The sequence below is a fragment of the Corvus kubaryi genome, unplaced genomic scaffold (assembly GCF_017639235.1).
Source record: "Corvus kubaryi isolate FWS band 111438036 unplaced genomic scaffold, C.kubaryi_AGA036_p1.0 129, whole genome shotgun sequence".
In the NCBI taxonomy this organism is placed as follows: Eukaryota; Metazoa; Chordata; class Aves; order Passeriformes; family Corvidae; genus Corvus; species Corvus kubaryi.
In genome coordinates this window covers 701383-845561 of record NW_024580664.1, presented here as the reverse complement: position 1 = coordinate 845561, position 144179 = coordinate 701383, and the positions used below count along the sequence as shown (strand labels likewise).

At 39.7% G+C, this 144179-nt stretch overlaps 2 protein-coding genes and 1 long non-coding RNA gene across 18 annotated transcripts in view; 2 read left to right on the top strand and 1 right to left on the bottom strand.

Moving 5' to 3' along the window:
* Nucleotides 1–4541: 4541 nt before the first annotated feature.
* On the bottom strand, nt 4542–10917 carry LOC121663299. The gene is made up of 3 exons (XR_006015593.1): nt 10358–10917; nt 5804–5918; nt 4542–4623 (listed from the first exon to the last, which is right to left on the bottom strand). It is a non-coding gene; the product is annotated as an uncharacterized LOC121663299 (long non-coding RNA).
* A 15254-nt stretch (nt 10918–26171) lies between these two features.
* Nucleotides 26172–118587, top strand: TMCC3 (transmembrane and coiled-coil domain family 3). 6 transcript variants are annotated; one of them, XM_042025701.1, is made up of 4 exons: nt 26172–26196; nt 107996–108894; nt 110375–110510; nt 113201–118587. In XM_042025701.1, the coding sequence occupies exons 1-4, from the start codon at nt 26194–26196 to the stop codon at nt 113501–113503; spliced, it is 1341 nt and encodes a 446-aa protein (XP_041881635.1). In that variant the 5' UTR covers nt 26172–26193; the 3' UTR covers nt 113504–118587. The 6 variants fall into 6 exon arrangements, with proteins under 6 accessions (XP_041881635.1, XP_041881656.1, XP_041881616.1 ...); XM_042025722.1 differs by lacking the exon at nt 26172–26196 and adding an exon at nt 46784–46882; XM_042025682.1 differs by lacking the exon at nt 26172–26196 and adding an exon at nt 72472–72655.
* Nucleotides 118588–124385: 5798 nt separating this feature from the next.
* Nucleotides 124386–144179, top strand: part of CEP83 (centrosomal protein 83) — a 23672-nt gene continuing 3878 nt past the window's right edge. For 2 of the 11 annotated variants that reach the window (XR_006015627.1, XM_042025647.1), the window contains exons 1-11: nt 124509–130408; nt 130772–130922; nt 132151–132243; nt 132516–132647; nt 135106–135357; nt 136600–136731; nt 138406–138520; nt 139975–140119; nt 140236–140385; nt 141038–141113; nt 142229–142386. Coding sequence is in view for 10 of the 11 variants with exons in the window: in XM_042025647.1 (XP_041881581.1) it covers nt 130260–130408; nt 130772–130922; nt 132151–132243; nt 132516–132647; nt 135106–135357; nt 136600–136731; nt 138406–138520; nt 139975–140119; nt 140236–140385; nt 141038–141113; nt 142229–142386 (1553 nt within the window). In the remaining variant the exon portion in view is untranslated. Of the gene's footprint in view, nt 124462–124507; nt 130409–130771; nt 130923–132150; nt 132244–132515; nt 132648–135105; nt 135358–136599; nt 136732–138405; nt 138521–139974; nt 140120–140235; nt 140386–141037; nt 141114–142228; nt 142387–144179 lie in introns of those variants that run through there. The other 9 variants (XM_042025628.1, XM_042025637.1, XM_042025618.1 and 6 more) reach the window with 9 other exon arrangements.

Here is a 144179-nt window from a genome sequence, read left to right as displayed (position 1 = left end):
GTGGACAGTTCTGGTGTCTCTCCAGCTGTTTCACTGAACTGCTTTGTATTCTGCCAGGCTGTGTATTGAGTGTGTCTTCTGCTCCATGGGCAGAGTGAATAGAGGAATCCAAAGAGATGCATCAATGAATAGATGTTGTTTGTCTGTCAACATGCAGCCTGGGTCAATTCACTGGCAATTGCACGTCCTGAAGTCAGTCTGTAATCTGACAATGGTTTATCATTCTACCATGCAGTGCACTTGGAAAGGGGTCTGTGGCCTATCCATCATCTCACTGGCTTTTTGAACACTTTAGTCCATTGGCTGAAAGGGTGCCAGTGCAAGGTCACTGCTGGAATGTAAAGCTAGATCAAAAGTACCTGTAAGAAAGAAAATATCTGAAGATAAGCTCAGGTAGTTCTGCTCTCTGTCCCTAATTCGTTCTTCTGCATAGCATGTGGTAGCTGGAGGTGGGTGAGCCATACTCTGTGGTGGAGACTGCAAAAATAACAGTGGTTTAAAGACCTTGCACTGTTTATAGTAAAGGACTGCCTGAAAACCGAGGAGTTCTTTGCAGGGCGGGAGACTGGCTGGATACAGAAGATCAAGGGAGACCTGAACTCATGGCCTTGCTATTTTCAGATCAGTTAGGCTCCTACATGAAAACCCAACAGGAGGTTCTGCAGTCAGTGAATATTTATTTTCTGACCCATTTATTTTTCTTGTGCTATGTAAAACTGACACTGTACCCTGACACACAGCCAGCAGCTGGTTCTCTGTGCCCATGGGATTTGGAGATTCAGTAGGGTCCTTATCTTTGCATTCAGGAAGTTTGTTAAGAATCACACTCTTCTACTATTCTCTTTCAGACTGATGTAATCTCCTTTGTATAGGTGGCTTTATGTCCCTTTCACCATTAATTTAAAATGGTGGCCAGGTCTAACATAACACAAATTAGTAGACACACGGTATCTCTGTAGTTCATTTTACCATAACCACTATGAATTTCCTGTGACTCTTGCGAAGACTGTTTTTACCTGACAGCTTGTCCTGCATATTAGATGTGAACCAGAAAATTACTTGCTAGAAGTGTCTTGGTTGGCTTGTTGCCATGCACAGAAAAAGAGCAGAATCTTTATGGTCTTACATGCCAGAGGCTGTGTAAAGAGAGGACAGGTCTGGCTGTTACACACACAAACAAATTTTGAAATGGGTGTTGTGGTGCTTGAACAAAAGTATCTGAGGCATTTTGGTTTTCAAAACAAAACTTAGCAATTTCTGAGAAAATAATATATGTGAAAGTACATATGCCAATGATGTGCACTCTCACTGTATCACTGAGGTTTCTGTAGGATGACTTTATTCACTTAAATTCAGTGGGAGCTCTATGGGTTTTTGTAGAGCATAGAAAATGTCAGGGAAAATCCTCTCAGGTAATGTTTTAAAGCAGTGCCACCTTATGGTTCATTTCAGAATAGAGATGTTTGGTGTCCCACCCTTGCAAAATACCGTGTGCATCTGTCTGAGCTCTCTAACTTTCTTCTATAGTGACCTTCTGTGTTTCTGATCAGGGGGGCAGTGGACTATGCCTATCACTATCAGGACTAATTGCAGAGAAAAAAATGCAATTGTTAGCTTGCTTCTCAAAGAAGAGCTGTTCCCTCTGTGCAGTTAACATGGCTCTCATGGGCAAAAAGTCATGCTCCAAGCCCATTCCTTCCAGATTCCTTGTATGACTGCCTAAGGCTCCTATTTGTGCTGAGATGTTGTATTCCAACCCAATGCCACAATCTATCATCTTGGTAGCTGCAGCCCATATTCATCATACCTAGTCGTGCAGTCCTGGCCTTCGTGCCATGGTAAATAATTGCTGTCTGGCCAAGAGCAAGAGGAAAGGCTTTGAAATTCTGCATCACTGTTGCTCACCTAAATCCAGGATCCCTAAGCAGGGTGAGTTTCATGGATCTGATGTGACCATGCATCCAGGGAAGATGATCTTAGAAAAATCCTTGTAGAAAAAACTGGTTCTCTCAGTCTCTTCCTGCTCTTGTTCCAGCTTGTGGCAGGACTAGCTGCTGTCTGGATGCCAAAAGCTTGTCAGAGCCTCTTGGTTGTGTGTCTGCTTGAATTCCCTAAGAAGTCAATTATGTATTGACATATGCTCCTGTGTTAATTACAGCTACTGCTGCAGCTTGGTGACCTCTTTTGTCTGCAGTAGCCATAACAGTTTGCAAATAATTCTGGCTATCCTGTGAGAGAAGTGTCACTAAATTATAGGAGAAAAAATCCTGAAGATGCTTTAATTAAATTTTAGGTTTAAAAGTAGCAGTTTCTTCCAACAACTGCAATGCAGAAGTCCCAGAAGTGGTATTAAGAAAGATGGGTTTCTTTGCTCTCCTGCTGAAAGCAGAGAAATCCGTTTCTCGGGGAAATTACTATTTGAGCTGGAATGAGAAGTGACACAGGGATGGTTGTGTTGGGTGCAGCTGGGACTGATGTTCAGCTGTTACTGCTCTGCTGCTCAGTGCAATTCACACAACCATCACCACTGCCATCCTCAGTGTTGACCCACCACTGGTTGCAGTGGGATTAAAATTAACCAGGAGCCATTAGTTAGGCTTTGACTCTCCCTGTTGGACTAGTTTGTTCATATACAGACCTTTCTTGTTTCCTTTAGGCACATAGACACTACACAGCATCTTTACTGAGCATTGTGCAGAGATGGCCAGCCCAGCACAACTGTTAAATTCCCTCAGATTCCAGCAGCAATCCCATACATTATAGAGGACAATAAAGCTTAATAATGAAAATCACATCATTAATATTAGCTTAAATATAGCTGTTGCTATAAATTTATCTTGTTCATAAGGTGTGTATGTCAAGTCTTGTGGCTACAAAGAATACTGTGGAAACTCCATTTCCTGTGGTCTTGAGCCTTTTCATTCCTAGGCTTTAAAAAACTAAATTAAACTACTATTTTCTGTTCTCACCATGTATCCTATACAGTTCCCATACTTTTTCATACAGCCTTTGTTCTGTCAAATATTTTGACAGTGACATACAGGATGCCTCATTCAACTTATTTGGTCAAGAAAATCAAAACCTTGGCATCCTTCACTCTGGTGTTACAAAATACACAGAGAGCGCATCATATTTGAGATCTCCAGTATCTCTCTGGTTGGCCTGAAATCAGCATTAGAAGTTTATTACAGACATATAAACAGACTGATCCTGGAAATCTGATTTTCATAGGGAGCTAGGCTAACTAAATCAAGTCAAAAGTATGGAAATTACAACCAGTGTAAGATGACAAACCTGAAAACTGGAAGAATATGGTGATAAGAAGAAAAGAGTTCAAAAATGAAGGTGATGCTACACTAGCTGCCTGGGAAGATCGTGTGAAACCCTTCACATCACTGCCTTCCATGATTCAAGGAATACTGCAGTGTTTACTTCTGAATGGCTGAGCTCACAGACTTCGGTCAGGTTCTTCTTGGGAACAGACGGTTACAGCTTTGCTGGTGACAGGTTCAATGCCAGCACCATGCTGAACGCCAGCTGAGGGTGAGCACAATGTGGAACAAATTTGCAATGTACCTTGAATTGTCTATTTCCATAACACTTGGAAAACCTGTGCTGCTCTGCCTCAGGGCATCCATAGCAACTTTATTACATGATATTGGTTTGTCAGACATGCCTATGATTTATGCTTCTGCTTGACATTGTTTCTGCTTAGCTGATATTTCCCTTTCATTATAATAAAGCTTTTTTTTCATCAAACAGTGACTGTATGTGTTATACAAAAATGAGAGAACTCACTGACATGGAACTTAATCATGTTTCTCTGTGCCCTTGATATAATCTTTCAACAGCATCAACACTTTCAACAGTGTATTCTCACTCCAATGCATGATGGGTTTTTGGTGTGACACAAACGATTAGATAGCAAAATGATCTATATTTGGGAAATTAAGTAACTACAACATTTGGAGCAGTTTCTGGTAAGAAATTTCAGTCGAGAATCAGATGACTTCAGACACATACAGTAGGTCATAAAAAACTTGTGAAATACCTAAATGTGTCTGACCATGTATAGCCTGCCATGACTAGCTGGTGTGCTGATTGCAAGGGCTAGATGTCAGAGCTCCTTGCTCCCTGCTTGCAAGGGCTGGATGCCAGAGCTCCCTGCTCAACAGGAAAAGCTTACTTAGTCAAATAGGACTCTGTGACTCTTAGGTGTATAGTGCTGATCATGCAAACATAAATGTTTGCATTTATGGCCTCTCCCACTGCATTTTACTTCTCCAGTTCTTTGAAAGAAAGGGGTTTAAGTTTTAGGAAAAAAAGTTGACTTCCAAAAATGAGTATATTCTCATTAGAAGTGTGATATTAATGGAGTAATTATTATAGCTTTGTTTTGAAGTCTCATTTGATTTATAATTTTAAGAGTGTAAATTTTTTTAATGTATTTTTGAGACAGCAGTTACTGGTGTGGGTTTTGTTTTTTTATAAACATATTTTATGAAGACAGGAGGTTAATTTTATAAAGTATTTCTTACCTTTAACACATTATGTTGCTGAATTTGAGAGACAAAGAAAAAAGCTTTTCAAAGATTCTGCCAGAGTCTTTAATGCCAGGTTTTTCTATATGAAAGAAAACATTTAGAAAGTGTTCAGGTTTTTCTATATGAAAGAAAACATTTAGAAAGTGTTCAGGATTATATAAGTAGAGAAAGTGGGTTTTGGTTTGCTACGCAGTACAACCTCCTAAGTTCAGGAGGGCTTACAGTTGTAGGAAGACTCATATTGCTGGCAAGGCACCACATTCCACAGGGTCTTCTAGTGGCTTTTTTCTATCTTTTCTTTCTCTTCCTGATTTTTCTTATGTCAGAAAGAGTAGCCTTTTATCACAGCTGTTTGTTTTAACATTCCCTGGCATCTAAGAACGGTCTCAGGTATAAAGCAGCAACACAGTAATTTTCCAGCCCTCTCATTGGTATTCATGGCCAGGTATAAAGATGGGCTGACTTTTACTTGCCTCCAACATTATCTGCAGCTTCATAACATCTCCGATTGCCAGCCCTGAAGGTTTGCTTACACTTGCATACAAGATCTCACCACTGTATGTGTATATGAGTGTTGGTTTATTTCTCTACATTAGAAAATCTCTCAGCTTTGTGTGAGGTGAGGAGACTGAAAACCATGCAGTGTCTTGCTAAGGCTTTTTACATCTGCCAAAGCATTGTAATTTGTGACACCCAGGCTGTGATCCAACTGTACCAGCAGTAAATAACTTGGCTTATTTTTGTGCTGTTTACTTTTTAATGCATTTGCAGCCTCTGTATTGTTTTCACATTTTTAACAAAGGATTAGGTTTTGGAAAATTGTATCTGTATCATAAAAAGAGTAATGCTGATTTTCTCATACTTTTTACCTCAAAGGTGCACAAACGTACAAGGGTTTGCACAAAGTGATTAAACATGCAGCACAGACAATGATGTGCTATGCATGCTTCTCATGTGAGGGCATTTTGTTTCAGTTACACCTCTTGGTGCATTGTCTGGAAAATTATTATGGATGCTACAAGCTGTGCAGGAAAAGAGGTTCTGCTAATGGGCGTGGGTAATTAATGTTATGTCAGCCTTCATGCTTGTATGGATCCTCCTGCAGGATCAATGTGTGATGTCAGTGTGAATCTGGGTGAGGTGCTCAGCCTGTGAGGTGGAAGTGGCAGGCATAGGGTCTAAAATGTAATATAATGCTTTGTCTCGCAGTTTGTTTTTCAGAACTCTGCAGTAAATTCTACCACTTGAATGCTCTTCACCTGTTTTTATCTTTCTTCAAAGCCCTGCTATGCTCGACAGGAGTGCATTAGGATGGAGAGACTTGGATAGTTGAGCTTTCAGCCTTCTGCTCTGTTGCATCCTTCTAACACAGTGCTGCAAGAGAAAAAGAAAAATAATTGTTTGTGAGGGAGATGTTACTAGGAGCTGGGCTCCCTGCAAGGGACAGGTTAACCCCATCTCCTTGCAGAAACCAAGCCTATCACATCCTGTACTCTAGACTCTCTGAGTACCAGTAGACCAAGCTGCCACAAGCTCTGCATCTGCAGTTGCAATCAGTCCCATTTGTTCTTGTACATTCAGTTTTCTCATGTTTAGGTTTCAAACAGCTGTTGCACTCTGAATCCAAAGCTTCCAGAAAGCCATGAGGTACCTGATGACTTCAGTGGGCTCTAGGGCTGCTCTAAAACCTAACTTCATTCCCTCTAAATGATTAAATGAATTTACTTGGATAAATCAGCAAGATCTCCATGCAAGGTACAACATATGAGCCCTTCTGCTTTACCTGTTCTGAGAGTTATTGCCTCCCCTCAGATTAAGGGATGCCATTTTTTACCAAAGTTAGTCTGTGGTATAACACTGTAATACAATATTCTACTTTGTATAGATGTATTGAGTACAAACACTATATGTAGACATGTAATTGCAGCAAGACCTTAGTTACTCAAAGACCCACAGAAGTCAAACAGAGTAGTTTTTTCTGCCATCTCTAATGTGGTTTCAGATTAGCCCCTTACAAGAGACAAGGGCTCATGTTCTTCCCGGCAGGTTCTTTGTGGATCTTCAAGAGACAGGCTCTCTGCATCAACTTTTCTGTGAACACTGCAGCTGGCAGACAGGTAGATCTGTATACGGTTTAACATGCATAAAGAGAGAAATAAAGTGCAGATCTGCATGTACACTGCCCAAAGACACCAGTGCCTTCAACTGGCCAGGAGTGTTTTCTAAGACTTTGGGGGCTTTGAAATGGAGCTGGAATATTGGGAAACTCATGGAGCAGGGAGTTTTGCCTGTATCAGCTGTGGTCAGTTAAGGCAGGTGCTGCATTTTGACTTTCAGAAAAATTCACTTGCTCAAGCTCTTGCCAAGTGTTTAGCTCACCTGGGCTCACCGTGTTGCTTACAGGCACTTGCTAGACCTGTTTTCAAGGACAGATGACAATATTCAGAGATGTGAATATAGATTGTCATTTGAAATTGCCATGAGCTTGTAAATTCATGCTTTTTTAAACTTTATAAAAATAACAAAATCACATTTATTTGACACAACAATAAGGATGCACAGACTCAGAATCCTCTGTGCTATGTTTATAAAAAGAGACTAGAAAGTAACCTGACTCACTGTAACCATCCCCTTTTCAGAAGAGCTAGAGCATGAGTGAGCTGTAACTGTATGGCTTTGGCCTTGAAACTGAAAAGATCAGCAAATAATTGTTTTATTATTTTTTCAAAATCTTATCCAGTAGCACAGAATAAAACAGAGGGTCTTATGGGGAAATGCAGTGCCATTCTTTAGATTTAGTAGTGGGATTTTATTATATATTTATGGCAACTGTAGCTGTGGCTCTGCCACCTGCTGAGCCTGCATTGCTCAGCCAGTTATGGACAAAGTTGAGCTGGTGCCACTGTCCTTGGGCACAGAGTGCCATGCCTGCCACATGCCTCCAGTGCCTGCCCGGCTGCCCAGCTTGGTCCTTCAGCATGGGGCATCCCTGTGCCAAAGTGTATGTGACGAATTAATTTCCAGTGGACTTCTCCACTGTCATGCTCCACCACCCCCATGTCTGGGAGGGAGGTGCTTGGGGGAATACCAGCTGCCTTGGGCAGTAAGAGGATGCCAGTGTGGAGGCAAGAAGACTTCAAAGCGTGCCTTTGGGAGGTATAACGAACCTCATCTTGCGTGTAGTCTCACCAACCACAAGTTTGCTTCATCAAAAGAAGCACTCTCCTCAGGTCTTTTGTTTATACCCGAAAGAGGGAACTGGTGGTCTGCAACCACCACAGCTCCCAGTCCACAGAGCATCCTGAGGGCTCTGTGACTTCCGGGGGGGCCATTACAGTTTTCTGAGGATCATTTGCCCTTCCTCTCCTGCAAAAAGAATGCCACTTAATGGACTCTGCAAGATATTTTGACATATTTTGATGCAAAACAGTCTACAGAAATAGAACAAGATCTGTTTACATTTAGCTAAGGCTAAAACTGGTTATTTCAGTTTCACTTCGATGATGCAAAATTACAGGACTGAAGGTATGACAGAATAAATCTCCGAAGATCATCCAGTTCAAAGATTTATTTTATACTGAACAGTGTACATCTTGTGAAAGATTTGATTATGATTTTCTGAAACAGTCTCTCCAAGGTGTAGATAGATGTAATCTCACTTTAAGAGCATAAGGGTAAATAATTATTTTCACCTACTCTTGCAGTTCAAAAGAGGCTGCTTCTCAGTTGCTGTTTGATCTGATTTCAAGGTCTGCCACAATGCAGAATTATATTTTTCCTACCTCTGCTGAGGACTCATGAGAGTTTTTTTCAGCTATTGCTTCATTTGAACAAAATAACAACATAACCTTCAGGCCTGGTATTCCTTTCTGGAAAATATTCAAAGTCCATTAAGTTATTAAATAAATCAGCACCTAGCAACAGATAGCTTAGGATAGATATGGATGCAATATGATGCAGTAATAAACAACTTGGCAGTATGCATATTACTAAATGTTTTTTACTGTGCTACGGGATAGCAAGGCCAGCTCAGCATCTGAGCCTTTTGATTGTTTGAATTACAGGTAGGCAATTATTTTAATTTTCTATAGTTCACAATGTTTCTGCATGATCTGGAAAGAGGAGGATCCTGCTGAATCAACTGCCTGTTGTGTCATAGCATTGGCAGGTCATAAGAAGAACTTCCTGTTGTGATGGTGCAGTGCCTGTTTGGCACAACCAGCTTGCTTGAAGTGGAGGGGTTGATCTGTCTCCTTGTTTACCATTGATAATCAAGTGCTTAAGATCTTCAGAAGGTAAAGAGCTAGAAAAGGCCAAAAAGGTGTCAAAGATTTGTCTCTTCCCCTCCAGTTTTCATCTGGCTGAAGAATTTCACTGTGGGCAGCAGCAGTGACCAGTCTGTCCGGGAAGAAGTGATTGCTGGGCTTGGTTCACGAGGTGGATCTGACAGCTGGGAGTGCCGTTAGCTGAGCTCAGCTGTACCCCAAACTTCCTCTGTGACCCACAAGGCACTCATGTTGTTTCACAGTCTCTCTTCCCCCATAGCAGGAGAAAAAGCCACCACTGTCCTTGCAGGAGGGCTGGAAGGCTGCCCTCATTAGTGCTGGGAAAGACCCATAAACTACAAGTCAAAATACCGTTTGTTGTCTTGCACATTAGAATACCTCACAGCCAGAACTTCCTTCTAAAGATGACAACAATTTATTTAAAGATGCGGTTCATAATGATGTTCTTAGCATGGTTTTAAAAGGACTTGCTTGCTCCTGTTGCAATATGTCTAAGAGTGATTTGGTGAACAAGAAAGGGGAAGTTCTGAAAGCGGCTGTCTAAAAATTGCCATTGAAGGCAATTTGAATTTGAAAAACAGGCTCTGCTACTCTTTGTTGGCGTCTTGTACTCCAATAAACCTAGTTGCTACAATTGTGGCAAGTATAACCATGATACTTGTGTGTCTCTAACACAGTACTTCTTTCCCAAATGGTGTCAGAGAGGAGCTGAAGCGTTTTATTTCACTGTACTATATGACTTAAATATCCTTTTTTAATAGCAAAGCTGGTAGCTTCCATTCATGTGTTTATTTGGGGACTGTTTATTTGGTTAGTTATATCAAATGATCTAGAAGTAAGAGCTCAACCCCCTGAAGATACAGCACAGTATTCAACACAAAAATACAGGAAGAAAATAAAGTTGCAGTATTTATCTCAGCATGGTTTTTTATACCAGATGAAATATTATTTCCATTTATAAGCACAAGAACTACTTTTAAAAAATATGCAACATTATCAGTCGACACCGAGGGGCCAAATACAAACATAAGTTTGGGGGAAAGAGAAGGGAAGGGGGATGTTGCAGTGAACTAGCATCCTTCCTCGTAACACCAGGAGTGCACATCAGCTCAAGTTATTGCCAAGGATTGGTGCTGCCTCTGTTTATTGGCTGCCATTTTACCTTAGTTTAATTCCTTCATGGAATAAAACATAAAGTTAAGTTAATCAAATCTTCAAAGATATAAAGTGGGACAGATTTTCTTCGAAGAGAAAAAGCAGATTTGGTGGCCCTATCACATTCCATATGAATGAGACATTAGTCAGATTTTTTGGTCTGAAAATCCAAAGTATAATTGCTTTTCTAGTCACATTGTTTTATTTTGATTAAAATTAAAAGTTTTAAACAATAATGGATTATTTTGTTGAGAATGTTTTAAATTTTTTGTTTTGCTAGGAATTTAGATAATGATTGTTTTCACTGTGTAACAGAGCCAAATTCTCTTGGGGGTGGGAGAAAAGAAAAATATTGATCAATTTTTCACTTACCAAGGCCATCAAGTGCTATGGCAGTGATTATTCTTCTTATTATCTTGCTCAAACAGCAAAAGCTGATACAGGGACAAATTTTAGAGGATTCTGTGACAGGTGAAGTCTCCCAGTGTCTTTCAGCATCAGTAGGCAGAGCTGGATGTTTTAAGAACCATCCCTGGGTTTCTGAAGAGCCTTCACATGACAGCATTAGGCAGAAACCATTTAAGAAAATCAAGATGCACCATGTCCCTGAGAGAAGTGTGTTAGCTGCATCACTTTGTTTTCAGCTCTTCACATTGTGTCAGCGGTTTCATTTCCTTTTGGTGAGCACTTTGCTCAGAAGCTGCTGTCTTTGTTATGCAAGTGAATCGATTACACCTAATTTTAAATGAGCATCCAAAATGACGTTTCATCTTCAAAGGTAGAGCTCTGGTGTTCCATCAGTGCTTTAACCACAGGTCTGAAGCTTTTGAGTAGCTCCTCCCCTTCCTGCAGAAATCAAAGGAATAGTTTCCTTTAGTAAAATGTCATATCAAAATGTTCCCAGTTATTACAGTCTTGTGTTGTTACCACTGTGTGTGCACTGATATGAGAGTTCATAAATAGCTTTTGTGGTATTGTATATCTTAGTGAAGCCAAACACGCTGCAGTGGAAACGCTGTAATAGCAGAGGGGAAGGATCTTATCTGATGTGCAACACGTGCAGGCAAGCCCTTAGCTGTTTTTCCCTTGTAATTTACATATATCCCGAGTGCTGAGAGCCACACGTTTTCAGTCTTCAATTCTAATTAAGGTGAAGGAAAGAAAGGATGGGATGAACAGCACCGTAAAGTCTCTCAGCAATAGACTGTATGGCGTAAGGTAATGTCTTCTTGCTGACAGCCAGAAAAGAAAAGATATCAGGCAAGGTCTGAGCAGATTGTATTGTCTTCTTAAATAAATTGTCTAAGTTCTGCATTTTAAATGATTGAAGCTAAAAAAAATTAGCTCACCTGTAGCCTTTCTCTTTTCTAAAACTTTTCCAGGCACCTTATTTTTGGACTGTGTCCTTCTTACAAGAACAGAGCTTTCAAATCATTAGTGCTAAGATGTATTTCCTGATGTCTTACTGTCTGGTCTTCTGTTTCCTTACAAAACATCTGGAATCCTATCCTGAGGCACAGAAACAAGGTTGTTTGATTTAAATTTAATATTCTTTAACTAGTATATTTGCCCTCTTGTTTTGCCTGCCTTATGGGGATTGTTCTCAGATTCTTTGTATAAACTCTACAAGTACCTCAGTAAAGAGAAAAGCCCAACCTGTACCTTGGAGAGGACCACTGTGAGAGACTGACCATGATGCAGGGCAGTGTCAATTATGGGAATGTTTCTGTATCACTGGAGATAAAGCTATATGACTGTATACTTTTAAGCCACTTTAATCTAGGGTTATGTGGGTAAAAATACAGCTCTTAAAACTGGCTATTTTAAGCTGAACCCATTAAACTTGTGCATGTGTATAAGCTCCAAGATGGGCGCAAAGGGTGTTCTGAACAGGCAGATACGTCAGCAGACCACATTCACCTTAAGGACCGAATTCCTCATTCCTTTGCCTCCTATAGGCTGAGGTTTTTTCACATCCATGTGTAGTGAGTAACAGTGTTTCATACTGAATTTACCCAGAGCAACACAGTCCAGATTTTGAGAAAGTCAACGAGTCCTTAGGCTGACTTAGGCAGTCTAGATGTATTATCCTGCTTGTTGTGAAACATTGTTTCTGTTTTTAGATAAGCATGTATTGCTCTACACAAACCAGAACCCATGAAATGATACGTGCTTTTAAGTGCGTTTGTAGCATACGGGCTGAAAGGGGGAAAAGTACTTTTTTTCAATGCATCCAAACTGAATTGTCATGTCCTGCAGAACTCCCAGATTCTACTGATAAATAGCCAGCACCTTCATCCTCTGCAACAACAAACACAGCAACACTTTTCTGGGTGCCAGATGACCTTGCTGTGAATGAAGCTGAAGGAGTAAAGGGTGCTCGCTGTCATCTCTCTAAACTACAACAAGGTGGCAGCGTGCCTCAGGACATTGCTGATGCAGCTGGATCTAGCCGGCCATTAGCTGTCCGTTCTCTAGGACATCGTGGGGATATGTATATTCTGCATCTACTGCTGAAAAAGCACCCGTAGGCACTCAGGAGTCATGAGAGGAGATGCTATTGATTATCTGTCTGTGGTAGAATAATGGCCACACCAGGACACACCATAGGTCTCTTGTGACAATCAGTATCAGATACTAGAACACAAATTTAAGCATCAGGCTGCACAGGTGTGTATATACAGGTACAGTTATAGGTACATACGGAAGGGGTCACTACTGCTATAGCATTTGTCAGTGTTGTTAGGAGAGTGTTCCGAGCCAAGACTTACATCCAAGCTGCCATTCTTACTTGCTACTGATTCTCACAGCCTCCATGAGATTTCCACATTTTAGCCCCTTTATACTTTTGTCCTCCAGGCCATTGCTGCCAACAAGTACCACAGTTGAACTGGGCCATGCAACAGGGGTGGCTTTTAACCACAGGCAGCTGGAGCAGTTGTAACAGGCAATAAAGCAAAGTGGATGGTGGAGAAAAGTTTGTTTAATTGGGTGCTAAAGCTGTTGCTCTGTCTGCACTAAATTAGACCAGCAGGAATCCTAATGTTGCATGTTCTCTGGCTGCTGGGAAGAACTGATTTAAATGCCACTGAAGGGTCCTCACGCAGATCTGCAGAGCATCTCAGTGTCACATCACATTTATTCCTCTCATCCTTTGCTCACTTTTCACACTTGCTTACCTCTGCTTATAGAGGAGCTTTTTCCATATCCTCAGCTGAAGTCCTGTGTGTGGTTCTGCACATACCAGCAAGGACTCACCAAGCATGGTGACTTCTGCTTCTGTCTGGAAAGATCTCAGGGCAGGAATGAGCATGTTTATGTGGGTATGCAGACCATGAGCAGTGCCCAGTACTCAACGGGAAAGGAGAGGAGGAGATCATGTTGCTTTCTTAACAGCATGTGTTGTCTCACAATGTCGCTCTGGCACCCCAGCTGCCTCAAGACACAGCCAGCAATGTAGCACAACAGTCCTCAAGAACTGCTTTGGCCTCACAGTGGGCACTAGTTACTGGAGTGAGATATTCCATAGATGTTGTAAGGTATTTGAACCTTGGTAGTGTGCCCCAACCAACCCATCTTTAGCTATTCTTATCAGAGCCCTCAGAATGGGACCAGGCTGGAATTACCCTCACTGGCTTCACCTGGCCTTTCCACTTTCAGCTGCAGCATATCAGCCCCAAGAAGGTTTTTAAGCTCCAGTCTGAAGGCTGGAGGGGAAGGCTTATATCTGTTCTCTGTTCTTTGCTGTCTTGTTGTTTGGGTTTCTGGGACTAACTTGGCTGCTGATCGCTGGATGGGTTTTGTTGCTGTCATCATCTTGATGCTGCTTGCCTGGATCAGGAGCCCCACCTGTTAGAGCCCTCAGGAATTCAGCAAGGACTGAAAGGTAAACTGTGCTAAGTTGGAAAAGAATTGAGAAAGAAGTTGAAAAACTAAATACCAAGACAGCAAGGAATAGATGAAAAGGACTGTGCTGCACTAGATTGAAACTATAATCATATTATCAGAAAAATGTGTGTGGGGCTCGTGGACAGAATAGAGAAACCAATCGAGCAATGTGAAATCTCAGTCGCAGCAGTTGCAAAATGCATAAGTACTGTGTTATGTAAAGGTTGTAAGGTGCATAAGTAGAGTAACATGTATAAGTTGAAAATGCATAAGTAGAGTATCACGTAAAAGTTGTAAAATGGATAAGTAGGTAGAATGTATAAGTAAGCAAAGTGTATAAGTAGGGTATTATGTTAAAGTTGTGAGATGTGTGAGTGGAATGTATTTGAAACAATAAGAAGCTTCTGTGAAATCATATTGATTCTTTGATCAGAAGGCATGAGTTCCTCCACATAAGACCTCCAAGAAAAAAGGACTCTGATTACAGCCTCCAAAAGGGCTTCTTTGTGCTTCTTTCACAACTTCCTTGCACTTCTGGGTTGTCTTCCCTGGCTCCTGAAAACTCATTTCTTTTCAGTGGGGTGCCTGAGGCATCTGCTTCACCCCCCCTCACGTGGAGTTGCACTTGGCAATGCTGGCTGCAAGTGAGAAGCTTAGAGCTGACTCTTTATTACAGTGTCTAGTACACACTGTGACAGATGAAGGTCTAGAAAGCTACGTGAGGTTGACACCAAGGTGTGTAAGCACTAGAGAGGTGAGAAGCAGAGAAATATCTGCAGCCTTCCTGAAGACATGTCTTCACCTGTGTTTTTCAGAAACTAAAGTAGTCGTCTGGTTTTTGTACTCAGACTTAATTTGCTTGGCTACACTTAGGCCCAGAGATGTAGCTCTTGAGAAGACTGGGGGAAAATAATAATTTGGAAACAAGATAACAAGGGGAAAATAGACATGATTTTAAGAATTGTAAATTGGAGTACAAATACCCCTTTCATCTTTGAGATGATACTATTTTCATATTCATTCGGAATAAATTTTGGTTGGGTTTTTTTCTTGTTTGTTTGCTGGTATATGAGCTTTTTGCTTTTTATTGCATCTACAGGATCCTGATTTACAGCTGTATGGGAAAGTAGCAGTGACTCTTTGTTAAAAGCAAGATTCCTATCTGAGGTGTTTATGCCTTCAGACTTCTTCTCAGGGCCAAAACATCTTTCTACTGGAACTACATTCTTGTGTTAGTTTCCAGCCTAGTTCTGTCCTTGGAATGAATTTGGCTATTCTTTTGCAGTCAATACAAAAACTTATTTCTTCTGTGTTTTTGTTGAGATTGCTGAAATTTTTTTTCCCCGGGACAGCACATGGACAGACACAAACTTCCCAAAAGTACCTTTGGAATGAAACAAGCTTAAATCAGTGACTCAGTCACAACAGCTTTTTCTGATATTTTTAGAGATCTTTCTCCTTAGGAAGTGGTCCTGTGGCTTCAAAAGTAATGACTGCAGAATTGGATTCAGGCTTGGATTCATTGCAGGTTCATAAAGGGATTATTAACAGCTGCTTCTGTCAGTTGTAAATTTTGTCACAGAACTTTGGGATTTGGCCATAAAGGTGAAAATTTACTTTGCTAGAGTTACCTGAGGGAGACAGCCCTGACTGGGAAAAAGGCAAGGCTGGAGCAAAAGGCTGGGTTCATGTTTACCTGAATATTTCAGTAGTTTGCTCTGAAGGGATGCAAAGCAGAATTCAAGCTGTCCCTCACTCCTCTGGGAAGATCAGATGGCAAAAATGTTGTCGAACTGTTCTCATGAGAGGTGTTTGGTTGGTGAGTATTGATTCACTATGGAGTGTTTCTCCTGAATTTTGATTTGTATCTGGCCCACAGACTAGGAAAAAGAATTGGTTGTGGCAGATGGTAAGAAAATGCAATCCTTGGCTGAAACAAGTATCTGTGACCTGTTTGGGAAGATGTAGAAATCCATCACTAGGTGACAAGTCCTGTGTTTGGTAGCCCCAGAATGTATTTCACTGCTTGAAACTGCTTGCATAACAGCAGGGAGTAGAATCCAGCTCTGAGGTTTAAAGTGTTTACTCTGTGAAAATCCTCTGAGTTCAATTTTCTTCAGATATTTATGATCCAGTGAAAATTAAATTGTGGCAGAAGGTTTATGAAGCATGAACATATACATAAGAGAATGCACACAGTTGGATATTCACATCTGCACTTTTTCCATTAAAATCCTGACTGCCTACTTGGGGGGAAAAAAGTAATTGGCTCAGAATTACACAACTGAATTTAGTTACTTGAAGTAATTAGGACAGTGTGTGTGGCTTGTGAAGGGGCCACGAGGGTGACTTTTTGTACAGAATCATAGCTTCTAACTTATTAAAAGATGAAATGTATAAAATGCCTCCCTTGTTTTAATGACCTGCTGGGACTAAAGCAACTTGTGGAACCGGAACTACAACTGCTCTGCAGTATGATAGTGGTTCACAAAGAACTTCGCAAATAATATTTTGAGTCTATCAGCATACCAGCTACTTTGGAGATTGTGTACAGCTGTGAAAGAGGGGGCACACTGCTCTGAAGTGGCTTGCATAAAATGGGGTATGAAGGGGCTAAGAACTTATAGTTCTATTTTCAGTAGTGTTTGTGTACTTTTTTCACAGAGAGAAAATAATTTAATCCTTTGCGGCAATAGGTCCTTTTGGAAATACGTAAGTCTAGCACTAGGTTTGCATTGTCCTTTTCCACTTGTTGGGTAATGTGTGGTGGTTATCTGTAACTCTAACATCTGGGGATGTTAGAGTTTTAAAAGATTTACTCTTACCAATTTTTAATAAAAGTTTGGGGTTTTTGGTTTTTTTTTTTTTTTTTGTGGAATACTGTGTGAAAGATGCTGTGTGTACAATACATAGAATGGTAGCAGAAGATAAACTGGCCTGGATTTAAAAAAAAAAACAGTCTTGGGAGACATAGAAATGCTAATTTTGGGCTAAATTGCTAGCATATACTTTGTAGTAGACAAAAATTGCAGAGCAGTAATTTCCTGGCATTCAAACATATATCCGAGAACACCTGTTATTATAATTCAAGCTTTATGTTCCAAGTGAATAGAATTCAATAAATATTACATTTTGTTGTCATTTTCTGTATACAGCCTTCAGTTTCAATTTACATAAACCATATGCTGTGGAGTGTTTTGCTGCTTCCTCTGCTTATTGTTCTGTGTATTTTCATGTACATGGCAACACCTTGAATAGATTTGCTATCTCTCTGAGTCACCCCCTGAATGAGGGGATGTATTCCCTGGATTTATTCTTCCAGTGTCAATTGTTTTAAAGAGTATGACAGTCAGATGACTTGGCAAATATACAGAGCCTGTTTGTTCCATGCTTGGTGATACTTGTGTTGCCCTGGTATTCTAGATTGTGTCTTTGGCCAACAAATCAAAATATTGTAAAAGTTTGTTCAGCCCATGCTGTGCTTCTGAATGCCTTGATCTAGCAATCTGTGTAGTGCTGTGACAGGCTGGGAGCATGAAGTTAGAGCATGTCTTGATTTTCATATGGTACTGATGGATAAAAATATTTGACAGTTGGTACTGCTGCATTTTCCCCCTTTCCTGCTACTTCTGGTTGGTTGTGAATTGTACTTTCCTACTGTTTCAAGTAATCATTAGTAATGCAAATATTTCATATGGTTACTATTAAACCTATTAATATGATTTTAAAGCTGGATTTTAGTTTCTACATTCACATCATAATTTTGCAGTTGTAACAGGGAGGGGTAAAATACTGATTTGTTAGCTATGTTAAAAAGAGAACTTTTGTTTATCTTGTGTTTTAAAAATGGGCATAATTAAATCATTGCTAACTAAGAAAACAAATTATAAGTGCTTTCACTGAAATACTTAATTTGCAGTGTTTATTTACAAGAACCCAGGGGATAATGGGGATTGATCCTGTGATGGGTGCTTAATTTGATGCTTCTGGTGCATGCAGTGCTCTAATCCTAATGACTTTCAAACGATGGAAGAAATGAGTTGTATTCATCTACCATCACCTGAGAATCTTGCTTGCAGGTATCAAAAGCTGCAATCAGTTGAGAGGACTGATGGAAACTGACAGCATGTAATCTCATTCCAGTGAATCTGTGTGCTTCCAGCAGGTTATTACTTTCTTTCAACACCTGTAGATTTTGCACTTTGATTTTCCTCTTCTGTAGTCTTTCAAACTCTCCTTCCTAGACCCATATCTCTTATGCAGGCACAGACTGGTCTGTGATTGATTTCTTGCTGTTGGAGAGTTGCAGAATGGCTCTCACAGACAGAGAAAAGATCCAAAATGGAGGGAGATTCTTTGGACATATATCTACCATACCATACATGCCATATGACTGGGCATGATTTGATTAATGGGGAGGAGAACTAGGGAGAAAAGGAGTGAGAAGCCTTGTGGTCTCCCCCTTTCTTCTGTACCCTATGGAGCAAATATTCAGCCCATAGCCATAAAAACTTCATATGGTTGTGCATTTATACTGGCAAAGACAATTGGAAAGAGATTAGTTCTGATTTGTGAAGTTTACTGATGTTATGTATCTTTATTTCTTGATTCTTGTCTCATTTGTCTTTAGAACGATCCTTCAAATAGAAAATCAGAAATAAATTCATTTCATCCAGTTGATCAGAAATTTACTGCTGACAACTACATATTAAATATGCTGGTTTGTGATGAAGATTGAAACCCTTTTCTTTGGCGCCCATGGCAGACTGAAGCAGAGATGGCTTTTGTTTGTCCTCCAGCCCAAGCCTGTTGACAAGTAAGGATGTGGAGATGGGGATGCCTTTGTAAGCACGGTCCATTCTCAAGGCTAAAAGGATTCTGCTTCCCTTATCAGGCAGTAGTATCTGAAGCAAACAAAAAAGGGCTCCTGAGCGAGGAGATACCTTGTATGACATGTATTCAGACAGAAATTGCCATGACCTCTGGGTTACCTTTGCTTATGTAAGGCAGGGGATGGCAGAGCAGGAGGAGGGAGACTGCTGCCAGCCCCAGGGAGCAGTGTGGGCAGGGCATGCTCTGCCCACTTCCAGTAAATTAAAATTTCTGAGACAGTGCAGAGTGGCCTTAACTTCCTACTGGCATTGACATAATCTCATATCCGGTCATCATAGCATTTATGCAGTCTGGTCAGAGACAAACTTATCTTCTTGAGACATTTCCATAGTATTCCCTCAGCTTGTGGAACTGAGATTCCTGAACCAACACTAACTAATTTCAATCACAGAATCACCAGGTTGGAAGAGACCTTCAAGATCATGGAGTCCAACCCATGCCCTAACGCCACCTCAACTAAACCATGGCACTGAGTGTCACATCCAATCTTTTTTTTAAACACATCCAGGGATGGTGACTCCACCACCTCCCTGGGCAGACAATTCCAGAACTTTATCACTCTTTCAGTAAAAAACTTTTTCCTGATATCCAACCTAAATTTCCCTTGGTGCAGCTTAAGACTGTGTCCTCTTGTTCTGTCATTTGTTGCCTGGAAAAAGAGACCAACCCCCACCTGACTACAACCACCTTTCAGGTAGTTGTAGAGAGTGATAAGGTCACCTCTGAGTCTTCTTTTCTCCAGACTAAACACCCCCAGCTCCCTCAGTTGTTCCTCATAGGGCTTGTGTTCCAAGCCCTTCACCAGCCTTGTTGTCCTCCTCTGGACACGTTCAAGTGTCTCAACGTCCTTCCTGAACTGAGGGGCCCGGAACTGGACACAGCACTCAAGGTGCGGCCTCAGCTCTGAAGATAGAGTGTTTCCAAGCACTTAGTGAGCTGAAACCATGGATATATGGAACATCACACAGTACGAAAATGTTACGGGTATTTGATGAATCTTTTAAGTTTTTGACCTACTACTTGAGTCCAACAACCTTGGGCCCCTGTAAATTTCCATGCTGCTTCAAGACATCTGTTGCTTTTCATCTTTTTTGGTTTTCTGTATGGTTGGCTCATATTAACAGAAAAGGAAGACATGCTTTTATATTTCTGTTGGAGCTGTTTTCAGTGCTAGAGTTGCCCATGTGTGCATTTGGATTCCAGGACTCTCAGATGCAGGGACTCTCTCCTGCCACTGGCCTTTGTTGCTCTGTCTCTGTAAGTATGGCACTCTTGCCTCTCCTTTTCCCTCTTAACTGATTTTTTTTTTTTTTTTTCTCCCTGTCACTTTACAGTCCCTTCCAGACCAGAAAAGCCCAGAGGAACAGTAAGGTCTAGGACTAAAATTACAGGTGATTCTCTTTTGTGCCAGCCCCCTAGGGCTTGCTTCTTACAAGATTTACCCCCCTTATTTCTTGAGGCTGGTCTCCACTTTGCAGAGATGGGATGGCAGGTAGCTGCCTCTTCCCCTCCCTGTGAAAATCTGGCAGTACTGCAGTTCACACTTGGAGGGATGGAGGCTGCTTTTTTCCTCTTACAGCCTACTGGAGATATGTCAGTAAACCATGTGCATTGTGTTATGGGAAATATTTAATGCAGCAACTTTCTTAAAAGATTAATTTTTTTCCCTTGGTAAGCATTATATGCATATTAAATAAAATATTACCTCAACAAGTTGCATGTACTACTAGCAGCATGCACTCACAGGGATGCTCATTATACTCTCCTGGTTTTAAAGGGTCTTGTTTTTGAACTGGTAAGAGTTGCTTCTTGCATTTAAATGCTATTTCTAGCTTCTCAGACTCTGGGAAAATATTAATTTTGAGACCCATAAACCAGAAGAAAAAAGCTTTAAAAGCACACAATCTAACATCTCCTGGTTGTTTTCTTAAAGCAAGGTCCCCAATTCTGGGGATTCTTAGTTTTTAAAAAATACTGAAATTCTGCTTTGACTAGTTTTGCTCTGCAGCCTTGTACTTTCTAGAGCCATTAAAACCAACCTTGGTTTTGGTTTCAAAACTTGAATGTTAATACTGCTAATTAACTTTTGGCATGGTAAAATGGCAAGAGTATTAAAATGTTTTTTAATTTTTTGTCTCTGTGTTGACTGATTGGATTGTTTGGATGTCATTAGGCTACTTATTTATAGCAGGAGTATGAGCAATGCACTATAAGCAGGGGAAGTAATTCCTGGCTGCTTTAGCTAGAAGTTCAAATGTTAATTCTTGTTAGTGTTTAAATTGAATGAAAGCATCATTTTGTTCAATTCTTCAGTATTCCAAAGAAATTGATTACACAAGTGCAATTTAGGCAACAACCTTAATCTCTCCTTTTATTATGCACGTTGATAGTGCCAGTATTAGCCTGCAGTCTTCCTGGCTTGTTTATGAATGTTGTACATTGCTTTGCAGTCACTTAATAATATTAAATTTCCTGAATTGAAGAGAAACTGTTAAATTATTTTTAGAATAAGAGCCCAGATATCCGCAGCATGGAGATAAGTCCTATTTTATAAAAAATACATCCCCAGTAGAAGGATATATTTTGCTAAAGGTGCCCTAATGGAGATAGTGTTTAATCTTTCTGTTGTCTCTGGATTTTACGTACATGACTGAGTTCATGATTCAACGCACATGCACCATTACCACCCTCTTAACCACTCCATGCATTAAAAACCCAATACTTCCTGACAGGAAAAAAAATTAAGAGCAATCCTTCCCTCCTAGCAGATATCTTTATTATAGACTGGTGTTCTTCCTGCACCAGAACTCAATAAAAGAACTCTTTTTTTTTTTTTTTTTTTAGTCTAGCTCAAGAACTTGACCATTGTATTGATTTTTACCTTGAGAACTGTGTATAGAACTTGGGATCAGCTAGGGAATTTGTTCTGTTGGGTCATTCTGTCATGATTTAATAGATTTAATAGCTGTGGAGCCCTTCTAGCCTCTGGGAATGGAGCCTGCAACATCACCAGAGCCTTTATACAGTTGTTGTGACTGTGGTGTTTATTAGAAATGGTAATTGGCTGCTCAACATCCTGCGACTGAGGAAAAAAAACAAAGTATCAACCCCTGTAGTATCATTGTGGTTTTGCATCTCCTATTTCTACCCTAGCAGCCAGAGCAATGCTCATGCCTGGAACTTTTCTAGTCCTTGCAGTTTTCTGCCCTTCCAGGTTCAAAGTATATTTTGGGTCTGGCTTCAAGTCCAGTGGGTGTAAGACTGAAGAAATACTCCTGGGCTTATCAGTGACTGAAGGAGGACATTGATTTAATGATTCTAGTTTGCTAGATATATGGGGACTTTGCTGCATGTTAGCAGTTAAAGATAGGTTTTAAGTTTGGGTGGGGTTTTTTTGAGTTACATTTCTTAAGGTTGCCTACTGGTAATAGGTGGACATGCAGCTGTAAGTTTTATATGAGTAAACTGAAGAAGACTGTGATACTATCACTGATGGTCCATACTTTGCTATCAACTGGAATTGTGTTAAGTTTTTAAGAGAGAGAGTGTTCTGCAATGTTAATATGCACCTGACAGAAAACAGTGCAGAGAATGTATTTATAGGAAATACAGCTAAAATTATTTCCAAAAAGGGAAATTTAATAAAGTGGAAAACAGATTGAAAGTACTGGTGAGCTAAGCACTACTGGTATGTTTTAGCTGTCCCTCAAATTTTCCTCACTAGGGGGCTATGGTTTGGTGCAGGTTTGCAGTCAGAATACCAAGCAGTGCCCTCAGAAAGCAGATCAGGTCATTTGTAAATCTGCTTTTAAAGCAGAGAAAGGCACAACAAAATCATCCTCCTTTGCTGTATCTGTAAAAAATAATAAAACTGGAATAGTGCAGGATGATAGAAGGACTAAATGAATGTGCTTAATGAATGCCTGTGTGAAGACTTAAAAATAATTTGTTGGAAACAGAAAAGTTCTGAGGTTTTCTTTGGCTGCTATTTTGCAGTTCAGACTGGCTGATGAGTATAATAGTCTTGCTGGCCTTAATATTCATTAATTCAAATCATGTCAGTCATTATCTGTTCTTTTTACTCTTCTTTTTTTAGAAGAGGTGGTCATTTATTTGATCAGTTCTTAGTGAGGTGGCTCCATTTGATTTCTCAGTATAATTGTAGTTTGTGCACATCTGCAAGTAGTGATTTTGAGTTTTGCTTTTCATTGTTTCTTGTTCCAGTAAATCAGTCACAGAAGAAAATGTGGAGTCATCTGAGGGGAAGATCTAAGTAGCCTGCTGGGCTGTCTTCAAATCAGATATCTAGCAGACTGGCCTGGAAAGAACAACACCATCTGGATATGGAAAGAACCCTTAAGATGTTTTTGCATCACAGAAGGTTATTGACAGGGTAAATGTGCGGCAGTAAAGCTTGCCAGAAATCTCTGAGCTGGTCCATGTGCTTTCCAGCAGCTGTGGGTGTTAAAACTTCCTGGACTAACAGCCTGCAGCTGTGCTTTCATTAGTTCCCCGTGAGTTTCGGCTCTCACTGAAGTTCAGTTCCTAGATGTTAGGACTACTTGGGGAAAAAAAAAACAACCTCTTTTGATTTATTATTTCAGTTCCCTGGTATGAATCTGTCCCAAAAGTTTTTCATTGTCAGTAGCTGAAACATAGTGTTTTATCCAGTCTAAACTAGTGATAGCTTACAAGGTATGGGTTTAGCTATCTAAAAAAATCAGCTATTTTAACTAAAACTGTTCTTAAAGCCTAAAGACTAAAATTTCTGCTCACGAGTTACCAGACTTCTCCCTAGCAGATGTTAAAACCTCTCATTAGGAATAAGCTTTTGGACAGTTTCATTCCACCACTAACCTAGTAGAAGCTCAGATGATACCTTAGGTTAGCATTGCAAAGGCAGTGGATGTCACATTTAGCCTGATTACTTATTCAGTGTGGATAGCCATTACTTACAGTGAAGGTGCTTGGGAACGGCCTTTGGAATAAGGGGCAACTGGAATAATGTGTCTGCTTTTAGCTAGAATAAGCTGCCTTATCAAGTCCACTCCTGTGATCTGTGCTTGTTACTCATTTTAAGGTCTAAATCAGTATTTTAGCCCCAGCACAGCTAGTGGGACTGTTTTTTCAGAAGCTCTCTCTCCAGGCCTGGAGGAAAGAATTTGATCTCATCCCTCTGATTTGAGGAAAGATTATATTGCATTCAGCTATTCACTTGCACTCTCTCACCGTACTTCAACAACTGTCTTGGATTTGGGGAGCTGTAAAGGATGCTTTCAGTGTGTTCTGTTAAGCAGAACCCATTCCTGGAGCTAACCCAATCTAAATCAAAATGTGGTGAAAGTGAAGTTGAAAGAAAAATGGCTTAAAAGCCAGCCTGTGCTGTAATCACCCAGTGAACCTTTCCCCTCTCATTTGAGTTCATTATCCTAACCTGAGGAAGCTTAAAATCAGACTGAGTGCAGATGTTATCAAATACGACTCTGCATTCTGTATTCAGAGCTCTGTGCCGCCTCCTGACTCTGCTCCATTTTTAGCTTTGGAATAATGTAGCACTTGCATGATTTATTACACAAAACATTCTGGCAGCAGAAAGGATCAAGAGTAGGTGGGGTCATTATAGCTGTTATCTAATTCCTTTTGAATGTTAGAGAGTATTAAATTAAAAAAAAGATTTTTTTTTTTTGATGTATGCTCCAGGGTTTCCATTTTGTGTTGAAAAAGGAGTGGATTATCCAATAGCTAGTTGACCTTCCCTAAACAAGGTAAGATCTGAATGCTGGAAATCAAAAGCAAGAACTCCCAGTAACCTCAGGAGGGGCAAGGGATTTAACTCCCTTAAGTGTGACTACAAAAGAGACTTCTCCCCACTCTCTGGAGGGTAGCCTGGACATCTCCCTTCCCAGCCTGTGTGCCTGCTTTTGTGAGAACAGAGGTGGTGCTAGAGGAAAACAGGCACTCTCTCCTACATCTCGTCCTGGTGTGTGACTCCCACAGGAGACTCCTCTGAATCTACCAGGATCATGGTGTGAGGAAGGAGGAGGTAGATGGGGACAAACTCTTGCCTTTTCAGGAAGCCTCTGCAGGCTGCAGTGAATAAAGGACAGCTAAACATGGGAGCATGGGAAGTGCTAGCAGCTGTCAAAAACCTCATGTTCAAGCACAACATTGTTTTTTACCAGTCGAGAGACAACTTGTATTGGATGATGCAGTGAGCCACTTGTCGTGAGAACAGGGAGCAGTCATAGCTCTAATCCATATCTGTGGGTTAGGTAGTGGGGCCTAGGAGAGAAGTGTCACCATCTGAAATATCCTCAGCAAGGAGAGCACTGCAGTCCCTCTCCTGCTTCATGTCTTCTTGTGTTGGATTTGGTGGCTTGAGGAGACCGTGTATCACACGGATGAGCTGTGGACAGTACAAGTGCCAAACATGGCAGAGGGACCTGACCAAAGAGGGGTGTGAAGTAGGAGGCAGCATGAGTCTTGCACTCAGTGCAGAGAACACGTGCTGTGTCCTCATTGTTCAGCTCGTGCAACCCACAGCATGATGCAGCTAATGCAGAGAGCAGGAATGAACTGGCTGTGAATAATAGATCTAGAATATTTTGGAAAACTAGCACTATAAAAATTTTAAAAAGGTGGTTGCACTTCTTCAGAAAAGCTTGCTCTGCAGTGCAGAAGCAATGAAGATTTTGTTACTCTTTTGTTTGATCAAAAAGTGCATTAATAAAATTATTCGGTTTATTCTTTTGCTCATCCTACTAGCCTGAGAACAAGACATGGAAGAGTTTTAGGCATCTCCAATCTGCAAGCACTCTTGTCTATTCAACTTTAAGCTTGATTGTGTGTGACTGTGTAGGGAGGAAGGAACAAAGGCTTTATTTTTCTCTCATTTGCCTTAGTAATCTTGCAATGAAAAGTCAAACCAGTTTACATCTTTTTATAGGATTATAAAGAAAAAGTACATAATTGGAAAAAGAGCAAACCTAGGTCCTCCTTGTAGTTTCTGGTCCCTGCAGAGTCTCCAGCCTTTTCACTAATATTGAGCTATTAAAATTCATCCTGGAAATATTGCCCACATGTCTTTGGTCAGAAAAAGCAGCCTTCAGAAACACCGTAAGTACTGCAAGACCTCCTGCACCGTCTGTCCATCCTAGACAGATGGAGTGAGTGCATGCTCATGCAGTGCAAGAGGCTTTGCATTCACGCAAGTGGAGGAGTCATCATCTAGTTTTGAGGAAGGTTCTCAGGCTATCTTTAGCAGACAGACAACTGCTGGGTTGCACTTATAGAAATAGAAACAACCTTCTAGTCTGACTTCAGTGCTGTTGAGGTCCTTGCTGCTCAGCTCATGCTTTTGCTTCTCTCCAGGGGGTAACTCCTACAGCTGCTACAGGAAGGCAGAAACTGTCTACTTCTCCACGCTAATGGTACCTACTTAACCCTTCTCACCTTGTTGGGAGAATTTTATCATTCTGGATTGCTTAGGGAACACTGTTTACTTCCTGAGTACAACTTAACTGTATTTAGATAGTGCTGTTATTTGTTTTTCCAGCCAGGACTAGGTGGTCAGCTATGGTTGCAGCCTACGAGTACTCCAGATGTTCTCCAGATGCTCAAACACTGTAGTTTGAATTGTCTTTTGCCCTCTTCACTTCCACAACAGCAAGCTGTGCTGTGCATATGCTAAACAAGTAGTAGTCAGCCTGCAGAGGTGACTGTTACTGTAGGATGGAGTGTTTGTATCCTAAATGTCAAGAGTTTGGCAGTAATAACTACCAGTGATTAATTAGGTGACATGAGCTGTATGTGATAATAGTGGTATTTACTGGAGTTGTTGTACTTTTGAAATTTATGAAAGATTAGAAAATAGGTTAATCAGTATTTCTGTTGTTCGTGTTTGCAGCTCTTACTGTGACCATTGTTGTAGTCATGTGGTTTAGTGTTAAGTAGTCATGCAAAGAGCAGGGAGTTGGACTTGATGATCCTTTTGGGTCCCTTCCAACTGGATATTCTGTGATTCTACACAACTTACAGTTATCCTTCATTTTGGAAAAACAGAGGAAGACTTGCATTTGAAGTGTTCCAATATATTTGTCATGTTCCTCACTTATCTCTTGTTTTGCAGGGGCTCGTTTTAGTTTTCATTGGTCAAGTTAGCAGTTGATTCACCTTATGACTTTAATATCATATGCTTGTGAAAAGTTGGCCAGGAGATCACTTTCACTGTTGCTGACTCAAATGCCTGCATACAGAATGCAGTGGTATAAATGGGTGGTATAAATTTATGAACAGTCCTTGCGTGTTTTAGCTAGTATTAATTTTAAAGCAAATTAAATCACTAAAAGTTGTCATCTTCCTTTCTTTAAGTCATATAGTTTTCTTTTCTGATATAATATCCAGGATACTCTATACCATAAGTTTATTCTTATTGTACTGACTGTAAGAAAAGACAACAGAAGATTTCTTCAAAATCAGAACCTATTTCTGGATTTAGTGACTCTTTAGATTCTGAATAGCAGTTGAGAATGCAATAACCTGGCATTTCAGTGGTGCATTTCTTTTGCAGAATAGAAGATGTGACCTGAAAGTGGAACAAGTTTTATTTCTCATAATTATTGACTGTGTGGTCATCTGTAGCAAATGTGTTTTGTGGGTAGGGCAAGGCTGATTTTCATAAAGCAACCCTAATTAGGAAGAGTTTATGTGAGCAGCATATGCATAGAGAGGACAGAAAAGAGCTGACATTACGTGGGTAAGAGCTGGGAAAACTGAACAACGGTTCAATGCCAGAAAACAAACAGACGGGCACAAGAAATTTTTAACAATGTATTTTTGGTTGGTTGTTTTGTTTTTAAATGTGCTAAGAAGCACAATGTTGGGAGTTGGGCAACCCAGTGAGAATTCCTGCTCTATTGTGGTATATTTTGGGACTGACTGCCTAACTACAGGTATCTGAATCTTAGACAGCCCAGGTCAGCCATCTAATAGCCAATGGCAATCAAAGGGTTTTAAATATACAAAAGCCCCCATGTAGTGATGTAAATAAGACGATTTACAGGCTGTTTAAAATAAGATGATTTATAGCCTCTAAATTGTGTAGAAATACACAAAGGTAGCTCAAATGATGAGGTACTGGAGATGTGTATGACTGGTTTTCTCCTGGGACTGCAAGATTTTTTTTTTTTTTTTTATTATCAGTATCTAAGCATCAGGCTATAGCCTGTTGGTGAGAACCTCAGGCACCTCAGGGGTACTGTGAAAGCTCCTGCTAATGCTTTAACTGTGCCATCTCGTCTCTGCTCTATGGTGGGATCCTCAGGGAACATTTCTTCCCTGTTAGATCTTGCTCTTATTATGCTGTGTTGATATGTTAGCAAAATAGATGTTGCTCCTGACAGTCTGGGGCTGTGCAGTGTCTGTACAGTTTGGTGTCTGGCAGGATCTCTCTCTGCAATACAGTGCAGTGCTGTACTTGGGAGCACACAGGTAGAGAGGCCCAAAGACAGATCCCAGACAAACTAATTTTTGTTTGTTTATCTATCCTCTTTGATAAGCTGGGGTATCTAATGACTGTTGTGTTTGAGCACACTGTGATGGTATTTTTCACTTTTTCCTACACTTTTATTTCTTCAAATGCAGCTCTGCTATGGTGCCACAGAGGACAGTGTCCTGACAGGAACAGATGATCCTCTCAGAAGACTGCAGAAAGCTCAGGTTCCACGAAATTATATATCACTATGCCCTTGTTTTAAAGATAGCCACTCAGGGATTAAATGCATGGGCTTCAGTATCTTAAGCCAGTTCCTGTTCAGGTGACTTTCATTCTTGTTCAGTGTATCAGGTGGCAATAACCAGGGAAGCCAGTTACAGAAGGTGGCTGTATGATCTGGTTTAATAGTTTTCTGTGTGCGCATGTGTGCCTGTTGGGTGAAACACAGTGAGACTTGGGCTTGCTTTCCATGTTTCATCCACTCATGTATGTGTAGCTCCCTGTCTGTATAAGGATTTCAGGACAAGAGGAAACGGCCTCAAGTTGCATCAGGGTTGTCAAGCACTGGCACAGGTTGCCCAGGGAAGTGGTTGACTCACCATCCCTGGAGGTATTTGCACAAATGTGTAGATGTGGCTCTTAGGGACATGGTTCAATGGTGGACTTGGCAGTGCCAGGGTAATGGTTGGACTTGATAATCTTGGAGGTCTTTTCCAACCGAAATGATTCTATGATTCTAAGAGTAGAGGTAGTGCACCTCACCTTTAGTAAGGGGTCTTTAACCAGCATTGTCAATGATGTGCTAGGGCTCTCCTGCATCTGCCCTGCAAGAAGGAATGCTGCAAGGTCTCAGTTCTTTCTTAGGTCATCCATTCGTTTTCTTTGTAGAAGGAGATTTAAGAAATAGTGTCTCAAATCCACAAAAAAGGATAATTAACCTAATAGTGGAAAATGCAGCATGTGTGTTAAAAACATATAGGTAAAAGTAGGTTCTGAAATCCTTGGAGAGAAACTAACCTGACTTGTGTTTGGGTTTTGAACTTCTTAAAAGTAATCCTTTGTGCTACCATCATCATTGCAAACATCAGTGAGTAGTTGCTCTTGGCTTCCTCTGACTTAACATGGTTACTCTTGAGAACACTGAGACTGTAGCGTTTACTTCCAGTTCAGTTTTGTCAGTCACTCCATCTGAAAGGCAGCAGCTCCCATCTGGCTTTGGAGCCTTGTCCATGAAACTATACATCTGTTCATACCTCTTTGGGAGAGAGAGGTATGCTGGGTTATTCTCTAGCCTTCTACTACTCAAAATTGAGATTCATGTAATGATTTAAGTCACAAATAGCAGCATACTGGAAATTTTACCTTCTCTTTGCACTTATGCACCTTGGAGAATCTGTGTTGAAGACTGAATTACATTTAAGAGAGTAAGAGGTTGGGACACAAAGCAAGAGCTGCCTGCCCAGGAAGGACAGGACTTGATCCTTGCACCTTCAGTCTGTCCTAGTGGGCTAAAAAAAGTCCTGAATGGAGACTAGTCTTAGTGCAAATCATAACCAGGCCTGGGATTTGCTTCATCTACAAACTCCTGAGGTCAGTGTTTGTTCATGAGCCTCAGAAGTCATCTCTTCACTGCAGGGATTCCTGAATGACTTCTGTGGCCCATATGGTGCAGGAGATCAGAGCTGTGTTGTGGTGTTTGCTGACCTAAAATGTCTGTGCTTCAGTGAACTGGAAAACAGCAAAAAATGGAGCAGTTTTTTGTCAGAAAGGCTGATGGACTGCCTCAGCACTGAGTTTAATGCAAACCCTTGTCGTGTTAATTAGGTGTTAATTTGAGTTCAACAGGGGATGCAGTATTAACCAGGCCCTTGTTGTGCTGTTATTTCTTTATACAGTTAATGTGACACCAAATCCCACGACACAGTTCACTCCATTATTAATGGCTTTCACCGCTGAACTATTTTTAGCCTTGTAAGAAAATGCTTGAGAAAAAGAAAGGAATCCACTGGCTGACAAATGTGAATGCTTAAACAGGGCTTTCACCACAGCAGTTTCTTACTGCCTTCACTGTTGGCTACACTGGGTATGTGTAGGGACATGCCTCCACATGACTGTGCTTTCCTGGGAAATGCCTCTGGCATGACTGTGTCCTAGCTGGTGGTGTCTTCCTGTGAGAGAATTGGATGAGATGATCTGGTACTACTGAGGAAGTCTGCTCTTTTTTTTTTTTATCTGCTAGGACAGGAAAAAAGTAGATAAGAACTGAAATGATGAAGTTTTTACCTCTGACACCCACTTGCATATGTAGCTGTCTTCTGGATAATGAAAAACCTAATGGTATCAACCACTTAGGCCTTGTGAATTTGCACCAGTCCTAAGCTGTAAAAACCACTGCTTTCTTCTTGCTTTCTCGTTACAGGCTTCAGGCAGTGTTGCATGTAGTTTAGATGACTTGGCCAACTGATTGTGGCACTTAATAAACAGGAGGCAGAGAGAAGTTTGTAAGAGAAATGGAATTCACCTTTTGGAGAAGCAGGATTTAGTTGATGTTGCTAATAGTGATTTTTTGCATTCCTTGTCCCTGGAAAATTTTTCTCCACAGTTTACCTTATTTGGAAGAACAGAAACAGAAAAGTATGGGCACTTCTGATCCTTCCAGACCATCCATCCACATGGTCCTTTGATCCTTTTATGTCTTCTAGATAATTTCTAGAAGGTAGTGCTAACTGTATGCACTTATAATTTATCAATATGACAGATGATATGAAAGTGTTCAGACTTCATTCAAAATCTGCTATTTCTAAAATAGTCTTGGATTATGGGGTTTTAGTTTAGTTTGGATTTTCTTCTGTGGTAGCACATGAAGGTACCCAAAACCTAGAGGAAATTTGATTGGATCTTTTTCTTTTAAATACCAAACTATGTAAAGTGACTTACTTCCTGTTTTTTCTCTGTTTTATGACTATTGCTTTTAGAGATAGGTGTGTCTCTGTGTAGTGGTGTGGGTTGGGTATCATTACTGTCAAAAACAAGCCTCGGCTTCACAGCCTGGCTTTCATGCACAGCTAAGCTGAAAGTTATGCACAAGTACTTGACATGGAAAATAATAGTATACATGGCCTGAGGGGAAAAAAATAATCATATTTTTTCGAACTTGGAACTTAAGGTTAAAGCATTTTGGTTACTTTCTTTTTTATATCTTTTCTAGACTGGATTCCATTTCATGGTCCTTTTGCCTTTACAAACTGGTAGATTTTAGGTTCGAGACGTTAAGAGCTAGAGAAAGCCTGCTGGATCATATTCTTAATCACTGTGAGTTCACTGTGAATTTTCGTACAGTATTTGTGATTCTTTTCACATTGCCTCAGCAAAGAAGCCTCCATCAGCTGCCTAAGGAAAGTGTCCCACATTTTGGTAGTTCTTTCTTCCCCAAGGCTCATGCTCCCTCTCTGTTGGAGCCCTTACTCTTTAGTTACATCCTGTGCTGACAGATTGTACTACATCTGATTTGGAAAACCTGAGCTGACCTTTGAGGACATGATATTGTTGCTTCTCTGTGGAGTTTGTTTCTAGGTTTTATCCCCTTCCCTTTCTCAGGCTAGCACAGGTCAGGATATGCCCTTGCCTTTTTAAAAAAACAGTCACCTTATGCATAGGAGAGAGGGTGAGTTCTGCTTTGGTTTTCCTGAAGTATTTGCCAGAAGTGAAAACCTGTGCGCCAGCTATGATGCTTTCCTCTTGTGTTTCCATCTTCTGGGCAGGGTGACCTCCTAGCAGCACAGAGGTGATAAGGGATGGCACTCCCAAACTAAACGACCTGCATTTCTTCTGACAGTAGAAATAACTGCTGCTGTTACCATTGCTAGTTTTAATATAAATATAACTTGTGTGTTTTAAAGAGCAGCAGTAAGATCAGGCATTAGGCCGTGGCTCTGCAAAGAGAGCCACTGAATTATGTATTGAGTTCAATGCATTGTGCCAGGCACACCTAGACTGAAAATGCCACTGTGTTGTAACTAATAAGATTTAACCATATGTCATTACTTTGAGTCAGACCCTTTACTGGGGGGTTTGCTAATTGACAAACATGTTGTTCAGCTCTGCATTTCCACTAAGAAGCCTGTACCAGGCTTCTCTGTGTCTTTGTACTGAGATGGAGTCTTGAAGTTATTAGTCATCATAATAAATAATAATAAAGAAAAAACCAGATTAGACAGATCATTTGGACTTCTGAGCTTAATACCTTGTTTTAGGATTCCCTCCACTGCTGCAAGCAAGATAATGAGGGATTTCCCATGCTGGTCGTAGCCTGTGTCTCTAGGTGACAGGAGAGGCAGGAGGCAAAGGGAGGGTGGAACAGGGATCATGAAAGCTTGGCTTTGACTTGATGGTGCTTGCAGGCCCTCAACTGCCCTCCCCACAGCCTACCAGGGCATACCTGGAGTGTGTTGGTACTCCCTGCTGTGGCCACCTGAGACCACCTGGCTTGTGCCAGGGGCATGCTCCAGAGTGCTGAGAAGTTAGTTTTAAACTTAAACACAGCCATAATATTATGAAAATGGAAATTCCCTTCCTGGTCCTTACACACATTTCTGGTGATGGGTGATGTCTGGGGCAAGTTGCTTCTCTCCCAGTTTCTAAAGGACCACGGAAATACTAATTTTTGACCATCTTGCTACGTTTCATAGAATCAGAGTGGTTTCCACTGGACCACGTTGCTCAGATCCTCATCCAGTCAGGCCTTGAACACTTTCAGGGAATGGGCAAGGAGGTGTTTTCCTCCCACCGATGTTCTTTCAGGGATTTTAGAACACTTCTGCATTTTACTGGGTATAATATTTGCTTCACCTTGCAAAATGACACTTAATCCACACCAATGTCCTCTCATGGAAGCGTAAGACTTGTCAACCCTTCAGCAATGACTTCTCAAGAGTTTTCATCATGAGTAAGAGGGGCGGTGAGTCTGACTGAATTTCTGGACTTGTATATGGATCGTGCTATATTAACTTCTTGTTGCACAAATGATTTTGAACAGCTTGGAAATTGCTTTCCTGTTTTATGAATAAATCTTCCTTTGACAAAGGAATGTCACTTTTCTCTGTGATGTTTCTCCATTCAGTTTTTATCTCCCAATTTGGTCCCAGGTTTGTATCTCTTTACATTTATTAATTGGAGTAAGTGAATGTTGATTTGATGGGTTAGTCTCTGCTATTAGTGTAACCTGACTCTCCTCCAATAAACTGGATAGCATAGGATATTTTTTTTCAACTAGGAGATATGAAGTTGAATGAAATGAGAGTAAATGGTGCATTGTGGTGTTTGTATTCCATAAATCACATTTCTTACTCTGCCAGCTAGGAGTCCTCTCGTGGTGAGAGATGATTTCTGCAGATAGTTCTGAATGTGATTTGAGGGCAGGCTATGGCCCAAGTCCTGACCACAGCTGAGGGAAGACCATACTCTCTTCTAACACTGGTCTTGGCATACAAGAAAAAGATCACAACATTCATTTTTTTCCTGTTGTTTCATCAGTAGATAGAACCATATAAGTAATTTCTGCTTATAAGAATTGCTACACTAAATTAATGCAAACAAAGTCTCATAGGTGTGAGAATGTTTGCAGGACAGTGCTCAAAAGGAAGATGGCTCTGGCTCCACTTACAAGATGCAAATATCCTACTTTGTTACAAAAAAAAATGGCTTTAATTGAAGCATGACTTTCACTGGCAAGTTCTGGTTTTGTTTTCAATGTCTGCTGTCGTGCTTAATGAGGGGAGAAAATTTTCCATGAGCAGAATTCAAATATATTCTTTTAAATTCATGTAATGGAAAAAGGCCCATTAAATACAATACAGAAAGGACCACTAGGCATACTTCAAATTTTAGTGGTCACAGAAAGGGAGGTACAGGTAGCGTTTCTTCATTATTTATCTGCTTTTTCATATTTATGACTAGCTCCAACTGTACTCTATTTCCTTTTTAATTTTTTAGAGTGCAGGTGTAGTTACATTCTGTACAAGTGATATTTTGGGGTAAACAGCAGAATTGCTAATGTTAAATGTTTAAAAACTGATACTGATCCCAAAAAAAAAGGCTTTCTTCATTCATCTTATACTGATTCTTGAACTGTCAGATGTACTGAGATCCCATTTCACATTTTCTCTAGGAGAGCTAAAAACTTTCAAGTGTGGCATTGTTATTTTTCCTGCTGACAAGTGATATGTTCATCTGGTGACACTGATCTGGATACTGGGCCAGAAGTTATGAGAGCTGGAATAGTGTGTTGGTGGGATTTTATTCCCCTGGTAGTAAGTTTACAACCCCTTAAATGTTTGAGTGGAGATGATAATTCTGAATATCTGATTTGGGCTGAATTTTTTGTCTAGATTTTGAGGGGGGGAAAAAAGGGTTACTCTATTTTGAGGGCAAGATTAAAGAAAATAGTTCAGTCTTCTCTGTTTGCTGGACTTTGACAGTAGGCTGGTGGGCAGCTAGGATGTGGTCTCTCTTGAGGAAAAAGAATAAAACTTTTTGTAATACGCAACAAAAATAGTTTTTGTTCTTGAAAGGAATGAAGGATGTGGCATGTGACTGTGATGTTTTGCCTCCTATCTCACAGGCTTGAGGAAGAAATTTAGCTCACAAATTTGCCTTCAGACTCCCCTCTGCTCTAAAACATGAATCCAGAAACACAAATATCCATCACCCCTTAACCTTTGCTGGCTTATGTGTTAAGAAATTCCGCATGTAGTGCTGGTGAGTCTCTATTCCTCTGAGGGCAGCTAGGCACAAGATGCTGGCTGCTGAGAGACACAGTATGGTGTGCTAGTGTGCCTAGCCTGGAAGGGGGAGGGCAAAGATATTTACTTTTTTGAGGGGCATGCAGTTACCTCTAGACCAGGTTTGAATGCAAAAGGCAGATGGGTGGGAGCCTTAATTCTGGGAAAAGCTTAAGCATAAAAAATCTTTGAACAACTTAGGTGAGAGCTCACAATCACCATGACTTCCTAAATATAAGACACAGGAATTCAGTAGGCCAGACTATTCCTGCTTTCCAGAGAACTTCCTGTCTCCTTAGAAAATTTGTGTAGAAGAACTGAGTGATCCAACTGGAAAACACATTGATTAAAGATGCACTTTGAATGTATTAAGTGCTATGAAAGTATGAAGTTCTGTGCAAAATGAAACCAAAATTGGTGGATATTATGGCACCATTATTTGTGTCTCTCATTTCCCCTCCTCTAAAATTGTACCCTGCAATTTTCTAATGCATTTATGGTAACTTTAGCAAAGCTTGAGAACTGTGGGATTCTGATGATCCCATACTAACACCTTTGCAGAAATTCAGGGTAGAGGAATTGGGAAGTGACATTATAAAATAAGAAAAACACAGTTGGAATGTTGGATGGGTAGCAATGGCAAGTGCCATTTTCTTCATTCAGGTGACAGCAATAATTTTTTTTTAACTGTTGTCCTTTTTTTCCATATCCTTTAGCATCCACCAAAAATACTGCTTTGTTGGTACGCTCTGATCAAGTGCCATGCAAGGTTAAGCAGAAGTCCAGGACAGGTTTTTTTGTTCTGGGAAGCATGGCAGGTCCTGCTCACCTAGGCAAAAGCAAGTGGCTTTTCAACACAGGTTTTATCTTGCTGCTCCCGAGAGTGAGTATGGCAAGGAGAGGGCAGCCAGGAAACGTGTGTGTGTTCCAGGATGTGTTTCTTCCTGGGGTGCAGCTGAGCATTGTAGAAGCTTCCTTGTTTCAGGACATGATTTCTCGCTTCCTTCTTACCCTTTGATTTTCTTCTTCCTCCTCCTCTGAGAGGGCTGACCATTCTCTTGTGTTTCAGAAGCACCTTCTTTCCCTAGTTTCCTGGCAAATGCACATTGCCATTCTCTCCCATCTTTGATTGACCGTGGTCTATTCAAGACTCCATTTTCATTCCCACTTCTCCTGTACACGGTCTCTGCCTGCCCGTGGTACTCCCAGCTCTGTTTCTTCCATCTCCTGTGTAAAGAGTGCTAATGGGCATTTCTAAACCTTTTCTCTCTGTGCATACTATGTCACCATGATTCAGTGCAGGGTGATGCAGCTTTGTTGTAATCACAGAGCACTTTGACCTGTGCTTGCTGAAGCTCTTGCGGTAGTTAATGAGCAGCTCTGGGAAGATGATCCCAGTTGTGGCAGATGAATCTGTAGTATGAGTTATTAATTGTGCTTTTGTTTTAGCCTGCCTGATCCTGTAAATGGCAATAGCATTGTGGAGCCCAGTGTTGGCCCCTGAAAATTACTGAGTAGGCTTATTTACAAGTACTTTGGCACTGGTGTTCATATCAAGGGCTTTCAAAAGTAATGAGGTACTGCAGCTTTACTAATGGTTTAGGAGGTTCTCCTTGCACCTCAGTACGAGGCTGATCTGATGCAGCTACCTTCTTGGTAGTATCCAAGAGTGTTTTGTCTTTCTGAGTACATCTTGTTCTGGCTCATTTCAGAAATCTGCTCTTAGCTCCAAGGTCTGCAATTGGTCTGCAATCTGTTGGCCTGTAATTAGTACCAATATTACAGTGCTATTACTGCACTGGTCTGATCTGATGGCTATTTTTAGATATGACATTGTTCAAGGTTTTGTTACATAGCTTATTTCTCTCATCATCAATCAGCAGGATGCTGAGTTATAAACTAATGCTGTTTTTTAGAACAGTTAGTGCAGCCTTATGAAGATACCAGTTAGCCAGTATTTACACAAACTTATCTTTAGGTGGAGACTGTGGTCCAGTCCCAGGCTGAGGGGCTCTGGTCAGTATCTCCTTCTGGTAGCTTGAAATGCTAAGTACCTGCCTTGCCTGTGGGCCAGGGAGTGGATTTACACTTAATCTGCAGCAAAATCAGATCCTCAGCATGCAAACAAGTCATGTAGGTAACATCTGCCATAACAGAAACTGTGAACTCTTTGTCAGTAAGCTAAATACTATTAAAGTCTTACTGAGAAAGAGCCAAGCTTATGCCTTATGGAGGACCAACAACAGGAAGCTTGATTTGATGAAAATTTGGTTAGAAACTAGGACTGTGCTGTGTCTGAATCCTACAGCTGATGTCTGAGTTCTTTCAACCCATATCTTCTCATTGAATAGTAAAACTTTAGCCCTCTGGCAGTAGTATCGAGTCACAGTTAATCACAGATTGTGCAGCTTTTGTAAGTGGCAGGTTCACATTTCAAAGATCTTTGAGTGCCATTAGGTTTTATTCACAAATAAAGCTGTTTTGTCTTTTTCTTTCTCGGCACTATCATTAAAGAGAACTTGCTTTCTTTTACACCTATAGATGTAAAAATTCACTGAGCCCGGTGAGGAAAAAAACATGCAGCTATTGAAGATACAGTCCTTGATTCTGAAGGAGAAGCTTTTAGTACTTTAAAATCCCAGAGAGCAGACTGGTCTACTTATCGATGCAGGTTGAATGAGAGGCAATTAAATCCAAATTAGAAACTTAGGCAGTTTTCATCTGTGATTTTAGAATCTTAGAAAACACTTATATAAGAAAGAAAGGGATTGGGGAACAGAACTAGAAGAACAGGTCAGGAGGCTACCTCCGATGTGGATGTTTACTGCCTATGCCTACTAAGTAAGTCATCAAAAAGAAAGATAGAAATAGGATCAGAAAACAAATTGGAATTCACCCTAAAATGAAGTTAGATCTGGAGAGAAATTTTCATAGAGAGAAGTGCTTGAAAGGTTTCATTTTGAAAAAAATCTGGGGGTGAGAGTATGCTGTTAACCAGTTATGATGTTGCAATTAATTTTAATTATTTTTATAATTTGATAGCATGCAGAGGTATCAACAATAAATGAGGGGGGGTTTTCTGTGAAATGTGTTATTGTTTTACCTATACTGACTGGCTAATTATTGCTTAAATCTCAGGAGTATTATGAAATTTAATTCATTCATGTGAAAAGCTGCTTTTCAGACCAGTTAGTGCAGCCTTATGAAGATATCAGTTAGCCAGTATTTATGGCTGAGCACTGTGGTGTTCAATCATAAAAGCCAAATGTATTCTAGGAGATTTGGTGAAAATGCAGGCAGGACACTCCCGAACACCTCCAGTTACAGCTATCAGAGTCCCATTTCTCTGGGTGTGGACGAGACCTTCCTCCATGGGTAAATGTGAGAAATTTATACTACTGTTAGAAGTGAGCTGTGGTCACTCATGCAGAGGCCTGAAATGCTGATGTGGTTGTTCACCAGAATGAAAAACTACCTTTCTTCAACAAGGAACTGCAGCTAACAGAACAGAAACTTCTATGAGGTCAGTTTTCCTCTCTGATTACTGAGCTCTCTGCCCTCCACAGAAAAGAAGAGGAGAAACCCTCCTATAAAACTTGTCTAATAACTAAATTGAGGCGTAGGGGCTTTTTTGAATTAGCTTTGGAAATACCTCTTCTCTTTAGGGAAATAAATAACTTATTATTAACCTTGTTAGGAAATACTGCTGCAGATCATCATCTCTTTTTAGTGTTTAATTTCTAAATTGCATAAATGCAGAATTTCTAGGCCTCAGTGAGATTTCTCAGTAATTAATAAACTTCTAATTTCTCCTACTGTACAGCCTGCTTATCTTATGTGTGCTGAATCTACCAGCTTCTTTCCAAATTTCTGGAAGTTGTGTACTCCAGCTAGGGTATTTGTATATATATACACAATGTATACGTACCCCAGCTGTTAGGTATTTCCATACCTCATGTTACCTCATTCCCATCTTGAATTGCAGCTGATTAGGGCTTGTATCAGCAATAGTGTGGCCAGCAGGACCAGGGCATTGACCATCCCCTGTACTCAGCACTGGTGAGGCCACACCTCAAATCCTATGTCCAGTTCTGGGCCCCTCACTGCAAGAAAGGCATTGAGGTGCTGAAGCACATCCAGAGAAAGACAATGAAGCTGGTGAAGGGTATGGAGCACAAATATCATATGGAGTGGCTGAGGGTGCTGGACTGTTTAGGCTGGAAAAAAGGAGGCTTACTCTCTAAGACTACTTGAAAGGAGGGTGTAGGCAGGTGGGGACTGACCTCTTCCAAGTAAGAAGCAATAGGTTGAGAGGAAACAGCTTCAAGTTGCACCAGAGGAGATTTAGATTGGATATTACAAAAAATTTCTTCAATGAAAGGGTTGTCAAACACTGGAACAACCTGCTCAGGGAAATCGTTGAGTCACCATCCCTGGAGGTATTTAGAAGACATGCAGACGTGGCACTTCGGGACATGGTTTAGTGGTGCATTTGTGGTGTTAGTTCAATTGTTGGACTTTAATATAATAAAGGTCTTTTCTAATCTAAATAATTATATGATTCTGTGATAGTGCCTTTGTTCACTTTAATCTCCTTGTATGTATGCTTGGGAGTGCAGAAGGATGAGGAAGACTTCACGGGTATCGCATGTGCATCCTGTCCTTCCTCTCACTGCCCCATGTCCTCTGCTTCCACCTATATGAGAAGGTGCATGGGGCAGACACCTGTCCTGCCACATTCCTGATGTGGCTCTGCTTTGAGCATTCAAAGTAATTTTATGCCAGATCTTTCATTTTGGGGTCTTGGCTTTCTTGGATGTTCTTGGATACCATGAGAAGGTGCTGTATATGAGAAAACCAACAGCCTCCTGGAGTGTTTTAGAAAATGAAAAGCTGGTGACTCCTGTTGGGGTCCTCTAAGCTTCAGAATTGAGTACTGGGTATGGCAAGTCAGTCTAGCTTTGTTCTGTGACAAAATACAGCTTGGGGATTAATATTTCACAGGGAGACAACTCCAGCTGCTTCTAATTTCCTTACTAGGAGCCCATCTGTCTAGCTGCCAGGATGTGATACAGTTGTATTACTAGTTGCATTGATTCATATTCTCTTTTTCTAATGATGCATAGAGATCTATTACCCATATGTTGTTTCCAGTGAGTGTATCTGCCTTTCATATGGTCTCTCCTGAGGGATTATTGGGAAATGGATAGGACTCTTGCAAGCAGACTCTACTAATCTGTGAAGAGATCCTGAGGAGGGAGCTGGGAAATTGTTTTCCTTCCCCTATGGTCTTGTGTGATACATGTGCATTTGAGTTCTCTCTAAATGGCTTTTCACTTCTTTTTTTTATTTCTGCATTAAAAGATGTGTCATACATATCTTCTTCCTATTTCTTATGGCTAATAAGCAGCTGAGGAAGTTCTTCAGTATCATGTCAAGACTAGAAAATAGAGAAGAGTGTGTTGGCTAATTCTCAGTGCAGATAAAAAGAAGGATTGGGAAAAATATCTTGAATATGCTTATCCCATTTACATGAAGGCAGTGGCTGCACCCATGGGCCACCGGGGCCTCAGTTAAACTCTGAGATATGGTAAAAAATCAGCATCTGCTCATTTATCTATTTATTTCGTTTGAGTTCATTTGCTACTATTTGCTGTTACTTCCACATTAGGGATGTTTGCAATGAATTGTGTTCTGAGTTGCACCTTAGTTATTCCACTAAGGACTAAGAAATATACAACACTGTCAACTGGAGCATCTCACTTCAATAATATTATACTGTGCTTTGCTTTCTTACTGAAGGATCTTGACTCTTGATTAGGTTTTTAAAATACTGTATGCTGAGAGAGAAATCCTATCTCAGGTCATATTGCCACAGACAAAACATAAATGTGCTCAAGCTCACTTGTTCTATTGTTCAAGAGAACCAACTGTCTGGATCTGCTGGGCCATTTGCTTGCAGTGGCTAGAGCAGGATGATGTGTGATGGGGTCCAGGTATGATGTTTCTCAGTGAGGCTGCTCACCACTGTCACGCAGTCTTCTGGCTTCAATAACCTACTGATTGCTAGATTAGAAAAATGCTTCATTATGCTTGAGAGTTTTAGTATGGTTGTTTTAACTGGACACATTGGCATGATAGCAAGTAACAGGACTTTCTGTACAGAAATGGAAAGTTAACATACTTTACCTTTGTTTCACTTGGCTAAAGCAGAACCATGACACAGAACTTACCTTTTACAATACTTGGACTTTGAGTATTTATTAATTCTTATGTACATGAAACTTCTGTATGTGAATATGTGCTCCCTTATTCTGAGCAAGTATTTTAAAATGCTTAATTCTTCCCTTATTTCATTTTTCTAGAGTTCTTACCATGATAGAATCAAAGAATAAATTTCACTGGCGGTGTTGCAACTCTGCTTATGGTTATACATGGTTTCCAGTCAAGTAAGAGATGACATGACGCCCACTTGGTGGGCTGGGTCTGTTTTAAAAGAACTGAATTGCTGTCTGAGGCCCGCACAGCATGTCAATAAATGACATTGCTGTCTGCAGATATTTCAGAGGTTTGGTTTACTTGGTCTTAGCTGGTTTTTTTTCTGTATTTATTACTTGTACTTAATGAAGGAAGCAGACTACTTAAAGGCACATAGGACTTACCAGTTTGGATCACACTGGTAGTTCACTAACGCTAGTTACAATCTCAGCTAAGGGCATCAGAGTAAAGCATAGTAACATATACAGCATAGAGTTGTCTTCATAACTTGTCTCCACAAAAATAAGCTTCTTAATCTCTTCTGTCTGCTCAGCTTCCCCCCCTCTGGTGCTGAGGATGTACTTTTTAATAGTTCTTTCAAATTTTCTGTTTATAAGCTGTTACTGTTCCTGGGTTGTTCTCATACAGAATCATTCGTGTCCTGCTTCCCCTGTATGAAGCCATTTCCTAACCATGCAGCTTAGGTCCTGACCATCTGGACAGGCTTCAGGTGGCAGCTGATCCCTAGGGAACTGTGACAGATACAGGATATCCAAGAAATGTCTGCGAAGGGAAAGGTAAATGCCCTTAGGACAGAACAAAACCCTGAAAGAAACCTAAGAATAAATAGGTTTGGGAATCAATACAGTATAGCAAAGATACTAAATAACGAATTGGGCAGGATGGAAACTTCTTTGTGAGTTTTATATTCTCAGAATATAATTCTGTCAAATGACAGAATGTCTCAGGCTGAGTGGAAATGCCTTTGCTGCCTGTTAATCTGTGGGAAATCCACTGACCTCTGGTGAACTTGCCAACTCATGTTCACCACTCCTTGTTGCATTACCTGTGAGTCGGGAGTTCACAGCACAGTGCTGGCATTTCACATCAGCCACGTGAACTTAACAGGATATAGGTGCTTGATCTTATCCAAACCATTCAACAGCTGAACTTGGAGGTCGAGAGCTTCATTTTCTCAATGCATCAGGTCTCTCTTGACACAGATGTCAATAGATGTCAGCAATGCGTTGAAACATGCAGGAAGGCATCTCTGCAAGAGACGAGCCCGGCTGCACTGTAGAGGCTGTACACTTCAACTAGACCAGCTAGGAGGAAAAAAAAAAAGCAATGGAATCAGGTATTTTTGTAGATTCTTGTAAATAAACAGAATTGTATCAGTCAGGCAGTAACCCAGAGCAATGTTCTTGCTGACATCCCCAACACTCTGGGTGACTCCCCAAAGCTTCCTCAGAAAGCTGCTTCTGTCACCTCCTGCTGCACTCGTTCAGCTGTGCTCAAGGTTTCTCAGTGCATGGCTGGAGAGCTGCAAGCCACCCCTCCAGAACTCCATGCTGAGCTGTCACTCATAGAAATATTTCTGACCAAAGCATATCTCTGCAGAGCTTTACCGTTCAAGGTTCAACAGCCTTTGGCCTTCCCCAGTCTGGGAGGGGAGGAGGGATGAATACATACATCTCTGTCAACAAACATCTGCCAAGCTAGCTGGTCCCCAAGGGAGCACTGTGTCACTTTAGCTCCTTCAAGTTTTTTAACATTGCTGTGAATTTTGTGTTATCTGGGTTTTCTTTCAATCCTTTTGGGAGATTAACTAACTACTTGCTTATAAAGGGAAGTGATACTACTGTCCTCCCACTGGTTTTGTGGGAAGTGTAGAAGTTTCTTCTGAATTTATCTGGAAGATTGGACACTTCCAGCTAAAAATACTTTAAGCTAATTGCTTTACAAATATCTGACTTTATTAATTTCAATAAAAACTTTTCAGATTATCAATTGATAAAAAAGTGATTAATTTTATCCATTTCTCATCACTGTTATGGAGACACTACTCTGGAAATGTGAAAAATATGTGCATTTGTCAGAGTCCCAGTTTTATTGGAAAGGTTGAGTATTATCTGTTAAAACAGGAGACTTGTGAAGTGGAAACTCATTAGAAACTCAAGAGTATTCACTGAAAGGTTAAATAACCTGGGGTGCACTCTGTATTTCCCTTCCCCCTGCTCTCTTCTGACTGGGTGGAAGAGATGGGTGTTATTTCCCAGACAGGTGTATCTTGTAGATGAATCCCTTTAGAAATATTCTAGAATAGAATTGTGGCTTACAGTGTCTTAAAAAACTCTTTTTCATAAATATACAAGAGACTGTTTTCATCTTTGATAAAGGTGTTTTCTAGTGTCTATTATGGTGTTTCTAAAAGCTATTTTCATTTAAATGGCCTTAAATGAGGCAGTTTGTATAATGACCTGAGAGCAAGAAAACCAAAACAATGTGCCTTTAATACATACCCCAGACACATTCGTATTATCTAAAGGTATTTCAAGGACCTAGTTAGATTTGGCATCTTTTAATTAAAAGCTTAACACTGATCTGTATTCATGCCACAATTAACTTGGACTGTTCCTAATGAATTCTCTAAATAGATTTTTTTGTGCAAGTTGTTTCTACCCAATGGCTGGAAGTGGGGGAGTGCTGGGGAACTAGACAAGCAGTTGCAATAATAATGTCTGGGACTAATTGCATCTTATGGCTTGACTTTGTCAATTGCTTTGTTTTCATCAGCTTCAGTGATTTTTTTTTTTTTTTTTTAAACAGACTCAGAGCCAGAAAATATGTAAGCAATCAAGTAGGTTTGCTTTTGGAAAGCATCATCTATTGGCCATCTTCAGCCTGTGCTGAGGCAATGGTATCTTTGGGCTGCTGTAGAGAGTCCAGTTCCTACCGTAGTTGAATTTTAGGATTTGAGTGAGTTGTTTCTGCCAAAACACTCCATGATATTAATTTTTAGCTACATCAAAGTTTGGGGGCAGGATGTACAACTTCTTCAATGCAGCATTTAGCTGTATTACATCTTCTCTGCCAATTTTTATTCTTAGCAGCCATGAATCAGACTTTCCTAAGTAATGAGATTAAAAAGTGACTTTTTTCTCTTTGCCCTCTGTTTTATGAGGTGTCAGATGACACGCATGACCGTTTTCAGCTTTGTAATCACAAATTTACACTATTAAAAAGTATTGAAGCTGAGAATCTCACTTGGTTTTATCATTCCAGGACTGGGAGCTTTGAGAAACACTAAATGTCAGGAAATTTGGCTAAAATTGTGATAGTTGCCAGGGCTGTGATGGGACAGTAGAGCCCTCCCTTGGTTCTACATGCAAGCCTGCAGGAAGGCTTATACGCCTCTCCCACTGATATCAAGGAATCAAAGTTTGTCAAGTGATTGAGGTCTCCTGGCCCAAGAACACAAGAGGACACGAGCCAGAAGTGACAGACAAGTAAATGACGCTAAGAAAACACACTGCGAGCATGATCCCCTTGGAAAGGTTGTGTGGGATCCCAGCCACTGCTTTCTCTTTTCTGTCTATTAGCTAGCTGTTGATGGATGGGGAATTGAGGAGGCTACCAACTTCTCAGCTGTACACAGTCCCTGTCAAAAATTGATTACTTTGCCCGTGTGCAGCTGCACTGTAGAGACAGCTGGTGCCATGAGGACTCTTACTCTAGGTGTAGGAAAGGTCATGGTCTGACCTAACCTTTGTCTGGACAGAAGTGCAGTGTTTATCTGCCCTTCAAGAAAACAGAAGAAAGTAGTATCTGAATGTCCTCTCTGGTAGCCAGCATAGGGATTTACTTGTTCTTCATGGAGAAATGTGCAATCTTAGGAAAACAGTGTTTACAAGACAGCGCTCCTGATGGGATTCAGAGAGTTCTCAACAGCTTGTTGAAGTGACTGAGTCTGAGTTACGGGGGCACAAGAATAAAACCTAAAATTAGCAACAGTGGTTTGTAGTTGCACATTCTGACCCACTCAAGATTTTATAGCTGCCTACAGTAAGGAATTAAAACCAAAGGGATGCTGTTAATATTATATCATTCTTATGCAATGGCCAAATAGGAGAATGATTGATTGATTAGAGAAGATGTCAAGAGTGAAATTACTCTTGCATTCCACAGAAATAAAGAAGAAGGTTGTTGTCTTTTTAATTTCTGTGTTTGCATCACATTTGGAATTGGTATTTCCTAACGTGATTTAAATAGGCTGTGAATATTCTTATCTGATTTTAAAAACCTGATTATTTTATCCCAAGAAAGATCTGTGCATCGTTTGAATGACACACGTTTCAGGAGCTGAAAAGAACACAGAGCCTGCGTTCTGCTGAGAAGTCATTAGAGGAAGGATGAGGAATGGCATATATTAGAAACTCATGCAATCTCTCTACTCTAGCATTATAATTATATGCAAGAACTATGTTACAGCCTTTGATGCTGAACTTCAGTCTAGATCCAGTTCTTGAGGATCCTGACAGTTTTACCTTATGAGTTACTTAGCCTGACACATTGCTGAGCCTCTTCTCTGTAGTCTAATGCTGTGCAGGGTGCTCCTACCCTGGGGGAAATGTGAAGGCAGTTGTCTAAAGAGCATGTGTGCAATAAAACCATTTCCTTTATTGGTATTACAGCCTCACTTCCTTTATTTACATGCATACGAGTGGAAATTGTCAGCATTGTGTGCAGAACTCAAATATACTCTCTTCAATCAACCAAGCTAAGACTTAGTGACACGTACTGAAAAACACAGCCCCAACAACCAGGTATCTGTCAGTTTAGGCATTTTGCTTATGATGTGCTCTTTGGTCTGTCAGGCATGTGGAGTCTACAAGCTGTGTTCTGGAATTAGGAGAAGGTGAGAAATGAGCATTTAGAGCCAGATGTGTTCACTATTCAGAAAGTTTGATTTCCCCACTTTTGCTACATACCAGCTCTCTCACTTACACACAAGGTATGTGCTGTTCCTACAACTGTGTCGTCACTCTGTGTGCCAACAACCAGCTACTGTGTGGCACTTGTGGAAGTGGGTTGGCTGAAGGGAAGGATGTCAAGGAGATAAGGCACAAACTGCACTTGACATGCAAAAAAGGGCTTGAAAGGAAGACACTGATCATTGTTTTCTTCTGCTTCTGTTCTGTCAGATGTGCCTGCTCAGATGTTACTTTTTTTTGGTAGTTTTTTTTTTTCTTTTTTCAAAGCTACTAGATGGGTAGAGTGATGAAAGCTTTAATATTACCGAGAACCTGAGGAGATCTGGACCTCTGCTAAGATTTGAAGGAGGTATCATATTTAGTATATGCCTGGAAGATATTTTTGTGGTGAATTGTCTGTTCTTCATATTGGAACCAGTAGGAATCCTTGGAGAAGACAATTAAATTTCAGAAGATTAAAGAAAGTCAAAGGGAAAAGGGGAGAACTGGTCAAAATAATGGGAGATATATCAGTCTGAAGGAAGCTGGCTTTTTCTCAAAAAATTCAGTATCTTCAGGTAAAACAAGGAATCCCATACCAAACCTGTTACAGGTAACTGTTTATTTTTGATGTTTTATCTGACATGGATTGTTTTGAAAGGGTCTGGCAAAGTTGTCTCTGTATTCTCTATGTTTTGCTCAAAAATAGCTATAGCCAATGACAGTTGTGTAACAATTTGTTTGTCTCCCTTGAAAAATGGGAAAATAGGTATTTATCCCTGTGGATTTGATTTGTTCATGTTGAGTGCAAGCCAACACTCCTTGAGGCTGGTTATTTTGCTAGAAGGACAAATACTCATGTATGGCTTTCATCAGATGAAGATACTGGGAAAAACTGGGATACTATGTTCAGGTGAAGGATGCTGTTCCTCTCCATATCCATGCCTAATATAAAGATTCAGGCAACTGGTAACCTGGTGACAACAGACATTTCAGCAGTGGAGATTCCAGTTATGACTAGAATAATTCATGCCTAAGTGTGCCATGGTGATCTACATCAGAGAGGTGCTTTGTGTATGTGTCAGAATTTTGTTAACTGGTGACACTGGGCCACTCTGGTGGTAAACCTTCCTCTTGTACCAGCAATCCCCAGCATATGGCACAAAAGTAGCTGGAGATGGCCAGTGGGTTTGAGATCCCTGAGGAAACAATTGAGAAGAGGCCGAAGGCAAGTTTAGCTATTGTGGAACCCCTTGTAGCAGCCATTTGGCTGCTTCTGAAGGATGGATCAGATAGGACTGGTAGAGGTAATCTTTCAGCTCCCCACACATCTCCATCTATATTTGCCTTTTTTGTGTGTGTGTGCGTGTGTTGTGTGTGCAATTCAGGTAAAGGAAATCCCTTTGTTTATGTAAGAGTTTTGACATCAGAGTGAGGAGCCTTACAAATGCTCTGTTTGTAAAGGACTGCTTTGTAGACTCCAGCCTTCTGCAGATCAGCTAAAATCTATCAGTCTATTTTGCCTACTTATTTCTGCCTTTCCTCATGCCTGGAAGGGAGTTTTTACTAGAGAAGAACCAAAGTCACAGACTCAGACTTGCAGCGGAATTTTGTCATTGACTCATAACATGCCTATTGATAATCCATCTGTAAATAAGATAATTGTCTGTAATTTGGGGTGTTTCATCTAAAGACCTCAATTTCCAGTGCTAAAAAATGAGCCTAATGCAGATAACACAAGGATATTGAATAGAAATACTCACTGTATCTAACTATTGAAGAGCTGTTTGCAGGCGTAGTGTGCTTTTTAATGGCTAATTAGCATTATTTAACAATACTTCTAGCCTAAAAAACTCCACTGTCCCAAATGAAAACAAATCAAGCTTTTATTCTAACCTGTACATAGAAAATAATTTTCCAGTTATGACTGTGTAACTTGCTGTGTGCTTTCACATGACCCACTTATTAACTCTTGACAGTGAATTGAGTTCAGTCTCATCTGTCTCAGTAGCTCAGCTGTTCCTAGACTTTATCCTGAAAACCATTGCACACAGTTAATGTAGTAAATCCCCACTTTACCAGAGTAATTGTTCCATATCAAGCAGTTGAGGGCTGAGAGCCCTACTCAGTAAGCAGGGGTGGAAGTATAAACAGTGTATGCCATACTCAGCAGGAGACTTTCTCTACTGGTGGAAAAGGGACTTGATTGATTGGCTGACTGCTCAGGCAACGGGTCACCCTTTGCAGGTATCACAGACATGTGGAGAGCCTTTCTCCAAAGAAAGTACCTTCTTTGTCAGTTCAGATATACCCCAAAATGATATGTGCTTCATCTCTGCATATGTCAAGACACAGTGAACTAGGATAACACAGGATTTTCCTTATTCTTGGTTTTACTGGCTGGAGACAAGTTCCTTATTCATTTACTCAGAATGAGTGACAGAACAGTCTGTGGAAAGTAGCACAAAAATGCTGATCATTATCTGTAATTTTCCTGTGTTGTTTATCACTGTGTTTCATAGAAATTACTTCCTTTGTGAGACAATTTCGTGCCTTGCTAATTCCTAATGTATCTTGCTGCACTTTCAAGTGTACAATTTTAGGGGATATTTCTACAAAATCCTTCTCATTTCCCAAATTTTATAATATTCAATATACTCCACTGTGAATGTCATTAGGCTTTTGAATCTATCAATCTACTGGGCTGCCTTTTAAATTTAATTTTCTAGAAATACTCTGTTACCTATAGCAACATGTGATTGATGATACTTCTGCAGCCTGGCAGAATCCAGTTACTTGGTTTAGCAAAACTTCACTTTTTGAGGGGGTCACACTGGAAGCACCTAATATCAGAAGGGGTTTAGGATATTTTCCCATTTCCTTCTCCTTGCACGTACTTAAATGTTTCAGCATTCATAAACAAAATTCCTGCTCCAACTTTCCCAGCCCCAAGTTGGCACAGAGCACATTATCATTATTCCTTTCATCCTCCTGCCAGGTTATTTTTACTCAGTTCAGCCTGAGTGTCTGTTGTCTGATGTTTCTGCCATGTGATGTGTGCTTTGGAGTAAACAAGATTTGCTCATATTTCTCCAGGATAAATTACCTGTAAAAAAACAATCATTGCTTGAAAAAGCTGATTTCACTTAGTCTAAAACACACCAGTTAGCGTGTCTCATTTCAGAGTGGGAGATGTCTGAGCCCCTTGCTCTGCTCACATGTCAAAGGCTGTTCCTAGTGAGTGCCTCTGGAAAAGTGTATCTGTATGCTCAGATCTGATACTAGTCAAACTTCTTAGTAGTTCTGAATGATGATGACTGGAAAGCTAGAACCCCACGACCCTAAATGTCCTTGTATCATGGGCAGTGCTGCTAGATGTACACTTAAATACAAAAATAGCATTTCTTTGTTCATGGATGAAAACATACCTGTGTAAATCCTCTCACACCTTCCTGCCTACCTTGCCTACCTTGAACTTCTAAGTAGGAGGAATCAGGAGAGGACACTGCTGGATTTTCAGTAAATCTTGGTCATGCATGTATGATGCAATTATATGTCATGCCAGACAATAGCTGTATTATGTCACCCTGATTAAAAAATGGACTGCTGTATCAATAAGCTACTGCCTGTCATGATGTCAGTTTGCACAATGCCATTGCTTTGGCAGACTTTTAAGCTGAAGAGTTATAACCTCTTTCCTCTCGATCACTTTATTAAATCCAGGTTGATCTTTCATCCAAAATGTCAAGGAATCTACCAGTAGCTTAGCAATTAATGAGAATAATGACCTGCTGTAAAACAAACAGCAGTGAATTAAAAGTACAGGTCATGTCTGCATTTGCCAACAAGATACAGTTAGCTTTTTTTCACCTGTTCTTAATACTCTTCTTTAAAAAAAGACACTAAAGAGAGTCTGTTAATGGCATTTGAACTCAGGTTTCTATTTCAGTTCTCAAAAATTTTGGCTCATAAGTAGGGACAGCTTATGTTAAGTCTGGTGTAGCAATTCTTCCCTAAGCTTTTTACCGTGTTCTTCGAAGATTTCTGCCCCTGCTGCTAGGATTGCTTGACTAACCATAGACCAGTTGCAGATCTGCATAAATCATAGCTGGAAAGCCCAAATCATTGCTAGGAAAGGCCAGAACTGATGCCAATTTACATTAATATTCCACAGTGATACAGCATCATCTTCACTAGAAGCTGATCCAGTCCTGTGAGGAGGGAGACAGGCATTTAAATGGGCAGATTGTCAAAACAGAAAATGATTTTAAGCTTTCTTAAGCTCATCTATATCTACTAATGAGTCAGAGCTTTAATGCCCAATGAATTAAGCAGATAATCTGAGAGAGTTTTATACTTAAGCAGTTAAGGGCTAGATTCTTAAAAATACTCAAGTTATTTTGATGGTAGGACTGAAGCCCCTGAATAGGCTTTGCAGTGTTGTCCACAAAAAGAACTCAGACTTTGCAGTGTTGTACCCAAAACACTGTACTTCCATTAAAAAATTGATAACAACTCAGACACTATCTGTAAAAAATGTTCAGTCAAAAAATGTGCATACTCCAAGTGAATGTACTGTTTCCACTTCACATTTATAATCAAAAGGATTTTAAAGGTTAAACGCTTTACATTTTTGGACAAACACGGAAGTGAAACTTTTAGCAAAATTTTATAGCACTTCTGCTTTCCTTTCGTGTTGACATAGGCCACAGGTCAGATTTTATCTGCATAAAAGATAAGAAAAATCCCTATTACAGTATGAGGGAAAATGGGTGAAAGTGCAACTCAGAGGCAAAACTCTTGCTTAATTTAATGAAATCAGACTTTTTATAGTGTGTTTAAGAATATATTAGTTCTTTGCAAAAAAAAATCATTGTTCTTTCCCATAGGATAAAATGCCAGAGTCTCCCACGTGTGTGAGGAAAGAGAGTCACTGTACACGCATAAGCCTCTAAACACCACTGGAGATGTTACTACTTGAACAGTGTGGGTTTATTAACTTGGATTATTCAGCGTCTGAAGATACCTTGGTTGTTTTTCTTATGTGTATTTATATCAAAGCCAAAACTAATATATGTCCTATGGGAGAGAACCTTGGAGTTCCTTGGATATAAGCTGCAGTTTCTTGCTTGGTCTCCAAGAGGGCACTTTAAGAGGCCTTTTTCACTTGTTTTCCAAGTGCTGGGCCTTTCCTGTGCTATGGTCTCAGACCTTCCAGCTGGTGGCACTGAGTCAGCATAACCCTCGGCTCCCAGCTGTTCTCCCCATCCCTCACTCGTGTTGCATGGCCCTTCTCTTGTGGTATAGAGGACAGAAGCCATGACTCTTTTAACACACAGTTTCTTGGTCAGTGCCTTCACACTAGTTCAGAAAGTTCACAGAATGGTTTGGGTTGGGAGAGATCTTAAAAATCATCTGGTCCCATCCAATCCTTCTGCCATGGGTGGGGATCTTCTATTAGACCAGACATCTTCTATTAGACCAGAGCCTCATCCAGCCTGGTCTCTTCCAGGGATGGGGAGTCCACAACTTCTCTGGGCAACCTGTTAGTGTCTCAGCACCCTCATAGTAAAGAATTTCTTCCTAGTATCTTATCTAAACCTGCTTTCTTTAAGCCTAAGAAGGAATTAGAAAGATGTTATTTTCTAGGGGTGAAATGGTCAATAGCTGGTTTGGCTGTAATGCTGGCCCGCCTTAGCTGGTCTGCTATCCCAATTGTGAGATTTACAGTGGTTTGTGAGCATCTTCTGATTTCAGATGGGTGCTTTTCATGCTGCTTGTATCTGTTAAAATGCTGTATGTTTTGTGCTCTGAGACATTTCCTGACTACTCAGTAGAAATACCTGATTAATTAGATATCATTAAGTTAAATATAGTTAAATACAGAAATACAGGTAATTGCTTCAAGGATGATGCTTGCATAAATAATTTTTTCCTGTTGTTTTTCTTTCTCCCTAGTTCAACTGTTGAAATACAACCTGTTCTTTGTTTTGCCATGGAAAGACCCCATACAACAAAGAGACACAGCTAGAACTCAATTGTGCACAAATGTTGTCAAATGAAAGTGTGAGAAAATGAGGAAAAGAAAATAGTTTTTTCACTACCTTTTTGAAATCTAGTAAAGGGTCCTGAGCCTGGTAAAGTTCAAACTTGGCCATTTACCACAGAAATAGAACACTGAAAAAAAGGTACTTCTAGCAAGGAATTTCTGTAATTTCTCTTTGTATAATGTGAACCTGCTTCTCCTGAATAGATAGGATTTTGGAGATGTCCAGGGTAGTAACTTATGCCTGGTTTAATAAGGTTTTAATAATAAAACCTTATTATGGAATAAGGTTTGTACCTTATTCCATGGAGTTTCACATCCAGTTGGGTTTATCTGGTATGTTGATTTAAGTGGTGTCTGTGTTTCATTTATCAACTCATAATTTTTAATGCACATAAGCATGACGAAAGGCATGCCAAAAGAAATATCCACATTTGTATTGAAATGATCCATTAATATAAAAGACCAAGAGATATCAACATCATTTGTATTCATGCACATGCTAAATAATTGTGTTTTCAGAGTGGGTATATTATGGCTTCCTGATTCTGAAATAATTACAAGCCTCAGCTATAGCTGAATTATTAGTTGCAGCAATTTAGCTCTGCCAGAAATGTTGTGAATATATAGACTGTTAACGTGGTGTTGGGCAGCAGTGAAGATAAATCCGTGGCTGTGCTATTATTCACCTTTCCAGACAACATCACTCATCTTTTTGTCAGTACTTGCACCCATTCACCTCAGTAAAACTGGGAAGCACTATTAAAATCAGATCCTTGTTTTTAGTGGTTTTTTTTTGTTTGTTTTGGTTTTTTTTAAATTGAGGCCATTACGTTATTTGGTTTTCTGAGATCTTGTGTGCCACACCCATGCTCATACACCGTGTTGTCCTAATACTTTCAGTGCTACTCAGTAGTGTGCATGGTAGAACTAAAATGTGCCAAAAGCAGTTTATTTCATTATTCTGACTATATTGCTAATAATTTGGTTAGCACTTACAGCTTGCTTTTTTTTTTTTTTTGGTCTGGAAATTGTAGTGCAAGTAACTAAGATAGGAATTCAAATAAGCTGAAGTACTACATTTGGAAACATTTGCGATTGACTCATTCATAGGTGATGGTCAGTCTGAGCAACAAGTATTGTAGTTACCAATAAAAACTATGATAAAATTACCATTTGTTTTTTAAAGAAAAAAGTACATTCAAAATGAAGAGAAAAGCCATCTAAGTTTAGAGAGGTTGCTTGGAAGTCACTTCGCACTGTAACTTTCAAAAACTGAAGGCCATTGCTCCCTGTCTGAAGCAAGGCGCAGCGAAGGAAGACAACCACATCCTCTCACTTTGTGTTCTCAGCTGCAGTATGCACTCACCAAACCCATTAACTTGCCATTCAGCCAAGGCCTGAACTAGCTTTGGCTACAGGGTTTTTGCTGCCCCAGACAAACCTGAACACTGGCATGCTTCATTGCCTGGGCTCTACCACTGAGCATCTCCTCTACAGTTTTTTACTTTCTGCAGAAAATATCTAAGATAGTGCCTGATCATATAGGGCAAGTCTTTTTTTTCCCTAAGCAGAATTTATATTTTTAGCCTTTCTACCACTGAATTTATTAACATTTTTTTCTGCATTCAAGTGAGTAGATGTTCAGCTGTAGCTTTTACCCAGAGAACTGATGTTAATCGTCAGTGAATTACATGGTAGTGATTGAATTTATCAGAACGTAATGCCAGGACAGCATGTTTCATAGCTTTTTTTTCCCTTTCACTTTTCTGTAATGAAGGATAAGAGGAGTATCTGTAGGTGGCAATAGTACTGAAGCTGTAACCATTTGCCATTTGGGGGTTTTAATGGGTAGGTTACCATCAAGTTGATTTTCAAGTTAGCGTTCTGCAGTTCTGATTCAATAAACTGCTTTACTGATGCTGAAGGCTGGGGCAGTGTGGTCCCTAATGTCTGACTGCAAATCTGAGTCCCAGATTCTCCACACCACCAGCACTAACTTAGGCAAAGTCATGAATGGCTTTCAAAATCTCAGTGTTTGTCTATGTAACTATTTATTTTCAACTAGTGAATGGTTGAAAATAAATAAATGACATGGATTTCTAATGACAGCATTGAGACAGGTGTGACATTTGTATCATTAGCATGATGTCAATGTGCAGTACAAGAAGCTGTAAGTCACAAATTACAGACTTTTTCAATTAATTGGAAAGATAAAAGGTAGTGTGTACCCAAACTAAAAATACCAACCATATGAAGTCTGAGTTCTAGCCTGCACATAGTTTTTTGAGGTGAACTGATGTTGCTAATGGGTAACACCAATATCTGGAGAGTATAATGGTGTCTGTGCAGCTTTGAGGGCAGGAGAGGCAGAAGGGGTGCTGTGAGCATGAGCAGCAGCATGAGGCACCCTGTTGGGGTTAGCTCTTTCTGGGCTCATGTGCTGTGGGTTTCAGGTATGCTCAGGACAGACCTCAGGCATCTTATATGTGGGCTGCTGAAACATGGAATTGCTGGAAAATACTCCTGGAGGTGTAGCTGGGTCCATGGCTAACGGATTTGGAGCAGCATGCCAGGTGTTTATGTGGCATTCAATGCACAATGCCTTTTGCAATGCTCTTCTTGAGTAGGAGCACAGCTGAAGTGTCAGAAGTAGCACTTCCTTTGGTCATTGCACTATGATGTACTGGATTTCCCACTGCAGTGGATAAAGACCAGCTAGGATTACAGAAACATTGCAAACAATTGCATAAAGTAATAAACAGTTCTTAAATTGCAGTCTATAACAATTTTTCTTCTGCATCATTATTGCTTGGGTTATTGGCACACTGAAAATTAAATAAGATCTTTCTTTGACACAAGTAGTTTGCCTTAGATGAGGCAATGCTGACTGAATAGAAAAGCCTAAGTTCTATTTATGGTCTATTATCTGTGGTGGCATTTTTATTAAATTCCACAAAATGGGGAGATGATAAATCCATTCAAAATTCTAGTTGCCACTAGATTAACTCTTTGTCCAGAATATTATTCTCTGGGGGAGTCTAATTTATGTATTCCAACTACTTTGCTGACTAGCAGTAGTTCAAAATGAAGAACATTTTGGCAGAAATTTAATCATTACAGTTGGTCGTGAATACCCATTGCTCAGAGAAAATTGTCCCTGTAATTGTGCTACCATTTTAACTGGCATTTTAATTAAGGGTCTTTTGCTTATCAGTGTAAATCCAGGGACCATTTGTTGTGCACCTGAATCAACTGACTAAAATGTTGGAAAAATAAACCCTGTGTAAAATGTAAGAGAGTTATTTGAAATAAAGAAATAGTTTCAAGTGCCAAACTAATGTGAAATCACAGCAAGGGCGTCAGCCTCTTGTGACTCTGGGAGCAGCAGGTGAGGTGGGGACTCTGTGACCTACTTTGCTGCACTGATTTATTGGTATTAGTCATCCCCATAGCCAAACCCCAAAGTTTCACATCTCTTGGTATCATTACCCAGGTGCCAGTAAAATAAAGTCCATTTCAAGTACATCTGTGATTTCTCATGCTGTGATTCACTATACCTGACTAGACTTGTTGTTCTATAAGATTAGCATGTTGTTGTCCTCAACATATTTCATCCCTCTTTTTTCAATTATTTTTGCTCTGCATCCTCAAATAGTCCAAGCTTTTAAGAAAATTTTTATGGTAGTGGAATTCGGTAGCCATGTAAGGAAAAATCTAGCAAACACTTAAGTTTGTAGGTCTTCTGTTTCATTATTGGGCCTAAATTATTTGAGCTACCGTGTACCATAGGCTTTCTTTCTTGGCAGACTTAAGAGTTCAGCCTTGTGAAGGAACCACATTACAGCCTCCATAGGCTAAGAAAAATGAGAAGCCAACACACATAAGAGGAATTTTATAACAGTTGTGGTGGGTGGAAATGAGGTTAAAAACCTTACTGTGAACTAAAGATCAGACACCAGTTTCTGTTGTCAGGGCTGGGAACTCAGTTACAGAACTATGACCTCAGCTGTCCTCAATTAGCTGTCCTCAATTACCTTGTTGTATAACTATCATAAAAAAGGGAGAGTCTTAAAAACACTGTCTTTGCTGTCATTGTATAAATGCTGGGCAAGAAATTACTGAGTTATTTAGAAGTTGAGGCTGACTTCTCTGGGTGTATGTGCATGCTTCAGATCTGTGCTATTGTGTTTGTGCAGTTTTTTAATATGATGACTTAAAAAGATCATGAGACAATTTAAAATCTTGACTGAATTACACAGATCACTCAACTGCTGAGGAACCTGGATGCCCCCCAACCTATGCAAATTGTGCTGCACAATATAGATAAATGGTTTACAGGCCAACAGTAATGTTCTCAAAACTCAGTTTAACAACAAGGGCTGATCATACACATGAGCTACAGGCTTCATAGGGAACATCAAAACATCTTTCAGCAAGTTGCAGACTTCCGTGTTTGCTGTGCTGCCACATTCCAACGCGTCGTCCTGCAGCTCGCAGAGAGATGGTCCTTTCTGGGCCGTGGCGGGCACAGGGCCCAGAACAAGCACACTAGGAGCTGTTGCCTCCAGCTTTCTCCATGACAAGCATCTTGTCTTTTGCCGCGCTCCAGGTTATCTAAGGGAAGGATCAGGAGCTTATGTTACAACTGTTGGGAGGGATGGCGCAGTGCCCTGGCAGAGCTAACCAGCCTCTGACACGGCCGCTCGGTTACCGCCTCGGCATGTGCTGGCTCCTCCAGGTGCGCTGCCGTCCGGCGGACGGAGCCCGCAGCCCCCCGGTGCCGGTGCGGGCCCTGCGCAGCCCGCTGTCAGTCCGCAGAGCCTGCGGGCTCTGCAGGGCAGCCAAAACTCGCACTCGGTTCTGCTGCACGTCCCACGCCGCGTGTGCCAGCGGCTGCTGCCTTGTCTCACGGGCTCCTTCCAGCAGCGACCGTCTCCCCGGGGAGCTCAAAACGGCGATTGTGTACTTAAAAAACCGTGTGCTTTTTGCTCTGAGGAATGCAAACATAGAGCCACTGCTCAAGTTTTCCTTCTCTCCTGTCGTGCTATTCCCATACTGCTGCTGCCTCCCCTGTGCTATTCCGTGTCCTATCACTTTCTCCTCCCCATACGTCTGGATGATTGTACAAGACATGAGTTAAAGTAAGTCTTCTGAGTGAGAAACAGGTTTGCAACACTGGCAGATAATGTAAACAAAAACCAATAGAATAGTTTTCTGGTTCACAGTTTGACTAATGTCTTTAGCTTTAAAAGGATTTGAGATTTTTGTGAGATTTTAAATGACCTGACTACACGGACATTTCAAGTTACATAAAAAATTGAAGGCATAATACAGTGTTCATGGATACTCCTGGCTGGCAGTTGGAAAGATTACCGAAGATTTCCTTTCCTGTTGCTATGCATTTTATTTTCATTGTTGGGAAGCACAGATGAAGGCGAAGGTAGGAGCTATTTCAGGAGGCTGCCCATGAAGCAGAAAAGTGTTTTAAGTACCTTCTTCCATTCTTGTTCCCCCCTGCATAAAAGCCGATGCCAAGTACTACATACTCCCCTATTTTGTCTGTCAGGTGCTTACGTAGGATTCATCTCTGCTTTACTGTAAAGGCTTTCAAAGAAGCCTTAGGAGCTGAGCTGGTTCCTCTGTCCCCATCCCTGTGTCCATTTTGTCAAAATGCACCTGGAGAAGGGTCATGAAATTGTATGTGCTCAGGTAGCTTTCTGTAACAGTCCCTGGGGTCCTGTAATGTGAAAATATTTGAAAAACATAGCAACAATAAGGCGCAGCTACCTGTGGTGCACCTCTTTTCCCCCTGAGATGAACTGGTGTAAAGCAGTTCTTGCTGGGTACATATCCAGGGTAGCTGGCATTAGGAGATAAGTCTGCAGGCAGATTTAAAGAGAAAAAAACTGCTTAAAAATTTATCCTATCTTACCAGTAGAGGCAACGATATCTCTCAGCAGAGTTTTCACCCATTCCATGAGTGAGCAAAGCAGGATGTGCACCTGCAGGCCAATTCCTGAGGTAGGTGACATCTGCCACCCCAGCCCCCTCATCCTCTGCTCTTGCTGGCAGAAAGAGAAGATGTGTAACTTCAGAGCAAATGAAACCATGTTAAACTGAAAGTGCTTGCTGTCCCTCACCCGGGACAAAAAAAGCACAGGGTTTTTTACCAGCACTGCAGCCAAAATGTGCACTACATGCTGGTTTTAATTTTCTAGGCTTCCAGCGACTGATATACATTGAGAAAGAAATTTTCACAAATATAAGCAGATTGTTTACATTGAGTCTTTTCATCTCAGACCAAATTTAAAACACAGCAGCTTTACATTACAGCATGCCAACAGCTGGGGTGGATTATTTCAGGCAAGCTTTTGTGTGTCTTGCAGTATCACCTACACAGCAGATTGCTTAGCTTTGTTCCCATATTTAGAATATCAGTTATAACTTTCTTAATGCCCACATGCTTTTAACTTCCCTTGAAAACTGGCTGCTGCCACAAAATAACCCCATTCTGTTATTCTTGTAACATTTAAATGACATAATTCTTGGGCTGACAAGAATTTCCATCAGTACACAGCTGAGGCATCAGCCTTCAGCAGAAGAGTCCAGTTAACAACACCTATCTTTCTTGCAATTTATTTCTAATTCAGCTGTCTCAGGCATCCATCCACTGTCTTCCATCTTTTAGAGAAGCTGACAGAAATGAGATTAGTTGTAAATTGTCTGAGGAGTAAAATTCGTCCTGTGCTGACAGTGCAAAACCACGTGACAATACCCCTGGTGGTGATATGGAGCCCAACACAATGCTCAAGAGTTTCTGCTCCGGGAACAGTATGATTGCTGATTTGCTTAGCAGTATCACATAGCTGTATTTGTTTAGGTTGTACTAAAGCACAACTGCTACAAAGAATTTATATATATAATAAAAAATATCCTTCAGGCTTTATTTGAAAGATCCCTGTATGTATCAAATCTTTCAAGTAAATCACAAAATCCCAGGGTGTAGAAAGATTGAGGTTGAATCTTAATAAAAGGTTGCAGCAGAAGGGAGGCCTTTCAAACTTCCTGTTTATCAGTGTTAGTACTGGGACCATGTCTGAATGTTAACTCTGGTGGGGTTTTTCTCTGTTGTTTTGTTAGTGCTTCACCCTGATACGCTCCAGATTTCTCTGAAGGAAAGGCAGATTCAAAATGAAGTGAAAAGATCAAGTAGATATCCGGAAAAGTTAAGTTTTAACAAATGGTGCTTGTTCTATAGCCCCGAGTGATGGATAATTTAATAAAATATCAGTGCGCCTTTGAAATAACCTTATGGAAGAGCCACTGGCCATAAATTAGGTCAATGACGTCTATGTGTGCATTCCTAAATTCTTGAAAATAGTTTCTGTGTTCTACCCAGATGCCACATGATCTGAGGTCATCAGATTCTTCAATGTATAAGTGTCTGAAGGGAGGGTGTCAAGAGGATGAAGCCAGACTTCTAAGTGGTGCCAAGCAATAGGACAAGAGGCAATGGGCAGGAGCTGATACACAGGAAGTCCCACCTGAACATGAGGAAGAAGTTCTTCACTGTGCAGGTGGCTGAGCACTGGAACGGGCTGCCCATAGAGGCTGTGGAGTCTCCTTTTATGGAGATATTCAGAAGCCATTGCAACACAATCATGAGTGATGTGTTCTAGGGGACCCCGGTTGAGCAGGGAAGATGGACTGGATGACTTCCAGTGGTCCCTTCCAATCTTACCCATTCCGTAATTCAATACTTGCGTGAATACATTGGTGTCTTTGCAAAGCTATACAAAATTCAAAGTCCAAAAAACTAGTCCTGAGTATCCATTGCAGCAGGTATCTCACCTAGGCAGTAAGTTCTGCCATAGCTGCTTCAGAGACTGATGCTGACCAGTACTGACAGCATGATCTACAAGGTCTAACTGAATTGTGATGTGTCAGGGGTAGAAATCCCCATTTTCCAAAGCAGTGGCACTATATGCTTATCAAATCCTAGATGATCAAAATCAGTTTAATTGCTGTTGTTAAATTTGAATCAGAAAGACAACATACATATAAGAAACTAAAGATATATTTCTGGAATTTCTTGCAGGCAGCAAACTGTCGTCGTGGATATGAACCTTAGGTAGATTTTCTCCACTTATTCAATTTAATCCTACTAAATGGAATTAGGAAAAGCCAGCTAGAACAAATTATGTATTTCTTCCCTCCTCCTGAGACACTGTTCTGATAGAAGTGCTCCTGTTAGCTTGCAGCCCAGCTAGTAAGAAGAAAACACAGCATCTGCTCAGTATTAAAACTGCAAGACTTCATATTTGATTCAATAACTGATACTATTGCATCTTCTTTATTTTATATGTGGCTATCTATATATGTATTGGTGTGTTTATGTGCACACATATAATTTATGTATATAAATTCTAGCTTGGTACACACAAGTAAGTGTAACTGAGAGCTCCATATCTAACATTCAAAGGTATCCAAGTGCCACAGAACTTGTAGTGAAAAGAATTTCGAATTTACTAGTGGCTGAAAACAGGATTTTAAAGCACGTCTGCAGCAGGACTGTAGTAAACTAGAGACACTGATGCTGTCACTTCTTTGAATGGTTCTGCAGAACGTGAGAAGCCCTTGCTCATTCCAATTACCAGATGGGTTTTTTCCTTACTTTAATGCCTGTCCACAATTTATAGAATTAAAACCCACTGGCCATAACAGAAGTGATTTGGAAGGGTCCTTAGTTGTTGAAAACTGGTCATGTTCACAAAAATCTGAAGGTTTATTGCAACTTCATGACATTTAAAAAATCTTTTTCAAGAATTGCTTACTAAAAATCAACTCAGAAATCTCTCCGATCAACCTGTAACAAGCAGAACAAGTCCACTTAATTTTTTCTTTTTTGGGGTAAAAATGTAGCAAGACTGATACAAGTTCCTTTCTCAAAGGAACTCTTTGGTTTTTTCCCACTGCCCTCTTTTACTGTGCATTCAACACAGTGCCCAGCCGACAACTGCTCAGCCTTTTGAAAGACTGAAGTCAAGGCTGCATGCTGTAGGTGTTGCCCCTACCCACCGTGCAGTGCCACATGTAAACTGCTCACTCCGCCTATGAAATGCTGTAAGCACCGGGGAGGCATAAATTAATAATGTGTGTTTACACATATGCATGTCTGTAGAATATCTAATGAACAAAGAGAAGGGAGCTCGAGCAGTATATTTTTAACCTCAAAGTTTTCTGTCTAGTGTTACTCTTCTTTCTGAGTTTGCAGGGCAATATGAGGATGTTGACCATAGGCATGAAGGGATTCGTTTGCTGGAAGTGTCATTTATGACTGCTGAGGAATACTGGAAAACTAGGAGAGTGGGAAATGCTCATGTGTATGTGTTTGCCAACACACATTTGTCTGTGTGCAGGTCTAGAAGTTACAAAATGAAGCAAGACTTGCAGGATGTTCTGAGTTGGAAGGGATCCACAAGGATCATCGAGTCCAGCTCTTGAGTGGATGGCCCATATGGGGATTGCACCTGCGACCTTGGCATTATTGCCACCATGCTCTGACAAGTGAGATAATCTCAGGGTCAAGAAGTTCTGGGGGAATTAAGTCAAAAAAAGGTTTTTCATGATGCAAACAAGCTGCAGCAAGTTCAGCTCTGTGCCTGCAAAGAGGACATAAAAAGCTATCCACAAATACAAAACACAGCTTGTGGGGGGACAGACCTGATGATTTGGGGTCAATTAATCTGTTCTGGTTTTAAATTGTTGTCTGATTTTGATAGATGGATGAAGATGTCTTGCTGAGAGTTACTGAACGCTTGTTTGTTTTTATTCTCATATTAAGAAGATGATTCACTTTAAGCTATTTGAATGCTTAGGGACATTGTTTAATTTTTTAATGTTTATTTGCTGCTGTCTCCATTCACTGCAGAGGAATGCAAGAATTCCCTGCTGATTTAGTTGAACTTATCTACTTCTTTTCTCCATCAGTGAAGCTGAGTTGCGTATACATGCACCTGCATTTCATACTACTGGATGCCTTAGAAAAATAAATGCATTGTAGTTTTGGAGACTGACCATATGAAGTCCAGATAACTAAAGGAAATTTCTCAGTAGCAAAATTACTGGTATCAAAGGGGAAAGTTTATAGAGATTTAGTGAAGCATCTCGTGGAGATGACTCATTCTTGGAGAAGATGAGCATGTTTCTGCTGGGTCAGCTATTTAGTTATATTGAAAGGTTTTTTCTTTTTGTTGCAAACCAGATAATTGTTTATGTATGATGCTTTATCTCCACAGATGTTCTAATGCCACATTTGCATTTTTGGTCCTTCAAGCAGTTCTGTTAGTTTTCATCTTTCCCTCATCGTAGTTTCAGCAGCTGGTATTATGATATTCAGATATAACTGCTGATCTCAGCTCTACAAGAAGATTCACTCTGAAGCTTCCTGCTAGATTTTTGCTTGGATTAAGCTGTTATTTTTCCAAAGCCTAACCAATTCATGCTGTTACTGAAGTTCTATTAGAAAAAAAATGAGGAAAATAATTCATTTTAAAGATTTAATAGTTCATTTTGGGGTGCCCACAATGTTAAAAATTTTCATAAGTAATAGATAACTTAACATTTGACTCCATGTCTTTTACAACGCTAACTAACCTTTATAGAGGTACACAGTATTTACATTAAGAGTCTTTGGATAGAAATGTGCCCTATGTGCTATGACACAATTAAATCTTTGGCAACTAAGAATGTAATTGCATGATCAGCTTTAGTTTTTACTTTTGACTTCTGCTATGTTCTGCCTTCTGCCCTCAGGCATGATTCCCTGCCCAGTTTCCTGAGTCAACACCACAGCTTGAGTAGATGTGCCAGTAGAAGATGAGGGAGCTAATAAAACTCAGACGTATGTATTTTTGCAATGGGATAATTTATTTTGTCTTGACAGAAATAGCTCTCACCTGGATCAGGTCTCAGAGCAGCTCACCACTGTTGCGTCTCAATTACGAGCCAGTTTTAAAGGATAAGATTCTAGACTAAACACAGGCATTAAAGGTACATCTCTCTGCCCTGATAATATGCATGCAGCATTACAGGCTACCAGCCATCAGTTCTACATACTAACTCTGAAGCTGTGTCATCCAAGCAGTCAGTGGTTTCACTGCAGCTTCAGTACATAGTCTGAATACTCCCCTGCCTAAGTTACTGCCTGTGGGCAGCTTGCATGGATCGCTTCCACGCTGATGTCACCAACCAGCCATTTCTTTTTATGGCCCTGAAGCCTCAGATACCTTCCCATGCCCATAAATTCAAGGACACTGATGTCAGCTGGTGGCTGTGCTGGGGAGGCCCTACCTGTAGCTGGGATCATCCTTCATCTAGGAAAGGGGCGTGTGTGGAGAGTGCTCTTTTGCAGCTGCTGGTGCTGGCTGTGCAGTCAGCAGGGCTGCAGGTATGTGACCAGCACGGCTTTGCTCACCAGCTTAGGCAGAACCTTAGCCTTTCAGCTCAAGTAAATCCTCACACCATGCCCAGAGGTTCAGTGTAACAAAACAGAACTGCTGAAAAATGGTAGGTTATTTTTGTGAAGACTTGTGGCAGAAATGAAAAGTAATTTTTAGTAACATTTTCCTGTTAAGTTTTCAAACTGGGTTTGAAAATGACTTATGATATGATATCTCAAAGGACAGAAAATGTGAGAAAATACATTGTTTAGGAAAAAGACAACCTTTCATTGTAAGAAATGCCAGATTTTGGTGGATGTAAATGAAGAATATACTCTTGTTGTTTTGTAGTTGTATCAGACCTATGTGTTTGAAATGCTGAAAATCACTGGAATTAGTGAGGGTCAGAGTTGCAAAGTAGGACCTGTCAGGTCCCATGTGTTTGTGATACCACTTCTTTCTGAAGGGTTTGTTTTAATTTATGCAATGAGAGTTCTTCTTGGCTGTGTTACTTTGTTGTAACTTTTGTGTGCCTGTGCCCTAGAACTCTTAATTACTTTTGATTTATACCTTGTTGTTTTTATGGTCTTTGTACTGCTATTAGTTTATATATTGCACCAATACTTTCTGCTGAGACTCCTAATTTACAAGTGTTTCAAAACCTACATGAAATAATCTGTATTAGCAGAATGAACAAGCTGGAACATTAAATTTCTCCCCTTATAATACTTTAAATTGTTGGTAAGGCTGTGTACATGTGTGAGATAAACACAAATAAATTTGAGGGAATGCTGTAAAAGAACACTTGCAGGCCTATAATATAACAACTTTTTCTTCTCTTTTGATATATAAGTGTTTGTCTGTGAGATTCTTGTTGATGATATCATGCCTTTATTCTGGGGTCGAAAATTCTGGTATCTGTAAAATTGTTAGCCTGAGGTGGTTACAAAGCAGAAGTGGGGACCTACTCGTAGCTAAGCAGAGGCAACTATTTTGCAGCCCTCCATATCAGACCAACCCAAACCCCACTGCCAAAACTGGTTTTGGTGTTTTTTTAAGGCAAGAAGAGGGGCAGCTTCATTTTTCAGTGACACTTGAGGCCAGCTGGTGATGAGTACATTGGTGGGCACTGAAAGGGAGGAGGGTTTTAGTTTATTCTAGCCCCAGAGCAGCCTGTCTGCTGCAGAGTGTCTTCTCCTGTCCTGTCAGGTGTCTGTGGACACTGAGGTTCTCTTTGCTTTTGTTGCCTTAGGATTGCTTTATGTATAAATGCTTCATTTACATAGCTCTGTTGGTAAAGAAAAATAAATCCTACCCTTCATACATATAATTCTAGTAAGAAAAGATTGGTTACAGTTATTCTGGGGAAAAAAGCATTAATTTTGTTCCAGAAAATTGTATTGCTATATAGCAGAATAGGAATTTTTATTGGGAAATGTTGTGTCTTTGCTGTTCTGTTTTCTAGTGATCCCATGCTGTAACATTTTCCAGTAATGGAAGTTCAGGGGGAACTCCCCCTAAAATACTAGGACTCTACTGTGTTGATACAGTTTCCAAAAATACTGCAAAATAAGCTGCTGCTTATATATTCCTGCTAAACTCAGGTCCCAAGGATAAGAAAATGGTACTATGTGATATCTCATATAATTCACTGGTTCTATAAGAATGAAGCGGAAGACTTCAATCTGTCAAAAAGTGTCCCCCAAATTTTGTAATGAATAAAAACATGATTTTGAAAGCCCCAAAGAATGATTATGATTATTGTTTAAAGAGCACATTTATTTATTTTTTCTACTTAAATCTCTTATAGACTATTCTGAAGCATCTAATAGCACCCAGATAGTTAAAAATAACAATCGTGTTATGTCTTATGGCTTGCCTCCACGGTCAAATAGTTTCATGTCTAAATTCACTAAATCTAAATTCCAATCTAAAACATGATTCCTATATTCAAAATTGCTTAGTTAAGTGCAGGAACATATGCATATCAGTGTTGCAGTTTTAATATTGTTAAGAATGAATATTAACATGCAGGAAGTTATGGAGCTCTGCTCCTGTCTTTGGAACAGTAGTAGTGAGTGAATCTGCTGCAGAATATGCAGAAATATGTTATAAAGACCTTTGCTATTGGCAAAACTTTGATCAAGAGACTTGTATTTTTGCCATTAAAAAGCATTCTAATGTGAAAGTAAAACAAATGTAGTATCTGTTAGGAAAAACATGTTACTGTATTTAGATGAGTAAAGGGAGTGTGTTGCTGGATACCTATAAAATAATGGTTGATACCCCTGTACTTAGCATGATAGAAATATCTGTGCTATGCTCTGGTGTTTTTTGTTTGCAATTTCTTGCCTTTAAAATATTTGTTGTTAAAATCAGGCACTTGGAAAATTTATGCCAGTTAAACATCATGGCATTTGAGCTTTTCTGCTTAGTTGATGTTCATCTTTGAAGTCTCTGTTACCCAAAACAGAACTGAATGTTTAAGTCTGGCAGATTGATAAGTAAACTGGAAGGAGCTTTCGGTTTGTACTATGCTCATTTTAAAAATGCTCTTAACCATATTTATCTAATAGTTTTTCTTATGCCCAATTAACCCAGCATGTAATAATACCTAATTACATGTGACCTAATACACTCCTCTGTTTTTACCTGGTTCTCCTGGTTTTAAAGGAAAGCTTTCATATAACATTAAATTAGATTTAACAGAACCACAGTTAGATGAGTTGTAGGCGATCAACTTTTACATTTGTGAGGGAATTTGAGCTTCATATCCCCCCGTAAATTGCTTCTCTGTAGACAGAGAGTCACTGTAGTAAAACTCAAAGGGCTACATTGTAACAACTCTCACCAGGAAGAGGTATAGGCTTACTTGTATAATCATTAATTTTTCTGTCCTCTCATAACCCATCTGTGTTTTCTGGTTGACTGTCAAACAAGTCCTAATCCTGCCTTTGACGTTGTCTCTTCATATGGAAATAATTGTTGTCACACATTTAGCATGACATAACTTATACAGAGCCACCACCATGCAATGTACTTCATAGATTTAAAAAAATTGACAGGTTTCTATCCAACACCATTTGCTATCTCATTTGCAGCTCTCAGCCACAAACTGAGCTGGAATCCTGTGCAGCTATGGCTATAGGGCAGTAGGGTGAAAGCTGTAGTGTATTAACTTACAGAGCCTTTAGGAGCTCAAATGTCAGCTGCCCAGCTACATGCCACCTTAGGTGGACTGCAGGCACTGTTGCTTGCAGAGTGGGTTAGGGTGGCATATTCCAAGAGCAATTCTTGTGCTCATGGGCTATGTCTAGTGTGCTTGTTTTACTTTGAGATAAAATGTCACACTGATGTAACCACCAGAATATGAAGTAATAGGAGATCCAGGCTGGTTGTCTTCTGGCAACAGACTGAATGATTTGGATGCAAGTTCATATTTGTGTTTTGGAAGGGGGTACACCTTTATGTGCCAGCAGGCTGCAGCTGTTGGTCCTGTATGCCTTGTGACAATGTCAAAGTGGCTGATTTAGGACAAAGAGGCTGCACACATTCATTCTCAGAAGGCCACAAATCACATATTATGAGGTAGAAGAAAATTTGTAAGCTGATGAGGAGCAACCATTCACGTTGCTAGAGGGAGAATTCTGTACTTGCGTCTGCAACATGGACTATCTTTAATGTAAATAGCTGAGCTCCAGGTGGGTTCTTGGGTGTACAGAACATTTGGCATTTCAGTCTGCTACAAAGGTGGCTCTTGTTCACAGCATTTGAAATGCAAAACACTGCTACCGTCCTGTAGGTACTGTTTGCACTATCGCTGTCACTCAGCAGCAGCACTGAGGAATTATGTAGCTGAATTTTCCTAGGCTGTATGAGAATGAGGAAAGGGCTTGAAACTGCCTCTCATCACACAGCAATAGTATGCAGGGGAAAGGAAGAAGGAGAACTTCCATTACGCTGAACTGGAGTGCATCTCACTAATACACAAAACTCTTGGTTTTGCAGTTTTTTAGTGTGTACTAAATGCATACTCACAGTGTCCAGAGCTATTATATTGTGAAAGCATATAATACATTTCTTAATCAGGAGAGGACAGGGGAGGAGAGAGTTGGATTTAAAATTTTAGTTTGATATCTGAATGTTTATCAACGTCTTCTGAATGCACGTCACAGCTTGGCAATACAATCTGCAAGTCTCAGTGTGATCCCTTGGTAGTTTGTGGTACAAACAAGCAGACTATCTCCTTTGCTGTGGGTGTGAAAGGCTCATGCCTTGGCAGATGAACTGAGAACTGACAGTGCACTCAGGGCTAACCACAAGACCAATGTCACTCAGCACTATCCCACTTGCCCTCAGACTTGGAAATGACTAATGGTCTCTTTTCATGTAGACCCTTTCCCTGGAGGCTGGTTGATGAAAGCTTTTGGAAAAAGATTTGGAGGGCGAGTTAAAAAGTCTCTCAAAAGAAGCCCCAGTATCCTGTTTAGAGTACAGATGTTACCACTGTGGGAAAAGGGACCTTCGTCTTCTTCCTGATTGTACCTTTGCCAACATACTTTTGACATAGGATATTTAATTTCTCCCCGCGAACATCAGAACGCAACATTTAATAATAGCACTTTTAATTCTGGAGGAACTCAAGGCTCTCCACATGAGAAAGATATGCCGTGCTTCTCCTTTTATAGACCGGGTAGGAGAAGTCCAAAGAAGTAAAGTAAATTGCCAAGATCCAGATTTATGATAAAACTGGAAAGAGAATGGGGCCAAACCTTGAGCCAGCCTCCAAATGAAAAGAGTTTCCATGTTTTCTATAAAGGTTTGTTCGGGGTTTTCTTTGTTACTTCCCAGTGTGTGTGTTTGACACCATCTAGGGGATTACATTGTGTGGGAGTTGGGTTTTGCTAGGCAATCCCACAAGTGCCAAAGGCCCTTCTGCTCCCTGTATGGCCTATGCCTAAGTCAGTATGGATAATTTATGGCTTGCAGGCGGGAGTGCTGTGTCTGCTGTACAAGCCTCACACATGGTCATGGGGCAAAAAATGCATGGCAAAGATGCAGATCCTGAAGGGAAGAGTGAGACAGGAATCATCTCTAGAAAGCTCAGGCTCCAGCTGATGGGCCTCCTTTGGATAGTGCCTCTGCTGCACTTCCAGAGATTTGATTTTCCTAAAATATGGCAATACAGGCAAATGGAATATTGATGTCTCTCCCTCTGAAAAACCAAATAGAGTGGTGAATACTCTTGTACAGTGATCTTAAGTCTAACTAGACCTTCTGTTCCTAAAAGGCATCACTCTTTAAAAGGTCACTTTTAAAAGGTAGGCAAAATAATGTAAATACCAAGAGTTAAGCATTGTGGATCATGCCAGCATGCCGCAGTGAGGGAAAGGACTGGAAAAGGATAGGTACTGACAGCTGGGCACTAAGTGAGGGATTTTGAGGTATTTGAACTTTAAAACTGGCAGAATGGATGGCTGGAATGATTTAACATTTTATCATTAATTTAAGCCGTATAAATTAATTTTCAAAGTACTTTCTGAGAGGAATAAAGGATGAGAGAATAAATCTATGGGCTACCATTTCTATCTATGTCACTGTGAGTCCAGCCTCATGTTCCTGCCAGTATGTGGAAGAATTTGCTTTAGTGGAGTGAAGGTTCAGTTGAGAGCAGGTGTGCTGTGTGTGGGAAGAACATTTATTTAAACTCTGTGGGCTTTTGAAAGTAATGTTGAGAGAAGTACTCAGTGAAGCTCTCAGTAGTACTGTGCTGTGCAATATTCTGCCACGTTCAGGGTGTCACATCTCTGTTTTGGAGTGGGGAAGGAGAGCTGTACAAACCAGCTGCGTGTGCAAGAGGAGGGCAAGTAGTCTTTGTTCAGCCAAGCCAAATGAAATGCATTCTGCAAATGTGCCATAAGATAAGAATACACTCCTGCTCCAGCCCAGGAATGACCTAGTGGCACATGTGTGAGAAGGAAAGATAAAGGGGGCAAAGAGCAGCCTTTCGTCAGAGAATTGCATTGCACCACAGTTTGACATAAATTCTGAAGATGCAGGTGATTTAAGAAAAGAACCGTTTCTTGAGACGTGGCACTTGCAGAGACTGTCAAAATGACAATGGCTCCTAATTCAGCTTGCATGGAAGGACTCTCCTGACCTGCGGGACAGGTGCATCTACCCAAGCAGCTATTTCTCCTCCACTATAACTTGCTGCTGTGCGCAGCAGTTGTTCCTAATGGACTGGCCTGCTGTCCTGTAGTCACAGCTCCCCCAGGAACTGCCCAGTGCCAGGGCTTTCGCTGCTGGCGCAGGAGCCTGGAGCTGTTGTTTCTGGTATGCACCACTGAGAGCAGTGCCCAAGCAACAGATCGACAGGCTTGGTTGGAAGGTGTGACTAATGCAACACTGGTGTCTTACGAGACCAGCTGTAGTATGTTCTCTTCTTAGAGGCTACATTAGGACAGAGCTTTCTTTGTAAATATAGTAGTATGTATGTTAATACTGCTTCTAAATATATACTGCATATTCCTGCCTCTTTTTATCTTGAAGAGAAGTTTTGCCATTTTGTGGCTATTCTGCTGGTACTATTTAAATAAGGCTGATATTTAAAGAAAACTCTTAATCTTTTGAATAAAGTATGATTTATAATAAGCCTTCTATTACTAAAACATCAAGCAATTCCAGTCCTTTATGTATCCCTATTCCAACTACTTACCCTTTCTATGCTTTGATCAACTACATCTGGCAAGTCTTCAAAAAAATCCTGAAAGTTTCTGAGGAAATAAGGATGTTTCATCCTAGGTGCTGGAAACCACACATTCCTGTTTGGAAATGTGCAATTATTACTTCAGTGAAAACCCCAAGCCCCACAAAATTTGCCGATTTAATTTTTTACTCACCTTTACCTCCAGAGTTCCTCACCCTCTGGCACATGAATTAACGTTCATGTCTGAGCTGAAGAACTTAAAAAACACAGTTTCCATTTCAGTTTGTTTTTTTTTTTTTTCCCCAGCAGCCTTTTAACTTAAGCTAACTCATTCACCTTCATAAGAAGTATAGGAAGGGTGGCAAGTCACCACCTGTGTGCAGTATCCAGTGTTAGTTTGGTTACTTTGAATACTGCATTAGGAAAATAGTGCTTCCTGTAGTAAACCCACTCATTGTTTACTTTGGGATAACTTTGTTAAAACTGGTGTTAGAGTTGAAGAAGAAACACCTGCCTAGAAGGTGGGGTCTAGTATTTCTTTTTATTTTAGAATTCCAGGTCTTTCATTTATGAAGACCTCATTACTTGAAAACACCAAGGAGGCCCTTGTGTCAGATAATAAACCTGTGACAGTACTGTTATCTTGGAACATATGAATCCAGTAAAAAACCCAAATGGTGACAGGGAAATATTTTTTAAATCTGCAAGGTCCTTTTAGGATCGTTAGCTATGTTGATATTTAAGTATGTTTATATACCCACATGTCTTGGGACTGTTGCTGTCTCCAACTAGAGAAGAAAAGCAGTATGAGTCATGCATGAGCATGATAACAACTGTACCTAAAAGGTGAAGTCCTGCTACTCTTGCAAGGGAGTTGGCCTGAAGCAACTCCAGATTTATGTGTGTAATAATTAGAGGTGGTAACTCAACTATTCTGTTTATTTCAGAAAGGAAAAGAAGTACATTTCCTCTACAACTTAGTGATTATAAAACAGTATTTTACTTACACTTTTCAGTGGGTTAAAATGTGTTGTGTCACTTAAATGCGTTCCTCGGCATAGGAAGTAAATAAGATAAGTGTGAAAATCAGTCAGAAACTCCACTCAACTCTTAGGAATTTAAGTACATTGGCATACACATGCCCTGGAAAACAAGTTTTCCTTCAGTATTCAGAAGTATCGTTTGAAGCTCCCCTGTGCCAGGACGTTGAAGTATTTGTCTCACATGTGTAATGTGCAGAAAAGAGGGCTGAATTGGTTGCTGTGCTCCACTGACCACTTTAGAAAATGCAAGCCCTGATTATTTAGCTAGTTTGACAGAATGTTTATACCATTTTATTGTGAAAACCTCTAGGTATCAAGGGCTTTCAAGAAGCAGTGCTCAGTTGTGTCCAAGGTACCTTAGGCTACCGAAGTCAAAACCTTACAAGTGAGTCTGCCCAAAACTGACAACACAGTACTTCTGGTTTCTTCCTTTCTTTCCCCTTTGGTCTTCTGAAGCTTTAGGATTTGCTGTGTTTTGTGAGGTTTTACTTGTAGCCACAGGGTCTAGGTTTGTTTTAAAGGAAGCCGAAATCCCTTGATGTGTAACTCCCTCCAAGAGCTGGATCGGACGCAGACCAGCGGCTGTCAGCAGGAGGAACTGTCATCCCTCCGTCCAGCCGTACCTCTGGGAGATCATCGTGTCCCAGCTCCTGCTGTCCCCGCAGACACGACTGCCTTGAAAACTGAACAAACGAAGGGACTTGTGGCCCAGTCCCTCTGGCTAAGCTCTCTCCCACCTTCTTCCCCTCTCAGGCGTCCTTCCTTTTTCGAAGGAGGAGGACACCACAGCCCCGGCCCCCTCGGGACCGGCGGGCTCGCCCCGTGCGGCGGGGCCCGGAGCACCGAGGGGCTGATCCGGGTGTGCGGGCTGGGGAGCAGCGGAGCAGCCGCGGTGCGGGCGGGGCCGTGCAGGCGGGGCGTGCCCGGCGCTCCCGCGCGGCGGCGGCCGCGATCCCGATCCCGATCCCGCTCAGTCCCGCGGCCGCGGGGCTGGTGCTTGGGCGGCCCTGGGTGGCACCGCGCCCGGCACGGAGCAGCGGCCAGCAGCAGCAGCACAAGCCCAAGCATGCCGGGCAGCGACACGGCGCTCGCCGTGGACAGGACGTACTCGGACCCGGAGCGGCACCGGCGCCGCAAGACGAGGGTAAGGCGTGTGAGAGCCGGCGGCCCGGGGAGGCGGCGGCGCCGGGGCTGCCCGGGGGGTTTGGGTGCCGAGCTCTGAGAGGCAGCCGCCAACCTGCAGCACGTTCCCCGTGAGGTCTCCGCGTTTGCTAGGCTGACGATCTAAAGGGAAGGTTTTTTCCTACGTGATTCTTTCATACTCTGAACACTTGTTGGTATAGGAAAATGAAATGAAACTGGATATTGACTTAATAGAAACCAATGTTCGAGGTATATCCTCAATCGAAACTAGAGGGATACAAGTGTAATAGAGAACTTACGCACCAGAGTCAACAGCACCGATGATTTAATGCCGTGACTCTGTGTCTCGATCACAGTGGTGAATACTAGGGTTTGGTTTTGTTTCTCAAGGTTTGTTTAATATAAACTCTGGAGCAGGTGATTGTATCTGGCAGCAGAGAAGTATTATGGTTCCTTTTATGAAGTTAAAAGAGGGCTGTGGGAGGAATGGAACTTGACAGAAAAAGTTTACCTGTGTGTTCTAGGGATAAAGTAAGAATATACTGTATATCCATGATGTATGGCTTTATGGAATAGTTTTTCTTATAGTCTTCTGGCAAGTTCATCTTTCTTTATTTTTATGTTTTGTTCATATGATATATATAAACATAAACATGTATAGGCAAAGCTTGTGATCCTTTCATGTATTAAGTGGCTTTTATGGTAAGTGTTCTGTTTATGAAGGAACTTGGCTTTCTAGTTTAAAATTCTTACCTGAATGCTCAGCTCAAAGACATGTTAAAAAATGCCCCTTTCTTCCCATGCACTGCAGGAGAGGAAAAAGGAGGTTGCTCTAGCTGACTTGGGATATTGGCAGAAATTTTTCTTTCTTTTCTATGCTGAGATCTTGCGCCTGACAACAAATGAATTTTATGGTTTGAAGTGTAAGGATCCGCTGTTTGTGAGGGAAGATCTTTTCTAGGGGTGACTGAGGTAAAGGTTTTGGGGGTTTTATTTTCCTCTACTGCGCATTAGCAGTATTTTCCATCCCTCCAGCCCATTAATTGACAGTGATGAGAAGGAGATGGTGTGATTCAGAATAAGGAAATGTTTTAAAAACAGATAACCCTGTACACTGTAGTGTTACTACTGGAGTCTACAATACTCTTCACACTGTAAGGTGGATGCACATGCTAGTCATAATGGAGTTTAAAATGTTATGCTTTTCCTTTGTTTTCCTCTGTTGAAAGTTGAACTGATTAGTTTTTCCTTCATTGATCTTGTTGTAAGAATAGTGTAATACCTAGCTAAGTGTGGCCATGGAGAAAAGTTCCAATGTCTTCATAATTTTTGGTATATTTAAGAGTTAAACTCTACTCCTAGTAGTCTAGTTGATTTGCTTAAATGCATAAATCTCATGCTGTGTGTCTTATTGTACTTGTGTATGGAAATTAAAAAAAAACAAAACCCAAAACCTCATGTTTAAGGCAGTTTTATAAAAGTATTGGTCTTCTGTCTAATACTGGATTTCTTTTAATCAGAATTAGTGTCTTCTTCTCTTCCTGTGACCATGAGAACTGGAAATACAACTCTATACAAGTGTTTAGAGTTGTATGTCATTGTGATGCTCCACAGTCTGGGCTTTACAAGTTGTGTCAGATATCACAGAACTTGTAATATAATTGCTAGGGATGGTAGCAGCATGTTGTATGTTCCAGATGATGATAAGACCTTGCATTAAATCTGTTTGTGCTTAGTCCAGACAAATTGGAATTTTTCCTGGGCAAATTGCCTGGATAAGTTCTACATTTCTCTTACTGCCTTAACCGTGGCAGTAGAAATCATCATGCACTGGAGCAGCAAGAACTGGCAGTATTATGTAGACAAAAGCAAGAAAGTAGAATGTATTTTTTGTTTAGAGACTGAATAAAAATCATCAGAGCAGCTGAAGTTAAAGCTGCCATTCCCAAACATGGATGGACAAGAACAATGCAGGGCATAAACACAATACAGAGCTGGTGGGGAGGTTCTCAAGAGCCCAAGCAGACTAGGGAGATTTGCTGTGTGAAGAATGCCTTGGACCTGGATTTGTTAGCAGGATAGGACGTGTTGTAAGTAGGGTGAGATCCATTTAATAAAGTCTGGGGAAAAGAGAGGTGTCAAAGTAGAAGCTGGATCTCCTAGTCTGTGTAACATAGGCTACCGAGTCCAGTTTTTAGGCAGGTGGGTTTTAAAGGAATTCTCCAGCTTATAGGTTACTACACGTGTCTTTCAAGCCCAGCTAAGGATTTTTCTTGTGAGAAAGTGACACCTTTTCTCTGGGCAGGTAAAATGACAGTTTCAAAATTGCTGTTGTATATACTGTAGGAAGGCATCATTAAATTCAGTTTGCAGAAGCTCTAGAACAATTTACTGTGAACATAGCCTTTGGAGTTTGTAAATGGTAGCGTCTGAGGGGAAACAGATCTAAACATTTTTGCTGCAGCCAGAAAGCTTTTTCAATATATAGCAACAGGTCTGTTCAATACCTTCTTCTTTGAGGCTATTTGAAGTATAAGATATCGTATATTGGGTTCTGCTAATAACTCTCCATATGTCACATTTTGTACGAAGTTCCCAGGGGCTGAAAGAGAGAAAATACTTTATTGAGGTACAGTGGGGTCATTCTTAACTTAGGAGAGTCGCTGCTGCTGAAGGCCAAATATTTTGAGGGAGAGGCTGTTCTCTCTTCCTTGGATGTTCTCTTCCTTGGATGTTCTCCTCCTTGGATGAATCACAAGAGAGTCCAGCTATGCTGTGCATGGCAGTACTGAGTGGGGCATAAAACCACTATTACTTGAAGTGTAATGGAATTAGTGCTTTATAGTTCTGCTTTTATGTGACGGTATAGATTTATAGCCATGTGGTTGCCTTAGCTCTGGAAAATCATCCATCTCCAGATTTAAGAAGGGTGCCCTTCCAGGAGACCTTTCCTGCCTCTCCTTGCCAGTAGTATCTGGTTACTATAATCTGGATTACTGCAGCTCACTCTGGTGGTGTAGGTGGAATGCATAGACAATACAGCCATGCAAAATGTTTCTGGTCCTCTCTGCTAATGCCAGTTGCTGCAGCTTCACTATGCTTAACATCTGGTACCAGCTGATTCCTGCAAGACTTCAAATACAAATCTCTGAAAAACATTCAAAATCAGAACCTAAGATATGAAGGAGGACAAGATTTGGGAATAGGAGCTGCATTTTTAGTTGTCATGAACAAAGTACTGCTCTTGCTGGAATGTAGCTTGAATTATAGTTTAAAAAGTGTCATAGTGCTTTCTTAAGGGACTTGATTTTGTAGTAAGCAGTGTGGAAGACTAGGGTGTTCAGATTCTGGCTACGCTATTTCTTGATCAGTAAGTCCATGCAGAGGTCTATGCAATTGCAATAGTTAACATTCCTGATGCTCAAACTAGCCTGGCTATGCTAACTCATGCTTCATTGTGTTGACTTTTGCTTCAAGAGCACTGTGTTGGGACTGCCTTTCAAGGTTCTATAAGGGTCTATTGAAGCCACCTTTTTTTTTAATCTTCTGATCAGGACATTGCTTTTCACTCTAGATCTCTTACCCATTACTGAACAAGAATCCTCTGCATTTCATCAGGACTATAAATTGATATGTATGGCTTTATAGGAGAAAAATCCTTTTCCAGTACAACTAAAACACATGACTGTATCCCATCAAGAGTCTATGTAGAAGTCTACTTACTTTTAACAAGTACCAGATGCATTAGAGAGAGAGAAACAGGAAGTCCCAATTGATTTCTTGCACTTTGGAGCCTATTTAGAACTTTCTCTTTATTAGTGGAAAACAGAATTGTAAGAACCCTTCCTTTATTTAAAACAAGCAAACAAACACAGAAACCTTACCTGAAACAGGTGCGGTTTATTTATTAATGAATAGAGAAGCTTAACTTCAATCTTCTTCTTTTTTCAGCCTTAGACTAGCAGCAGAATCAGTGGTTTTTTGGACGATTTAATTCTTACATGATCACACATATAAAAAGCTTACACTAAAAAAAAAGCAGGAATTCACTTGCTTTCTACTGATGAAAAAACATTCTGTGGAATGTCTCTTCTCATTTTGCATGTATCTTTTATGATCCCTCCCATTCATCTTGTCCATAAGCAAGGCAGACTTTAATAATCCCCCCTCATATGTGTGTCTTTCTAAGCCTCTAATCACTTTCATCATCTGTCCTTGAATTCCCTTTATTTCTTAAAATCTTTAGTAGGTTTAGAGGAAATGACATAAAGGAACCTAAAAGGATTAAAAACAAACAAATAAAAGCTCCAAACAGAGTACCCCACCAAAGCAAACAAATCAAACAACAAAACCCCACCATTCTAACCAAAACAAAAAACTACTCCACCCACAGTTTTAGGAGATGGGGATATTTAATCTCCTGGTGTTCTTTTAAATACAAAGATCACTGTAGAAGACTTGCCTGTTCTGGGCTCTTGTGATCTGTAACCAAACCTCCCCATGTTTTGTGCTCAAAGACCTTAAGCACACTTTTCCCCACAGTTCCCTCAGGTTTGGACATAAGATGAAAATAATTTGATGAGAGAGAATTTTGCTGGGACCTCCAAGCTTTGGTTTTAAATCCACAGTGTAATTAGAAATGTGTAAAACCTGTCAAAGGGTAGCCTGCATGATGCAGGGGTATTGTAAATAGGAGAGAGAAGCCATAATTTTAATATGAACCCAAAAAGACTGATTAGTTTGTTGGAACTGGAAGGAAAGCCTGGTTTGTTCATTTAAAACAGTAAACACGTTTTAATAATTTTGTCACTTTAGAACTGTTTGAAAAACTTCTTACTTTTTTATTCCCTAGTGCTGGAAAGGAATATTAGGACGTTTCCAAAGCTGGTATCTTTTTTCTGTGAGTTTTGGGACTAAATACACCTAAAAGCTAAAGGGCAATGTTATGCTAAATGAAACAAAAGGGGAAGTTGTTTCTGTACAGCCTAATATAGCATTGCTGTGCTCCCCTGATCCTGCAAGGGGAACCTCTTTGGTAGACTTGTAAGCTATAAAGCTTGTGTTCTCACCCAGTCCATCTTTTTGGTAACCCAAGAAGACAGTTTTAAACAAGAAGAAGAATGAGTGATGCATCTTCTTTTTAAGGTTTAAACTGATTTTAAGTTTGGAATTTATAATTCCAAACTTTTATAATTTTTGGTTTCCACCAGGAAAATTCATGTCTCTGAAGACTGTAGAGTCTTCTTTCCTTTGCTGTGCTGTTGATCCATCCTCAGTGGATGATCAGGACTTACAGGACTGGGGAATTCTTATCACCTTTTATATGTTAGGTATATGTATAAAAATAAAAGTCACTGGGGTAAAATTGCCAACCTTCTGATTTACTTTCCTTTTGAAGGACATGTAATTGTTCTTCTGTCAGCAGTGATGCTGGGGGGTGGCAAGAGCTGTAGATGCCTGCCTTGCTTACTGTCATCATCTCCATAGGTAAGGCTTTTACTAGGCACCACCTGGCACAAGGTCTGCACAGAGGCTGAGCCTTCAAGGTTTTGGTGGATTTGACATCTAATATTGTCCAAGCTAAAAAGATTCCCACTGCACATTGTCCCATTTTAGTTCTTTTGGGAACATTAACAAGTGTGCAGCTTTCATCTTCACCCCCACAGTGAGTATGGTTTTGGGAAAGACTTGTGTGGGAGGTGAATTTCTATGTAGTTCTGGGGAATGGTGGAATATAATTCTCCCTTTTCACTTATGTATCCAGTGGAGAAACTTTACAAAAGAGCATTGCAGTATTTACTACTGAAAGTTTCCTGTGCTTCCCTTAGTCTGAAAGAGGGAGGATTAGTATGCAAAGCCAAAAATAAACCTGCTGATCTGAAGCCTTCACATATGGGACCAAGTATGTACTGGAATGTCTTGAATCTTACCAGACACTCAGCAAGTGAGAACTCCTCTAAAGCATTTTTTTATATCATCATACATAATCTAAGCTTTAATTTAGGGACAAGGAGGGAGTGGAGGGATGTCTCTACCAGATGAGGTATAAAGAATACCTACAAATTATGAACTGTGATGCTGTTACTGTAGAAAGCTGAAATGAGGCTTTTTGTTTTCAAAAAAATTACAGAAATGCTTAATATTGAGAGCTTGCTCACTTCGTTATTGCTCTATTTAGGGGTTGCAACTGGATAAAATTCCAGAGGGCAGAAGTTCTTGAAACCACTGGTACTAATATTTTCTTACTTACCTTTGTATTGGACGCTGTGTGTTTCAATGGACCTTTGATATAAAGTATTTAGCATCAATTCTTGATAATTCTCAGTTAACCTTTACTATAGTAGGCATGTTTTCCTTGGTTTTTCCTATTTGTGTACAGTTTAGGTAACAGTTGCCTTCCTTTGTAAATATTTGTTTCAGTAGCTTTGGATGAAGAAGTTGTGCTGGGGATGTGAAGAACTGACACTGTGCTATTGAATTAAAATGAAAATGTGATTCAGGTTGTGCTGAATTAATTGGAAACTTCTGATTAACATCGGGAGCCTATGGAACCAATCTGAGATGAATTAGAACAGACTTATGGAAAATTCTCTGTATATTAAATGTTCTTTACAGGATGGTAGATGCTGCTTCCAGTTCATACTACAGTCTCCTTTAGCTTTAACCAGGATGGTGTAGGTGGGTTTTTAACTTCATTTTTCCTTTGTAAATAAATGCTCTTGTAGTGGGCTTGACTAAAAATGTATGGAAGCCTGTTTAATTTCCTGGCAAAGATTGTGATAAAAAGAGCAGCCACTGTGTGTGCATCTAAGGGCTGCAGCAGTTAAACACTCTATTTAGCTATGTCATGTGGGGTTTTTTTTTTTTTTTTTTTTTGGTTAAAGTTAGTAGAAATGTGGCTTTCAAAAAGGCTATGACATGATTGGCTTCTCAAGCACTAAATAAGATTTTTTTTTAAATTGTCTTGCTCCTCTTTTTTAAAGCAAGCCTTTTCAGTTGAAGATGAAGGATTATGATGAAAATTGGTGTTTTAAAGATAGGGAAGACTGCAGTGCTCTGGAGTCAGTTTATGTATACAAGAGGTGTTGATTTATAAGGTTAGAAAAAGCATTAAGCAGAGCTAGCGGAAGTGTAAGTCTTCCATTCTTAAATAAACAAACGAAACCTGATATTGCCTACTGCCACCAAAAGTAAGTAACACAGCTTACAGGAAATGCGAGCAGTCAGGGTTTTGGGGTCTGTGGATTATTAGTTTTTAAATATAAGGGAATTTCTAAGTGGGCTTTAAGTGCTAGACTACAAGAATTACTGTTACAGGAAGAGAAGCCTTGTTAGGGTAAGTTGATGTAGCAAGTTTCTCTGGTTTTACGGCATTCACTCCCTTTATTCCAAGCTATTCCAGTACATGTAATACAGAAATTAGAATTCAGCTAGTGCTCGTTGTTCAAATGCAAAATGATATAAATATGCTGAAAATGTGCTGCTTTATACCAGCATGTCTGTACAGGTGAGTGATGAACAAAGATCAAACTGACAGACCAATTACAACTGACTCTGAACATTTTTCTAAATCAGGGCAGTACAGCTTAGTGTACTGTACTGCTAGTGTGCCAACGACTTGCTAAGATTCACTGCTTCACCCTCACTTCCTAGGAAATTAATGTATATGAAATGGGAGCTGGCTATGGGACTCCATTGGCCTTTGACTGTGTTTTGGATTATTGTAGACAAGAAGCTTTGGTTGAAGGTTTCAAGGACAGGTGAAAGCTTTGGAACCTAGTAGGATCAAACCCAGTACTAGTCTGAAAGAGACATTTAGTGTTAGAAAAATTAAATTAACAGGTCTTGTTAGTAAGAGTTGCCTAGGTCAGGTGTGAAGACCTTTCTTACTCAAGAAAGACCGAAGATGACTGTTCACTCATTCACAGCTGCTTCTCCAGTCTGCAGCACTGCAGGGTGCTGCCTTTGCCCTGACAGCATTTCTGAAGCCGCTCAGAGTGGACTTGTACCAAGTCCATTAGGAACACCTAGCCTGGGGCTCCTTCACCCTCCCTGTGGTCATACTGCGCTTACAGATACTGCACCCCTCCCAGTGCCAAGCCCCCTCTCTGTACCAGGGCTGAAGGGAGGGGGTAGTGTGGGTGTGACTGGGCAGCTCTCAGTAGCTTTTGGGCATATTCAGGGCAATAGCAAGGAATGGAGAAGATAGCAGGGAAACACGATGAAGAGAGGAATAGAGGTGGGACTTCATGTGCTCAGCCTAAAATGGAGTCACTGCCCAGAACAGAGCCTCCTCCAAAGGCCAGGTGTAATTTTCTTTTCCCCCTTCTTTAGTCCACACAGATGACTTGAAAATAAAATGTTTCAGTATTTGGTATTACTCCAGCTACTGCTGCATGTGCATAATTTGGAATTGTGTGGCTCTTACTATGTTAGGAATCTTTGTTTTACCAGGGGTTTTGGCAGGAGTAACATGTGTCATGGTTGCCCCTGATATGTTTTGTCAGAAGAGCAAAATATCTCTTCGCTTTATCAGGTTTGTTATTTCTTTCTTCTCCCATCCCTGCCCAGGGAAAGAAGCTATCTTTGTTCATTCCTCTGTCCTGCCATACCTTAAGGAAGAAATCTGGCTACATCTTGTCACCTGTATCCAGTCCTTTTTTGGAGCAAATTACAAAGTTTCACCTTGATGAACAAAAAAAGAATTACAGCCTTCTCCTAAAATAAGAGTTTAAGGGATATTCTTAGTAGTCTTTTTTAAAGCCGGATAGTAAATGTCAGCAGGCCAATTCAAGCTGCCAGGCTTTTGGTCTACTAAAATGGGTCCACAGAAGGTTTACAGTGAGTTTGCCATACTCTCATGTTGTTGTCCTCGTCAGCTTTTTGTGTAGGTCTCTACAGTGGAACCCTTTCTTCACATGTGAACAGGTGCAAGGGGTGATTGAGGCCCTTCTGATACCCAGCATCATCACAAGCAGGTGTTGCTGGTTCTGGTGAGGGCCTATGATCTGTATGACAGTTAGGCTCTTTCTGTCATGTGCAAGTGGTTTGGATTTTATCCCAGAGGCATGGGAAGGCTGGGGATGAGAGAGAGAGAGAGTAAAAGCATTTATAAACGAGAGCTGAGGAAGATTTAAGAAAAGGGTAATAGTGAAGACAATGAAAAGTTTGACGATCAGTGAGAGCTTCTCCTCTGGTTGCCAATAGTTATATGAAGAAATTCTGAGACTGTCCTTGTTGGCTCTTGCGTGTTTTGTTCCCATAAACTGTCTGGATGTGGTTATGAGTAATTTGTCTTGGGAAGCACCAAGGAGCATTACTGCCTGTAAGAGCTAGATGCTTATTGCTACTCGTAAAAGGAAGCGTGCCATTGTCAGGTTATTCCTTTGTGTCTTTCCGGTGTTAAATCCTATGGTATCCTCTCTCTAGTGCAAAGAGAGATCCTATTGAGCAAATCTTCTGTTGCTGATATTTAAAAAACTGATTTTAATGCATTTCTACCTGAGGAACATCATTGTGTCTTGCAGCATAAATTTAATGTGCACCCATAGTTTTTATGAGCTTTTTTTTTCTGCCTACAAGGAACTCTAGTTCTCCTTTTTCACCAAGTAACTGGAAAGTCCTGAATAGCAGCTGAGTTCAGGAGGATGATTAAGACAGGACCTATGACCTAACAAAGCTCGATCTGAAAGTGATAGAGTGGAATCTCTGGTGACAGCCATAAGACTTGGTGTCAAGCTTTGTTTTGTGTCTATTGATGCCAGGAGCTATGATATTTTTGGGGGGTTGGGAAGCTGGGCTTTGAGTGCAGGAGCTTACAAATTGTTCTTGCAAAAGATGTTTTGACCTATGTTGCCACTTTTCATGCATACTTTAGGTGGGACTTCTTGGTTTTTAGTGACTATGTATATTACACTGTAGCCTATGTGCAAACTGCTCTTTGATTTTGAAGAATTTCTCTTGCGATGAAGAGACGCCCACTTGTGGTGCTTTGGAACAAATAGCCTAGGCCTTGTTTGAGTTATTCTTGTTTGGGCTTGAGAGAGTCAGCTAGAGTAATCTTCCTGTGTATTGTGCCATTATGCAGTGTGGCACTTAATGTCAGAGAAGGCTGAAGTTCAGTGATTTCCTTGAACAGAATCTATGTTTTGAGATGAAGTCAAGAGCAGTGGTGACAACTACTGCCTAAGGCTCTGGTGACATGGGTTCAGGCCACTGTGACAGCTCTCAGCCCTTCTGTAATGGTGGGAGTCATTTAACCTCTCTGAAAAAAATCTGTTTTCTTCCAGCATGCACAGGGGAAGGGATAAATACTGTGAAGGATACATGTTTCAGAATCATTAACCATCCAAGTGGATACTTCAAGGAAAAACCACCTGTTACTATTTTTTGGGCTTCTAAAAATACACAATGGATGCATGTTCCTGCTTTCTACATCAGGCAGCTTTTAATACTATCTGCCGTAGGTTCTTCTTCCCCTCAAATTGGGTAAGTCTTGTGTAACTGTCTGAAATTGGCCCTTTTCTCTTAAGGCAGTTGTGCGCCCTTTGTAATCGAGACTGGGAAAGCACTTGCAGTGATCTGTCTAATCTCTGTTGATTTTGAAGAAGCTCGGACTACATCACATAAAACTGCATACCTGAAGCTGGGCAAGACTAAACCTAGTGTAAATAGCTGTGGCAGTGAATATTGCAAACACTGCATAAAAGATGCAAGTTTCACTATTTTTCATGCATTACAGAACTAGATGTATGTACTGAATATCTAGACATCTGTGCCAAATTACTTTTGAGTGGGTCTTAAAGTTCTTTCTATTAGGCAGAAAAGCAAAAGAATTTTCTGTCTCTCCCTCTCACATAGTGCATTCTTAATATTACTGATTCTTCATTTCACTTATGCATAATTGTTTTAGGAAAACTTGAAAAAAACACCACTGTCTTTTTGCCAGCTTTGCCATTATGCAAAAAAATCATTGGTCTCTGGTTGTTCCGAAATTTGGCAGTACAGGATGTTAACTTTCCTTTCCTATTGCTTTTTTATATATAAAGGAAGAAAGGTGAAAAAATACCAATAAGTGACTTGGAAAGAAGGAGAGGAATCTTAAATTTACCTTATTGTTACTGCGAGGATGTCTGATTTTAGGAAAAGAAAGGCCTATGATTATTTTGTAGACTCCCTGATAAAATGGCTTTAAAATGTCTCAGTTGTGGTTTAACCACCCAAGCCCCAGGCAGCCACTTGCCCATTCCCCCGACAGTGGGACTGGGGAGAAAATTGGAAGGGTAAAAGCTGAAAAACTCATGGGTTGAGATAAGGACAGTTCAATGGGGAAAGCAAAAGCTGCACACACAAGCAAAGCAAAACAAGGAATTAATTAACTTCTTCCAAATGACTGATGGGTGTTCAGCCATCTTCAGGAGAGCAGAGCCCCACCAGTTACTTGCAAAGACAAATGTCATCACTCTGAATGTCTCCCCTCTTCCTCCCTCTTCCCCCCACTTTATATAGTGAGTATGATGCCATGTGGTATGGAATATCCCTGTGGTCAGCTGGGGACAGCTGTCCTTGCTGTGTCTCCTTCCGACATCTCGTGCAACCCCAGCCTTGTTGCCAATACAAAAATCAGAAAAGGCCTTGGCTCCGAGTGAGCCCTGCTCAGCAATAACAAAAACATCTCTGTATTATCAACCCTGTGTTCAGCACAAATCCAAAACACAGCCCCATATTAGCCACTGTGAAGAAAATTAACTCTACCACAGACAACACCAGTGCAGTCACATAGAGTTAAATTCACTTTATTTATATCCCTTGCACATTGCAATAAGCCTTAATTTCTATTTTTAAGAGGAAATTTTTCTCTCTGATTTCATCCAGTGTAATTTGCTATTTTTAGGGGTGTGAACTCCTAGTAGTTTAGTGAGACAAAATTTTAATAGCTGTGTCTAAATTCTTATTTAAAATTTATCACTCTGTGTTTCTGTGTAGGGCCAAATATGTTGCTTATGATGATGACTAACCACACTGATGGACTGATAAATACATATTTTAGTGAAGATAGGGTTAGTGAATTGGAAATGGAAAGAAATTCTCTTTCCAATTTGATTTTGATCAGTCTCATGTCTTAACACACTGAACCATTGTATCAATGTGTTTTAAGGCTCCAGAGCAGCTTGGAAATATTTTATTTGAACTGAGCTTCTGAAATTCCAGTGCAAGGAGCAGTGAACTTTCCATATATTTTACTGGCCAACACATGGAGCAATGTCTTTAATTCCTGTAGTAATTACTCTTTGCTGAATTTGGGGAAGCTTTGATTTCTGAGTGTAGTGATTTGTACCATTCACTGCTGTTATTAACATACTATCAAGATTCGGTTCTGAGGCTTCTGTGATAAACTTGCATCATTCTCTAAATGTTTTTTCTCCCTGGAGCAGACAGGTCTATCTGTTGACAGTATCTTTGCAACAGCAATAAGATTTAGGAGACTTTAGGCTAACACTAGGCTCAGCTTTCATCTGTCAGCACTACAACCACAATAGGCAATTCAATTTATGAGACTTCTGGCTAAAATTGTGATGTTACATGTAAGAGTAGAATCCATTTAGCCACTGAAATACTAATGTTTTAATAAAAATAATTAATACATGTTACTATTGTAATTCACACTGGCCATTAAATCCCAAAAGAGGATATGTCCCAAGCCAATAGCATGATAGCTCACAGATGAACAATTATTAACAGTGACCTCCTTATCTTCATAGCCCTTACCTCTGTTGTGCCAATTTTGTCCTTTCTTAATGATGTTGATGAACTACAATATCTGTACAAGTTTCCCCAGAGATGGAAAACTGCAGGGACTGGTATGAAATGTAGGTCCCAGAAAAAAAGAATAGCATTCCATGTATTTCACATGGTGTAATTTCACAATATTTTATTCCCACAAACAAAACATTGGAGGAAAATGTTAGTCAGATTTTCTAAGATAAATAGAGTATTCATCCTTCCATTCTGTTTGTGCTCATTTTTGTAAAAGGAGAAGACATGTTGCATACAAATAAAGCATGGAAAGGGTATAAATATTTTATATGCTTGTAATGTATGTCACCTATGTGCTGATAACAAGAAGGAGCAGCTGGGTGTAGAAGAGAAAGATCTAACTGCAGGTAAAGAGAGTAAATCAAGATATAATTTTTATTCATGGTAAATTTCAAATTACTCTGCAAACTTGAGGAACAGCAAAATTACATTACTCCTTTGGAAAGGAAGCCTGTTAAGTTTATGAATGTAATTTCAATGTTAGAAGCAAGGAATTTCCTTTAAGTCCTTTGCTTCTCTCCTGGAAATTATTTTACATGTTTCCTGAGGCTTTTTTATAATTCATATTTGTCTAAGTGAATTATATTCTGTCTAGTAAATATGATAGGAGAGTAGAGGCTTCAAAGGTAATGAGCCCAGACATGTTGTGAAAATGATTTTCATGTGTCCTCACCAGGCGCCTATCCATTCTTATAGGGAGTGGAAGTCAGAGACAATTTTCCTGTTACCCACTGGCTGGCATGCTGGTGCATCAGCAGGCAGATAGTTTAAGATTATCCAGAGAATATGCTTTCTTGCCCATATGTTGGGCCAGAAAGGTTTTGCAAGGAACTGTTGAAGCCATTATAAAGGACAATTAAAGACACTGGAGCAATCAGAAAATACTCTATAGCATTTGGGGAGCATAAAAGAATCTGAGGGGTGGGGTGAAGAAATCTGGGAAGATGCTGCTGGTGTTGTTGCTTTAAGAAATAACTCTAAGGTCCATATGTTCCCACGTTTCATTTTTTTTCCTGAACTAATGTTTCTGCTGGATTGTGAGGGATTATACAGCAGACTGTCCCTGCCTCTTCTTACCAATTCACGTGTGTGCAAGGGAATACAGCAATTGTTCTATTCTGCTGTTCAAGCTGAGCTAAGGCTCAAATCTCTAAGTAGTGCCTATTTAGCCACTGATCAGGTGTAATGTGTGCCCTCTGATCACAGAATCATAGACTGGTTTGGCTTGGAAGGGACCTTGAAGATCATCCACTTCCAAACCTCCTGCCATGGGCAGGGAACCTTTCACTAGCCCAGGTTGCTCAAAGCCCTGTGCAGCCTGGCCTTGAAGTGCCTGATAGTGTCTATGTCTGTGCCATGGAGCTCTGCCACTAAAGACAGCTTTATGCTCTAATTTGAATGGAGCTTCCATATCATCAGGGTAGGGATGAATTGATAAAAGTATATTAATCCCAAAAACACGAATAATGATCTTCCCAAAGTGCATAGGTGAAGGTGTTCCAGCATCTTCAGTGTCTCATGTTGAAGTGTAGAAAGAAAGAGCATTCCTTAGGAACACTGGGAAGGCAATTTTGCTATGAATATAATATCCCAACCAACTCTTGGGCTTTTAGCAGCAAATAGGTGGCCAGAGAAATCACTGTGAGGGAAGCACTGTAGATGCCTTCAGAATGAGATGGTGTGCCTTTGGGCAGGCATAACATGTCAACTGAAGAAGCAGATATTGACAGCAGACCACTTTGTTTGTGGTTCTTGGTGTTACTCAAAGTGCTTCCTGCCACAATGACATGCAGCATTAATCCTGTATCCACTCCATTCTGATGTGCCTCTTTTCTTATCGTGCCATTGCTCTCTTCATTGAGAACAAGAGCTGTAGGAGGTGTTTGGATACACATAGACTGCATCTTTGAAATTTTAGCTGGATTAGTTTCTTTCCTTTTTTCTTTTTGTCTTTTTGACCATTTCCATGGTTGCATTTGTTATTTGAAACTTAAATCATAGTATTTAGTTTTAACCAGCTGTTGGTCTTGACTTTTTCCATCCATGTTTCATGAGTTAATTTAAGATTCACAGAAGACTCATGTTAACTAAATTTGGGCATATGTTTCACGCGGTTGGTGGATACATGGAAAATTCTTGTCAATCAATATTTTTAATTCTCTCTCCAAGACTACATCGTATTCATTGCTGTCTAGTGATTTGTTTGATTTGGGCTTTTTTTCTGCCAGTAGATGCACTTAATTGTTTGACAGTGTTTCAGTGTCTTCAGGTGCATAGTATAGTGATGTTCCTGATAATTTTTTTGAGAATCTGGATTCATACATGCTTGTCAATACAAATAACTGTTGATGTTGGTCAAATATTTGAAATGCCTTTCTGCACTGCTTAGCTGCCAGTGTGGAAGAACGGTCTTTACTGAGGTACCTCTGGTTGCTGCTTTTGAAACTCTTGATCTAGAGGTCTTGACAGAGCTCTGGGGTTTTCAGTATGCTTCATTCCTGTGTGTGACATTAATACTTCATTTTCATGAGCAGTGAAGCAATAAAATCATGACCTTCAGAAAAAAATTGGGACTTTGCTTTTTTTTTTAATGGATTGTTGTGTAGTATCTTACCAAGTGTTAAGTGTTGTAACAGCTTGCCTATACTTTGTGCGTTTTCAATAAAAAAGTAAACTACAACTTAATACGTGTTGAACTTTGCTGCATACAAGGCTGGATACTGCAGGTAATTTTGTAGCTCTGGTTCAGTTTTTGCTTGCCAAACATTAGACATCCATATTAAGATTCATAGCCAGAAGAACTGAAGCTTCAGTTGCATAAAGATGTCTTCATTTTTTTTCAAGACTTTCCCTATTAGCTTTTCCAGTATAGAGAAGGATTGTCCAATAAGATGTACCAAAGACTGTAACCTATTTTGTGTGGTTACTTGCTGTCCCCTGTCGAGTTGATGAAACTTTCTTTCACGAGTATATTTAATAGAAAAAATTAAAATCAGTAGAGTTGTAAAAGAATGTGAAGTGCTCAACCAGAACAGTTAAAATTGTAACCAACAGCTTGAGGTTCTTAAATAGGTAAATATACACAGAGGATTTCAGCAGTTCCAGGCTCTCATGGCTTGATTTCAAGCTAGAGTGCCATCACCTCTCTTCAGTGCTGAATTATTCAGGTGTATAAGCTAGTTCAGTATACCTCAATTTTAGAGGTAACTAGATGACATTGATTCTGTTACGTGTTTGCTGAAGATGTAAGAACACTATATGGAAAGCAGGTTGTGCCTGCAGTCCTTTTAAATGCTCTGGCTTGGATGCACAACCATTTTCCAGGTTATTGTTGTCAATATTAAGTAGTTATGGATGTTTTCTGGATAAGCTCCATTCAAATCATGGCTGGTGGGGGGACCATTACAGCACAGTTGCACTTTTAATGGGAGAGATGTGTGGCTTGGACACTGCTGATTAATAATGTACTGAAAACATGGTCTAAAGTAAAATTTTTACAGGAGTAGGACAAAAACTAGATTTAACTTGTATCATGGAAGTACTGCAGCATGAGTAAGCTGCTGTTGAACTAAAGGAAAGGAGTCTGTTGGAGACCTTGAGTATTCCCTACCATCTTATTTGCTAAGCTCCATGGGAACCTGCATTTCTGAGGTGTGGAAACTGCCTGAGGCCTCTGTGCCTTCTGAGGCAGGTTGGCCCCAGCACTGTAGGGCATCAGGGCAGCAAGTTGGCTGCTGAAGAATGACAAAAGCAAGCCCAAGAATGCAAGGCAACAGGCTAGTGTGCCCTCCTGCATTTCTTCAAAACGCACCTGTGGTGTGAGGACAGCTTTCCCCTTCCTGGGGCATGTCCTCGATCTCTTAGTATCTTTTGTAATCTCTCCACAAATCTTGTGGTCCCAGGGCCCTAATTCTTCAGAAGAGGCAGTGGAATGTCACTGTCTTAGTTGTCAGTTTGGTGGTTGGGATGTCTGCCTTGAAGCTATGAGTTTGAACATGTCTTAAGCTGAAGAGAGCCTAGAATCCAACTGTTAGTTTCCTGATGGACAGTCCTGGCTGATAAGTAAACAGACTTCTCCCATGCCTTTTGCTTGAAGGCACATATGACTGAACATGTAATTCATCTGTGATTAAGTATTTCTTCCCCACTGATTTCTGCAGTGAAATCATGACACATTTTGCATCTGAACTGATTCACCTGGCAAGAGATTGTGATATCAGTGCCCTCATTAGTAGACTATTACGGAGTCACTGCAAAGGAATCTCTGCAAATTCTTCAGGAAAACACATTTTAAAGTATGTGAAATAAAGGGAAAAGAAATCAGGAAATGACTAAGTGCATCTCACTTGGCAACGTGACATTTGTTTTAGTACAAAGTCTTCAGACTACCTGCATTAGTTCTCTTGTAGGTTGTTTAGAATCATGGCTCTGTGTCAATCAGCTAAAAATGGATGCTTTTGAAGTATTACTTACCATCTTTCCAATCTTTGTTATTTGAGTGTCACAAAAGAGAAACAAAAACCACATTGGTAATTCTTTTCATTATATAGGTATCACAGTTCCTTTATTTATTCTATTAATTACTGTAAACTTAAAAAATAATTTAAAGTTTGACAAAAAAAAAGAGAAGTATATTTTATAGTACAATTGCAATAATGTCCCTGTCCTGCAATATCTATGGCATGGTGCAATGGTAACTTAAAGCAGAGGTTTTTGCTTGACAGGCAAGTGGATAGCCTCAAAAGTAGATTGTGCCTGATAATAACTTAGCACTTAGGCTTTCAGTACTGGCCTGTGTTTGTTTGGGTTTTGTTTGTTTTGGTTTTTTATATGATCCTTTTCATACTTTTTTGTGCTTCTGAGAAGTGAAGGCGCATACATAAGAGCTTAGAGATGAAAGTGTCTTCCAGGCTTGTGAGGATTGCTGAGTGTCAGAGTTTGTTCCATGGCTTTTGGAGGTGCTTGTTCTGCTTTTGCATTGGCTCGTGTTTCTGCAGCTGCATTGCATTGCTGCAGTTAACTTACTTCTAGACTCCTAGAGCTGCTGTTGCTTTCCTTGTAAAGTTATGTAGCCTTAAGAGTACCTTTACATTTGATAAGGCATCTTTTGAGAGACTAAGAATGACCTACTAGAAAGATTGTGCTTGAATAGGGAGATTTCCTTCAAATTTCCCAGTGTGAATGGATAGTGATTTGATTTACAGGAAGTTGTACCACTAGTGAGAAATTACATGGTTCTGTTATAAAGTTAGATCCTACCTTCAAAACCCCTTATCTCCGAGGTGAGAAAAATCTAAATTGAGTCAAGAAATTTTTGGGAGTAGGTAGATCCTACAGAAGTTCTGGGTGACAGGAAGGTACTCACCTATTACAAGGTATGTTAGCAGAAAAGTGGGAGGGAAGCAGTGACAGAAGAAACTGAGAACTGAATAGTTAACAAAAAAGTGTGGAGAGATAGAGCAAGGGGGGAAAGGGGTAAGGGGGAAAGCCTGAGCTCATATGAGGCAAAAACTCACATTAGCTTGTGCTCACATTAATAAAATGCAAAAGCTTTTGTTTAGCTAGTAAGCTGTGATTTGAAGCAAAGTCTCTGTATGTGGCATACTCCCATCCTTCAAGAAGGAGCAGAACAGGTCCTGCGGTGTTCTCCCTGATCTTAACACTTAGAAAAATTCCAGCCCTTCCTGCTTCACCCAAAATAGTGACTAGTTCAGCTTTCACCTATTAAAGTGGCTACCATCATCACTCATGGATGCCAGCCATGTCATGGATAAGATACAGTGAAGACATAAGAGCCTAGGTTATGATTTTTAGGTGGCAGAATCACTATGTGCAAGGTATTAGATTCCTGTGGTATCAGACTGGGGATGAAATTTCACCTGAAGTGGCTGCAGGAGCTGTGTGGCATCTCAATGTAAGCACAGATCGAGTGCCTGTGGTTGTCAAAGACACACTTTATTTACTTTTGGCTTAACATGAGTCCTTGGATGTTTCAACATGGAAGCAGTTGTGGAACTTTCTCTTCTCGGGATAGGTGATCACAAAATCTTCATCTTAAGAATTTATGCTGAATTTGACTCTCTCCCCACCCCCAAAGCACGTTCAGGAGACAATACTGACCAAAAAGGAAATAAGTAAATCATGTTTTAATACTTAGAACTCATAATTGGTTTGAAGTAACAATGTGATGATTAGATTTTTTTATTTTTCTCTCTAGCTCATATTGCCTGGCAGTGTGTCTATGTGCTTTGGGGGTGGGAGAGAGTCAAATTCCTGTGGAACAGCTCACTGAATACATCTGGCATGACTATCTCAATGCAGGCTTTGAGATACAGTTTGTCACTGGAGCTTCTCTTGCAACTAGTAGAGTTTTTCTAGGATTTGCCTTCTTGCAGATCAGAAGTGCAGCTCAAATCATTGTGGCAGGTTTTGCCAGAGACAGGTATCTAGAACTACCGGTTAAAACTTTTAAATTCCACTAAGAACAATGGGAACTCTTCAAAAGGGGATCATAGACTCAAAATGCCCCAACTCTGAAAATATTACTCTAAAAATATTGTGACCTTGCTAGACTTGTTCACTGTAAGGGATACTGGCAGGCTGCCAAGTCTGTAGAAATGATTTTATGTACATTCATATGTAGCAGTCTCTTAGAAGACCAGTCTGTTAGTGAATCTACTGAATCCCTTACATTGTCTTTGAGTTACACTGTGAGATTTTGTCTGACAGTGAGATAACTGCTGGTAGTTGGGTCTCAGCATTTAAGGCAGTAACACGATTTCCCTGGTTGTTGCTACGTGCAGTGAAACTGTATACCTTCTGAAATGATGCTCTTTCCAGTAAGTACTTCCAGGATAATTCCTTTCCTTTCCCTACAGACAACAGTAAAACTTCAGGAAACTTGTGATCAGTTCTGACACAAGTTTCATACATTAGATAATCAAATATCACAATATTGTGATATTTTAGACATATGTCCTGGGGTGATGTAATGAAGCTGCTTTATTCCTTAACCATCCGCTCAATGCCCAAGGACGCTGTTTCTTTAGGATGGACCCGGGGGCCGGAGCCACGGGACCGAGTGCGGGGCAGTTCAACGGCTCAGCCCAACGGCTCAGGGGCTCGGGAAGGAGTGAGCGGTGTGCTGCTTTTGGGTTTCCTTTGTGTTCCAGCTAGCTGGGAGAAGGTTCTGTTGGGTTTTTTCTCTTGTTCTTTTTTCCCTTTCCTTCCCCTTGCCTCACTGCCTCCCTTCCCTCCTCGCCAGTCCGGGGAGCCTGTGGGGGCGGCCCCGGCTGGTCTGAGCCCACATGTCTGTTCCCTCTCCGGGAATTTGTTGTATTTTGAGGGGTTTTTTCTATCCTGTTCTACCCTGTTTTGTTCATGTGTTAATAAACAGTTTGGTTTCTTTTTCCCACTTCCACTCCTTGTGATCCATTTGTCTCATTGATGGAGGAAAAGGGGAGGAACACTCATTCCGGAATGGTTTCCTCCTGAAGTTTTGTCTCAAAAGCCGAGACAACATAGTAAGAACTTCTCTTATCTGTTACCTTATGTGACCCAGAAGCCATCTAGAGAATTTGAAAAAGCAGTGTTAAAATGGTACGAAATCTTTTTTATACCACATCACAAGTGTCTTTAGTTATTTACATGCTGTTAACCCCCAACCCCAGCTTTGCACTCTAAACAAGAAAGCATTCACAGCATTATGCATGAATCTTTTTAGACCTGTATTGTGAAGTTAGTACCAGAAACTAAACATCACTTTTATCACACTAAAGGGAGTAAACCAGCTCTTCATTGATAAATAAATGACAAATCGCTGGTTTTACTAGTCTATTTTCAGTCTATTTTACTAGTCTATTTTTAATTACTTTTAGTAGTATTTTTAACTTCTGAATGTGCTCACGAGTTATTACATGGATATACTACACTACAGTGGTCCCAGTACCTGTGGCTATGTATCTGAAAATGAACATATATCTGGTTTTATTTTGATGAATCTTTGGCTTTCAGCTGGCAAACAGCCCTTACAGGCTTTTTCAATGCCTTATATCGTATAGCTTTCAGACTATATGACTCTTGTCTAAATATTGTTAAGTTATGCAGAGGAACATAACACCTGGTGCATTTATTTCTGTACTGACCTTTATTTTTATAACACTCTTGTTAAAGCAATAAATGAACAAGAAAGATAGTAAAAAGCACGTAAAAAGCCTACAGACCAAATGGGATGAATAATGAAGTGCGTCACTTTATTCCATAAAGTTAAAATGTTGCAGTGTTTCCTGGTTAGTACCAGAAGCATACATAAGGACAGACTTAAAGTCTGAATTTGGAGAGCAAATTCGGTAAAAGATGTGATTCGCTCTTTCCATTGTGGGAGCTCAGAATTCCTTACAGTCATATTTGCATGGAAGGTTTTTGTCCAGTGCAAATCACTGCAATTCATTGAAGTTTCCCAAAGCCTTTAATAAATGTATGCACAGCTAAAGACTTTTTCTCTAGCTGAAATAGAGTAAAAGACATTCAGACCATTTTGAGTTGCTGAAAAGTTAGGTAATTTTGGTTTTAGCTTACCACCTGCTTTTTTTTCCTCCCCTCAAACTTTAGTTTTATTACAAATAGTGTTAAGTCTACTGGAGCTAATTTTTAAGATAAACTTCTGCCCAATTTATGTGTTTCTTCTACTTGCTTACCTGCAGGCAGACTGCTTTGATTGCAACATATATACCAAGAGCTAGCAGGCATAAGCTAAAGTAGCTTTCTTTGCAGTTTGCATTTTAATTTCTTGGAGCGATTTGTGTGTTTCTCAAACCTGTCAAGTAACTGACTACAGAGAGTATTTGTCAGTCTGTTTCTTTAGGAAGAGAGTCTGGAAAATGATTTTTCAACATGTAACACAGTATAGAACGTTAACTCACTGTGTGTAATTAGACTAACATCATTTGGCGTAATCTCACAAAGGGCATGTTTTTGAGGGTTTAGTGATGGATATAGATCTTCATCTGTCTGTTGAGACCTCTAAAAATTTGATTTATTAATGGTACTTTATTTAGATTAAAATCATTCTAAGCATTATCACCAAGAGAGATAAAGGGAAAAAATATTTAGACAGTTTTCTAATGCCTTGATCAAAATGAGCACTGCGGTTTGGGTTTTGCTTTGCTTTTCCACTGTCATGGAATGAGATCGCTTGTGTTGAATGTTAGGCTGTTTACAACAGGATGCTGGAGCCTGTAGCCAAGCATAGCTCCCTGCTCAGGTACAGAGCTCTGGCTCAGTGCAGAGCCAGTAACCATGGTTGTACTCCAAGGACAGCATGACTCTTATCTGCTTCCTTTCCCACTGAACTCTGCTTTGTTCCTTTTTATCTGTGCTGTGGCTATGGCTGAATATGGTAATATGTTTATAAGTCTTTTACACCAAACCATGTGATAAAGCATATCCTCACAACTGTCTGAATAGAAACTTAAGAGAGGGGGAAAAAAGAATCAATTTAGAAAGTTCAAAGGAGAGGGAGGGAGGGAGGCAGGCAGGCAGACTAGGAGCAGAATATCGATTTCAGTTTCATTCTAATCAAATCATACTGGTGAATAGGCCTCTAACATCACCACAACTCTAAAAATAGAAAAATCCAATATGAGTTTAATATGTAGGAACTGGCATTAAGAGTAAATTGGCAACTAGCATTTATGTCTGTGCTTCTGAGAAACCCTGTACGTTTAGCTTGAACATAAGATTAACATATGCCATTTTCTGTTGATAATTTTTTTAAAACACTCTGAATTAAGATTACAAGCTGCTTTAAAAAGACCATCAGGTTTATTGTTGTAATTATTGTAATATTGTTGTATTATTGTGTAATAAAATTATATGGGGAACTTCTGTATCCTGCTTTAAATAGTTCTGTTGTGCTGCAATGGCCAAAGGACATGGGGAACAAACTTAGGTTGGGTAGCCTGTTGCTTCATACGAAAAATTTACAAGGAGATGAGAGCAACAGTTTGACCGTCGCAGTGGCTTGATAGAGGCTCTCCCAATTCCCTGTGGTTAGGTAAGAGAGGCAGTGGCTTTCAACAAGCTGAAAATAACTCCTGAAAATCCTTTGAAACATCTTCTGTTGTTTTCATACACTTGGCAGAGTAGTTGATGGGGGAGTTCTGTGATTCAGTTTGTGGGACATGTAAGTCATGGATGGTGAGCGTGTGACAACTCAACCAAGCAGAAAAGCAATAACCTGAGCTCCTGTTCTAGAAATGCTGCCCTGGTCTAGCTATTATGGATTACAGCTGTATAAGAATCTGAAGTACCTATGTGCTTAATGAAGTTTTTGTTAGATACGATATGAATAACTTCTGTTACCATCTCTGCTTGGACCATATAAGTAGCTTTAGGCTTTTTTATAGCACATGAAACTTGCCAGCAGTGCTGAAAGAGATTCTTGAGTAAAGCAGAGGTGTATATTAATACCTAACTTGAAGATGATGGGGTTTATCTTATGTATTTATAGCAATTGACTTACCCATCATTATGGATTTAATAATGGATGTTACTGAAGATGCAGAAAATTCCATTCTATTCTAATATTGTATTTTATTAATTAAGCAATGTTATCAGTTGTTGTGTCAAGTATCTGTTCAAATTGAAATGTATGGATTCCATAAAATCATGTGCTTACAATTCACAGTATTCAGAAAAAACATTCATTGTTTGCGTGATATCATAAAAAGCATCACTATTATTTTAAAAGAAAAACTGTTCTGGGATAGTCTCAAGAGCCTTATAGGAGACACATGAAATTAAGCTCTATTAGTGCACAGATTGGCAATTTCTGTAAATCCTGGCAATTTCCCTAGCAGGTAAAATATATCCCAGATAAAAAAACATGATCAAACTGATTTAAAATCAAAAGATGCAGTTGCTAATGTTAGTGGAGAAAAAGCAAAATGAGGAAAGATACAAGAAAGAAAAATGTACAAACTAAGAGTATGAAAAGCACATAACTGTTAATGTAGACACTATTTCTGTAGCAAGCTGTACATGTTTTTATTTATGTAAAGGTAACTGTACTACAATATTCTAATGACAATATTAAGGTTTCCTCTTCCAAAAAACCTCGGTGTTTTTTTGAGAAATGAGATGAACTGACAAGTTTTGTCTTTAGAGTCTAAATTGTGGCATCTGACCATATAAACATCTTGGAGAAGTAAACCACTCTGAACTTCAATCGTGTTTCAACAAATGTTATTTGAAGAATAATTTTATAATTTCCTGAGAGAAATTATCCCCGTGAAACACTTTTAGTATTGCCCTATTCAATTAAATAAATTATCCCTGTGACACCATCACATCCTTTGGAGTGCTAGGATGAAACACCTAAGAAAATGATGCTGAGATCCAAATTACATTGTGACTCTAAAAGCATTATGAAGGTTTTAATCCCCTCTGTCCTCCTAGGCAGAGTTTGAACAAAATCAAAAAACCTAAGGGGCCTGAATATGAAGGATATGAGTCTAAAACACTTATCCAAAGGCAAGAAAATGCAGTAGAAGCAATACAGGCTGCAAAGCCATCTTTGCTTGCGACTTTCTTATGTGAGTCTTACTGTTGCGGGTGCATTGTTGGTGTTGCCTTTTCAGCCCTGCTGTCTCTTGTGATAGGTCTTGACCAGACCTGTGCCAAATTGAATTCAATTTTGTATAAACATATTAATGAAGCAAAGAAGTTACGTAAAGTTGATCTATAATATTTTATATGTCCTCTCAATTACAGCAGATACCAGGTTAAGATAAGCAGGTTTCATTTTCCTGCATTAAATTACTTTTATATTAGCAACATGGTTTTAACAGATTAAGAAATACCAAATTGAAAACAATTTTTCCTACTGAATCTATTATGTTCTAAGCAATTTAATGTGCTGTGCAACTGTGCAGTTTCTGAGCACTTGCCGTTAGCCTGCTAAACAAAGTCACTACTGTTTCTTGCCTGTGCTTCTCATCTTGCAGTCCTGCATTTGAGAATGGCTTTTGTGTTGGATGGCAGAGAGAAAGGAGCGGGGGTTTTGTTTGGTTTTGGATTGGTTTATTTATTTAGTTTATAAGCACTGAATTTATGACTAAAATTTTATGCATAATAGACATTCTCCTGGGTATTTACACTCTGTGAGGAGATATTCACCAAATGTGCCCTGTAGTTAAGAGTAGAGGGCAGTGAGCTTTGTAATGAGCTTTTAGAATCAGCCGGATTTCCTTCTGCTGGAGTTCATTCTACCCTTGACATTTTAGTTCTGGCAAAACAGAAATAAATGTAATTTCAGTTTGCAAACATCTCTTAGGGGAAAAGTCTGCTTTCACTTGCTAGTACTACCGTGGCAAAACATGGTTGCTACACAGACATCTTCAAAATGATATCAGAGGATTTGTGCCATACTGTAAAAATTTAGTGAATCCTAATTAAAGGCAGTTGTTCAAAAATAGTTTTTCTTTATCCGTAAAACTTTAAAAAATTTAGCACTTTTGTCACGAGTAATATGGTGACATAAGAATAATAATTCAACCTAGTTTATTTTCCAAAATCATCTGCATTGCTTTCTCTAAGTAATTCAGTTTAATAAAACTCACTAATTGAGGAAGTGTGTTCTCAGAATAGGAATATTTTTAAAACCAGATAAAATTTTTACTCTAGGGTTTTGTTTCTCGCTAATTGGGTGAATGGTGAATGTCATTGGTTTTTTTCTCAGTTAGACAAGCCTTTTGCATTTTGGGTTTTTTATTAATAGATGTTAATTTACTAATGGAACTTCTCTACAACAGAGTTTCTTGTATGGGTTGAGATGTTTGTGTGATGTGTATTAGTATTTGAAGTGTATGGTGTATACAAAAATTTGAAAGGAAAAATGGAGTTTAAAGGTGACTCATGACTATTTACAAATAGTGGGTTATTTTAACTCTGTAAAATTGATACAGCAGTCTTAGCTGAACTTTGTTCCGAGAGAATAGACTGACAGAAAGTTTCTTATACTTTTTTAAAAGATGAACCTCCAACCTCTTATAGGCGTGATTCATGCTAGTACCAGCTCATAACATTTAAAAAGATTATATGAGAAACTTCAACATCGTGTGCAGACACAGAACATGTTTCTAGAGGGTGCACAAAGCATTTTCTGAAGTACTACTTTGATGGATTGTTATAATGTGCACGTGGAGCCTCTTTAAAGAGGAGGATTCAGGGACATATGCTTGTAGAGACACACTCATCTTCATAAAGTGTTCTCTTTGGGTCTTTTTACTGGAAAAGTTATCTTTTTTGTGAATTCAGATTTGATTGTAACTGAGTTGATTGTTAGGGTGTAACCTTAAAATACCATGCCAAGAGCAGGTTCTCCAAAGGTGCACAGCAGCTGAAACACTGCATGGATATGAGATTTTCTGTGGACTACTACTCACTTATAATAACAATAACTTTATGTATATTTTACAAAATAGTTTTTAAAGCATATCTTTATGCATGTATATCTATATAAATAACAAGATAGCAAATATACAAATAATATTTGAAGACTTCCTCCACAACAAGGAGAACTGTGGATCTCTTAATAAATGGAAAGCATCCCTTGTGACCCACTTCAGTGGCATAGTCACAGCAGCAGAAAATGTTTCTGCTTTTCAAAACAATGTTATTTATATTAACTTGGGGGAACAACATTTCATTTTCTTCCAAGAGGAAGATATGGAAAAAGTACTACCTGAGCAGGATACTGTGGTTCTGTTGCCTAATGCTTTGTATTGCTCCTTCAGTGAAAAGAAAGAAAAATATTTTTGCTACTTTAAAAATAAATTTAAATAAGAAAATACTTTAAAGTTGTGCTGTTGTGGTCCACAGGAAGTTAAATCCATTAACTCTGCAAAGAATTCTGGTTCTTAATGCACTACAGTTAGGATGTTTTCTCCAGAGTTAAGTCAGGACAGTGTTAATAGTTGTGTGTAGTGGCTTAAAATACCATTATTGCAGCAGTGGTTTTGAATAACAAATGACCTGCATAATATGCATCAAATTTTTTTTATTTTGCCCAGTGAAATAAGGGGTTTTTAAATAAAACTAGTCTTTTAAATAAAACTTTTCATCTCTCTTTTCTGGACTTCTTTCTTCTCTTTTTGTTTTTTTAGGACTTTTTTGTTTCTTTCAATTTGTGTTGATCATGAAGTATGGCCAAATTTTTTGATTTTTGGTGGCTCAGTCTTCATGCAGTTCTCTGCCTTTGGGATTATTTGTGGTTTGGTTACAAATACAAGCCTTGGATATCAGGTGTGGAGCAAAAACACGCACTTATATGTGTAATGTGGAAAATAGTGAAAGTGTACTTGTGAATATAAGTAATGAAGGTTTGATAAAATAAAGTTGCATTGCGTTATGGTGGAGAGGTAAATAAGCTGCTTAGTCGTGTAATGTAGTAAAGCAGACCCTATCTTTTGATTAAACCTTTATATAAAAAACTGAACTAAAACTCCTGGGTATAGGCAGAACTGCTGATGTAACAGACGTGTTTTTGAGACTTGACTTTATCAGCCCAGCATAGAGAGATGCAGGGCAGGGGGGAAGGAAGAAGCAAGCAGGCTCCTTTAAGTAAGCAACTCAGTTCACGTAGAGGACAAGATGTGATTGTTTATATGCTCAGGATGTGCTGCTGCAGCATTAACGCAAATGAAAAGATCCTATGCCTGATGGACCTATTGTTCTCATTTATAAACAGAAGTTTTGCGATGGTTTAAACAAACAAAATCCCCAAGTCTTGAGTCTTTTGCCTGTGATGGTCAGTCTATACGGATTTAGAGTGTTTTGTCTCTCAGTGGTAGTACTTTCAAAATTCCCTGCTACTGTAAAGCCTTAATGTTCCTGTTACAAAATAGGTTTTTTGTAATGTTGCCAGTTCAAAGCAATAAAAAGTCATGAATTAGACTAAAATCAGCATTGATCTGTGGGGTTGATTTTTGTAGGTCTGTAAATGACATATTTAAAATTTCCTTAAAGTTGTCTTTGTTTTGGGGCAATGAGGACTTGGTTGGTTGTTTACTATTAAGGTAGATGTGAGAATTATTTCTCTGTAACTGAGGGCAACAAACGTCATAGTATTTCCTGGAATTCTCTTCTATGATTGTTCAGTTCCAGGAGCTGGGATTTCAGAAAATGCTTAGATTATCTGAATAGCAATGAAATTAAGAGTTGACTGTGAAACAGAAAGAAGAAGGTGGAGGGAGAAGGTGACCTGCTGCACCTTTATCATTGTGGAATAGTTTGTGATGAGAAGTTAGACAATGCAGTGATATTAAGGAAAGCACACTCTAAGTCACAAATGGTGAGAGATCAGAAGCATATGCTGTAACTATGAGAAGTGATTAGTCATAGCAGGTATGTGGCTGGCTTTTTATCAAATTCTCATTCATGGAGAAGGATTTAGTAATTGAAAATGTGTAGCAGGCTGACTTTTCACAGAATGTTTCACAGTAGTCTGGAAAATTTCATTATTGCCATCTATTCAGACATCTTTAGAAAAAGAAAGCTTATTACTGAATGGGAGGGGAAGAAAAATTCATAAAAGCTGGGAAGGGGGAAGGGAGAGCACTTATTAGAAACACTAAAAGTAAGCTGAACAATTAATCTAGAAGGGATACAGAATGCCTGGCATCACTCTTCAAAAATATGTCACCCTCCCCCCCTCCCCCCCCCCCCCCACTGTTTCATAGTGGTGGTACCTTGAGGGATTTGTGTCAGGGGAAGCTCTCCTTCACAGGGAGTAGGAGTGCAGGCCTCTCATAAGCACTGCTCAGTGGAACCACCCATTTAGCACCTGGGGTTCCTAAGCGTTTCCTTACGCGGCTGTGTAAACCTGAGACAGAAGGAACGTGCACATAAGTTACATTTATTTTGATTTGAGTTAGGAGAAGGTATTTCGTTGACTTGTTTTTAATTAATGGTGCTTATCTAAAGAGGAGGACTGATCTGAAGCAAAATAGTTAACCAAGGGGTGTGGAATCCACCTTTTGCCTGCTTAAGAAACGTAAGCATAGTAAATGCGAGTATCGGTTCATCACTGTATTTTTTTCCCTAGCCAGGACAGTGATTTTTATTCTTTTTTCTTCACATGACAGCTGGACAGTGAATGGAAAGTAACTTGCTTACTTTTATAGAGGCATGCTGTTTTCAGTTTTCAGTGTGTAGGCACAGAAGTTGTTTGTATTGGAACCAGTTTGCTTATGTCAGTTTTGTGCTGCTGAAAAACTTGGAACAGGACTGAGTGTGAGTTGTGACACCAGAGACTTTTCAGTGGATGTTCTTGGGTTTTGAAGGAGGTGTTACCAGTGAAGCAGAAAACTGCCTCTTCCCCCCATTGTTCTCTTCTCCCATTGGTCTAATCTGAAATAATACCGTATCTAAATACTTATTTACACATAAGCTGTGACCTAGAAAATTTGGCCTTTGTTCAGTCCTTTAAACAGAAATTAGAGAAAAGGTTACTTCTGGGATACTTCTGGTTTGAACTGAGTATGTCTGTAGGATTTGAGGCAAATCAACGGTTGTGTGAACTTTACTGTTTGGGTCACAGGTCACATGGCTATTTGGCCTTGACCAGGTTAGACCAAGAGAATAAAAGCTGTCTTTCTAGTCACACCAGAACTTCAGTGCATGTGCCTTCTTTGCAAATGCTTTCTATAGAGTTTGTTTTATAAAAGCATTTTCAACTTTGGGTGGTTTTTTAATCTTGGGGTTTTTTTTTTTTCACCTAAACTAAAATTGCAAGTACATGTGCCTCTTTCTTGACTGTGCTTGCAGTCTCAACTCTGTGGTGCTAATGAATTAAAATGGAGGGAAAGATTGGTGTTCAAACGGACCCTCAGAAGGACTGGATTCAACATATGAATTTTTATAATTACCAGATCATGTTGGCATAGTGCAGAAAATTTGCAAAAGGATTCAAATCTCTACAGCCTACTCTGCCCGTGTATGATGCCTTTCTCATGGGATGGCCTTGAAGTTTCCCAGCCTTTGGATATTGAAGAGCAGATACCTGCCAAAGGGTATCTGGGATTATCTTTGACTCCTACCTGGAATAAACACCAAATATGTGTTAGTGAGATGCCTTACAGCTTCAATGTTTTTTTGAGGGGAGGTGGGGAGTTAACAGGTAATAGAAAAATTGTTGATGGTAGAAGAAACATGTTCAGTTATTTGAATACATCAGCATTTGCCAGGTGGTCTCAGACAAATCACCCAGGATCTTCCATTACCCCAGTAAAAAGTAGAAACAAGGTTTGCTGACTCCCTCCATTCCCATATACTCTGAACCCTCTGCATGATTATTAGCATGATATTCTGAGTGTAGGTACTTCTAGATATTATTATTAAGTAGCTTTGTAAAAAAAACATGAGCAGAAGGTGTTTTGCTGTAACATACTGTACAAAAACGTTGGGGGCTGATTTTACATAACTTAAAATGTTTTATGATGATTTAGCTCTATTTTAAGACTTCCATGAAGAATTCTTATGTGGATTTTAGAAGGAACAGTGAACTTGAAAGAGATGGTAAAACTCTCTCCCCAAATACATTTCTGCTTTGGAATATACTGAAAACATATTAAAACCCCCTCTGCATGCTCTTTCACACATTGGAACACCTGTGTTTCTGGCATATGCATATTTCTTGATAAGAAGAGAATTGCTCCTGATGATGTTTGTTCTTATTGCCAAATTCTAAAAGCTGTAAAGCTGCCTAAATCCTATTTTGTATGCTCCTTATGGGATTCTGTTCCTAAGCATTCATCAGAAACTCTTTCAAGATAGACTTAAATTGTCATCATAAGCTTTTATTTAGCTTGCACAGCTATGACTGGTGGTGGTAATGAGGTTGTTCAGAGGAAAAAAAAAGGAAACACCTGTAAACTGAGCCTATTTAAATAAGAACATTTTGTGTCTTCATGGTTTGTTTCTGTTAGTGAGGCAACCCAAAGGTGTGGGCTTTCTGGAACCTGATGCATATATATGCATCTGTCTCGTAAATGCTTTTATTTCTCTATGCTTTTTAAAGGTAGTTTTTAAAAGAGCATAAAAGAAATTTATGACCTAAAGAGTAGAGTTCAATTTGATACCTAAATATAGGTGGCTTATTATCACTTGTTAAGTGGAGAGCCATTGACACAGTCAGTGGAATACAGGAAGTAATTCATATGAGCAGCCATGGGATGTAGATTGCACTAGGGTGGGCTGCATGCTCTTTGTGCTCTATTCACTATGGATTATTTCTCCCAGATGGATCCCACCCAGGATCTTTGGGGAAGAAATAACCTTCTAGGCCTGTTTATATTTTCCAGCCAGAAGATACACTGGCCAACATCTACAGGCCATTAAGTATGATATTCTCACCTGTTCAGCAGATCCTCTCCGTATGGAATCCCTTTCCAACAGTTTTACTTGTGGCGTTGGGGCACATGGGTCCTTTTGTGCTCTGGGTTCCTTGATAGCATGGCCTACAATTCTTACCTTCATTCTGCTTTTGCAGACAGTAAATGAAGAAACATGTGCATCATTACGATGCCAATGAAATCCCTATCCTTGCTTCTGTGATTGGGTTTTCAAATCACTCTTGTGCCTTGAATGCTTCTTTATGACTGGCAGGCTGCCTATTACCCAGCCCTCCACTTTACATGTAAGACAAAGTAAACCTGACAATTCACATGCAGTGAAGGGTTCCTAGCAGTGCACCTGTGTTCATTGCACCAAGTAGTGATTGTGCTGTCCCTTTTGAAGCTCTGGACTTTGGCTTGGGATGGATTGCATGAATAGCATGGTCATGCAGCCGGAGATCTGCTTGGCTCCTTGGAAAAAGGGGGGTTGAGGCTTTATCTTTGAGAGTTACCTATCTAGTCATCTGTGGGGCTGATGCAGGCAGAGAGCCTGAATTGCTTTACTCCTAAATCACTGTTCTTAAAAGCTCGTATTTCAGCTGCACAAACATTACCATTAGTTCTCAACAGGCTTGTAGCAAAGAGCATATGCGAACTGCTCCATAAAGTGCAGTGGACTCTCTCCAAGCCCCAGATTTCTTTTTTCAGGCTAACATCAGCTATGGCTATCCCAGTACCATGTGAAAATTGGTTTTTTTCCCCTTTTTTTTCCTAGAAGACAGATCAAGGGCCTGTCTCCAGTATTTCCTCAGACTGTGAGCTAGTGCTTTGTCTTCCTGGTGGTACCACATGTCTTAGCACTGCTGCTTCTCATCTACTGCTAATGTCCAGCCCCCTATTAATTACCATTATAGGAGAGATGTATGATGATTGTTTTTTCTTAAAGTGCTTCTCACTTTCAAAAAGATGGCTGATCCATTTTAACTATTGGGGCTGCTACTGTATGTAAATAAATTTTTCTTTTGGCAACCACAATGGAAATCTTAAAAAAATAAAATAAAAACCAATCTCTCAACAACTTCATTATTATTAACAGCTTGGTGGCCCTGTCAGATGCTGGTGACCCAGGAGTCACAAAAGGAACAATGGCACAGATGGCATTCATCATTTCTTCCCATAGCATAGCTGGAAGAGCACTCGCACAGTTTGAAGGAGATGTGCATTGTCTCCTGCACTGGGAGGATTTCAGCCTGCATCCCAGGAGAGGGCACTAGTCCCTGCAGGGATGAGGAAGCATCTCAGACTCCTACTGGCAGTCTTGTGCCCACTATAAAGAACAAGGCATTCGATGCAGCAGGAAGTGAAGCTAATTCTTCTCATCACAAGATGAGGCTTGCAGCAAGAAGGATTTGGAGCAGGATCTGAAGATGGACGTCTGATGTCTTGGGGTAGCGTTAATGCTGATCTGTAAAGCAATCACAAATGGATCTTTGCAAGTCTGTTCTACCTCATCAAGGTAGAAGAAAGTTGACAGGCCACTTGTCTAGAGATACCTGATGCCTCCACTGTCTGCTTGCTTCTGATTTAAAATAACCAAACCAAAAACCCTAAACCTCACAAAACCCAACCAACCAATCCCCCACCAAAAAAAGAGATAACTCCACCCCACTCCGCTCCACACCCCCGCCTCCCCAACAAAAAGGTGTGTTACATCAGCAGAGGATTTCAAGAACCTCTGTTGCTTGACCCAGCCTTGCAGCATGATGGCAGAGGACACCTGCCATTTTGTCCAAATACAATCAGACAGAAAAATATGTTGGATATGACTCTTTTGTACCCTTAGTGAGCTCTCAATCCAGTAAGTAAAAATCCCTACTGCTAGCAGTGCTTTGGGAATTTAAACACAATTCTTTTCTAAACTTTACTGAATTTGAACGGACTCTGTGATTGGTTTTACTCACGACAGGAGCAGATTTGCCACACACTAACAGATTTCCTCATGTCCAAAGGCATGGCAGCATTCAGCAGATGTATTCCTTCAATGCTATTGTTCTTTTTATCTCTATTGCTGTTGTGACCTTGAAGTTTCAGGAAAGCAGAGAAGGCTGACCAATAGAGAGTCCAGTGAGGGAGAGGACATAAGGGAGAAGGGATCTGGTTTGGGCTTGTATCCAATTATTACAATACATTTTTAGACTATTTTTTACTAAGGAAGTAAACACTTACTGCTGTGTAAAGGTTAGATATAGACCCACCCATTCTTGGAAGTTATGTACAGCTTGTCCTGAGTGACATCAGTTATGGATTTGTTTTGTGTGTGTATACAATTCTGTGACTAATTACAGTATAAGTTTGTGCCAAAGCTAATTTAAAAATGTTTTAGGTTGTTTCAAGAAACTCTTGTTTTATACTGAGCATTTGGAGAGGACCTAATGGAGAAGAGATCTGGTTTGGGCTTGTATCCAATTATTACAATACATTTTTAGACTATTTTCTATAAGGAAAATAATATAAAGTAGTAGAGATGATCCGTCTCTGAGATGGTCAGATCCAGATTTACAGGTGCATAACCCGCTCTGTGATTATATCCCAAAATGGTAAGACAGAGTAGTTCTCCTGATCAAGCTGTGCACGATGCAGGTTATTAACAGTAGGACACCTTATCTGATTACTGAGCTTGTATTTTAAGGACAATACAAGAATCCTTGAGCGAATTTCCAGGAAACCTCTCAAAACTGTACAAGGATGGGAAAACAAACCTTACAACAATACTTAATGATGGGCTTATGGTTTTTTACTCAAGAAAAAGATTAAATGGTAATCACTGGACATGTACACATAAGTCTGGCTGCATGATCTTCAGTACTATACATAATAATAAACACTGTAGTTGGAAATCAAACTTTTAACATAGTATCTCAAACAAACAAAGAGTAGTTAAAGCATTTCACAAATGCATCTCTAAGAGATACTTTAATATAGCTTCTGCCTTGTCTCTGCAATGGTCTTGCCTGAGCAACTGTATTGGTTCCCTCTGGTATTAAAGCTCTGAAAACCTGTTATGTCTAGAGCAATTGTTAAGCAGTCTCTACAGACATGCCATTGTGGCAGCTGCAAAGAAATGCACTTTCTTTGTCACACAGACTAAACCAAGATAATAGGGGTGAAGCTATTTTGTTTAGATCATTCTTCTCGTGCCTCCCCCATAACTTTGACTTTATATAAGGAAACACTTTTTAATGTTTTGTATCAGACTATCTTGCCCTTCTGTTGGGAAAGATGAATGGTCTGTTGCATGTCAGTGTTATGACTGAATTGCCTAATTGTTTATGTTGTGCTTCCAGAGAGCATTTAAGGTGTACAGATCCTATACTTGACTGAATGCAGTTTTCTCTCCTGAGTTTCTTTCTGTAAATCCCACTCAGTGAACTGCCTATTAAAACAGAGTTAGCACAGCAGATCAAGTTGCTGAGCACCTTCATCAAGCTGGAAAGTCAAATACAGGCCAGTTCTTTCTCTATGCTCTCTGCTTTAAAAAACAGCGGTTGCTTCCAGTTTGCAGCATACACTAAATTTCCAAGAGCCTTCAGCTAGTTTTGCAAAAACCTTGAATTGTGGGAGGAATTTGAATGGGATGTATCAAAAAAGGCATTAAACCTGGGAAAATATACTGAACAGTATAGCACTGCTGTAGAGGGAAAAATCTGCTTACATCTCCATTGATGTTTGACCACTTCTAAGAGAAAAAACTGAGTGATTATCAGCCATGGTCTCTTTGAAACTCTTAATAATAAACATATTTAGGAACATTTTTTAACTAGGTGTTATTTTGTGGAAAACTGTAAGGGATTTTGAAAAGCTAACTTCTGAAAAGTATACTTGAATAATTTTCTCTCTAATTCATCTTGACTGTATTTTAAGAGAGACAAGCAGTTCCTCAGACTGTTTATTACCCTGGGGAAGTCAAGAAAATTGCTGCTTAATTTCAAAGAAAAGTTTATTATGCTTTGCTAACATAAGCTACTTTATACTGTGTACTTGATGTAATTATATCTGGAAAAAGAAACTGGATGTTTGATTTTAAAAAATAGAATTCAAATTCCATTTACCTCATTTTTTTTTCTCTCAAGGTGGAAAGACATGACATGAATACCCTGAGTTTACCACTTAACATCCGCCGTGGAGGTTCTGATACCAACCTGAATTTTGACGTACCAGATGGGGTCCTAGAGTTTCACAAAGTCAAACTCAATGCAGATAGCTTGAAACAGAAAATCCTCAAGGTTACAGAGCAAATCAAGGTTGAACAAACAGCTCGAGATGGAAACGTGGCTGAGTATTTGAAACTGGTAAACAGTGCAGACAAGCAACAGGCTGGGCGCATTAAGCAAGTCTTTGAGAAAAAGAACCAGAAATCTGCCCACTCCATTGCCCAGCTGCAGAAGAAATTAGAACAGTATCACAAAAAGCTCAAGGATATTGAACAAAATGGATCTTCCAAAGCTACCAAGGATACTTCCAAAGATAACTTGAAAGATGTTCAACATGGAAAGTCTCGTACCACTGGGCATGGAACAGAGAGCAGCAAGTCGGGTGTGCCGGGTGTATCTTTGACACCACCTGTCTTTGTTTTCAGCAAGTCTAGAGAGTTTGCCAACCTGATCCGAAACAAATTTGGTAGTGCAGACAACATTGCTCATCTCAAAAATACCTTGGATGAATTTCGGCCAGAAACAAGTTCTAGAACCTATGGGGGTAGTGCCACCATTGTTGCCAAACCAAAATATGTCAGTGATGATGAATGCTCAAGTGGGACCTCTGGATCAGCAGATAGCAATGGGAATACTTCCTTTAGTCCTGCTGTGGCAAGTACCCTGGACAGCCAAGGAAAGCTTTCCATGATTTTGGAGGAACTAAGGGAAATCAAGGAGACACAGTCCCAATTAGCTGATGATATTGAGAATTTAAAAACCCAATTTAAAAGAGATTATGGCTTTATTTCTCAGATGCTACAAGAAGAAAGATATAGGTATTTTATTTTAACTGTTCTCTTGAAATGACTTTTGAATGGGTATAGAAACTATTTGGAAAGTGTAAATGTGTGTGTGTGTGAGCGAGAGATTTCAGAAGCATGAGGAAAAATAAATTCCAATCAATGTCTGGTACCAACATGTTTAATTCCTTCCAATGACTGAAAATAGAATACACATAGAATATTAATATTTCCTATCATATAGTTAGTGTCCTTTGCCTTTTGTCAAAGGCTAATCAGAAAACTCTCTCCTCTGTCACACTTTTTATGTGAATTGTGTGAATACTGCATATAGGAAACGCCAATGGTTTTGTAACTGCTGGAAGGGTTCTCATCTAATGTGACTCGAAAAAGCTAATCAGTCTGTGGTGTAGCAGAACTGACTTACAGCTGATAAGTATACCCTTGACTCCTGAGTACCTTGTTCAAATACTTCTCACACACATTGCTACCTTGTGGATGCAATGTCACCTTCTGCCCTGGTGTAACACACAGCTGTGAGATGTAGTTTTAAGTGCTGTAGCACAACTTCATCTTGCATTTGTTACTTGACAATTAATTCCTTTATCCTCCACTGTGAGAGGTGGACAATATGTTCTACAGAGGGCTTGCACCTGCTGTACCTATATCCCATTTTTCCTATGGCTTGTTAAAGTGACAGTCGATTCTTCAAGTCTTTACCTATGCCAGTGGGAAAAATCTCTGTATGAAGGGCAATATTTTATGTTTCCCTTGCTATAGTTCTTGAAAAATGGGAAAGGCTTGATACTGCGTGGTAATATAGGGAGGAAAGAACAATGGCCTACTGAGCTCATGACGTGGTTTCAGGAGAAGGCAGAGTAGCCTTTTCTGACAGCTCACTGCCAGTAAAATTTCAAGCCTCCTGCCACCCATTTCTAGACAATTTTGCCTCCATCATTTTTGTGCTGGCTGCAGTGTTTGCCTGTTTGTGTGTTAAATCAAGTGACAAACTCACCCAAAAAATTCTAGTTTCCTGATGATTGACTTGAACTGGTTTATCATGCAGAAGCATGCCAGAACAGACTGCACACAAATGGCAGAACCTTGCAGTTGTATTTGAGAGAGAACATATTTTTCCTGTCATTACTGGCGAGCTATTAACTGGCTCAAACTTACTTATGAAACCATATCTTCTTGTCTAAATGAAGAGTGAAAAATGTGAGTTGGATATCCTTAGGCACTGTTTATAGTTCATATAATTTGCCAATGATGTAAAAATATTTGCTTTTTAACACCTACTGCCAGCAAGAAATAGTCAAAAAAGGCTTTCAGATTGCTAAATAAATGTTTATGGAAAGTTTGCAGAGTTTTTACTGATTTCTGTATGTGCTTTGTAATGCCAGTCAGATGAAATCATCGTACACTGAGAAATTACCTTTTAAAATGTGCAATTGTTTTCATGATTTGGCATTACTTGAAAAGAAGGCACTAAATTTAGACTTCTTTTCCTAATAAGATACGAAAGATTGGAAGACCAGTTAAATGACCTCACTGACCTTCATCAACACGAGACAGCAAACTTGAAACAAGAGCTAGCCAGCATAGAGGAGAAAGTGGCGTATCAGGCCTACGAGCGATCACGAGATGTTCAGGTACTTACTTGCCTTATCATGAACTTCTAACATTTCGTAGCAGTCTTGTGCTATGAAACACTTGCATCTTTCTACATCTTTTTAAATAAGGAACACGGGGAAAGATTTAAGCCCATGTTTTGTCTGTTTTAAGGTGAAAACCCAGCACATTGAATCAGTGACAGTCTCCATTTGTTTCTCTGGATTCAGGATTTTTTCTGCTGGAACTGATGATGTAGCCTAGGCAGACTTGAAGAATGGTTGAAGAATGGCCTGGTTTAATTTCTTTCACAGAAGAGGAAGGAATTGAGTCTCCTTGTATTGTGTAACACAACACTTCTGACAATGTCCTGACTCAAACTTCTTGCTCAGACTTCTCCAATATGTAGTTTCATCACTGGCAAGGTTTATTATAAATTGAACTTAGGGTAAAACATAAGAGAGCTGATTTATAAATAGACTTGGTGATTTGCCAGTTATAATTAAAGAGTTTTAAGCCATGGTCACAATAACCTCTATAATCAAAGCTGTGGGGTGTGTTCACCTTAGTGATCAGTTGTAGTCATGTCTGACTTCAATCAAAAGCCAGTAATAATGTCTACAAGTATATCCTGACAGCATGTAGTTACGTAGATACTCGAATATTTATATATACACACTTATATAATGTATAATATTTCTACTCAAAGTCTGAGCAAGTGGTGAAAAAACTATTAATGAACAACTGAGGAATGCTTAAAGACTGTCATCGTATTAGTTCAGATGGTAAAAGAACCTAAGACCTGACCTGTATACACCTGTGCTCACATTTCTAAACATAGAGAGTGCAGGCAGCAGGATGATCACAGTTTCCTAAATGTTGTGAGTTAGGAAGCTCCTAAGAACAGAGTGGGAAAGGGATGATACTGAATCTAAGCATTTCATAGGTTTCTTTGTAGGTTTAAAGAAGAGAGGTCTCTCACAGATTTAAAGAAAAGAGGACTCTTTTCTGTGAAGGCATCTTGAGGATGTAAAAACATAATGAAACCTGAATTGTCCAACAGAAGGACTGGGAAAAATATTTCCTAACTCATTAGCAGAATCCTGGAGGGGTGTCAGAGACTTCTAATTGAACTGCTGTGTTGGTACAACCTTGTTTCTTTTATCTCTGTACAGTTGGGCCTGTTTAAGCCTATCTCTTTGGGGGTTTGGAAAACTAGCTAAAATAGAGTAAAAGAATTTAAGCCATGGATATTTTGAGTAACAGCCTAACTCTGTCACTAAAGGATGTGCAGATCATTTTAAGGACATGTTCAGTCTCTCAATGCAGAGCTGCAGGTATCAGACTTTTGCAGCTGGACTTTCTCTAAAGCACCACGAGACAATTTGAGGATAATTTACAGTCAGAGTGGAAGAAGGACCAGGAAAGTTCATTAGTGTGTAGTGGAGAACATGTCTGAACCATAACAGACTTCATGTCACCCATTAAGAACAATTCTATATTGTTACTAATTCCTAGAGCAGTGAAAGGAAGCAGTCTTGTGTAAGGCACTGTGCCCTATTCTCTGTGGGGCGTTGGTGCCTGGCCAGTCACTTGGTAAGCCAGTTCAACTTGCTGAAACAAAGAAGAACTGACCCAGCAAGGGAAAGCTGATAACTCTCTGGGTGTTTATATACAGAGGTTTGGTTTGAAACAGCTTACTGTGTGATCAGGTGAACAACCCTGCTAGTGCAAGGAAAGTATCTGGAGTTTGAGAGTGGGGAAGAAAGTCAGGATGCTGGAGCATTGGTTTTCCTTGTCACACAGTGGTAAAAGATTATGTCAAGTTGATCAATCTCATGAAATTATAGCTTTGCACCATGTTACACAGTTGTGCCCAAATCCCAACTCCAGCAAAAAGCTGGCATTTTGGCAAATAAGTGAAGCAGTTGCAAGTTTTTCTGTGTTTTGCTTTGGGAGGGCTTAAGCATGGGGGTAGGGTCTTTAGGAGGCATCTTACTCAAAAACCACTTTTAGTCCATCATCAAGCAGCAGAGAAAGGTCTGCTTTCTTTAGAACAAATTGTGAAGTGGAATAGATCATGTGAGAGAGAATCCCATAAAAGCATCTTCACAGGTTTTCCCACTGTCTCCGCTGTCCACTTGGAGTATGGATCGATGAGCTGTCACACTGACAGAGGGAGAAGGGCAGATCTTACAGAGGGCTCAAGCCCAACATTGTAGAACGGGTGGCTTTGAGAACAAAATTAATGTAGACCACAGAGGCAGTGTAAAACAAGTGCTACATGTTGCAACGCATGTTTAATTAGTATCACAGCAAGCCCACCCTAAAGTTTTCTATAGAATATACAAAGAAACTAATTTTGTTGCTGTTTTAATGCAGTGATCGTTGCTATGGCAACAGCTTTGCTAGTTCTTTATATCAACAGTATATATAGAAAACATCTGTCATGAACATCAGAGTTATGATACTTTTTCTCAAACATGAAAAAGGAAAAAAACCTACATTTTGGACAGTGTTGTTAGACTTGATTATGCCTGAGGGAACAGTGACACACTCATTCAGACATATAAGTGCATTTATTTTTTTTAAAAGTTGGTGGTTCATTGAAATTTTAGCAGTCTATAATAAATTCCACTTCTAATCTAGCTGATGGATGGCTCTGCAGCTAAAATGTGAAGAAATGTTGAATGGAAATATGGCTGCCCTAATTGTTGTTTTCTGTCTCCAGGAAGCCTTGGAATCATGCCAGACCCGGGTTTCCAAACTGGAGCTCCATCAGCAAGAACAGCAAGCACAGCAGTCTGAAACAGTTAATGCCAAAGTGCTCCTGGGGAAGTGTATAAATGTTATCCTGGCCTTCATGACTGTCATCTTAGTGTGCGTTTCTACCATCGCAAAGTTCATTGCTCCTATGATGAAGAGCCGTTTTCATATCATCTGCACTTTCTTTGCAGTGACGCTGCTGGCAATATTTTGTAAAAACTGGGATCATATCATTTGTGCTATAGAAAGGATGATTATACCAAGATGAAGCTGTTGGACTGGCTGTTTCTTTCTTCTTTTTCTTTTTTTGTTTCCTTTTTTCCCCCCCCTATTTTCTTCCCCTCCCTGTTTTTTAAGCACTGTGTGTATACAAATTCTGGTGTAAATATATAAAAGTATACTTGTTGGCAGTCAGTTGCCTGTTCAATCTGATTTTGTCTAACTGGCTGTATCTGTGATGAACTGCTTACTTAAGTCAGTCTTCTGCCTTAATCCAAAAGGTTTTCCACTTCCCAAACCCATACCCACAAAAGATGGTGTGATGGTCTGGGAGGGATCCCAGCAACTGCAAGTGTCAGGTGTGTTTTTTAATAGGCTGGAGGGCAAAGAGTGTGACCAGGAGGGAGTGCCATAATGTGTATCAGCTCTGTTAGACTGATAAGTGAATTTTCTGTCTGAATACAACTAGAATGATAAGCCAAACTATGCAGTCATGTGTATTGATGATTCTAGATTCTAAATTAATGGGTATCATTACATGGGATTTTGAGTTCTCAGGACTAACAAAACTTGATGCTTCTGCTAGTAACTTTTTGCACAGAGTTTATTGCTTGTAAATGAGACCAGTGATGACTATTGACCACAGTTAGCAGTTTTTCTGTCCTGGCACTGTTCCTTGTCACATTTGGGAAACACATACATGTGGCATAAGACTTCCAAAGATGGACTGAATTGAATTATAAGATCTGCAGGCAACTTTATAAAGGAGTAAAGAAGCAAGTAACGGGTAGGTAAGTTGTCATGCACACCAAAGCACTCACTTGTTTCAAGCCCTGCGACCTGCAAGAGGAAAGAAGTACACAGAAAGGCAACACTGAGGTTAGCCTTCGTTAGCACTGAATTGTTGGGGTGTTCTAACTGAATGCAAAGCATACAGGGGGTGGGGCCCTGGGTACAGTGGATTTCTTTCTTCTGTCAGATTAAAGAATGTGGCAGAAACATGAGGGAACAGCTTCATAGGGGGAGCAGGGAGTTAAACTTCTGTAAATACATGAACTGTAGACATTCTCAAAAAACATTCCTTGAAATAATGCATTAACATGCAGTACCACTAATAGGAGACAGGGTTGGGTTTGTTTTCCCACTGGAATTAATTTTGCTTGATTTAAGAGCTGCAAAAAAAATTTCTCTGAAATCTGCCCGGCTTTCAGCCACTATGTAAAACAACATCTTTATTAAAAATAAACAAACAAAGAAAAACCACCACAAAACAAACCACCACAACCAGAATTCTTCTTCACTCTCCATTAAGTGAAAAAACAATGTCTCCAGTTATTTGATGTTCAGTGTTAGTAACTGTGAAAATAATTGTCATGACATATTTTCAGTTGCAGTATTTTCTATGCTGGTATTATGGGAGGGAGGGAGGGAATAGCTTGATGTGTATATTTCTTTTTAATCAAGTGCAATAGTTGATGTAGAAGTTGTGAAGACCTTATTCTGAGGAAAGGGAGTGGGTGAGAGGAAGGCAGGGAAGAACTTTGGCATTTTACCACAATCAGATAAACAGTGAATTAGTTACTGTTTGTGGCTTCAGGAACTGAAGAAAGGACAGAATTTACTTAATAAATAATGATATAACTCAGCATTTAGAAAATTCAATTAAAATACTTACAAATATTTTAAGAATTCTTTATATGTGCTACGTCTTTGAACAGAGAATTAGGAAGGACTGTGCTGGTTTGAAGTCGCTGGAAATGGATCAGGTCAGGCACACCCATGTTATCCTAACCCAGCCCTACCTCATCTTCAGAGGGAAGAGGGAAACCAAAACTAAACAAAGAGCCCAGACAAGACCAACAACTGGTTCTGGTCCTAAGAATGCTGTGACTGTCCATGGTGTTTTCTTGCCATCTATATTACAATTGTCATTCTTCACTTCAGCTTGCACAGCCAACTTCTGTATTGGCCTCTTGAGAAAATAGTTAGTTTAGCATTTTATTAAATGGGTTCAGAAGGGTAGATGTGCAAGAAAGGAACACCATGTGTTAATAATGTTTACGTAAGAGAAACTCCTTTACCTATTGCATGGTTATATGTTTCAATAATCCTCCCAGTAGTAGTTTATGTAGTTGAGATGTTACATCAGGTAGCCTTAAGGACAGGCAAAAGGTTAGTATTTTTCTTATAACAAAGGATGTTGGTGTGGTACAACCTGGGAACATGAAGGCTTCTGCTCCAAGGGATCCTATTACAATTCTGGAAGATGACCTCAGTGCAAAATGAGGATAGAGTCTAAAATCGATGGCTCTACAAAAGATTGCTCACTGTCTTGATAGAATCTGACTGGGCCCAGATTTGGAACAGGAAGGTCTTGCATTTCCATATTGGCTTTACATCTGGCAGAGGACACAGAAAAAGGCTGCGTAATGTTAGTTATGTAAATTAAAACAACCTAATTGGTGAATGGGTGCATCACTTCTCTAGGTTATTTTCTCTGCTGGATTTAAATCACTGGAGGATGTGACAGACATCAAGAAAATAATAAAAAAAGTAAAGTGAAGGGCAAAAGCCTGCTTTTGAATGAAACTGCTGTAGTTTTGCACAGAGTAAGACTACAGTGCTAGGAGCTCTGCCATGTGGAAGGCCACCCAAGAGGGAGGGAGGCCTCCTATCCCACCTTCACCCTCCCATTTCCTACCTTGTGCTAACACTGGTATGTGGTGAAGTCTTCCATATGCCATGTTAGCTCACTAGACTGGAAGAAAAACCTGGTGAAAGAGGTGGATGGTTCTCCACAGCTAGAGACTTAAAGGGCTGCTAGAGAGGTGTCATGAGTGTGAAGCAGGGATTTTAAGGGAGATGAACCTTTTTCATTTTGTTGCAGTGAATCATGAGCTGCCCCTAAAACTGGGCTCCAGGCAGACTCTATGCAGAATGTTGGGGCAGTTTCAGTGTAGAAAAGTTCTTCCTAGCTTTTTCCTACAGGGAACAGATGCAAATGGCCCCAGGATGTGGTGGGACAGGCTAGCCAGCTGTGTCTATATTTGGGATCAAGAGAAGTCTGGTGTCTGAGCTAGCCAGGGCTGATGCCTCTGCAGTTAGTGTCAATATCAGCATCACTTCCCCCCTTTAGGCTGGGATTATGTATTCTACATATTAGTATGTGTATCTGGCCTGCAGTCTGAGCTCTGCTTCCTGTGAAAGGATGCCTAGGCCTACCCAAAGAATTGCAGTTCTCCTAATGAGAACTCTGTTCAGATTCTCAATCAATTGACCATGTTCTGTCAGGATGCCATTTACTTTTATGTTCTCATACAACACATCAGACATTCTTAGGATACTCCTTACACCTACTCATCATGAGCCTCTAAAACACTCCCACTCAACAAAAAGTTGTCAGACAGTGTCTTTTCTGCTTGGTGCTGCCTTCTAGGCAATTATTCACTTCATTTTGGTAGTAGTTCTCTGATGGAAAAGCCCTTCAATAAGTTGTTAATACCTGTTCTATAGGCTTTTGGCAGCTTTTTATTCAGAGGTTTCTGGAGATTTAATTTCTTATGAAGGTTAGCACAATTTTCCTGATTTCTTCTATTTCAGCATTCAGGACTAAATGTGGTTTCCTCTAAAACTTGCCTAATGGATCCCTCTTCTAGCTTCAACTATAACTCCATTATTGTTGAACATCTAATTAATGATTGGCAGGACTAAACGAGACTCAGTTTAAATTCCTCCTCCTTTCTGCTTTGCATGATATGCATTCATTCAACTTCTCATTTTATTGCACTCCTGTGATTTCTATTTGCTCTGAATTCTTAGAGAGGCACTAAAAAATTTCACTGCATTTTAGTTGAATATCAAAATGTTTGTGTTATGCAGTGCCTCTGCTGCAGGACATCTATCAATATAGATCTGATGTCTGCACTCCAGGAAGGATATTTAAAAGCCAATGGTTTTCTTTGAACAAATCATGACTGCTTATCTGGGGAATAGAAATTCAATAGGTGAAGACAATTTACTGTAGGAAAGATACGTGATCCACTGACCAGAAGTTGAAGCTAGACAAATCCAATGTAAGCATAAGCTTCAGTTTTGCAATCATAAGGGTTGCCAGCTAATTATTAGCTACTGAATAACATAATAAACAAGAACTCCAACATTTGAAATTGAATCAGTTCAGGCTTATGTTTGATACAAAGTTAACTGCATAATAACAACTACTGCTTTCTGAAATCAAAATCATTGAACAAGAAATTCAGGAAAGAAAAAAGAAAACATAGAAGCTTGTGGTTCATTTAGAAGGTACGAGAGCAGGTTTTCTTGTTTGTTTTCGTTTTGGGAAACCAGGTCCCTTTCCACTGTGATAGAGACATTTTACTTCTGGATTCAACGATACAACAGAAGGTAAACACAGATTATTGTAATTAAACACTTTAATTTTGATAACAGAATTTAATCCCTTCTGAAAGTCCACCTGGGACTAGCAATCAGGCAAATTTATTCTCTACTTTTTTTAATCAAAGAAATATTTATCTGCTTTCTTCACTCACCATCATGCCAGAATATGCCCTTTAATTATATTGCTTCCCTTTAAAGTACAGGGGATTATAAAGAGCTTGTTTTCAGATAAAATTGGAATGGTCTCTCTGATGCTAATCCTGCACAAAGTATCAGACAATTTTACATTGCAACAGTGAAAGACTAAGAAAAGTTTTATAGTCAATGAAATTGCTTATTTTCCCTGAAAAAGCCAACTGAGATGATGCTGTATATAAGGACTGCATGAGGCCAAGTCACACTGTCTTGTACAGTTGATTTGCTGTACGTTTAGCATATTAAGTTGTACTGTTGTTGGAAAGTTTTGCACAAAGCCACCTTTCCTTTTTACCCAGGGAACCTGGGTCTGGTAGTATCAAGGTGTACCAAAAATTGTCTGCTTTTGTTGACTAAAGTTAATTGTCTTGGTGTGTGACCTGCAATGTTTCTCATACTATTTCCATTTTGTGCAGCACTGTGGAAAGATGCAACTACAAAAATGTAATTTTTGTATATTTGGTTGTGTAGTCATGACTGCCTCTAAGGTGCCATTAACATTTTTTAAAATAAAAATATTTACAGTTATTTGATGAAGAATATCGTCTCTTAAACTTTGTCTGATCACTCAAACCCCTATCAGTTTTCCTTTCTCAGTAACAAATTATTCAATTGACAACGATAAAGTTAACCCATTGAGCACAAGGCCCAGTTTTAACATACTCACAAATCTGAGCATTCTGCTCTGCTGCAGTTTTGACCAAAACCTGTTGAGTTTCACTTACAGTTGTGACATGGCAAAGCTGCAAACATCAAACTAGGTATGATCATTGCTTTTATTCAAAGCTTGTGTGAAATTTGCTATGCAAATGTTGTGCTATTGTGCCTAACAGCTGGACTCACTGCAAACTTTTTTTTTAAACTTAGAAACTTAAGATGTATTTTTATATTATTGTCAGAAACCTTGGTCACATGTGCCAAAAATGTAACTTAATGTAGCTGACATAAAGCAAAATGCTTGCATTTATTTTTCATAAAGCAGAGGTCTTGTCAGCTGGCACTGGCAGCCATTGGAAATGATGTTATTTTTATTCCAAGAACAGAGCAGAAACAGTGCCATAACAGACTGCTTTGCAATCACACCATACTTCCTATTTTCTACTATTTGAAGAAATGGCATACAGGGGCTCCTGTGTCACCTGCAGACTTTCCAAGGTCTTGTCATGCTGAGTTTCACACAGGTTCTTGGAACTTGTTCTATATTAAGACTAGCCCCGTTCACAAACAGCAGGTTCTCTCACAATCTAATGATTTTGCTGATTTCTGGCATGGGCTGAATAATCCCTGCTAACCAGGCAAACCAGACATAAAAAAAATGCACCTTACTCATCATCAGTTCTCTCAGTTGCTTAAAACTCTGGCTTTGGAGAGTGCATAACACACCCTGGTAACTGCTTTAACACCCAAAATTAGAAAGGCAGAGAGTAAAATACAACAGTTTTGTTTAACAGCACAGAAAGAGAAGTGTCACATGTCACCAAGAAGAGCCGCTGTGCCGTGTTAGCCACGACTGGATGAGACAAATAATCCTTACCAGCAGTGTACTCTGAAAATATTTCATGTTGGTCCCCCAAATAACTCCAAGAACCAAAGCTGTGTGACTGTGCCAGAAACCACCTGAAGGCACCCAAGACTTCATCTGCTATTACGCTGCAATTCATTTTGCAACACCCAGAACTGCTCTGAACTGGCCGGTTGAGGCAGTGCTAGCAGAGCAGTTTATAAACTTAGTGTTAAATTCTTCCTGAATGTGTGTGCTTATTTCTCTGCTTGTGCTGCTGCAGAAGGTGCAGCAGTCACTTGGCAGGTTCTGCCTCTCCTGGCAACTGGCACTGCATTGATGTAATTGAAAGGAGAAATTTTCACACTGTATCCTCCTCAGTTCCTGTTTGGATTGTGACTTAGGTGACAACTCATTCGTTTTGTGAAGTTGCCTAGTGGATCGATGCTATGTCACCTTTTATGTGTAGCCTACCAGATTCAGACACAAGTAAAGTGGAGAGGCTGAACTACCAGACAGCCTCTCATGGGGTTCTGCAGGACTCCATCCTCTGCCCAGTTCTCTTCAACTTAATTAACAACTCGGATGCAGGACTCAAAGGAATGCTAATAAGTTGATCAATGGCATTAAACCGGGAGGAGCTGTCAACTCCCTCGAGGGCAGAGAGGCCCTGCAGAGAGACCTTGACAAATTAGAGATGGTCAATCACCAACCAAATGAAGCTTAACATGGGCAGGTGTCAGATTCTGCACCTGGGACAGGGCAATCCTGGTTGTGTGTATAGACTGGGGAATGAGAGGCAGCACTGTGGAAAGGGAGCTGGGGGTCCTGGTCAATGGCAAGTTGAACGTGAGCCAGCAGTGCCCTGGCAGCCAGGAGGGCCAACCTGGGGTGTCCTGGGGGGCATCGGGCACAGCATCACCAGCCGGGCAAGGGAGGGGATTGTCCTGCTCTGCTCTGCACTGGGGAGGCCTCACCTCGAGTGCTGGGGGCAGGTCTGGGTGCCACAATATAAAAGAGACATTAAAATATTAGAGAGCATCCAAAGGAGAACTGTGAGGATGGTGAAGGGGCTAGAAGGCCAGCCTTATGAAGAGCAGCTGAGAACACTTGGTCTGTTCAGCCTGGAGGAGACACCTCACAGCAGTCTGCAACTTCCTCGTGAGGGGAAGTGGAGGGGTAGGCACTGATCGCTTCACTCCTGTGACCAGCAACAGGACTTGAGGTGATGGCATGAAACTGAGTCTGGGGAGGTTTAGGTTGGATATCAGGAAAATGTTTTTCATTAAAAGGGTGGTTGAGCACTGGAACAGATCCCCAGGGAAGTGGTCACAGCACCAAGCCTAACAGAGTTCAAGGAGAGTTTGGAAAACCCTCTCAGGCATATGATGTGACTCTTGGGCTGTCTTGTGCAGGGCCAGGAGTAGGACTTGATGATCCTGATGAGTCTCTTTCAAGTCAGCATATTCTGCGATTCTATGATACCTACCTTAGGACAAGCTTGAAGCTGGCCAGTGCTGAGCTTCTGAAAGGAGCACAGACATGCTTTTGACAGAAACTTTAGGAATTGAGCTTGCATTTGATGTAGTCATGATCCCTTCAATTGCTGACTGTGTGGTTCTACCCACCTGTGTGTGTAAATTTGGAACAACTCTTTAGTTATTGTGGCTAGAATGGAATCAATTTAATGAAAATAAAAGTACTGTCAGGACTGAAGCCTGTAATATATGAAAACAATATACATACATGGAAAAAACCTTTGTAGCCTAATAAATTCCCTTTACATTTTTCTGTCGAATACCATTTTAATGAGTTGGTACCATACAGGAAAACATCCCTTTCCTCTGTAGTCATAGACACTTGGTGATAAAGACACAGAAGATCAGCATGAGATACTGTACCTCCAGGCTGGACAGAGAAGTAGAGAACACAATGCCTGTGTGGTCAGCAGTCCCATACAACTCATTTGGCTGAGTAATATCTGAATAAACTACCCTAGGCTTTATATCCACTGATGTCCTCTGGGCTAAAAATTGTACTCTGGTCTTACTGAGATTAATGGTAAAAAAACCCTCTGAGTTTAACTCGGCAAGACTCTTATTGCAGCACTATGGCACTTAAAAGCAATTCTGTCTTTTGACTTTGTAATGCCAAAAATATTAATTTTCTGAGGCAATCTACCCACAACAATGTATGGTTTTAAGTCTCTACCACAAATAGCACACTACTTAGTCACAGACAACTCTGCCACAATTGTATGGGACAGTGAAACTATTTGGATGCTTTCAGGATCTGCTGACTCAGATGCTGAACAGAGCTTGTACTCCCAACACTAATTCCCCACTTGGCCTCTATCCTGCCAGGTTGGATTCAGGTCAAGGTGACATAGACTAAGCATGGATTAAACTACAGGTACGACCAGCAGCATGTGTACATAACAACAAAACCTCCTCTAAAGATACACTACTGGGCTACAGGAGCTTGAGGATTTATTTAATCTAGAAACTATTTTCAGCTTGCTCAACTGAGGCAGCAAAGAAGTTTAAATGAGCTTTCAAACTCAATACTTTTTCTGACCATACTTACACAGTACGTTCCTCCAAAGAGTGTATCTGCAAAATGCATTGAAATGTTTTCCTGGGCTTCTCTACATACTTTACAGATCTTTATACGTTGCTTTCTTTGTGTGAGGATGAACCTTGCTGTTCTGTGAAATGCTGATCTATCCAGAACTAATATAATATGACATTTAAAGAGTCACAAACAATTTCTAATACTGTTGATCAAAAACTGTAAGATCTCTAAATGAAATCTCTTTACTTTTACTCATGAACTTCAAGTGTCCCTTAAAGAGACTTTACTTATTTTTAATTTTTTAAAATGAACTACGGAGACCTGTAGCTGCATAAATTTCTACTTTTACAAAAAAATCTGCCTGTGTTATGGGAGATGTTTCAAAAAGGGGAGCTTGCCACTGTTGGAAAAATCCATTTTTTAATAAAGGTGTTATACATATTTCCTTTAGGTACTGAGTTAAAAGAGAAAGCAAACAAACCAACCCTAGTATGAGGTTCCCCTTTCTCCCCAACAGGGTGGCTTCATATTTACTTCTCCTTCATTTTTCCCCCCATATTTGTCTTGTAATATTTAAAGTCTTAATTTCCTAACTGTTTCTGCCTCTTGCTGTCCAGATCCGCCTCGATTGACCCTCTTTTCTCTCTGCTCTGTGCATTAGCCCCAATTCTATTCCTGTAAGCGCTGCTTCCTATTCCTCCTTCCTTCAGCCATTTCCTCCTTCCTTCAGCCATTTCCTCCTTGTGCCCTCGAACTCCATCTTGATTCTTGCTTTTTCTCTCTTTCCTGGTACTCTGCAAGATTCCTATCTGAGTCACTACAGCAGCTCTCCTTCTAAAGCCAGCAGAGGTAGGACGGTCACTGTGACAAAGAAGAGCCCCATTACCACCCACACTTCAGAAACACTGGCCATCAGTGAGTAACTGGAATTGCCTGACTCAGTGGGTCTTGGAAGGAAACAAGGACACTTCTCTGATCAGTGTGAAAAACATGGAGGCAAAAATAAAGTACCACAGTTTCCACTATCTTGAGTTATCCTCTTAGAAGATTACACACTGGAAATACTTACACAATAATTATTCCATAAATTAGCTGGCAAGGGACACCCAACCCTGTCTGTTGATTTTAGTTACCTAAATAATTTTAGATTTTGTAGATTTTTTGCTATATCCCCTGCAGAGCTCACACTGCGTGATCTAGATTCTTGGTGTCATGTTTCTCACATAAATGAATCGTTTTTCAATAGATTATAGCTACGTAATCCTGCTATGAACAGACACTAATAGAACTAAAGAAAAAATCTGTGCCATTCTACCATTCCTGTTAATGCAACTGTAAAGGGGAGAAAGACTTCTCTTTGACCTTAGTTAGCATTAGCATTTGTAGAGCTGATAGTGGGGGGAAAAAAAAAAAGCAAACTGGATACAGAAAGTGAGAATGCAACTTCATAATACTTTATAGAAAGATTTTTTTTTTGCTTTGTAAACTTGTGTTTATATCTATGGCTTTTTATTTGCATCTTTTTAACCAAAATCTGTTTTGAATAAAAATGAAATTTTAATTCATTGCAGAGCCTTGTGGTGTTATTTATTTCCCCATGGGTGTACATTGGTATAGATGGAATACTGTTGGTGTATCACTCCTAACATTGCAACAAGTGCAACCTACATGAAAACCTGCACAGCGACATCGGTCTGCACAGTCGGGCTGACAGGAAAGCACTAAACTCTCGCCATTGTAGCTGTGGAAATCAGTGATGTTTTAGACACAATTAGCTTGCAGCCACCTCTGGGGAGTGACTGCAGCTGTAATCTCCAGCTGCTGGCAAATGTGACATTTGGGTTGTCTGTTTGTTTGTTTACTTTTTCTTTGGGTATGTGTGTGTGTCATCACTAATACCCACCTTCTAATATACTAATTGAAAACAATTTTAATCCTTATTAAGGCGCTGTTATCTTTATTAGAGGAATACCAATACCGATCAGGACATTCAATCTCTTGCTTTAGTCAAAGAGATTTTAGAGGGAAAATGAGGATGTTTACGAGAAGATGGTGTTCACAGTATTTGAGCTGCTTGTAGCAGCCTATCTCTGGCCCAGAGCAGCGGCCCGCACCGCGGCCGCCCGCCCAAGGCTCTCCGGGACTGGGCCCGCCCGCCATTGCCGCGCCCGCCCGCCATTGCCGCGCCCGCCCGCCATTGCCGCGCCCGCCCGCCATTGCCGCGCCCGCCCGCCATTGCCGCGCCCGCCCGCCATTGCCGCGCCCGCCCGTCTCCCCGGCAACGCTCCCAGCGTGCCCCGCGTTCCCCGGGCCCCGGCGGGCGGCGCCGCCGGCGGGAGGTGAGAGGCGCCATTTTTAAATCGCTCGGGCCGGCGGCAGCCACGCCTGGCCGGGCTGTGGGGGGTTTCCGCTGTGTGAGGAGGAGCCAGGGTGTGAGGAGGACCGGGCTGTGAGGGAGAGCCGGGGTGTGAGCGGGGCCGGGGTGTGAGCGGGGCCAGCCTGGCCGCGGCCCTTCTGTGGGCGTGGGGCCGCACCTCTTGGCGAACGGGCGGGGAGGCCCCCCGGCCCCTGCCCGGGCCCCTCGCGCGCTGGCCCGGGCCGTTGTCACCGCGCAGTCGGGGCGGGAGATCCCAGCGCTCCTCCGTGCCCGCTGTGCCGCCTCCGGGAACGGCCTGTTGCGGCCTCTGTGGCCTGCTGCGTTCGGGGTCGCCTGGCACAGTTCAGGGGCAGGAGGAGCCCGCTCGCTGTAGGCTTTCAAGTGTTTACGCTTGTCTGCTTTGCTTTTCACCAGCGATCCTCAGCCACGTGCGCTGTGAGGATAATGATTATTTTCCTGTGCTTCTGGATGTGCGTCTGCCGTGTTAGTGTTGTGCCTCTGACCGAGCTCCTACGTCCATAAGTCAAAAAAATTAACAGTGAAAAGGTCGTGGTGACTTAAGTAGCTTGCTTGGCCTCTCGCTCGATCTTCGTCCAGACTGTAGAGTGTATATAAAATCATGTTTCTGCCTACGGGAGGTGTGGGATACGTATACTAATATGAAACCTATGCCCTGCCTGAACATCTCGATTTTTGAGTCAATATGAAAGGGGAGTGATTTTTCAGAAGAGTTTTGGTTGTAGAAGTATAGAAATATTTGCAAAAAGCAGCCATTTGTATGCCCGAGTAGAACTTTGAATGAGATTTTAGTGAGCAAAAGTTTGTGTGTTTGAAGGTTTCTTGCCATGAAAAAAACAGTGGAAAACACACGTGGCGTGTGTAGATGGGCTGCTCTTGAGTACAGCTCAATTTACCAGCTGTAGCTCCTATTCAAAATTCAGTTTGATCAGTAACTGATCAGTTTCTGTCAGTTTCACTTGGTAGTGTCTGGCTAAAGCACAAATTTTAACTCTGAGCTAAGAGAGAACCCTGTTTGTTGTTTTTTACCTAATAAATAACCGGATCTGTAGTATAAAACAGAAACTGAAAGGGTGGTACTGTGTGCCATGTGTAGGGATGAACACTGCAGTAATATATAGTTAATTGTTGTTGAAATTTGTACTTTGAGTAGTGAGTGTTGTGGAGGGAGTGATAGTAGCTTGCATGAGAGTGATGTCTTCTGTAATACAGATGTTCTCCAAATTTCTGCACTTAGGTGCACAGATGTATTAAGTGGTTTTTTTCACTGGATTCTCTACACTAATATCTGACCAGTGTCTAACTTATGGAACTTTCTAGCCCTACTGTTAATATGCAGTGTGCTGTCACATTTCTCAAATTACGTAGAAGGGGGTTTGGGGTTTTTTTGATACACACTTGGTGTTCTCGAGAAGTCTGATCTCTTATGAGTGTGTTGTGTAGCTCTTTAAGATAGGCTTTGTTTCACTGAATTGTGACTGTCTAAAATCTGGGTATCTAGTCCAAGGCTGTGATTTTGTGAACATCTGAGCTCCGTGCTGTGCCAGCTCTCTGCTCCTGAAAGGAGAAAGGCTTGTTCCTCCTCCTGTCTGTTTACTTGGCTCTTTGTTCCTTTCCCCTAGTCCGTACCAGCTGCCCACTTTCACTGATGATGTCGCTTGCTGGATTTTTCCATGAGCTCTTGTGACTCACTGACCTCACAGAAGAACTATTGAGTGTTTTCTGCTTGTTTGAGTGTGTTGGCTTCTTGAGTTAAAACAGTTCTTGACGGGGTCTGATGAATGACAAACAGGAATGGGGATAAAGAAATGAGGAGTGGAACCTCCTGTTCCTGGTGACAGTGAGCTCTTGTGCTGGATTACACTTTTTCATTAGTTCATTATCTGGTCTTACTGTAGACTCTTGAGCAGGGATGAGAAGGGGGTGGTGTTTGAAGAGTTGCTTTCATGAGCCTGTGCTTTCTTTGAGTTTGTCACTCTTTAAGGCAAATAGTTCATTGTTTCACAAGATCTTGGTTAATTCAATTAGAAAAAAAGAAAGAGCAAATAAAGAGGTCTGGAGCTGTGGCAGAAGCAGGCAGAGGAATTAGACCATACGTTGTGTGAAGAAGCTCTTTGACTTCCACAGATTTTACTGAGAGTTTTACTGCTTGAGCAAAACATGGCACAAGGCTAAACACTGTTAGTTTTTTCATCAGTAGTTGCAAAATTATATTTATTGTATCCTCTAGCTGTTTAAAACAGTGTTCAAACACGGTAAATTTAAGTGGTTTAAGTGTGGCTATGGTATGGAAAAGAGAGCCATGAGTGAGTTATGTATGGCACTCAGGGGAATTACCAATACATGGTGCAGCCATGTCATTTGGTTATGCCAGGTGAGCAAGAAGGAAGCCTTGCTGTTGTAAATGAAGTACCATAAAAACTAATATAAGGAAATAAAATTATATTGATATCATCATATTTTTCTCTAAATGCAAGTATTCTCTCTATTTTAAGAGCTCTTAGCAAACAAAAAGTTAAAATACTATAGCTGAAAAGTCTTGCTAAAGGAAAGCCCTCTCATGATGCGCAGCTCTAAAGAGGGGAAATGTATAGTAGGAACTTCAGCAATGTTTCTCACTTTAGGAGAAGAAATAATTGGAGAAAAAAGGCAAAACAAAGGTGATTCTTAGAAATGTAATTGATTTGCTTCACTTACCTATTCTACAGTAAGTATTGGTGTTTTACCTACAGAGCATGCTTTTCCTAGGTTTCAGGACTCTGCACCAATACTTTTATATTTATACGTGTGGAAAATTATGTTAAAGTTTCATAGTATGAATTTGGAGCAACTAATACAAATTTGCAGTTTGTTAGCTTGATAAAATTTGGTAAATATGTAGGTGTAGAATTAAGCTTAGATATAGCTTAGGTGTAGAATTAAGCTTTAGTTTCTTTAAAGTATGTTTTATGCTTCTCTACTTCTTGAACGCATCTCCAAGAGAGAAAGAACCTAGTGTTCTTTTAAAGTATTTCTCAAAAATTATGGGTGTAGTCTTTGTGTAATTTTGAAGATTATTTAAGGTCTGTTCACTGACTGTGAGCAAGTACTGTTAGCCATTAGCACAGAAGAGATTCTGGTTGGTAATACACTTAGAGTATTTGTATCCCTGAATGTGGTTGACTATTGACAGTTTACTGCTAGAAGTTATTTGAAGTGATGTGGGGAAAAGAACCCCAAAACAACAAAAAATTTTTTTGCCTGTAAGAATGTGAATAGGTTAAATATTACAAATTGCTCTTTGTGTTTTCGAGGAAAGAGCTCTCACGAAGTAATGAAATCGCTGTTGTGTTTCAGTTGTCACCAGGAATGCAAATCACGACATTTGCCGCTAGATGTCCCTGCAAGCCAAAATAGTTTTGTTTCCTTAAATACAGCTTAGGTTTTTGCAGTCTGGAGCCTTGTTTTGTCAACTGTAATTATCTCCCTCTCTTTTCTCGGTTTATCTTTTTCATGAAATCTTCATGCATATGAATACATGGCCAGGTGTGTGTCTTGCTTCATAATTTTTGCACTTTTTGATAGTAGCAAGAGCTGTGAGGAAAGAATATACTTCTCACCTGCAGCAGCTTGGAATAGAAAGTACAAAAGGCTGTGTTTCAGCTTATCTTGTGGCTGACGTGCTCTCAGAAAACGTCGTGTTTTCTTGGTGTCTTTGACTTTATATCCATTTTGCCAGTTCAGAAATACTTCTTACTCAAGTAAGCAGCAGGATTCAGACTCAACTTTAAATGGTGTGTTCCTAATTCTGAGCTTTGGCTTACAGTTTGATAGTTACATTTAGTATCTGTAGCATACGAAAGCAAAGACTTGAGATGGAGAAAAGTCCTGTTGCCTTGTTATTGTTGGGGGTTTTTTGTTGTTGGTTTGATTTGTTCTTTTTGTTAGTGTGGGGTTTTTTTGTTTGTTTTTAATAGTGATCATGTTAACCCTGGTGATATGCTTAGAAATTCTTAGGGACATGCTGCCTTGAATTTTCTCTGTATACCAGAGCTTTCTGTCCTCTCATGTGATTTATTGTCCTTAGCATCACTGACCTGTTCTCCTCATCCAGCTGCTGGTTTAACAATTGAAAATGTCTTTATATTGAGTTTGAAACTTGCTGTTGTCCTTTGTTTCTCAACAGCCGACAAAATTCAGGGATGAAAAAGAGATTGTATTGATTAGAAGGTTCTTCAGAACTTATGAATATTTGAAATTGGTTGTGTATATAGGACAGTCATGGAGGAGAATGTTCTTTATTCTGATTTCTTCCTCTTCATTCTCTCAGCAAATTTGGGTAAAGCAGAATATGAAGTTGCTGTTGTTGCTTTGCCTAGACTAGTGTTATAAGTGGTAGATTTTTCTCTGACCTTTTCCCATTTTAACAATGGAGGAAGAAAAAATGGGAAAGAAAGTCTTACATTTAAGTTTTCTTGACATTATCATGTCTTAGTGGAATGGGTGTTACTTTCCTGTATGGAAGACAGATTTTCCTCTTGCTTATAGTTCAGGGGTTTATAAAATCAAATTGTAAGTGTTTAAGATACATCCATGAAGGAGTGCCATAGTAGAAAACATACATGCGACTGTGCATCTAAAGAAGGTGAGGTATTTGTAGTGATGGTAGAGATTTAACATTGTTTCTGTTTGAGTTTTACTTTGTACAAAGGTACACTTTGCATGCTGCAGACCTGGAGTTCTTAGGCATCAGTCCAGCTATGCAAAAAGCTAAAATGACAGTAGTTGGTTTCAAAGCTTTGTAACTTCCCTAAAATTCAGTTACAGTCCTCCTTCTCCCAGATCCTGTAGAAATGTCAGTAATGATCAGATTAATACCCATTGCTTCAAATATCAAAAAGCACTAATGGGGTGTATTAGAATACTTATTTCTCTGCAACTTAGATTTGCAGCTTTCCTCACACCAATCTGATATTATCACATTTTGCAAAACTCTTTCTGGAAAGGTCACAAGAAACCACAAGATAAGCTTTGAAAATAAGGAAGTGACATGTATCAATTACATATTTCAGGACTGAACTGTGGGCAGGTGTCTTCCAGGCTGTCCCTGACACCTTAACTCTTCTCCAGAGAGGGCTTGATAGGAATTCAATACAGAATTATCTGCTTTTCTTCCAGCTGAAAAAGTGGGTATTGAGTAATACAACCTGTTAGGATAGTGTGACAATCTTTGACTTTAATAACTAGTAAGAAAAGCTGTATGTGTCTGCTGTCTGTGGCCTCTGCTTGAACTCTGATTAACAAGGCGTAATTAGGGCATCATAGTTGGAGTCTCAGTGTATAGCATAACATATAATATATAAGTGAACATAACATATAAGTGAAAATAACATTTAATGTAATCTGTCAGATAGTAGTGCTTGTTCTTATTTTGTATTGACTCAAATGACCTTCACGTTTAAGTGTATTCTATGTCCCTGGAAGGGCTATTACTTCTAAGGGCAGGCTGCATGAACAGAGAAGAGTTGCACTTTCAGTAAAAGTTTCTAATCTGAGTTACAGCAGAACCAGGATTCTTCTGTACTTAAAGCAAAAGCAGTATGTGAAACCTTTGAATTGTGAATGTATTTGAATGCTAATTACATGTCCTTGTATTTGTTCAGGTGTCTTGATCTTCTAAGATGTCAGCGGAAGGAGTGGATGGTCTTGTAGATTAGTTATACATTTATCTTATCCATACTCATTGTGAACAGTCATCATAAAATGGATGGTTTGGGCAGTCTCCTTCCTCCTGTTGGTGAAAATGGTGATGCAGCTAATTCACAAGAAATACTAAAACTCTTGATGGATGAAAAAATGCGAAGTGAATACCATAAAGCAAATTATCAAACTGTAAGGGCAGAACATCTAAGGTACATCAATTTAAACAAGGTTCTCTCTTTGAGCTGTTAAAAGGTGAAGCTAAATGTTGGAAGGGATTTATTTGTATGTGTGTTGTGGGTCAGCTATTTCTGTGTGTAAGGACAGATTTGAGTGTTGTTCATATTAGAAAATAAACAATTCAAAGTACCTTTAAGACATTGCAGATGATGTTTCTGCAGTACTTTTTATACTTGTAAATACGGGATAACTTTTCAATGTATTACAGGAAGAGAATATTAATAGCTTAGTTCTTATTTGATGTTCAGATGTTTGCTTCTGTGTGTGAGTCTTTTGAGCTTTAAGGTCTAATTTTAAAAGGTGACTATAAAGTAAATATGCATTTTATCTTTCAGATTACAAGAGGATTATACCAAATCACAAGATGAACTGAAACGGTTGTTGGTTGAAAAACAGACTGTACATGACAAATTTCAGCAGCTTATTAGTGAATATCAAGATCAGTTGCTGGGTAAAACACAAGAGCTGGAACAAGTGAGGATGCAGGTAAGATAATTTACTGGAAGGACTTAGTATGTATTTTTATCCTGTAGTAGGACCATGCATATTTTTCTCTTAATGCAGTGTGTATATAGCCAGCTTGGATATATTTCAGGTATGTTGAAATCCACCCAATCCAAATAATGATTCTTCTCTAGAGTGACTATGGGTTGAAATTACTGTTTCCTTGTTTAACTGAATCATCTAAATCCTGTTGTTAGGTGCTGTGTAAGACCCCCAGTCTCTATCTGTGCATGCTCTGCTGTTAAGGGGAGAATCATCTGCCTTGGAGGGTAACTTAGGTGCCTAAACCTGTTAGGATGAGTGACTAGAAAAATAGGTATTTGTTTCTCTTCACGATGACAGCTTTCTTCTTTCTTTCTTTTTCTTAAAAAATCCCAAACAAAATTCAAACAAAAATGCTCCTCAACATTTAAGATAACTTGGATGACGCTCTATGTAACTGCTTGTTTCCTTAAACTAATGCAGGACATGTTCTTAGAAAACAAATACAGCCTCTAATCAAAGGATCCCAGACTCTGAATGGAGGAGATGCACCTCAGTACCATAATTAGAACTAGTTCCAGGGACTTCAGGGTACAGATAAGTGAAAGAAAAGTAGAATAAATTAGAATATGTCACAGTTGTGGATGAAATTTTTTGTTTTAAACTCTGCTTCTTGGTAGATAGTTTGCTGTGTGAACCATACCAAGAAATTTTAACAAAATACCATACAGAATGGAGTTTAAGGCAAGGACTCTTTCCTGATGTTTTTTTCATTCAGACCAGTACCACATATCCATTGGAGAACACACATCTAATGTGTTTTGCAAATAATTGTTTGGTGTTGCTCATTTTGATCTTTTGGGGTTGCTTCACTTACTGTTTAAGTTTTTCTAGACACTCATTCTTTATCTTTAATGTGAGACTGCTTTTCCTTCCCCCATCCCCCACAAAGGAGATAAATCTCCTGGCAATTCAGCCTGAAATTTGCATTGCTTTTACCAATAACTACTGATATTCTAAATGCTTCTGTTATCTTCCAGAATATTTTTAGTTCACTAATATGTTTTTTTGCTTCTGTAACTACTATTGAAATTTCTTTAGAAAAGCCTAGAAAATCAAGTAGAATTCCTAAAATCATATTTGAAATACTTTATTCCTGGCTATGTGACCTATCACAGTGTAAATAACTGAATATGACTAATTACCTGTGATACTTTTCTGTTTTAAGGTGCTAACTCCTCAAAAATTAGAACTGTTAAAAGCAAAAATATACGAGGAATTGGAGTCTCCTATGAGGGAGCGTTATCAGAAGCTAGAAAATGTAAGTCATAAGTATTGAAATTCTATTTCATGATTGCTGCTTTATAGTTATTCCTAAAACCTTAGGAAATTAAAACTGAAAGGGGAGCAAAGTATGACATTATTTGTGTGGTACTGTTGTCCCAGGGAAGGATGAAATCATGGAAGAGGGAGGAGGCAGCATTCAGTTCATCAAAGATAACTTGTGAAACAATAGGAACATTGCATGGACATTTGAAGGAAATAAATTTGAAAACTTTTAATTGATTTTTTGGTTTTTTTGGTCTGACTTAGGAAGTAGAAAAATACAGAACACTATATAACAAACTTCGTTATGAACATACCTTTCTGAAATCAGAATTTGAACATCAAAAGGAAGAACATGCACATATTTTAGAAGAGAAGAAAATAAAATATGAGGCTGAGGTACGTAGAACATTATAGTAGCTTAGAAAACATCTCTGACAAAGCAGCTTGAACATTGTGGAACTGTTGGTACTTGAAGGGTTGTCAGTTTGACACCATTTCATAATGTTTGTTTCTATTCTCTGAATTCTCAAAGCACTTTTGTGACTTAACCTAAGGCTGCCTCTGTAGATTTGTTCAGTGATGGGTTGCAATATTATTTCTGCTATTAAAAGTAAGAATAACTTGCTTTCTGGTAAATGATTGCCAGTATGTTTGCTTAATCCTGTTTTTAATCACATTTGTGATGGAATTTGAGACATGATGCTAATTTGAAATTAATAAATTATCTGAGTAGCCAATGTAAGTTTAGACTTTAAATTACTTACGTGGTAGCTTATCAAGGAAGGTAAGGTATTGTTAATAGCAGATAAGGGTGCATTTTGCAATGTACCTGTCATGATCCTAGTTTGGATCATGATGGTGATAATCGAAAGGATACTGAAAACTGGTTAACTTTCAATTATATTAGCTCTTGAAGAAACTATTCATTAATTTCTTCAGACTTTCAAAAGTGTATGTAGCTAAATAAATTGCCAGCTTATTTATGTTTTAAATACATACAGCATTGTAAATGAGTTGCAGATGTCATTTGCATATCCATTTAAGTATTTGTCTGGAAGCATATATTCCAAGATGCCAGATTTGAATGTATTACTCCAAACATCAGACACAAATCAAAGCAATTGTCACTTTCAAAATCAATCCAAGTTTGCAAATGCAGTGCATTAAAAACAGAACAGTTGTCCTTCCTGGAGCTAAACCCACATGCTGCTTTACAGCCTGCCTCTCTCATGGGCTTGTTGAGTTTATGCTAGTCCTGCAGCTAATTAGCAGACTTACACAGAATGAAACTACCTTGAGCCCAGGGCACAGTGTGATCTGGTTTCTCTCAAGGGCTTTTTAACATTCCATGTCATTTAGCACAAGGAGGCTATAAAAACATCCTAATTCTTAAATGATGGCTTGGGCATATCATGCAATTGAATCTCCTCATAAAAGGCATTTCGAGGGCTTTTGCTGCAGAAATTGGGTTTGTTCAAAGAGAATGCTGGTGAAACTTTTAAAGGACTGCTGCAGATCAGAGTTTGGACTAGTCTCCAAATATGGAGAGAATGCTTACATACCTTTCTTTCTCACTCTTTTGCCCTCAGTATTATATTCAATCCATGTAACTTGTTTTGAAACATAACAATCTATGTATTTATATGTTTGTTAATTACAGTCTCCAGATTAGTTTGTACCTTTTGTACTACTGTGTAAAAGAGAGTTGGGGGTTTTGTTGTTGTTATTGGGTTTTGGTTTGGAGTTTTGGGGTTTTTTGGGGTTTTTTTGATTTGTTATCTGTTGGGGCCTAGTCATGTTGGCTGTCTGGAGTTATTAGCAGAATTGAGTTCTGTTGTAATGACAAAATAGTGGAATCATAGGGTAAATTGGAATAGACTTTCTAGTCCAAAATCCTGCTTAAAATATTGAAGTGTAATGAGATCAGGTTGCTTGGGACCATATTCAGCCAAGTTTTGAACATCTGCAAGGATGGAGATTTCATAGTTTTTCTGGGCAGACTATTTCAATATTTAACCATCTTCATGGTAAGCTTTTTTCATAATATGTAATTGGAACTTCACATCTTCCAAACTGTGCCTGTTGCCTCTCTTCCCATCACTGTGTATCTTCTCCGAGCTGAAGCTTAGTTCTCTCAGCCTGTCCCTATATGTCATGTTTCCCAACCCTCAGAACATCCTAGTGGCCATCTTAACTTGACACAAACTCCAGGTACAGCTTTACCAGTACTGGAAGGGGGACAAAGGATCACTTCCCTGGATCTGCTAGTTATCCTTCTGCCAGTCTGTCAGGATTCAATTGGCCATCTTTGCTGCAAGGGTACTCTGCTGACTAATGTTCAGCTTATTGTCTACTAGGACCCCCAGATCCTTTTCCATGGAGATACTTCCTAGACAGTTGCTACTGGCCTGTACTGTTGCATTGGGTTACTCCATCCCAGATACATGACTTCCTCCTCTTGTTGAAGAGGACCCAGTTCTGTCCATTCCTTCAGCCTGTCCAGATTCTTCTGGATAGCAGTTCTGCCTTCCAACAGATTGACCATTTCCCCCCAGCTTGGTGTCGTACTCAAGCTTGCTGAAAGTGACTCCATGCCATCATCCATCTTGCTAATGATGACGTCCATCAGTATTGCACTCTGTAGTGTTCTCAAAAAGACCCCACTAGTTATAGGCAGTCAGGTGGTCTTGCTTTGAATTTCCTATTCTAAGCAAGAAAACAAATGCTAATGTAATTTCTTAATATTTTAGATGTCCACTGCTGCTCCTTTCTGAATTGTGAACTGCTGTAATTGTTGCTGCCTGACACATAACCAATGTAAGAGCTTTTTATTTTTCTGATTAACAACTATCAGATTGCAAGACTGGATAAAGATAAGGAAGAACTCCATAATCAGCTGCTTAGCATTGATCCCACAAGGGACAGTAAACGTGTGGAGGCACTTTCTAGAGAAAAGGCACAACTGTGTCAGAAATTAAAAGCCTTAGAAGCAGAAGTAGAAGAACTAAGAGCAGAAAGACACAACTGTGGTGTGCAAGCAGAAAATGTTCAGAGAGTACAAGCACGACAGTTAGCTGAGATGCAGACCATGATGCGGTCTCTAGAGGTAAGACTTTTTTATTGTTTTGCGTCCCTGTAGAGTGTAGTAAGAATAACACTTGGCCTGACAGAACTGTCACTGATAATTTGGCCATTGACTCTACAATTTGAATTTGTACATTTCAGATTTAAAATCAAATTGTACTTGACTGGGAGTCATGCACTGCCAGTTCAACTTTGGAAAATCTCTCAAGTGAGAGATTCTGCTGAATGATCTCCTTTCTAAACAGGCGAGTGATATCCGTATTTGTAGTCAGTAAGAAGGTCATGTCAGCACTTACCACTTGGCTGGAGTTAGAAACCAGTATGTTAATAATCTGTAAATTCTTTATTATTTTCAAAAATGTCACATGATACTCCTCTCTTTAATCCTTTCCTTGTCTGTCATCTTTTTTCCTTACCTGTGCCTCTTCTTTCCCCAACACATTACTGCAGTTGTTTAGTTCTTGGCTGTTGCTCTCCCTTAAAGAAACTGGTATTTCTGGCCTGTTGTACATTCCCCAGGATTCCACTGTATTCCTCATCTGTGGTCCTCAGACCTTCTGCTTGTTCTTGCTACCTCCCTAGGTAGTGAGCCTTTTCATGTAGATTCTTTGCACAGTGGTAGCATGCAGATAGATGGTTAATTTTCTTTTTTACTGTTATCACTGCTGTATACCTTAGTTACAAAATGCTCTGATCTCAACTTAAAAAGTGTTGTAATCTTCTTAGACAACTTTAAAGAGTGCCCTGCCGAAAATAGAAATGCTCAGAAAAAGGAAGGTGAACTCATATATTAGATTACCTTTTTGATATTCAGTAAAGATTGGGTCTTGAGTCTCTAATACAGTAATTGCATTTTATTTCCTCTCCATGATGTTAATTCTTCTGTCAGTGCAACTGCATAGGCCAGCATATTATACATTTTTGAGCACCATTTGTAGTTACACTGTTTACAGCCCAGTAATTTACTGGTAAGCACACCTGCTGCCTCCTAACCAAGTCAGATTACACCACCTCCTTATGAAGGAGGATTGAAAATGTGTGTGATTCTGTGTAGGAGGTGTTAGTACAAACAGTTGTGACTTTTGAGTAAAATTCAAGACCCTTGTTGTATTGGAATATATGGTTGAGCAAAGATGAATATTTATATATCATATTATATATTATAATGAGTCAGTAATATCTGAAAGCCCAGATCAATCAAACATTTCAAATGAGTAACAGCAACTCAGCTCCAAAAGTCTTAAAAATACTTCCTTCATTCAAGGCAGAAAAGAAGTCTGCGGAACTACAGGTTGATCGAATTGAGAAAGAACTGCGGATGAGTCATGAGCAAAACATTCTCTTAACTAGCAAACTTCACAAATCTGAACGAGAAGTCAATTCTTTAGCTGCTAAAGTAAGTACTTTTCTGGTATCTGAAATACATTTTTCACATCCTATTATGTTTTTCTGTTTATATTTTGCACTAAGAATAAAATAACAATGTCTTCTGCTGTGACTTAAAATAGGTATGGAATTTTTCCCTCAGTTTCAGTTAAAAGACAATGTGACTTTACAGGAGAAGCATCATACCTAAAAGTATCTCTAAAGATTGAGGTTTTGTTCTTATTATTCCATCTTCTAGATCTTTTTCTTGAACAAGACTTGAAGAGGTATCTTTATATTCATGTTTTTAATGCTCATGAAAACAGCCAGCCTTTAGAGCCTTAAACTGATTTTTTTTCCTTTTTTTTGTAATGGAGCTATGGGTTCTGGAGATCTTAAAACATATCCTCTGAATGGGCTGTGTTAGCTACAGGAAGCGAGCTGCATTGGAATTACTTGTGAAGATTTAGGTTATATTAGAAGCAGGGTAGTCACATTAGCATAGCCTTTTTCTTGGGCTAATGCCAGCATAGCTTGTACAGAAACACTTCCGTACAGAATCGCATCATAGCATTTTAAGTAGACCATTGTCTTAAAACATATTTGAGTAACTTTGGTTGGTTGGCACTAGATCTTAGAGGTTTTTTCCTATGTTTGTACGCTTTTCCTTTTTTTTGAGATCTTTTTACAGTGCATATTTATGACTGCTAAGTATTTAATTTTGGTCATTCATTAAAAACGTTCTAATTTACCATAGGAATAGGATATAGCTATACCACTATTTAAAGCCTCTTTATGTAGTATGCCATACTTGTCCCCCGTTAATGCTAAATAGGATGGGAAAACTTGTTTTTAACATTTTTCAATAGTCTCCCAGAATATATAGAGGATTGTTACAGTCTTTACTTTTTGTATCAACTGGCTTTCTCTGCTCCCTTCCAGAAGTAGGACAAAATAAAATGTTCCAGTTGCTGTTTCTCAAAGGGAGGAAAATAGAAGCTTTACTATACTATCCTTCACCTGCTTCTGTTCCCACTCAAACTTATTCCTGAGCACAGGTGCATGGGTTTGTCTTCTGGATTTTCTGCCTTAAAAAAACCACCTTAAATCTTTTCAAGCTGCCCTGAAATGTTATCAACTTAGTATATAAGCACCTAAATCTTCCATGTAGTTACTTAATAAGCTACTGTGTCATTCTTAACCTTTTGCCACTTGTATATGCTAGCAGGTTGTAATTACATTTGTCATTGTGAATGGATTTTCATTATAAGTGCTTTCCTCCAGATATTTAATTCTCATTGACCGTGTAATTACTGCATTCAAATGCCTAAACTATAGAAAGTTTCCATGCAAGCAGTAATTTTCTTTGATTTGATGTTCTTAAAGCTCCTACTTTTATGAGGCCATTTGAGGTGTCTGCAGAGAAGTGTTTGATTTAAAATGCACTTTAAAACTGTGAAAACCTGGTTTTTGGGAAAGTAATGTAGCACTCCAGGAGGCCAGGGGGACTATAAGTAGTTACCAAATTGAAATTCTTGGGGAGGTAGTTGATATTCTGGCACCGAGTATCACTGTTTTGATTTACTTATGGAGATTAAATTTACTTTTACTTTAGCTTGACTCTGAGGTATCTTTAGTCAGAAATGAAGTAAATATATATAAATTTATTATAGTTAATTTGGTGTTGTTTTTTTCTAATTCACAGGTAGAAGAACTTAAACATTCACATAAGTTGGAAGTAACAAATATCAAACTGGAGGCAGCAAGAACAAAGAGTGAGATAGAAAGAGAGAGAAACAAGATTCAAAGTGAAATGGATGGTAAAGTATGAAATTATTTTGTAATTGTTTCATCTGTTTACTTCTAGTTAGAATAATATAATGATTTTTTTTCTCTGAACACTCCCTGGCAGCCTTCACCTTCTGCTTCTGGTCTAGGTCGTAGATCTGACAATTCACTTGGTATTTGAAATAACTGTGTGTTTCACTTGCTCTGCTAGGTGAAGAACAGTTGAGAGCAGTTTTACATTTATGTAAATTAGTGCATTTGTGACACAACTTGAGCATAATCTATTTCAAATTATATGCTTCATATGGTTATTTTTTTCTATTATTGCTAAATTCCAGAGTCTTTCACACTCTGCTTGAAACCTTAATGTGCTGTAGGGCTTCAGTGGTTGGGGTTTTTCTTTTTGATTCTGTGTCTGTGGAATTGATACCCATTCAATAAGGCTGCCTTACAAAATACAGTACCTAGCTCATTCTTTGAAGGAAATAGGCATTGTTCTAAGATACCTGAAGCAGCTGACTACGTAGGCAACTTGAAATAGCTTTCTAGAGTGAAAAGGCCAAAACTTTCTAGTACTAGTTGTGTTTAAATCACTACACTGCTCTAAAGAGAACTGTCCTCTTACTGATTGGCCATAGCCCCAAAATAGTACCTCCGTCTTCCTGAAATAATTGTTTCTGTTCACTTGCTTTAATATTAAGCTCGCTAAGAGCAACGAAAAAGTGGTGTTCTCTGTATTGACAATATATTTACAGTATATTGCAAACTAAAAATGTTGGGCCCTATGAAGTATGAAACTCAGTACTGACAAGATTTAAGTTAACCTGAAATTACTGTGGAATTCCATTTGCATCACTGAATTAGCTAAATAAACAGGAGTCACTGTTAGAGCATATTGGCTTATTTGCCACTGAACACAGGTGTTAGTCACAAGATTTTAATTTGTATCGTTTGTGCCTGCCTATAGAGTCATAGTTTTAGAAATGCCTTATTTGGTAATATAGGTGGATTAAAATATGAGATTTGTTGTAGCCCAGGTGCTGGTTTCACTGATAACCAGTTACTGTTTACAGTAAACTTTTCCAGAAAAAGAAAATTTCCTTGCTCAACCTTTCCATGGCTATTGTGGAACATTTAAAAAAAAATTTTAAATCCAGACACAAGTGCTTAGTATAAATTGCTCTGGAGTTTAAACCTATAATAATATCAACTGTTTAATTACTGTTGTATATTAAAGTAAGAAACTCACGTCGACCATGATTCCAGTGTAATGGTTACTTCTCAAAAGTTTTGGAAGTATTACTGTTATACTAAGAAAGATCTGTTCTGGTTTTCTTGTGTTCTGTTTTTTTCCCTTCCCCCATTCATTCTATCATTTGAATTGAGATTTTTAGTTCCCTTTTATTTATAAAGTTATTTGAATACAGGATTTCATCAGGTTCTTATCAATAATGACATGTTTAACTTTTTTAAATGTATAATGCAGGACTGCTGTCCGACAAGGAAATTCTTAATGCAGCTGTTGAACGTCATAAAGTGCTTTTGGTAGAAAAGGATCGGGAGCTAATTCGGAAAGTGCAAGCTGCCAGAGAGGAAGTTTTTGACAATATTGCAGCCTTACAGAATGAAAAGTATGTCTACTGATTTCTTCCTCAACTTCTAAAAGAGGACTGTTTTGTGTTAATTTAAACTAAACACTTCTGGCATTTTGTAGTGATTCTTATGTGCATGTTGAATAATGTCTCAGGTTAGAACTCGAGAACAGATTAGCTGATCTAGAGAAGATGAAACTGGAACAAGATTCTTGGAGACAATCTGAAAAAGATCAGTATGAAGAGAAACTACGTGCTGTGCAGATGGCAGAAGAATCTAGCAAAAAGGAACTTCAGCGTTTGCGGTAGTGTGGCTTTCCTAATCTTAGCACAAATTTCTCATTTTCCCCCCTTAATTTCTTTACAGTAGACAGTAGAAAAGCTTGCTATTCATAGATACAGAAATCTTCATTATGAAATGTTCATTATAGTGGATGAAGCAAAATTATCTTTTGCTGTATATAAAAAAATAGCACAGAATTAAAAATGAACGGTTTAAAAAAAACCACTTTTCATTCGAACCTTTAAATGTTATTTTCAGTGACCATTTGGAAGTAATAATTTAGCAATACACATTTGTTAAAACTGGTTCAGTGCTAGCTGCTGGCATAGTGCCAGTGTTAGAGTAAACCATTTCTCTTTCCACAATGGCACCATAGCAGCACCTGGCAAGCTGAGACCCTAATACAATGTCTCTGAGTTGGTTATTATGGTGGTGAGTTTACTTGGTTTACTATAGTTTTTGTATGAAGGTCAGTATGATAAAATGATTCAAACTCCAGAAGTCTTAGTCCTCTGTGAATTTTAAGAACGAATAGAAATATATTTTAATATTTTTTTAGTTAAATATTTATCAGCCTTTCAAATAATGCTATTTATTTGTCAGGCTGATTTTTCCTAATTTATAACATTGGTATTTTGATTAGATAAAAATAAGGATGTCTTACACAATTTTAGATTAAAAATTCAACAGCAAGCTATGCAGACAGAGGAGCTGGAAGAAAAGAAATGTGAAAATGCTAATCTGAAACAGGTAAGGTTTTATTGCATTGTAGTGTTTTATAGAGAAATACATTCCTTCCTGTGGTTACCATGTCCTGTGTTTGAAGATTAGATTGAATTTTTAAGGCTTTTTTTTTTTCCCTGGGGGACAAAATGTGTACTACAGATATTTAGAGAGAAGTGTTCAGAAATCAATCATGCTTTCCGGGACCTCTATAAATGGATTACAGCTTTTTGCTTCATGTGTTTTGTGGGTACCAGGCATTTCAAAGCTGAATGTTTATAGACTGATATATTGAATACGGTTATGCACTATGTAACTGGAGATTCAGTTGCCATGGAGACTTATAAATTGTTTCTAGGTAATGCCTTGCATTTATACTGCATCTCTCATCTGAGGGTCTTCAAGTGTTTAACAGATGTTTCATAAATGAACAAACTAGTGTAAAGAGGTATATTTCTATTGCAGAGTCAGTTGATGGCAGTGTTGAAAATAAAACAATTTTTTTAACTCCTGCTCGCCTGTGATGTTATTTAGTTGGTAACAACAATAGCTTTGCATCAAGTACTCTGCAAGCTGTGTGCACTTGCAGTTTGAGGCAATTATTTTTTTTCTCCAGAAATCAGAAATTGGGGGATCTAAGTGTCCATGTGGGGGGGAGGAAAAGGAAAGGGAAATGATCATTTCTATATGCTGGCTGCAGAGGTTGGACTTTTCAGTGCTTCCTTATTTTGTGAACTGGTTGGTACAGTCACTGCTGGCTGTAACACATTGGTGTTACGAGATAGAGGAGCCTGGATAGCTCCATAGCTCTGCTACTAAAATGTTGCATGGTCCTCGAATTCTGTTCAGCCCTGGGGGCTGAAGTGTTGGATTTCTCAAGTTCTGGGGGATACATCAATGACTGAAGAGTCCTGCCTACCTTTCTCACGTCAACTGCAATAGAAACCCTTTGTCTCGTAGTGATTTACTGTAAAGCTTCTGGAGAAACTGTTGAGTAAAGAGAAAAGAAACAAGTAAAAAAGGCTAATGAAAAGCTAAAGCCCATTGGTGTCTCCATTTTTTATTGTCTCAGTATCTCAAAATCAATTGCTGGTTATTTGCATACCTTCTGAAATTGAAAAAATCTTTTTTTGTTTTGGTAGCAAGTACATGATATGCAACTCCAGCTTGCCACACTTTCTCAATCAGAAAATGATTTGCTGGAGTCTAATCAGAAGCTGAAGGAAGTAATGGAGAGATCGAAACTAGAATGTCAACATGCAAGGGCTCAGGCAGAGAAAGCTCAACTGGAAACAGAGAAGTAATTTTTTTCTTTTGGCTTTACTTTTCATGTTGCTTGTGTTTCTCATGTGGATTACTTAACTATGGATTGTACATTCTGAATAAAGTCAGAAAGTTAAAATTAACAGGAAATAACTGGACAGTTGTACAAAATGGCTGTACGTTCTGTTGCACAGCATGTATAAAAGCTTTCCTCATGGCAGCTTTAAAAACCGGAGTTTGTTTCTATTAATGTGTGTTAAAATTAATTATTGATTAGTGAGATACACTGCTTACGTAAAACGAAATTCTACTTATATTGAAGTGAATGTCAAACTTCTATAGGTATAAATGGATCTAGAGTTTCAGACAGTTCTTTTAAGAGTGCTTAAGCTGCATGGGTGAAAAAAGCTTTCAAGCATTGTATTATGCTTTGATGAGGTTCCAGGATCCCAGTCAGTATATGTGCATATACTTCTTTTCCTTTCCCATGAGATACTTTTAGCTGATATGAGGTAAGTAAAAGCTGATAGGATATGTTCTAGTTCCTCTCATCAAAATTAAAAATAATTGCTTTCCTTTTTTTAGACAAGCTTGACCACATACCATCAAAATATGATAATAAATGCAGAAGGAAGCCAAATCTTATTCAGATTTCGTATAGAAATGAACACTTCCCTAGAATTTAAAGATTAATTTGTCAGTCTGAAATGGCTTTTCAGAATTTCCTAGTTTAGTAACCAAATATGTGTCTAATTTGTACTGGATTATTGTGTGGTGGGTTTTTTAAAAAGTCAGTGTCCCAGATTAAGTATAAAATCTCCAAGAGGCATAATGTGCCTTTTTTGTTTTGTTTTGTTTTAACATCTCTTTTGCTACTAATTGGTACTGCAATTGCTATGTTGTCATTAGTTTTAAGTACTGCTTTTCAATGTAACATTTGAAGGTAGTATTGCATTTGGACTGCAGAGTATGTCACTAGCACATTAAATAGTTTGGATGTTTGCTTTAAGGAGGCGTATTCATATGTTGCATGAGATCGTTGCTGTTACTTGAATGAGATTGTCAGTGTCATTTACATATTTATGGATCACAAACCAGTCAGGACTAGGTTTTCCTGAGAAGGCAGTGGAAGGAACTTGTCAGTCCTCAGAGATCATTGTACAAGTATGTAGGTACTGGGAGATGCACTAAGGCTGGTATTGCAAAAATGAAGCAGCTTTGTAGCCTGCATGTAAGTCCTGCAGGTCTGTGCCATTGCTACCCTGGGAGCCTTGGGACATGTTTTGTTCTTTTTATGAATCTGTGAGTGATAGGACATCCTTCTTCAGCTCAGTAAATTCTTATGAGCTTGAACACCAAAGAGTTAAGTTGCACCAAAGCAAGAGGAAGTGAAATAGGGACCAAAAGATGAGAAAACATAAGATTAAAAGTGTCAGATAAATAAAGTAATGCCAGTTGAGCATTGAACATAAGTAGGCAAAGCAGGTGCATGTCTGTCTGTGTCAATCTTAAGCTTGGAAATGAAAATGTGAAAGGAGAAAAAGAGCTGAAGGCAAACTATGAGACTGATACAAATCAGAGATGAGCTCAAACAGGCACTTGTTAAGCATTTTCGGAACAATGTTAGTGGCATTTAAACCAAACAAACAACACCCCCGCCCCCAGAACACCTCCAAAAACCCCCACACCCAACCTCAAGCATTTTTAACCATTGCCTCAGCTGAAATCCTTTTAGTGCTAAGCAGTGCTTGCCCCAGGTGCTTTGGTTCCTGGGTACTAGCAGTTATTTACAGTCAAGAGTGAGGCACAAGCCATGCTGGGTCAACTAAA

What these genes read in the sequence shown, in the direction of transcription:
- TMCC3 (XM_042025682.1), top strand. Translation starts at nt 72,578, where the DNA reads ATGCCGGGCAGCGACACGGCGCTCGCCGTGGACAGGACGTACTCGGAC. An exon ending in ACCGGCGCCGCAAGACGAGG is followed by an intron (nt 72,656 to 107,995) that starts GTAAGGCGTGTG and finishes TTTTCTCTCAAG; the next exon opens with GTGGAAAGACATGACATGAA. An exon ending in AGCGATCACGAGATGTTCAG is followed by an intron (nt 110,511 to 113,200) that starts GTACTTACTTGC and finishes TTCTGTCTCCAG; the next exon opens with GAAGCCTTGGAATCATGCCA.